Genomic DNA, 144,179 nt, shown 5'->3' with positions numbered 1-144,179 from the left:
CCCCCGCCCAATTACTTCATTTAACAGTGAAAGTGTCCAATAAAGATGAGCAAGGAACAGAAGAAGAAAATCAACTTATTTTGTTGGAGCACTGACTCTGACAGTGTTATAAATGATGGCAAGGCTCCAATTTTTAAAATTGTTTCATTTAAAACCTAAACATTGAATCCCTGTACAGTGTTTAGAGGCTTTTCAGCCTTCTCTGATTCAATTTAGAGGAAACATTTATGGGGTCTAAATTGTTCCTGGCACTTCTGAGCTCAGTTGCATTTTAAACAAATATAATTTATACAAAGCTGTGCCACATATAGTCCCAAGAAATCTAAAATATCAATCAAATTTCATTTGCAAACCAGTTTTACTAATAGTCAGTGGTTCAATTGCTCTTCCCTCTTGGAATAAAGGGTAGTTTAAAACTGATAACTGTGAAATACACATTTCCAAGAGCACTCTTTCTCATATGACTAAAAGACTTCTACCTCCAAATCAAATATACACATTTCCAAGAGCACTCTTTCTCATATGAAATGACTAAAAGACTTCTACCTCCAAATCAAACAAACCCTTCAAAACAGCATGTAGATTTCTTGTTCAGTTATTATACATCAATCCAATACATTAAACAAACATAAGTTCAGCATGTCAGTGTTTGGATACTAAAACCCTTGGTTTTCTTGTTTATTAAAAATAAAAACACATACAGAAATTCAATAGCTGCGTCCTTCTGATTTTTGAGATGTTATAATCAAATGCCAGGTAAGCTTGTCTCAGTGTGTCAGCTATTCATTTTTTCTAAGATTTTTCTCTCCTCTTGGGTGTTGCTGTACTATTCTATACATGCCTATAGTTGAACACGCCTGTGGTGAGTTCATCTGATTTATCCTTCTTTTTGCGAGCTTTATAAAACAGCATAGATCTGTTCTAAATCAAGTTATAAAATGTATACTTGTATACACAGATTAAAGGAACACCTAAAGACTGAATACAAAGTAACATGGCTCTATTCTCAATGCTTCACTGACAAGTCCTACACTCATGTCGATTCTAATTATGTAGTATGTCAATACCTACACAATATTCTTAAAATATTCAATCTTCCATCAGGTTTTTAAGTCTTCACTTACTTTACCTTTTTAATACTTTGTTTGTCCTTTCTAAAATTTCTTTCTCTTTTCTGAAACTTGAATGCCTGGTCAATTTTTTCTTTTTAGTGAACTAATTATTATAAAATCCAACTTTAATTCTATCTTGTCTTTCCTGCCTCACTTTTACAATTTTTTTTCCTTGCTTCCTTCTACTTTGAATTCTCAAACCTGGAAAGTCTGATAAGTAACCTTTCTCTGTTGGGTTTTTTGGTGGTTTTTTTGTCCCTTTTCTTCCTTTTTATTTTTTTCATTTAGACAGTATAATTGCCTGTTACTTTATGTGAGCCCACTCAAAGTGCAGATTGTCACATTTGTTAGTTAGTTGCAGCCTAATTTTCAAAGCTGATAGATTCTTGCAAAATCCACTAACTCCAGTCAGGCTGAATATTGCAGTGCCTTTCTGGAAATCAAGTTCAGAGTTCAGTTTTCATCTTAATTTACATTTTCTGCTAAGCAAAACTGTTTAAAATATTCACCTTCCACCTTTCTCATTGTGTGAGAACTTAGCAATTCTTTCAGCTCAAACTCTACCACTGAAATGGCTGGCAGCACCTTCAATTAGCGTAGCTTCAACTAGGTGAACAGTTACAATTTTTTTAACTTCATAAACTGATTAAAGTTAAACCAGTACATCATTCCTCTTTCTATAAATCTAAAATAGTTACACCAACTGTTTAGAGAAAGCACATTTTTGCTTGCAGCTGTCAAAACAGCCTGTCAGTTCAATTATCTGGAATGCCTATTAGTCAATTTTTAATAAAGCTTCAACTACTTTTCTCTGCTGTTTAATGAATAAGGTCCTTCTGCACACCTTTTAAATATGTGTTTCATGGCCCCTATGGAATTCAGAAATTATAAAGAAAAGGTGATTTGATTTACTCATACGATGCATTATAATTTCACGTGTTGCATGAAACTCCCATTATTTCTGCTTATGAGACCTCCTGCACTCTTGACATTATTAGGCCTTCTGCTGGAAAAAGCATCTTGTGTTGGTAACAGCACTTTTAAAAATAAAGCACTGCTAAGATGTTTTGTTTCAACATTTTCCCATACTCACTAAGCAAAAGAAAGAGAGTTAAACTGAGGGCTTGCTTACATAGTAATTATATGAAAGGGTTGTGACATTTATTTTTCTGTAAAAATTATGATTATTATTAAAAATAATTATTACTAGTAGAGCAGCAGAGGACAAAATGAGGAGGGATAGAGTACTAGACACAGCTCCGGTTTCTGTTCATTGGATTTCTTTCATCTGCCCCCAAAATGTGTCAGGCCTCCTGCCAGAGGACTAGGCAAGTTAGATGTTTGTTTTCCTGTGGATAAATGTAAGGAGAAGTCTCTTTACTGATACCTGTCCTGGATGTTCAGAGTGATGTTCGAGGGAGTACAGAACCCTTTCTTCCTTGAGTGAAATATTATCACAGTCTCATTGCCAGAAATCACGTCCTTTGCTGTTCAGCTGTGGTATAAATGAGGCTGCGAATTTGCCTGGGTGGTTGCTCTATGATGATGGTCCTGTCACTTAGCATTAGCAGCCCCCAGGTTTCCTTCCTAGCAGGGTCAAAGGGAATTCAGATACAAAGTTGTAATTTTAAGCAGCTGAAATGACCATTGCTTACTTGGTCTTACCTTTCCTGGCAGTCTCTTTCTTGACACAGGTTTCCATGGGATATTTTCTTTCAGGCTGTCTTCTGTTCAATCAACAGGATAATATTTTACTTACATTTCTAATGGGAATGAATTTTTTCTCTGTTCTACTTTACACAGCTAATCCTCTACATGAAATAACACTGATGAGGTCACTGATGACAGTGGACATTGTTGCCTTGATTAAGCGGATAATTCAGGTGTTCGGTTATTAATTTTTTATTGTTTTGTTTTGCTTTGCTTTGTTTTGCTTGGTGTTGAGAGGGCAAGGTGGGAGGTGGCACTGCTTTCCCCAGTGTGAAAACTCAAGTCATTTAAGTACCCCTGAAGTCTGATGATAGGCTTTCTCATCTAGTTTTATTGGAACCTTTGAGATGCAGCAAGTCTAAAACCTTCCTGTCAGTGAATATCTACAAATGTTTTAAAATAATAGTTACTGAGTGATACTTGTTTAAAAATGAAAAAGAGTTTGAATAAGAAACGTGTCTGACAGTGAATGTGAGATTTGAAATTAAATTACATGAACTTTTTATTTAAAGTGAACATAGCATCATCAGGACTTCTAAACTAAAAGTTAAGTTTCTTTCCAGCATTATAATTAACAGAAAAACCTCAATCTTCCCCTTAGGGAAAAAAAAAAATCTCCTTCTCCCTCCCACATATAGTGTCTTCTAATTGCAGTCCTGATCTTTGTCCAGAAACTTTTAGCAGTTTCTCTGCTTCCAGCAGCCTCTCCTCCTTCCCTGTCCAAAGAAAAATCTTTTTTTTTTTCTTATAGCCTCTGGGAGGCCTGGCTGTGTGCCTGCTCACTTATCCTCTCTGGGGCTGCCCAGCCTCTTCCTGCTGTGGACCCTCTGCTTGTTCTGTGTCCTTCACACTCTGCTGCTCACACTCTACTCTCTAGAAGCTTCTCCCAGCTGAGCAAGGTCAGCTGCTGTCAGGGAAAACAGCACCTCCCCTTCTTCCAGAGGATTTCTCCTGACCCAGGCTTGAGCTGTGTTAACAATACAAATCAAAGGGTTTTCCTGTCTGCTGCTCATCTAAGTCCCTAAAATGAAACATAAAAAAAAAAAAAAAAATCATAACTGCAAATGGAACGGACATACATCCATTTTAATGTAATGTAAAGCCTAACTCTACCAGCAGGCTCTAATTTTAAATGTTTGGAAGCCAGAGAACTTGAAAAGAGATGCTGGTTTTAAAATTACAGCCCACATCAGACATAAACAGGGTCATTGGAACAGGAGATTAATGCAACCTGCTAAGGGTGAAACAAGTCATAAGGACTAAAATGTGTCTCTAATACTGTGCAACACTTTAAGTGGTATTATGTCATATCATTTTCATCTAACTTCCTAGATACTACTATTATCATCACATTAACTCTGTATATCAATTTCACCCTCATAATAACTGCCTACTACTGAGAGAAATTATTGATGGTATACTTGGAGAAGTTGTAACACTGAAACACCAGGGATGAGATCTGGTACTGTGTGTAGGCCTCTAAAGTAACCTTTATTGCAATTTTGGTCCTTAAAGTAAATCTGTGATCAAAATTAATCTTCTGTGGTGTTTAGCCACAGGAATAATGCTCTAGAGGTGCCTAAATTTCAAAGACTTCCTAGTTTTTAAATTGTAGGATTGTACGTAGGGATCTGAGCTACTGAAGCACAGATTGGTTCAAATTTGGGTCCCCTCTGAGAGTTTAGGTAGGATGCCCAAACCCTAAGTTAGCTTGTTGCAAGGTTTTATGCAACAGCAACTTGACAGCTGAAATGCAAAGACAGGTTAAGTTTTCTTTAAAAAGGAAAGGAGACTGCTGGTACCATTTGCTGGCATTGTTTCCCCTTTCTTGTTTAGTAGGAGATTAAACATTTCCCTAGGGTGTAAAAGTGGGTTAATTCCATTCTCTGTCTCTTGGAATTTAAATATACTGTTTTCCAGATAAGTGCCCTCATCACCAAGACCATGTTTCACCCACAGCTCTCATGAGCTTCTCTCTCTGCACAGTGACTTTGATGGAAGGGCTAAGCAGCCTTTTTCCCTGGAGAGCTGAGCAACCAATCCACTTACATAAAAATCCTTTTAAAGGGAGCTTTAAATTCATGTCTTTCTAGAGATTGCTCTAACCTACAACATTCTGCAAAGGCTGCATTGTGGAAACACCACAATCAATGCAGTCACTACTGCAATTTGTGAACATTTTGTTTGGTGTCAAGGCATAACTAGAACATCCTTATTTGATCAAACTCCTCACAACTGAAGGCATGGTGCCACCTAGTTTCTGGCTACCAAGAGACTTATGTAGAGGTGCAGAATATTAAAACTCCATGAGTGGTCATGGAATCCCCAGGATGAATGAGGAGGCACCTAGAGACATGTAAGTGGCTGATTAGTGGCTGCTGAGATCATAGTTTTTGACTATGTGCCTGACATCTAAATTTGATATGCATATTTTCTTTTTGATGAGGTTGTAAATTTGAAGCTTTAATTCTTTATTTTAGCAGTCCCAAAATCTTAATTTACTGCATTAAATTTTAAATGTGGGACACAAGACTTTTCCAGAACGTATATGGCACATAATTAAAAACAAAGACATTCAAAATATATGCAGAAAAGACACACAGTTGTCTACTGAATTTAATATTGCCATATCTTGACCTTTGATTCCCTAACTGGTGAATTTTTTTGAATGGAATATGCTTCTCCACTCCTTCTGTAACATCTGAGCCTGACATTCCTAGGGCCTCAACTAACTATAACCTCCTTTCAAGTGAAGACAAAAATGATTGCTAAGGATGCAAGACAATAACTTATTCTGGTTATTTATTGCTTTACTTATGGTTTAGCATTTATTGAGAAAAACAGCACAGTGGAAACAGGATTCCTTATTCACAGTCCTCACACCTTGTGCTTTTTATTGTTTGTAAAATAATGCTGTCGTTTCCATCTATAAAAGATGTGACACTGGGGGAAAAAAGTGATTGTTCATTTAAGTAGAATGCTCACAGGACAGAATAAGGATCTATATCCATTGGTTACCAGGTAAATTGAGATAATTCTAGTTCAAACAGAACCTGTTCCTACTTATTCTAAATTTGCATTACAAAACTATGAAAGAATCCTTCAGGGAGAACAGGGAGAGTTCTAAGGGAACAGTTTTTGGACAGCTGAAGGAAAAGATGGGCACCTGCTGTTCAGCAAGTTGAGGGAATTGTTGCATATTGCAAATTTTCTGTGTGTTACCAGGACAAGCAGATGGCCAGAGACAGCATTTTCTCCTTATGTGTAGTTTATCTCCTTACATCTTCTAATGGCCTATATTAATTGTTTTCCAGCATTACATTCAGTTCAATTTAAAACAGTTAATATATGTTTAAGCAGTACCAGTTGCTGTCAAAATTGCCTACTAGGAATAGATGACTCTTTCAAATACTTTAGCAAGGATGGCAGTAAAAGGGCAGCACTGTTTGGATGTTATTTCGGGTGCTAACTCAGACCACTGGGAATAAAACTTCTGCCTCACTCAACATTAGTCACTTGTGTTTTCCAAAAAATTGCTTTGCCTTGCTGAGCCTTCACATGGGAAAGGATATAACAGCATTTGTCTCCTGAGAATTGTTGTGAGGTTTAATTTGTGCTGTCATTATGCAGACCTGGCCAGTGCTGGTTTTTCTTTAATGTTACACCACCTTTTCTTTTTTCAAAATGTTCTTTTGTTCATAAAGTTACATTGTTACATATCTTGTGGAGAACATATCCGGCCCTTTACCAGTATTTACCAGTATTTACTAGTTTGCTGTTAAATACTACTGAATGTTATTGACATTTATATGTAAATTATTAAAGTACAGTAAAAAGCAGTGGATGCTCTTAAGCAGAGAAAACAGGAGGAAGTATGGGTGGTCAGTTGCGTTCAGTAGCATCTGAGTATATTTATCAGGATACAGGAAAAGCTGGGATTGCTTTTTTTCTGATACTTTTCCCGGCTTGGACTGCCTCCTTTTCAACAACAGATAAAATTAAATAAACCAAAAATAATCTCTGAAAATACAGGCTGGGTCCCAGAACTTATTTCTGTTTCTTATTTTTACTTTCATTTTGTGTTTTCTTGAATTCTATATTCTTGTCTGTAACACAGTTTAAACAGCACAAGGTTTAAGTTTGGTGGTCTCCAAACTGGTGAAGTTTCTGTTTCAGTGTAAGACTGAAAAAATCTAGCATCTGTGTTGGACAGCTGTGTCCCTGTTTGGAAGTGACATTTACCATGCAGCTGCAACCGCAACCACAAATGGGACAAAAGATTCCATTATTTTCACTTCAGGGGGATCCCATACACAAAATATTTGCTGTTCCAGTTTTCCCAGTACACATTCAAGTTTTTAGTTTTAATTACCCTTTTCTATCTGTTAGTTTTTTATCATCATTTATAGTGAGATCTGTTACCCAGACCAGATCAAATGACTGGAGAATACAAGAGAAAATCTCTGAGAAATAGAAATATATTTCACTTTTTTTTTTACTTAAAGGTAGTGTCAACTGCTCAAGGCAAGATGATTCCTGAGGCAATGTTCTGTCAGAAACCTTCTGGAAAAAGACTAAGAACTGGAGCATTACAAACTTTGTTGAATCAGCTTTGACTAAGCGACTTTTATTTCCAGAGAGAATCCTGCTAAATGTAGAACAAAGATGTGAGTTATAATCAAATGTAAGTATGATTTATAATTAAGAGAATCTTCATGAGAAAATGGGATTTTCATTTTTTTTTTTTTATCTCTAGCTCTCCGGTTCTGCAAAATGCTAAAAAACCTTTAACTTTTTATTTTCAATTTAGTTGCCACAAAACTGAAAAAGAAATAATTTCCAGTTCTAAAACAGAACTTCAAGGAACACTTGTATATGATATGCAAAAGTGCCACCTCTGCAGCATTGAGTGCAATGACATTTTTATCCCAATTGACTGTTTCAGGGACTGGTTATAGAACAGTTACAGTTATTATAAATGAGTTTAATTTGAAAAAAAAAAAATCATGCTGTAAGTCACTGGAAATGGTTTTCGTTTAAGCATCTCTCCAAAAATGTACACATGACATATGCTCAGAGTTGTGACTACATACAATTAAGACAACCGTGTAAGCAAATACTCATTGAGTTGATTCCTCCCTTACACCAAGAAGGTGGAAATTTCAGGTGTGGAAACTGAAGTGCATGCACTTCTAGATAAAACAGAAGATGTTACAGAATTGTACGATGCTACTGATGCCAGCCTGAGCCACAGAAAACCTGACACATTACAGTGCTTGTGATGGAATAACAAACCAAAACAAATCTCCACAAAAACAAACCAACTTCTAAATTGTTATGTGGATACAAATTCCACTGAAGTGTTCTTCTGTGACGACACAGGATTTTACTGGCTTTGGCTCACTCCCTCATTTTAGTGTATGCAGGAATAACGGTCACACTTTAAAAGATTAGTTGGCTTGGTTTTGATAAGCATCCAGAAATCCTGCTGCTCATTTAAATTTTTATGCTACAAAATTGCTTTCATTGCATTCTGTCATTTAACATTGATTTTATGTTTCAGGGTTGTGGGGTTTTTTCTTTGGAGAAGGTCTGAGAATATCCTTGTTATCAGAAGGGTCCAAAGGACAGTAAAATATGCTGAAAATGTCAAAATGCGAAAGTGAGATAGCTTTTTAATGACATAGAATTGAATTCTACACAAACTTCAGCAAATAGACTGTGTTTTACAGTATCTTCATTTCTGCAAGGCAAAGTACAGGAATATTTTTATTAATCGTTTTGTTTCATTGCTAAATGATTTTTAACAGAAATGTTGAGTTTCTGATAAATAATTATTTCTATCACTTGAACTTCAGTGATTATTTTTAAGATGTACAGAGGTCCAAGGTGTCGTGCAGCTGACACACTGGAGGGAAGGGATGCCGTCCAAAGGGACCTTGACAGGCTTAAGAATCGGATCTGTGTGAACCTCCTGAAGTTCAACAAGGCCAAGTGCAAGGTCTTGCACTTGGGCTGCAGCAATTCCAAGCACAAATACAGGTTGGGCAGTGAATGGATGAAGAGCAGCTCTGGGGAGAAAGATTTGGGTGTGTTAGTGAATTAGATGATCAATATAACAGCAATTTGTGCTTGTAATCCAGAAAACCCACCATATCCTGGGCTGCACCAAAAGGAGCATGACCAGCAGGTCAAGGGAGATGATTCTGCCCCTCTACTCCACTCTGGTGAGACCTCATCTGGAGGGCTTTGTTCATCTCTGGGGTGCACAAAATAAGAAGGACATGGACCTGTTGGAGTGATCCCAGAGCAGACCCACAAAGATTGTCAGAAGGCTGCAGCACCTCTTCTGTGAAGCCAGGCTGAGAGAGCTGGCCTGGAGAAAAGAAGGCCTCAGGAAGACCTTATAGCAGACTTCCAGTACCTGAAGGGAGTGTACAAGAAAGATGGAGAGGGACTATTTACAAAGTAGTGACATGTGGGACTGGATTCAAACTGAAAGAAAGTAGGTTTAGTTTAGATATTAGGAAGAAATTCTTTACTCTGAGGGTGATGAGGCACTGAAACACATTGCCCAGAAAAGTTGTGGGTGCCCCCCCTTCCACGGAGGTGTTCAAGGTCAGGCTGGATAGGGCTTTGAGCAACCTGGTCTAGTGGAAAGTGTCCCTGTCCATGGCGGGGGAGTTGGAATTAGATGACCTATAATGTCCCTTCCAACCTAAAGCCATTCTATCAACCTATGATTGTATAATGTGTTAGGTGTAGGATTGCATTTCTCAATCCCAAACTCTGGCAACGAGAATGTCAGTGCAGTGCCATGTTTCCTTTTGCATGCTTATTCCAGGTACAGCATCCCTGAAGCTGTACCTCATGCCTCATTCCTCTCTGCACCCTAACCCTGACCCTAATGGCAGCTTGGGGGTGAGGCTGAAGTCCTCAGCATCACAGGTGGCCCAGATCAGAAATTCTTCAAGCAGAGATGTTTGAGCAGTGCTGTTCCTCTTTGGAATGCTTTTTTCCATCCCCCTTGTCCCCAAAGACGTAACCTTTTTTGCTGTCTGAAGGCCAACCCTAACCTTGACTCTAAGCATAATTTATCCTTGGGACACAGGTAGCCCATCTTAGAAAGCTGTGAAGGCAAAGATGTGGGTGCAGTGCTGTGCTTCCCTTGGTCTGCCTCTTCCACCCTCTGTGTCCCTGGAGGAGTAGGCACTGTTGGTCTCTGAATCCTTACTCCAACCTTAATGACAGCTTGGGGCCCTCTACCATGGACAGCCCAGATTAGAAACGTGTGCAGGCAGCAATGTTGGTGCAGTGCTGTACTTCCATTGGCATGTCTTTTCCCTGCTCACTGTCTCTGGACCTGTAGGCTTTGTGGCTCTCTAGAACCTACCCCTAACCATAAGTGCAGTGTGGGTCTGCAGCTGAAACCCCCAGTGTCTTTGGTGGTCCAATTTAGAAATCTCTGGAAGAAGGAGTACTGTGCTTCTTTGGTGTGCCCGTTCCACGTACAGCACCTCCGGAGCTGTAGGCCTTCTCAACCCTAACCTAAAGGCATCTTGGGGCTGCTGTCTCTTTGTGTGTTTATCCAGCCTAACCCTGAGTCAAAAAAATTTCCTTTGCATAGATCCAACTGACAATCTCCTTAGCAATATATCCCCTACCACCTAAGTCCAGGGAGGGGAATCAAGCCATAGTATTGTCTGGCTTGCAGTCCTAAAACATCACAAAAAATATCTATGGGTTTGGCCTGCATTTATCTAGGGGATGAACAATACCCATATGTTCACCAGATGACTACAGAGCAGGATTGTTTGAGTCAAAATTCAAGGCCACAACAAAGGATAAACTGTTTCTTCAGGACTGTCTTTGATTAGATTGCTGTTTACAAAGAAATTTTTTAAAAAGGAATATAACAAAATAAATGGGAGGATCATTGTTCCTTGTTATCTCTTTATTTTTCAGTTATGTTCTATTAAACACAACTGTTTTATGGTCTATTTTCATTAAGCATTTATTTCCATCACAGTGACTCACAGTTGGAATTACAGCATATGTAGTTCTCTCAGTTCAGAAGCCATAAAACTGTAAATTAATTCTGAATATAAATATCAGGGAATGTGTATGCTCACTCTCATAGTCACTTCGTACACATATATGGCTACACATGCATACAGGGGCATAAAGTAAAAAAAAAAAATTAATTAATTAATGCACACATGAACATACACACATATATCTCTACATACATATTTAGTGTCCATATTTACATAGTGATGTTCACAGGTATTGTAGTGATATTTAAATATATAAGGATTTGTGTATATATGTGTGTGTGTATGTCTGTATGCATGCAAAATTTCAATTTCTTATTCTTCATCCACTGAGTTACTTAAATTTGGAAAGGAGATGGCAGAAGAATCTGAATGTGTTCTGCATCATAATATCCTTAAGCAAAACGTTAACATTCTCTTATGTTCCAAAGTCTTTCTCTAAAACAGCTGTAGCACAAACATTAACAATTTTTCCTTGACTAATGTGTGCTTTGTACATCCTAGAAATAGTAGTGATCTGGACTCTGAACATAATTCTTTTATGTTTATGTAAATTGAAATAATGCAAATATAAATCTCCTTTATTCTTTTGTGCAGGGGCTATTTACACCTTGAATTTAACGTTGTTATGTTGTGCCTTGAATAGGCAAGGAAAGACTAGAGGTAGGCAGGGAATGTGTCCAAAATTTTTGCTGTTTATCTGCAGATTATTACAGGCTGAGAAATATCTTTTCCCACTGAGACAGAAGGATGCAGCATAGAATCCTCTGTTTCTATGTATCAAATGCCTTCTGAGGGCTGCACCTGGAGTGACATGCTGAAGGAAAAATCTTTCCCAAAAAGAATAATAAAATTGCAGAAACTGGAAGAAAGCCTTTCTGCAACCTAAATGCACACATTGGTAAGTTTGCTTTACCATTACCAAAGGTTTAATTAAGTAATTAAGTTTTTCTTTGGAGTAGAATAATTTAATTGGTTAAAATAATGATTATTTAATTAAAAACGAAAATTTAACCCATTATATAATGCAAATAATCTACAAAGCTGGCAAGAAAGGGGGTAAGAAAGCCTTCGAAGTTTGAGAAAGACAGTGGTAAGGCTCACATAATACTCAGACATTTTTACAAGGTCACAACATGTTGCCAGGTGCGTAGATGTCTGAGTGATGAAGGGAACAAAGTATTTGCCATTTGCAAAGTTGTATTTTTGTATCTCTGTTGATATGAGAGCGACATATTCCAGTTTATTGGAGACACAAATATCACGGTGCATGATTTTCTAACATTACAACAGAAAAACCCTGTACAAAATAGTGTAGAATAAAAGCAACAAAATCCTAGTAACATAAAAATCATTATTTCTTGGAATGTGGGAAATTTACTTGCATATTATGAATTTTTTTGTTCTTATTGTTTTTATTTTTTAACCATGAGAGCAGTAAAATCCTGTAGCAAGCTGCCCAAAGGGGTAGGGGGACCTCTGTTTTGGGAGGTGTTCTGCAACTTGCTTGGATTAGACCTGCTCTGAGTAGGGAGTTGGACCAGGTGACCTCTGGATACCCCTTCCAGCCTGACAATCTGTGACTCTTTTATTGCATCATTTTGATGAACCATCAGGATATTTTAAAACCATACTAAAATAATGAATTCATAATCTTACCTCTCTTGTGTTGTTCAGGCTATCATTTAGTGGCAGTTTTAATATTTTTATTCACGACAGTGCCATAGGCTTTGTTGCCTCCCCTAGTTAGCTGCACCCCTCTGCTGTGTTTGGATATCACCACATTGGAGCCATGTATCTTTTTGTCCTCTGGGATCTCAGTCAACTCTTGATTTTAAGTCTATTCATCAGTACAGGATTTGTCAGCTATTGCTTCATGAACATAAGACCCAACATTGATCATTCCTGAAATATGTTGACTTTGTAGTAAATAAATAGTTCTATCTGCCATAGGGCATGCTGGATCTTCTACAATTCTTTATATATATTGCAAACAATATTTGAATACCAACAGTTACTTGAAGTAACTTGAAATACCTTGAAAGATTAACTAATGTTATCTTCTAAACAGGGAAAGTAAATAAAAATTATAAATAGGTTTAGAGTCCCTGCAAAAGAGAATAAAAAAATAATAAATGAAGTTGGAAAATTTGGAAAAGAAGTTTGCTTGGTCTCATGTGAAAGAGCACAGACACTGCAGTGAAATACCACTCCCAATAATTCTCAGTATCAACTTTAAGAAACATGTAGAGCTGTGCATTTATGAGATATATATCTGTATACACATACACACAGAAATGCATGGGTAAACATTGAGCTTTATCACTATACCAGTTCTTTTGAGATGGTTGGGAGTGTATAAATGACCAAATATCAAACAAATTATCAGTAAGATTCACTAGCAGTTCTTTTTCCTACACATGGTTTGCCTTTTCTCTCACTCGATGGAAAAAAGATCCTTAATCTTAAGTGCACTGCAACCTTTCAAGTTTATCAGATTTGAAATAGTGTTTCACTGCTACTTGAAAAAAATCATTGGGTAGAAAAGCTATCATCAGGATCATAAGAGGAAACTACGATAAAAAAAAAAAGCCAACAGAAACTTATTTTGAAGATAAGTCCTACTATTCACAAAATGCCCAAACAATGAGATGCATGTGATACCTATCAGCCTTCCTAAGATATATCATTCATTGAATTTCTTTGACCTAATTATATAAATTTTGCATCATTCAATGTTTTGGGTATTGGAAGTTTTGTCCAATGAAGGAGCTGAAGTCCAACCTTGCATCAGGAATTTCCATGTAATAGATTTATCATGTTACATCAGACTCCTACCATTTTTGTTTTTGGAGTGGGGTATATGAAAAGTATCAGCTGAATGATAATGGGGAAATTAAAATTATGGAATTGCATTAGCCAATATTTGTCTATCTATACAGGTAAAAAAATTATTATATCCTTTAAGAGACTGAAAACTGAGTATTTACTGAGTCAGTTAAAATTTGATTTGAACCAGTCTTCATTTAAATGTACATAAAATACATGAAAAAATTTTAGCATGTTTTGACCTTCTGCAACTCCAAGTAAAATATTTCTAAGGTGCCCAAGAACATGAGAAACCACCTAAATCTTGTGCAACTGTACAGACACACACAAAAAAATGAACTCTTGCTGGTATGAATCACAGAATATGCCAAGTTGGAAGGGACACACAAGGATCATTGACTCCAGTTCCTGGCCCTGCACAGCACTACCCCCACGAATCACACCATGTGCCTGAGCATTGTCCAAATGCTATTTGAACTCTGTCAGCCTCAGTGCTGTGACCACTGCCCTGAGGAGCCTGTTCCAGTGCCCAACCACCCTCTGGGCAAAGAACCTTTTTCTAATATCCAACCTAAACCTCCCCTGACACAACTTCAGGCCATTACCTAGGGTCCTGTCACTGGGCACCACAGAGAAGAGATCAGTGCCTGTCCCTCCTCTTCCTCTCACAAGGAAGTTGTAACTGCAATGAAGTCTCCCCTCAGTCTCCTCCTCTCCAGGTTGAACAGACCAAAGGACCTCAGCTGCTCCTCCTATGGCTTCTCCTCCAGACCCTTCACCATCTTCGTTGCTGTCCTTTGAATTCTCTCTTGTAGCTGAATCTCTTTTTATATTGTGGCACCCAAAACTGCCCCCAGCACTCGAGGTGAGGCCACCCCAGTGCAGAGCAGACTGGGACAATCCCCTCCCTTGCCTTGCTGGTGATGCTGTGCCTGATGCACCCCAGGACAGGGCTGGCCCTCCTGGCTGCCAGGGCACTGCTGACTCATCGTCAACTTGCCATCGACCAGGATTCCCAGGTCCCTTTCCACAGCGCTGCTCTCCAGCCCCTCATTCCCCAGTCTGTCCATACACCCAGGGTTGCCCCATCCCATGTGCAGAATCCAGCACTTTCCCTTTTTGATCTTCATATGATGGGTGATTGCCCAGCCCTCTTAATATGTTGAGGTCTCTCTGCCTTTGAGGGAGTCAACAGCTCCTCCCAGTTTTGTATCATCTGTGAACTTGCTTAGTGTCCTTTCCATCCTACATCCAAGTGATTTATGAAGATGTTGACAGTGGCATCATATGATTACTACAATTTGTTTTATCAAATAGTGATAGAATTTTTAGAAAAATACTTTAGATTTTTTATAGTAAATGTGATTTTATTTTCTGTTTCATTATTTGCCATTAAAATGCAGCAGTGAGTTTAAATCAAAGAAAACTATACATGATTTGAAAACTGTTGACATAGATATTTCCTTTAACCAGTTTATTTATTTCTTTTTCTTCTCTGAAACAAAAAATTCCAGCTCTCTGAACACAATTTCCAGTTTCCTGCTTTAAATGAAGGTTGCTTTCATCAAAACATTTTCAATATGCAAATTGATAAACCCAGAATTTAAACTCATATCTGAAGGTCATATAAAGGAAGTACTTCTTATTTCATGCCATACATTTGAAGTATCACACTTTTTCAGGAAGTAATCACACAATTCTTCCCTTATAGTTGGTGAATCATGTCATCCGAATGAGTGAGACTCTTTCCATTTATTACTTTAGAGAAACAGTTTCAGGAATGTTAGTTTAAGCCTAAGCTGGAGATGGGTATCACCTTACCTAATAGGAGTACTGCAGTGTACATTTATACTTCATATGACCTCCTTATAGCTGATGGAGGGAAGTAAACAGGTCCATCATACTTCAGCATGGGAAATAAATTGCCCTGCCTTTAGCTGAAGTCCCTGTAAACAATGGCAAGTAGAAACTTCAAAATCCAACCACCTGCATTGCAATTCCAAGAAAATAAATATATAAAGCAAGCTTAAGATAAAAATAGAATACAAAGACATTTTGCAATAATACCTTCCTTTCTTTACATTCTACTTAATTAATATGAATGACATATCTGACTTATCAAAAGCTTGAAATTGTTTCCACAGTCTACTTTCAATTCTTATGTAAAACCTACATGTCTACTTAGCTTCAGTGTATGTTTTATAGTTGAAACATACTTTTTGTATTTTTTTATTATTAAAGTTATATTTATGAGCATATATTATTATAATAGGAATAGAAGTTTGAGAGACAATTCTGTCAATCTGATTGTCTAACACTTAAGGCAATAATTTTTCAGACCTGTTCTGTACATACCAGTTAAATTCTATAGTTAAAAAATAAAAAAGCATATGCATATTTTATTTTATTTTTCCAGTTTTCAGTTCTTAATGACCTCAGGACAGGATATTTTTAAGGAATTAATGATCTGCCAGAAGATGTTCATTGCCCAAGGTATAGAGATTTAGGCTAGTCATTAATACTGGGGAAATATTTTGTACTTCGATCATTGCTGTCAAGTTTCTTAATGTATTCAGACTTTAAATAAGCTCTTAAAGACTGTGATAATGCAAATTTCAAACTTGAAGCATCTGACAAGACTCACATTGAAACAACCTCTTAAGAAAAAAGTCTTCAGAATATCTCTTTCTAGCCCCTTATCTATTTTTTTTTCTTTTCTATCTGACCTACTTTTCTCCTGCACTTGTCCTCTGAAGTCCTTCAGTAATCAGGCTGTACATCTATCTAAAGCCCATGAGCAAAGTTTTTGGCCTTTGGCTGAGAAACTTTAAATAGCAGTACTGTCATACAGCCCACGAAAAGACAAATAGGCATTATGTGAACTGAACAAGTTTCTTCAGAGCCAGATATATGCATACACACACACACACACATTGGTATACCTAAGTGCATGAACATACACAAGCACACACATCTGCCTTTTTGCTGAGGCTGCTGAAAAAAACATAAAATATTCAGACTAAGACTCTATTAAGGGTAATGATCAGAAAATCCTAACTTCATAGCTCTGATTTCCATTAATCTGTCTGTGATAACTTCACAAGGAAATGTGAATTGAATGAAAAAAAAGGTTTTTTCACTAAAGCTTTATTTGTTATGCTAAGTAAATCAAATGGAGTATAACAAGAATTTACTATTTAATTTACTTCTTACTTTGAAAGTATCCAAAATACTTGAGTATTTTTTAATCTGACTAAATTTGGAACTTTTTATTCACATAACAGCAAGTTTCTTGCTTCTGTCTATTTGGTTTACTTGGTTTTTGAAGGCAGGCTCATATTTTTACACATGCTGTTGTGGGAACACCTCTTTTGGATGGAATACACTCCAGTTCAAGGCAATACCTGAATTGACACCCTCATTCTTGAATTTCTGCAGCAGAAAGTGATACAGTGATACTTTAGAGATACTTTATAGATAGTATGCCACCAAAGTCCAGATGGTGGAGTAGACTCTGATTCAGATCAGCCCTGGGTTATCCTGATATAGTCTCTACCCTCTTCACTTTATATTCTGTCCCAATGCCTTTCAGGACATCAGTCTCACCTCTCATAAAGTGAAGAAAGCAGGAAGACATCATAGCATCCTGGCTTAATAGTTTGCTCAAGTCTATGGCACAGGCAGTTTATACTCAATTCATTTCTCCTGGCTGATATCAAAATTGCTCATATGCATTTTAGATCAACTACATGGGATGCTTTTCATGTTAGGATCCAGTCAGATTAAACCTAGTGCTTTTCCAGACTCTTTCAGACCATCCCCAAAGGTACCAAATTTAGTCTGGATGTGTGATCATGAGAACAGAAGCATTAAGGTCATAATCATAATATGTTGAGTGAGAACTTACCAGTTGGCTTGAAGGATGTTAGTGGCCACCCTTCTGATTCAATTATCTTGATGCCTTGAGAGGCCTCCTAGAAACAGAGACTAGACAGGACTAAAGGATTAAAAGGGGCATTTATTTGAAAGGCCTTCAAAGGTACACCCTGGGGAGCCTGAAGCTATTCTCAAAATGGACCCCAAGATGGACCCCAGGTCATGACTTCTTCACCCTTTTATAGGTTTGGTTCATTTTCATAGCAGGGTTAATTCCCCAATTAAAGCTTCAGTTTTCCCCTCAGTTTACCCCCTGCTTAGTGGCTCTTTGGTTTATACTTTTGAGCCTAGGACAGCCTAAGTGTCCTTGAAGAGCAGATCCAGAGAAGCTTTGTTATGTCTACCTAGCACAAGAGCAGAAATTAACAGGCTACAAGAAACTTCAGAGTCACACACCAAGCAGTACAGAATTTGAAATATATAAAGGTTAAAACTTTAAACCCAAGGCATCAATCTAATTCAGGAAGACGAGTAAGAAAGAAAAAGTGGATCAGAGTCTGGGATTTAAGTGCTTTATTAATTTAATGAACTTGCTTTGTCAGCTTTATTAAAGCTTTTATGATCTTGCAAGCATATGTGGTTTAACTATATACAGCCTACGATAAACTTATACTATTGTTACCAGAGTTTGGCAGTTTTAAAATATTTACCTAACTGCTAACTTGAAATTTGTCCTCTAGTTAAATATATCTGTGTGTGGCTTCGTATTTGTGTCTTGGAGCCTACCCGGATGTGCTGAGCTCACAAGTAGGAATCTATTTGGTTTTTTTTCAAATTAAATTATTGTAATTCATCTTGAAATGAAGGCAAGCTGAGTTGAGTCTTTCCTCATCATCATCATAAGTACCACATTTTCTCCTGGTCACCTTCTACCCTCCACAGAATCACAGAATGAGTAAGGCTGGAAAGAATCATAGGGGTTATCTTGTCCAACCTCCTTGCTCAAGCAGGGTCTCCTAGAGTGTGCTACTCCAGATTGTGTCCAGAGGGCTTTTGAATATCTCCAGTGAGGGAAATGTCACAACCTCTCTAGGCAACGTGTTCCAATGCTCAATAACCCTCAGATACACTCCAACATCTTCATATCGTGCTTTCAAATTACCTTTGAAATCACCTTTAATGTACTTAGAAAATAATATTTGGTGATTCAAGTCATGACTTTTGAGTCAGATTGTCTGTCTTGAATCGTGTCAAGTGTAGAGTACTAACAAGGTTAAAAAAAATCTTGTTTGCTTTTAGCAGAAGCAGGTATCTACAATATTAAATACACATCAGGAGCACATCTGTTTTTAAAAATACTACATATACATCTGTCAGAGAGCTTGCTCATGTAGATAAGCCATAAAAACTACTCTGGAATAGAAAAAGCAGTAATTCCCCATAGAGCAAGAGTGGTATGTATTCGGATACAGGCTCCGCACTTAAGAGCAGGAGGACCGATTTACATGTGAGTCATATGTATCTTGTTGGGCCATGATTAACAGTCCGAGATAATCACAGCAAGTCAGGTTAATTAAAGTAATAGCCCATGTACCACTTAACACATCTTAGCCTTAAGGTTGAGAAAGTGTTAATATTCATATGTAAGGCTTTTGCTGGAAGCTTAGAGTTTGCTTAAGCTTACAATTCTAATATCAGCTATTCAAGAATTAAAAAAAAAGAAAAAAGAAGAAGAAAAAATTCTACATCTGCCTATAAAGTCAAGGATCCTATACAGACATTTAATGTGGGATTTGGTTTATCTAATTTTCAAAAAGATGCTGCTTAATAGAGGCATGTTGTCCAAATTACCCAGTAGTATTTGTTACGGTCCGGCCTGGCTGTGCCGGATAATGAAGTGCTGTGACCTTCCTAAAAGCATCTCCAAGGCGAAGCCGCTTGGCAGGACCATCACACACCCATACACATACACACACACATGTAATAAATGGTTAAAAGGGTTTTTTTGGTTGAGAAGAAGTTAAAAGTTGTTTGTTAAAAGATTGGGGATATATAGTTAATGAGTTAATTAGTATGTGACTGTACGGGTGTAATGTTGCTATGTGCCCACTAGATGGTGATACCAATGGGGGAAAGTAATGGGTCTATAGAAAAGAGGAGAATGTTCTAGAATGTTCTTAAGATGACTTAATAATTATAATGTAAACATTTTGAGGAATTATTGGTTAGGGGGCAAACCAATCACTCGACGCCCCAGAGACTGATGGAACTGAACACCAATGAGGACCCTAGCAACGAGCCATCAGAGGGAGGATCTGAGCTGCACCAATCACAACATCAGAGAGACTAGAAAAACTGCCCCGGGGCTCAGCCCCCGGGGGTCTTCCAGAGGAACTTGAGTCTGAGGGAATGCCCTGTGCGCCACACTGTTGTTTTTTTTCTGGGTTGTCGAGTGGGACTTGGGCTTACCTCGAGTCTCTGCTCCTGGTTTTTCTTTTTAATAAATGAGCAGACTTTTACTCCACACAAAAAGTCCAAGCTTCCCTTATAACACACATAGATAGCTCCAGAAAATGGGTCAACAACAAAGAGATGGGAAGGGTCTTCATATGGGGTTCCATGGGAAGAGTTCCAAGACCAAAGACAAGGAAGATGGCGGGGTGCTCCAGGTTTATATACAGGAGAAGAAGGAGCATTGGAGACCAATGATCTGAGGGCACGGGGCCGGTACACACGCGGGACTAGGGAATGAGAGCCAATAGGGAGCTCTGAGGGAGTGGCAATGGGGCAAGGGCCAATGGGGGAACAGGGAGTGGAGAACCTTCTAGGGCAGGGACATATAAGGTAACAAAGGGCGGGGAGGTCAATGGCCAAGTAGGGAAGCAGAACTGGGGTACATTAACGTACCAAAGCAAAGCAGCCTGGGGGAAGCCTTTTCTGTCTCCCTAACCTGGGGAGGATCTCTGATACTAGGGACTGTCCCACCAGTGGATTCTCTTCATCCCTTGTACCACTGGCCTCCATAGTAATTAAAGAAGAAAGCCAAAAATCTTGAGAACAGTTCACCCTCAGTGGACAAAATAGGTGAGGATATATAGTTCACTGGAAGGGTTCAAGTTTTGCTATGGACCGAATGCTATAATAGGTTAGACTGGAAGCCACAGAAAATTTTAGATTGGAAAGAGACCTTTTTTTAACCTGAAATCTGAGGATAACTGTCTTCTTTCCAAGTGAAACTGGTGTACCCAGCTGATATGCAAATGAAATTAGGAGAATTCAGAAAACTATGCGCTTGCCATATAATAATAATGATGATTTCAAACCAAACAGAAAGGGGTTTTTTTTGTTTTTTTGTCTCAAATAGATTTTGAGAGACAGTTGCCTTTCTCTTCTTTATATGTAATTTTATATTCAGATATTATTTACAAAGTGAATTTGTATGGTCTCTTTAAATGCAAGATAGAGACTTTATTCCAATACGGGCTTTTTTCATGTTCAATACTGTGGCTTCTTTGATGTTTTCATCTCCTTTTTTTGTGGTTAAATGGGTAGTTTGATTTGAGAGGCACCTCACTGGGCAACATGCTCAAACCCTGACTTAATTTACCAACACATGAAAATGGTGAGTCAGTCTCTTTCACAGAGGACCAAGTAAAGGCAAATACTTCTCAATATAATGGTGAATGAATGCTGTCTGATCTGATGATTAACCAGAAAATCTTCCACCTGTTTTCTGTGATTATGTATTCCAATGAGCATTGTTTCCTGTATTACAAAGGTGTTTTGCTGCTCCTGTTTCATGTGTCTGTGTTGGTCATGCTTCATTCTAACTAAAGTGGATGTTAACATAGCAAACATATCTGATGCCTGCCAGTCACCATCAGAGAACAGGATGATCAAGTAACTGTAATGGAAGAAACAGCAGATGTTAGTGAACCCAATATCCCTCACTTTTTGATTCCGTTTTAAATATTCTCAGCTGTGTGAATTTGATGGAAATATGCAACTTGGACCAGAATTTGGTTTTGCTGCCAGAGTCCCTGCTTAGTGGTTGTGGTGGTAGTGATGATGATAGCAGGCCCAGAAGCGATGTTTTGAATATGTATGCCCCATTCTCATCACAGAATCAAAGGAAGGTCTGTGTGCTGTGAGTGAAAGATATGTAGTTGATTTAGTTCCTTGCAAGACTATTCGTTTCTCTGAAGGCATTCCTTGCTTTGATCAGTAAGTTACCATAAATAAAAAACATAGCAGTTGCATAAAAGAGTCTTTTTCTTGGGAAAGAATAATGTATCCTCAAAAGTCGACAAGCCCATAATGTCTACAATGTGGTATGGCTCCAGTTCAAGCACAATCCTCTCTGTTATTTCCTGGTGTATAGATAGTGTGGTTGGATGATTTGTGAGATGTTTTGTCTTTTTCTGGGAACAGCCTGTATAGCAAAGGTTTTGTTGGTGTTTGGGTTTTTTTCCCCCAACTAAGTGTAACTTCTTGCTTTGGCATAATAATGACAGTTCAAAGTCAATTATTTAATACTGGATAAATAAAACGTTGCATTCAAGGCAGAAAAAAAAAAATCCTGATTTATATAAAAGGAATTTAAAGGACCTGTCCAAGAACTTCTCAAAATAAATGAGAAGTCCAGATTGTTAGTGTTTGGAACTGTACAAAATGGGAAGTAGAAATCACTTCCCTCCTCAGTAGTGCCCTGAGAAAGAAACACAGATAGATAAGAAACTGCTTCACAGAACTTGGAATTATGCAGAAGTATATTTTTCCACCATTCTCCATACTATCTTTTCTTTACTGGGAAGAGTGAAATTTTCTCTCATGGATTATAATCCTTTCATGCACACAGCACAGCTCATGTGAGTGCAGCAAGTTGAAAAATGCAAAACGGTGTACCTATTTTATTTTTTTGGGCTGTATTGGTTGATCAATCAATCAATTGATTGATTGGTAAGAGACTGAATTATTTTTAACAGTTTTATGTGATAATATGTCTCAGAGCAGCATGTCTCTGGTCATCTTACAGAAGAACAACACCACTTTTCTCTCTCTCAGCCTCCGTTAGGATGCTCACTTCCTAGGAGATGCTTGTGTTCTCTCTGTATCCTGAATGGATCTCTTGCACCCTCTTGGAGTCAAGAAAATAAATCTGCTCCTGTATTCCTTAGGAAAGAAGCTCCTTAAGGTGCTGAATGAGAGAGTTCAAACAAGTATTAAAAGTTGCACACTGGATTGCAATTTTCATTGTTCTTTGGCATTTTAAGAAAACTATTAAGGACATCCCCTATAATTTATAGAATGAAGAGAACATCAATTAAAATGCATATAATAGTTTGGGTTGGCTCGCAGCAGAACAGGACTTACATAAGCACAAATAAAATAAGTTAGAAGGAAAAGAATAATTCATGTTTTACATAGCAGCAACCATATTCTCCCACGGCACTAAGTAGTTCCACAGGAGGTGATCCATTATGCAGAGTTAAAATTTAATTTCACTTTTCAAGACAGGTCCACCCAAAGAGATAAACTCATTCAGCCACATTTTCTGTACACGGGAAAGTGCCAAAAAAATTTGCTCAGCCAAACCACGGAGGACACCATGCTACATCCTTTAGATGTGAGATTTGCAATTACATAACATATATGAAACATCTGGAAAATATTATAAAATACTTTGATTCTATTTATGAACTGTTTTTTCATGGATGATGCAAATATTATGTAGCAGTAATAAATCTTCTTATTTCTTGAATTATTTCTAAATAAGCACAGTACATGAGATAAAAGTTTGCTTTACTACAACAAGATCTTTGACATGAGACTCTCCAGTTACAGTGAACCAAAGGCACTTCTCTCTTAGACTACTCTCACCTGAAGCAAATGAACAAATAAGAAACAAATGTAAAATTTTTTATGGGTGAGAAAAGATCATGTATCTTTCAATATGAAATACAGAATATCCTAAACAGTTTGGGATTAAATTATGTTGCTGCTTATGGTTCTTTGATAGGCCTTGCTGTAGTCTTCCACAAGTTTTAGTCATAACTCCATTGAGATATATTATTCCCCCCACTTCATTTCATAATTCCTGAAGATTGGAAACAACTTGTTTAAATATAATTAAATTCCTTCAACATATTCTGTCAGTAGTTAGCCCTTGCAAACTAACATAATCACACTCTTGAAGAGACCAGCACCTTGATTAAAGATACAGATTTTTCTTGAAATGCCACTTGAATTATGTTAAAGAAAGGTACTTACAATAGTGCTTAACTCTGATTTTCTTACACAAAAGATTAAATTCCTGAAAGAGATGACCAATTAGAACAGTAGGCTATTCAAATGAGACAAAAAATTACAACAAATATAAACTTATTCTTGAAAATAATTTGGATATTGATTATTCCATCACACTCCAGAAACATTAATTTTTCAGAGTTTAATTAAAAGTCTGAATTTGTAAGGTTTGTTTAACTCCATAAAGCGTAGCAGCACACGAGTACACAGACCATGGTTCTCATAACCAGTTAGTTTAATCTGTCAGCTTCCTGAAAATAAATGACAAGCAGGAATTACTTGCAGCAACTTGGTCAGGACACCCGCTTAAAAAAATTCTGTAAAGGAATTCTGTGGTCTTTTTTCTTGTTCTTTGTAAAGAAGGAAAATTTGCTACACTCATGCTAAAGTACATGGGACTTTCTAATTTGTAGGATCTTCCTGAAATGATTTCAGTCTCCTTTGTCAAGAATCAAAAAGCAGGAAGCTATTTTCTGGAACATTATTTGAAATAACCAATCCATTCTGAAAGGAAATACTAAACTTCTGTGGGTGCCCACCCAAGCAGCTGTATCACTCCCCTCCGCAGATGGACAAGGCAGAGAAAATGTAACAAAAGGTCTGTGGGCTGAAATAAGAACAGGGAGAGATCATTCAACAGTTGCCATCACATTAAAACCAGAGTCGACTTGGGAAAATCAGCTTAATTTATTAACAAACGAATCAGAGTAAGACAATGAGAAATAAACCCAAATCTCAAAGATACTTTGCTATCACCTTTTGCTGCTTCCCAGGCTTAAATTCACTCCTGAATTCTCTACCTCCTCCCCTTCAGTAGCAGAGTGGAATGGAATGAGAAGTTGGAATGAGAGTTGCAGTCAGTTCATCCACTGCCCATCCTCTCACAAGAGGCAGTCCTTCACATATTACTCATGTACGTCCTTCCCACAGGCTGCAGTTCTTCAGGAACTGCTCCAGGGTGGGCCTTTTCCATGGTGTGCATCCCTTCAGGAAGAGGTAGCTCCAGTGTGGGTCCCCTGTGGGGTCACATGTTCTGCCAGCAAACCTGCTCCATGTGGGCTCTTCTCTGCACAGGTCACAGATCCTGCCAGGAGCCTGCTCCAGCATGGCTTCCCTTGGGATCACAGCCTCCTTTGGGTGCATCCACCTGCTCTGGCATGGGGTCGATCCCTGCATTCCTGTGGTCCTCCATGGGCTTCAGGGCCACACTTTCCTCACCATGGTCTGCACCAGGGGCTGCAGGGGAATCTCTGCTCCAGTGCCTGGAGCACCCCCACCCCATCCTTTTGCAATGATCTTGTTTCTCTCACATTCTCACTCCTCTCTTGGGCTGCAGTTGCACAGGTCTTTGACCGTCCTTCTTAAATCTGTTATCCCAGATCTGCTACCACCATCACCAATGGGCTTGGCCTTGGCCAGAGACAGGTCCATCTTGGAGCAGCTGGCGTTGGCTTAGGTGGACACGAGGAAAGTTTCTAGCAACTTCTCATAGAAGCTACTTCTATAACCCCCCACTCACCAACATGACTGTCCCACCCACAGCTAAAAAACCTGCCCATGCAAACCAAATAAAACTTCCATCATTTCTCTTTTCAGAATGAAAATTTTACAGATAGGTAAAGAACTGTTGGCTGCAACAGAACTGTCTTGTGAAGCAAAGATCTAGAAACAAGCATCTGAGGACACAAAACTATTTGAAAAAAACCCAATCTGTAAAACCAAACAACATTCCAAAAAGAATAAACAGTTGATGAATGCAGAGATTTGATCATGCTTATTTTCAGTGAAACAATCAACTTTTAACAATATCCCATTCCCCTCCAAGCAACACTCAAAATAATATTTCACTTTTTCTTTGGACAATTATTTCCTCAGTTTTTCAACAAAGTAGTTGCAGTGGGAGATCTACCATCCATGGAGAATTTCAAAGTGATTCACCCAGCTGAATAGAAGCTATTATTTTACACTTGGTAGTGACCTTGCTTAATTACAGCTGAAAGCACAACCTGATTTCACAAAGAAAGATGGTAAAAAAGCAAAATATCAGCTGTCTACCACACCACCTGGTATCCTCAATCCTTCTAAGGCAGTTCTTTAATCTGGGGAATAGTAAAGAGTCAGTTCTTGCTGCTTTAGCTTCTAACTTCCTTCTATCCAGAAACAGCCAAGTGTGTCATTTCTTATAATACCAAATTTCCCTGTGGTACTTGGTGCAGCAAAACAACTAGCGCTGCTGTCCTGCCTTCCAGAGATGACAAGGACAAATTAACATGCCCTTCCAGTCAAGCTGAACTCCTTGGCTATCTAGCTGTTGCCAAGGAAATGTCCCCTCATAGCTAGTACCTGCACATCTGGAGGACAATGGGGCTCAGTTGCACTTCCAACCTGGGCCAAAGCCATGGGAAGCTGATGGGGGGAATGGCTAATGCCAGCAGGGTAGACTGAGTGTTGTGCAGCAGCTCTGTTAAGCGTAAATAGCACCACCTTGTGTTCTCGGCCGCACCATTTGTAAGACTGCCCTACTGTAAATCATTCCTGTACACTCCTTTCTGTAGTAATTAAAACAACGCTCTTTGCTATGCCCCTGGGTTAATACAATTTGTTTTATTCACAGCCTAAGTCATTTGCCTCCCTGCAGCACACTGCTACATTATGTCTATCCAGCAGTGTTGAGGGAGCAAGTAGAGTACATTTCAAGGTGTACATAAATCCAGTTCAGGTTATTTCAAATGAAATAATAAGGTAAGTGCTATGTGCTTGTCTCCCATAGGGAAAACTCATAGGATGATAAAGAAAGATTCAGGAAAATCAAAGCTTTGCCTCAGGTTCCTTCACTTAAAAATATGAGAAGAGGGAGAAATACAAAGATGAAGATAAAGAACTGGGCACTCTGGAAATGTCATAAAGGACAGGGCTATGGCCACCAGGGGAATTCCAGTCTCTGTTTTGAAGTGGGTACCAGTATCATATCCTTCTTTCCAAGATGACTGAAGTCACAAAATCCATTTATCAATATTGACACTTAGGAAAATCAGAGGAAATCTATAAGGAACTCTAAAAGGACCTGTCTTAGAAACCAAATATTACAGAAAAAGCCACAAGCCAACTAGTCCAGTTCATCTAGAGAAAGAAAAGAATAGAACAAGTATATATAATAGTAATATCCTCCCAGCCTCTGACAAATTTCCATTTAGAGATTTTCCTATGTCTTTTATGGTTTAAATATAGACACAACAGATCTTACAAGTATTTCTAGTAGATTACACATCTTCCTGTTGAAATTAATTCCATCTCTAAGATTTGGACTTGGCTTTCAGTGCTGTAATTTGATGGTCACTTGCTCTTTTAGTGAAAGAGGCAGAAAGCAGTCACTCCCTCTCATGCTTCTTCATGCCACTGATGATTTCCATAGAATTTCTGGTGACCTTTTTCTCAAGCTGAAAATTCCCAGTCTATTTGATTGTCCACTATCAAGAAACTGTCATGAAAGACCTTTGACCTTGATTTTGCTGATCATTAATTTATACAGCTGCATTGTAATCTTCTCTGGTTCGTTCTCTATTCCTTTCCTAATAATTTGTAACATTTGATTTGAATTTTGAATGCTGGCAAGAACTGAGCTATTTTCATGCAGTCATTTGTCATGACTCCAAACACTTTGTGTTTGTCAGCATAGAGTTCATTATTCTATATAAGAAAATAGGACTGTTTCTCCCCACACTGTAACTTTACATTTACACTGAATGCCATCTGCCATTGACAAGTCATTTAGTCTGCCTCGGTCCTTCTGAAATATTTTACAGGTGTCTCTCAATCTTAGTACATTGAGAAACCATGTTTATTCTGATTTGAGTAAAATAAGGTAAGTTTCTGTGTGAACTCTCAAACAATGGAGTTTGGAGTGGACACTGCAGTCAGGAGGGAAGACAAGAACCAAATACAGATGGGGTCTGTAGTAGTCATAAGCCACTGAAAATAGTGCAAACAACAGTCTTGGGAACTGAGACGGTACAACTTATCCCTTTTGTTTGATTCACTTTATGTTCCACCAAATTGTACTCTGCAGTCAATGAGATACTTAACTGGTGCTCTGTATCCTGGGAATGACTTGTTAGACTTCAGTCTGAATAGTGACAAGAGCTTAGTGACAGCACTGCAATGGACTCATATGTTTTGTCTCAGTAAGATCAAAAACCTTTTGTTGACAAGAATAAAAAGTATCTGTAACATGAGAGCCATTCTGAGAAAAATAAAAAAAGGTAATAATTTGTTGAAGGCTGTATTCTGCATATTGCTCAAATTCTCCCAGGGGTTCTATCTGAGCTATTTTGGGATGAAATACTGCCCCATATGAATACATCCATGTAGAATGCCATGATTACAAGTATTGGAAGAGGTCTCTGGATCATTCAATTTCATCTATCATTTTTGCAATACTGAACTGTTTCATTTTTGTACTTCCAGCCTGTGAATAGTCTTTGTAACCCTGGGCATTTGTGAGCAGGATAATGCTGGTTATAAAATAATTTACTTTATGATGAACTAGTATATTCCCTGTTGTTTGTTTATGAAGAATAAAACATCTAAGGAAGTAATTAAACAGGTGTTTATTGACACAAGTTTTAACACTTTGGAGGAATGTGTATAATGAGGTTTAACTCAGAAGGGTATTCACTATAGCAGTAGAAAGTTACAAATCTAGATCAATAGGGACCTAGAAGCTTTAAGAGCAAGTGTTTCATTGTGCATACATCATCTGCATTTATTTAGTGAAAATATTTTTGTGCTAAAGGGACAGCATCACCTTACTGCCTTGAAAAAATGATGGAAAACAACCATAACTAACATCAAGAAGGCATTTCTTCCCAGGCAGCACAGGGAGAATTACCTGTCACCTATGACTCATCATTTACTATATCTTTTCAAACAGATCCTCTTTGTTATTGACTAATTGGAAGAACAATAGAGGGCATGCAAAATATTCTGAGAAAGATAATGAAAACCCTGGATTCTTATTGTTCTATTAAAAATATAGCAATTCATCACTTAGCATCATTAGTGGCTGATAACTGGAACTGTGTCTATAATACTCATTCAATGCTTTTATTGTGCTTCAGTCAACATAAAGCATAGGTTAACTGTAATAGCTGTCTGTATTAAAATTTAGACACTGCCTGTTGAAAATGGATAGTAATTTGGTGATTATTCATATTTTTAAACATTCTGCATTACACTAATTTATTATGCAAAATTAAATTAGAGTGCATAGAGCATATGGATTTTTTCCATTTTTTACACTTACTTGTGGCAGTGATGAATGGCAGATAATTTATAACACTGAAGTTTAATAATTAAAATTACTTTTATTATTCTGTTTACTAGTTTCTTCTTTCTACAGTCTCTTGTAATTTTGCCACATGATTAGCAACAAATTTTGCGCAGCAGCACCTTCTAATAGAACACAGCATGGACAATTTTCCATGCAGATTCAATCTCCATCTATATTCCACTAATCCCTTGATTGTTCCTGGGGAAAATAATCAGATCCCTGTTGTGTTCCTGATGCACTGAGCATTTGTAAAGATAATAACAAGATTCAGTGCATCAAAGGACTCAGAATATGCATCTATACTTTGGCCTAACTGAAAAGGGCCACACAAGGAGCCTGGTCGATTATTCACTGAAGATTAATTAATACAGCTTCATTTGGAGGCTGTATCTACTTGTAGTGGAAATATGGTGTTGTGGTGGGTTAATCTTGCCTGGCTCACAGGTGCCCACCAAGCTGCTCTCACACTCCATCCTCAGAATAAGAGGGGGACAGAATAAGATGAAAAGCTGTCTGGGTTGAGATAAGGGCAGAGAGATCACTCAGCAATTGCCATCGTGGGCAAAACAGTCTTGACTTGGGGAAGATTAGTTTAATTTACTGTTTATTAGTAACGAATTAAGATAGTGAGAAATGAAAACAAAACTAACTATACATCATCTTTTCCCAGGCTCAACTTCAATCTTTATCTTTCTACCTCCTCCACTCCAAGTGGTGCAGGGGGAGAGGGAATGGGGGTTGTGCTCAGTTCATAATGATTAGTCTCTGTTGCTCCTTTCTCCTTCTGCTGCTCCCCTGGTCCAGCATGGTTCATTCCCACAGGCTGCAGTTCGTTGAACTGCTTCAGCATGAGTCCTTCTCACAGGGTGCAGTCCTTTAGGAATGGTTTTCTCCAGTGGGGGTTCTCCACGGGCTGCAGTTCCTGCCAGAAAGTCTGTTCCCTCATGCGCCCTCCAAAGGCTGAAACTTTCTTCAGGTTACATACACCTGTTCCAGCATGGAATCCTCCATGAGATGAGGTATGGGAATCTGTTCTACTATGATCTTCCATGGGCTGTACAGGGTCACCTGCTTCACCATGGTCTTCTGCATGGGCTGCAGGAGAATCTCTGCTCCCACTCCTTCTTACCTGACCTTGTGTGCCGAGTCCTGCACTTTGGCCACAGCAACCCCCTGCAGCACTACAGGCTGGGGACAGGGGGGCTGACAAGTGCACAGGCGGAAAGGGCCCTGGGAGTGCTGGTTGACAGCCAACTGAACATGAGCCAGCAGTGTGTCCAGGTGGCCAAGAAGGCCAGTGGCATCCTGGCTTGTATCAGCAATAGTGTGGCCAGCAGGATCAGGGAAGTCGTTCTTCCCCTGTACTCTGCAATGGTGAGGCCGTACCTTGAATGCTGTGTCCAGTTCTGGGCCCTTCAATTTAGGAAGGACGTTGAGATGCTAGAATGCATCCAGAGGAAGGCAACAAGACTGGTAAAGGTCTTGGAACACAAGCCCTGTTAAGAATGGCTGAGGGAGCTGGGGATTTTTAGCCTGGAAAAAAGGAGTCTCGGGGTGACTTTTTCACTCTCTACAACTCCCTGAAAGGTGGTCGTAGTCAGGTGGTGGTCAGTCTCTTCTCCCAGGCAACAACTGGCAGAACAAGAGGACACAGTCTTAAGCTGCACCAGGGGTAGTTTAGGTTAGACATCAGAAAAAAATTCTTCAATGAAAGAGTGATAGGGCACTGAATTGTCTGCACAGGGAGGTGGAGGAATCACCATCACTGGATGTGTTTAAAAAAAGACTGGACGTGGCACTCAGTGCCATGGTTTGATGAGGAAGTATTAGGTCAGAGGTTGGACTTGATGATCTCAAATGTCTTTTCCAACCTAGTTCATTCTGGAATTCTGCGATTCTGGGATTGATGTCCTCAGGGCACATTTTTTCAGTTGATCCTAAGAGTTGTTACGCAAAATTTATTCTTTCTTAAATAAGTTATCGCAGAGACACCACTGGTGTTACTGACTGGTTCAGCTTTGAGCAATGGTGCATTTCTTTTGGAGCCATCTGTAACTATCTCTGTTCAGTATGGGGGAAGCTCCTGGTCTCTTCTCAGAGAAGCCATCCCTGCAGCCCTCTGCTGCCAAAATATTGCCATGTAAACCCAATGCAGGTGTCAAATGAGCCAGCTGGCCAGGAGACATTTCTGTTGAAAAGAAACAAATGCCTTTTCACAGAATGCTCATGTGACATTCACTGGGACCCAGCTGACCTCTCAGCAGATACAGCTTAAATAATATCCAAATAAAGAGCTGGAGCAATGAGTTCTAATCAAGTCTAGATGATCTAGTACAGTTCAAGTTTGTTGTTATCTACAGCTGCCATAATAGAAAACAAGCACTTGACTAGGCATCGCCCATCTGGTTTGATGGCTGAGTCAAATATGATTGTCGGAATTTATCTGTTCAGCTGGGTGCAGGAGGAAGTCCACAGCAAGGTGAGTGCTCCTTGGTCTTGCCCTGAAACAAAATACCTAAACTGTCCTGTCTTTGTGTCTGCTGGAGATGAGCATAGGCTTAAATTTAAATGTATACTTTCAGACTCTTCTGAACTGAAATTTTCAGAGCAGCAATTTCAGATCGTTGTGACCTAAAATTATGGAGTTCCCATGGAACACAGTTTCATTTACCTTAAGCTTTCCTTTTTACTGTGCAATCTACATGGTGATATAGAAGGAGAATGGAATTAAAAAACCTTGTAAATTATATTTGTACATGCTTAAGTTCTTTTGCTTTGCTAGTGTCTTGGGGTGACTTTATGATGTGTATCCCCTATCTCTGCTCTATGCCCAGAAATTAATTTTGTGCCTTTCTGTGCCTTTAAACTGAGCCTGAGAGGGGGGGAGAGGAAAAAAACCCAGCAAAACTTTCAAAGCACTTAACTGTTTGTTTTCTAGGACACAGATACACAGACTTCTCCTGCGGCAGCGAGAGCGGAGGGAAGCGCCCTGCTTACTTTTCAGCCAGCTTTTGGCTATTTTTCTCTGGAGGGAGACAGAGAGTTGAACTTTGTTTTCCTGGGACTTCGATTTTTTCTTTTTCTTTTTTTGGACTGTTTCAACATCGGAATACATCGGGAGGACTTTCCACCAAGGCCTTGGCCCTGGAGGTGGGGCCATGACCCAGCTCCAAGGAGGGGGAGAGAGATCTACAGAAGGACTCTAAAATTTTCCCAGGTTTTCTCTCCACAGCGAGAGATTTTTTATTATTTAGCATTATTATCCTTTTCCTGTATTTGTTAATAAATAGCTTTTATCTCTTTCACTTTCCTCTGAGGAGAAATTTATTTTTTCCTGAACCTGGTGGGGGAGGGCTGTTTGTAACCTGCCTTCTATCAAAGGATATTTTTCCTCCAAATTTGTTCAAACCGGCACAGCTAGCCTCATAGAAAGAGACCTGATTCTGCTTTACTGTGTTTTTCATCTTACATAGGAAAATAGCTACAGAGCAGGTTTTCAAATGCTTTTAGGAATAGATTCTTTCTGCTCATACTGATGGTAGAACTTCCACTGACATCAATAAAAAACAGAGTGGGCCAGTGCAGAAAATCTTTGAAATTGCCTTCTAAGTTCTAAAATTTGCAATTTTGCATTTAGTTAGACAAACATGTCCCTTGAAATGCTCACATTTGGAATCTAGCTTCCCTCGGGGGAAAAGGAAAAAAAAAATACGATTGCATGTTTTCCATGGTCAGAGTACAGCAGAAATATGGATCAAATGAAGAATTAAAAAATAATAATTGAGTTTTTAGGCAGGTGACATATATATTAATGTCAGAAAGCATTTATGCTAGAGAATAAAATGGACATCTATAGTCTCCTTCAAGACCACTTTAAATTATTACAGATATTTAGGCAGTTGCAGAAAGTATTAATGAGACCAACTACAAATCTAAACTTTATATATCTGACTCTTCCTTCCTGACATGACTGCTTATATTCAATATTTTGGGAGGTACAGGGGCTAAGTAATTTGGCTCCTAATCTTAAATATCAGCTAAACCTTACACGGCTGTCCTCTACTGCATGTCCACTCTGAAGTGTATAATTAGGAGTAGATGTAATATTTCTTTTGCAATGCAGCACCACAGTGTCTCTCTTAGTCCGTAACCAGTACCATGTTCTCAACAATTCAAAAGAGTTCACAGAAGAATTGAAAGCACTAAATTTTAGATACTGTTTAACCTTGGGCTTGTTTTCTTCTCCATCCCAGGACCCTGTACTCAAGGGACCCCATTAGTCAGCATCTTCCCTGGCACCAGTATAGCAGTATAACTTTAACTGTGTTGTGGTTTAACCCCAGCCAGCAGACAAGCCCCACATAGCTGCTCCCTCACTCCCCCACCAGTGAGATTGGAGAGAGAATCAGAAGGGTAAAAGGTAGAAAACTCGTCGGCTGAGACAGACAGTTAAATAGGGAAAGCAAAAGCTGCTCACACAAGCAAAATGAAGCAAGGAATGAATTCACTGCTTCCCATGGGCAGGCGGGTGTTCAGCCATCTCCAGGAGAGCAGGGCCCCCATCATGTGGAACAGTGACTTGGGAAGACAAATGCCATCACTCCAAATGTCCTCCGCTTCCTCCTTCTTCCTCTTACTTTATATGCTGAGCATGATGTTTTATGGTCTGGAATGTCCCTTTGGTCAGTTTGGGTCACCTGTCTTGGCTGTGTCTCCTCCCAGCCTCCCAAGCATCCCCAGCCCTCTCCCCAGCATGACAGCACAAAAATCAGAAAAAGCCTTGGCTCTGTGTAAGCCCTGCTCAGCAATAACAAAAACATCTCTATATCATCAACCCTGTGTTCAGCACAAATCCAAAACACAGCCCCATGCCAGCCATTGTGAAGAAAATTAACCCCACACCAGCTGAAACCAGCACATTGTGGTAACCCCACAAACCAGAAAAAGCCCTTGATACCTTATCCTATGCCATTATCTTCACGAAAAATAAAGCATTCTGACATTATCCCTCTTTACTATCTGTCCATAGCATAAAAAGAGAAATATCCCTAAGGAAATGCTCTATCTGCCATGAGCCACTTCAGTCTGAATGTTTCACTTCGGCCAACTAAAATTAATTAGAAACAAAAAATATGTTTTATTTTACTGTCTTCAAAAATTAATAGCTTCCTTTTTCTCTTTTGAGTGATGAAAATGGTACAAAGGTACAAAAGATTGATGTAGTACAGATTTGCATGATTCTGCTAAAGATATTTTACATATATGTACTTGTTAAATTAAAAGTAAATTGCACAATGTTGAAATATAGGATTTTCTTTTACAGTATAATTAAACCCAGATATCAAACATTTGTAAGGTGGATATTAGAAACACAAGTAGAAATTGAAATGTGTATCATTCCCTATAAAATACCTTACCAAAATGTGCTTTGCAAACTATCAGTATTTTAAATAACTGCAAATAAAGTAGTCATTTTGTTATCTGGAAAATTAGGTATTGTCCTGACAATGTTGAAAAAAATTTGAAAATTCCAACTGAACATACAGGAAAGGCAAATCACAAATAAATTTATATTTTCCAAAGAAAGGTAAAATGATGATATATTTCTGTACTCTGATAAGGGGTTTTTTTATGAATCAAGATGCTAAATCACAATGACTAAAAAAAAGAAAGGATATTTTAAAAATTGTTTTGCTGATTCTTTAAGTACACGAGTTATACATGATATTGATTTAAAATATAAATTTAGACTTTTTTCTTTATATTTGCATCTTACCTGGAGAAAGGTACTTAAAGTCTGAAATTTAAAATGTCTTGTTACATATCCTCAGGAAAACCTTCCTTGATTTGGAATGATCTGTGTTGGTATGTCAGCTTCATTTCAGTACTGTGTGAAAAAGCAGCATGTTAAATGTACACTTGGAGCAACATTGTTAAGTCAGCACTTTGGTTTTCTTACAAATAGCAGTTCAGTAATACCAGTACTACCAGTTAGAAGTTGAAGGTGTTTTGTAAACAGCTTTTTGTAACATGGAATTTTCATGAAAACTCTGACATTATCAAGTGAAAGAAAGGTGACCTTGCATGCTATCTCTTGCCTAAACTACAATATCAATTATCTCTACTTTTCTTAGTTGAGGATTCACTAAGAGTGTATATTACATTAAGATTTGTTCACAAAATTTATTTCTTAATTCTCCTTGCCCCAACATTCATGCTTTTAGTATATTAAAATAACACCAGTAGAAAGAAGGAAGCCATGGTGCTCTTTAAAAACAATATGCTGAATTTAAAATCTTTGTGATAATTATAATAAATATATGATATTGATTTAAGACTTTCAAATATACATTAAAATGGAAAAATCTCACAGCGTTTAGAGATCTGCTTCTCTTCTAATTTGGTATGGTGAACTCAACTAGTGCTGCTATAATGAATCTATATCAAGGTGGGCTGAAACATATAGTACATACAGAAAATATTGAAGATAATGAAACAGGTATTCTGTTTCCAAAAATTATGAGTGTACATAATACTGGAGAAAATGAAAGCTCTGAGTGAAAATCTGGGATCAAAATATAACCGTCTTCCAGAGACATAACTCATTACCATACTGAGAGTTTTGCACACTATATGCTGCAGTGGCCACTCATTCTGCATTTTCCTCAATACAGTTTACCATGGAAAACAAAATGTTTATCACCTCTTAAATTTTTTTTTTACTTGTTCAAAGAAGCAGAGACTAAAACTGGCACATTTCTGGTTTCTCACAAAAGTATGTGTCTAGTTGTCTGCACGTGAAAAGAAAAAACACAAGAACACGTTGAGGGTTTAACCCACATACACAGATTAGTATTTTCTAGCTTTTGACAGTCAGTCAGGAAACAGCATCCTGGGGTAATATACCACATGTGTTAACACAGATGTTTTACTCTTAAAACACTGCTCTGAATTAAGAGCATAAACGCATTAGGAAGTGGCAAACAGAGTATACATCTATTTTACACTATTTTGACAAGATTCTGAAAACAGCAATTATGAAACATTTTATTATACAATGACATGAATTAGGGTATAAAATATACCAATATTAATAAATAATACAGAAACTGGATGATATATGGTAGTGATAACATTGAGATCTGTGAGACAGCTTAAAATACCTTTCTAGTATTTTATACTGCAAGGCCACATGCAGAAAACATTTTCTTGTGTGAGAGATGAACAATTTTCTGTTGAAATATACAATATTTTGACATTAGATAGTCCCAGAACACCCATAAGGAAAAGGAATGTTGTTTCCTTCTTCTAAAAAACAAAAAAAGGCACTAGGAAAAGAAAAAAGAGGCAAAGTGAAATGTAAATTATGGTATCTTGGTAGAGGAAAATGGGAATTGTACAACAGCAGTTTTCCATCAGTGCAAAACCAGAATTCTATTTCTGTTGACACTATGCCTTTCAGCTTAATTTTTAAAATCTTGGTTGAGAACCACATTTTAAACACCATATTGAGATTTTTTTTTTCCAGATATGCAGCACTGAAGAATTCCTAAAATGCACAGTACAACATTGGGAAGTAAAAGCAGAGAAGAGTAAGTACAAGAATTGTCTAAGGAAATAATGACATTCTATATGAACATTTTAGCTCTGCAGTAGCCTAAGGACCAGCTATAGAGTACAGGAAGCATTATATTGTACATATGGCAATGAGGCAGGCAGCCATTCATTAGATATGTGGCATATTCAATCTTGACTCCAAAGAGGGTTGTTCTTCAGACCCTACATGTGGCTGTTTGTTAAATAAAATGGTTGAACTTGCATGGGATGTGGCATATGAGCTTTTAACACATAAACCTCTCATTTCGTAGCATGAGGAAAATATGTCTAGCTGAGAAAAGTAGACATTGTTCAGAAGCAACAGTCACTATTGAAGAGGAAATAAACATAGGGGGGTTGTTTCCTGATGGATGGGGTGTCCACTGTATTTGTAAAACGGCATTTTTGCTATTGCCTAATGTGTCCATGAGGTTCTGTGATAAATTATAGTGTCATATACTTAAGAAAAGAATGTTAACAAATACTAAGAAATTATCTTTGTTCATTGATGTCGCAAATCAAGTAAAGGATCGCTCACACTGTTTAAGTGCCACAGTACCTCCAGCGCAAATATCCAGCCCCCACTGGACCATTCAGTTTGAGTGTATTAGGTGTCTAGGATCATTTTACAACAAATAGTTATAAAATAACAGTGTGTACATGACAAGTGAAGAATTAAAGGTCATAGTACAAGAATAAATATTACTTTCATTTCTATCTAGAACTTTGCTGTATGATTCTAGGCTGTATATTAAAGTATGACTGCTCTTTTAATTTTCGGAATTGGAGTTTTTTGTTGTTCTAGCTGTTGTTCCTTTCCTGAATATAGTATTTAATTGTGCAGCAATTGTTCTTGAAAGACTGAGAGAAACAGGCTGCCCACAAAGTGAGAAATTTAAATTCCTAAACCCTTTTTTGCCTGAGTTTACAGTTTTCATACTCTGCTAAAAGATCCTAAACATATTAGCCAAGGCAGGTTTGCCTTTGTTGTGCAAATAAGATAGATAAAATAAGATCACACTTTTTCTAATGCTTAAAAAATCAGAGAAGACAGACAGTGGCTGTGTTTACACTGAAAATATTATTACCTTCTTTTCTACTGAAAATAGACCATTGTGTAATCAAGAAAAAAGGAGGCAGGAGGCCAGTCAGACAACAAACATCTAAGCAGGCATTCAGGGAGAAGACTAGAGAAGTCTCTTACTATTTTTATCCAAGGACAGTCTAATAAACAGGTATTGCATTGCACAAGCCATGTTTCCAAATCCTGTGATTTTTGCTTGCACCCAGTATCTGCTAATTTAGGGACATTAGAAAAGCTGAAGACAACTATCACATAACAGAATAGGTCATCAGTTTCTTAGGTACATAAGACTTTGGGCAGCCACACAGTGATTTAGAGACAATTTAGAAGACTGTGCTGTATATATTAAGCAAATAATTTGCCAGACAGGAGTAGATATTTTCTTTTGCATACTTCAGCTATAAAGCAGCTCTATTTATATCATCCCCCCTCTGCTGCTCAACCCCAAATAAAAATTGAATGATGCCAGACGATAACATCTATTTCTGGAAACTTCAGAGAAGATCTGTAATATTTTGCACCTACTCAGAAAACGAGCTGAAATCAGGTGTCAAGTGCAGTCAGTGCATAACATCAGAACAGTGCTAATTCCTACCTCCCCTGCCTTCTTAGGGAAAGCAGTTTTGTGTAATCATGTTCAGTGTAAGGTTTTGTCTGCCTGTCAGTTCTCCCCTAGTGACATTTTAGCCTGCTAGTTTAAGAGAAAGAGGAGATGTAGAGATAATAACATCCTACAGGAAACCAACAAAGCGTGTTTCCTGGGAATTAAATCCTGTGTTTGGTCTTCCAGGCACGAGGACAGGTTCTGCTTGTCTCACACAGTGGCAAGAAGACGCAACCAGGCACTAAGCAGTTCATGCATGTTTGCCAACCACTCAAAGTCTGTATTTCCAAACCAACCAACCCATGCCCAGATAAACATCCAGCAGAATTTCAAAATTGTTGAAGGAAAAAACAAAAGAGTTGAAAATATCACAGTGAAGGTTCTTGTGGTAGATATATAATTTTAAGGTCATGTCAGTTATATGATGATAGGGAAAAACAAGTATATTGCTCTTTTACTGCAGGCAAAAATCCAAAGAAAGTGTATTCTGCTATTTACAGAAGTATTTAACAATTTAATGGTAGTGACAAATACTAGATTTGCACACCTCTCCCCACAGCATGATCACAAAATATTCATAAGACGCAGCTTTGCACAATGACTCACCTACAGATCTCAGTCTTGAGTCTGCAAGAGGATACTTTACTCTTAACTCCTCCCCAAAGAATTCCCCAAAATTCTGACTCAGAAACAGCGCTAAAGGAAGGACATGCCAGAGTAAGGCTACATCACACTTCAGAGAGTGTATGTTGTACTGTGGCTCACAGGCCATTCCTGTAGAGGTCCAAAATTACTCCACATGCCTCTTCAATTTTAGGGTGATACAGAACCAGCAGAGTTTAATGTTACCTCTTCTTGATATCTTCTGACTTCTGCAAATTTTGTGCTGTGCATACCACAAAAATTCAGCCCCTGCACTAGGATTTATCAAAACTTTTTATTTGCAAGTTGAGAGTTAGGACCCTGTTCTAAATTATTCAAGTACAATAGTGATACTCAAGGTTATTTAAAATGTTGGGTGCTGACTTTTTTCTTTTAGGATTAGCACAAAAACATCCTACAACAGTATGCAAATTGAGTTTGAGTACTTTGCAGGTAGATATCATATTCAGAGAATCTCACTTTTCAACAAAATGAAGGGAAATTTTGCTGTTCAGAGCCCCTCCTCTCCCATTCCCCCACAACAGAGGGAGTGATACCAGAAAGGACAGAAGAGACAGAGGCTTGAAAATAGACAGATGGGTATCAGCCTGACATAAGGCCTGGAATATGCAAGTATTGTTCAGGCAGTCCCAGGGGATTTACAATGGCACATTTTTTGACATTGAGGAAGTTACAGTGAGCTCAGTGACTTATTTTAAATCTTCATTGCATACATCCCTCTGCTATGCCATATTCATATTGTAATTTGAACCAGATCACACCCTTTGGTAAGACAAAGGGAAAAACAAAAACAAAAAAACATGGAACAGGGATAAGAGGATTTTGCTCACACTGTATATGTAGCCTTGCTATGTGGTACGAGTTTATGAGCAGATGTTTGTATGAGGAGAAGCAAATCAGGAAGATCAAAATAGTTACAGCATGGCTGAGAGGCTGAATTTAAATCTCTTTCATATAATAAAAGATCATTGGCTGTCAAAGAAAAATGAGAGCTTATACAAAACATATGAATATATGAGCAAGAAAAATAGCACATGGGAATTTTGAATCAGGATAGACAAAGCTTTCAGAATTTATTCCCTGGTCAAATCTTAAAAAAATGTGTTACAATTTGTTGTAAGTTTAAAGATTGATAGAAAAGGGTTTGTTGAGGTTCAGATTGGGAAAATGCAGCAAACTTGCAGCTCAAGGGATATGCAATATCCATAGGTTTCAAACCTGGGAGAATAGTTGGAAATATTATTGCACCTTTTCAAGTTCTGCTTCCAAATCCAAAAAAACTTTTCAATAACAAAACATTTAGAGATGCTTCAAATTTTTTTTCGTGAATATATTTCTGCATTTAACTCCAAGTGTAGTTAGCTTCTGATTGCATTAACAAAGACATAAATCCAAAGCTCCATTGAAGTCAGTGGAAATAAGTTAAGGTGGTATTGGTTATTAGGCAGATTGAGGCTCACACTATGAAATGCTGCTTAAAATTTTGTGCCGTCTGCATATGTCAAGATAGCATGAGGCCTGTTGTGTTTCCTCCTTCTTGTTCTTACTGTGCAGAGAGCAGCAAAATCTGTATGTTCTTTTCAGGTGACATTCCATATTAAGGACCAGGTCATGCCATCAATTTTTAAATACAACTACCCACTGAGGTCAATGCAGAGTGATACTTGAAGCTTGACTGTAGGGTGTGACCCTATAATACCAAGAAATACCTCTTTACTTGTCTAAAAGCCTGGTTCTAGTCACAACAGCAGTCTATCAGCATTAAATACTGCATTTGTAGCATTCCAGCACTTATGTGGTATATCCTTCTGTGTTTCCAAATGTGATCATTGCTTATACTTTTCAGCTATCTAAACTTCATTCTAGTTCCTGTTATTAATAATAATAGTAAAAAACACACAAGTGCAGCAACACCACAATTTGAAAATTGGATAAAGAACTACTGAGGGTGTAGATCCAGACCAAAAAATGCATTATGCACACAGAGGTCCTTGTGCTCGGCAAGGTTTTATTGGTCTCTCTAGAACCACCAAAATAGGGGGTAAGTAGAGTCATAGAACCACAGAATGGCTTGAGTTGGAAGGGACCTTAAAATCATCTAGTTCCAACCCCTCTGCCATGTGCAGGGATGCCATTCATCAGACCAGGTTGTTCAGGGCCCCATCCAGCCTGACCTTGAGCACTTCCAGGAATGGGACATCCACGACTTCTCTGGGCAACCTCCTTCCAGAGTCTCACCACTCCCACAGTGAAGAATTTCTTCCTATTACCTGATCTCAACCTGCCCAAGATGTGATTGGCCCTGCGGGTTGCGAGCACACAGATTTTGTGTCCTGTGCTTTAATCAAAACTGCAGACCCTTATCCTAAAGGATTTGCTCACACCTTTAGCCACACAGCAAATAGTGTAGCAAGGGCAAAGAGGGATATTCAGAACTCAGAGCATGATGCAAATGGATAAGTTCTTTGCAGGACTGAAGTCACCCATTTGTTTTCCAGTTTTTACTCTCTTCTTTGCACCTGTCATGCACCCTGCAAAAACACTGATAGTTTATTAATGGGAATAGTCTCCCTCATCTTCCAGCATAAGTGATTTCAGGTGAGGTGAATATTAGAAAGATATCATGCAAAAAATGTAAAATGTTATAGCTGCAAATGTTGCTAGATCATTACAGATAAGCTAGGCAAATCTATCATGCCAGTAATTCTATTCATCCTCTGCATTTTGCAAACTCATTTTGGTTTCAGCAAGCCACTCAAAAGCACTAATGATCTAAAAGTCATTCCACCCCTCTGCCTTGTCCTCATGTATTCATTTCCACACATACACCTTACCGTGTACAGGTAAAAAAGGTTTTGATTCATTTTCCTGGTACAAGCATGTCATTGCCTTTCCATGAAAGAACAGAAAAAAAAGTTTGCTAGACATTGATAGCTTTGGACTCCCATAATTTAGAAGTACCCTTACAACTGTGACATTTTCAAAAAGGATTTTAAACCAGCTTTTCCAAGGGGCTTAAAGATTGCATTAAGTACAAGATGTGATTTTCAAAAGGGCAAAAACAGATGACATGTAACTTCCAAGTTGCTTTCAAAGTAAGGCTGAATTATTAAATGCTAAAGTCACCTCTAAAATGTGATTTGGGCTGTTAAATCAGGTAATGGCTTTTGAAAAATTTACCTGCCATTAATACAAGGATAGGGCTCTCTGTGAAAGAGGTAATTTTTTGACACCATTTCATGAGTCTCAACACTTTTTGATGTAAGAAGTCTTGGTCAGGCAACTATAATTTTCTGGGAATTAGTAATAGTTTTTTGAATCTTCTTGTAAAATTCAGCATTGGGATCTTCTTCCACCAAAAAGTGAGTGAAGTCTCACAGAGTTTAGAAAGTCCCCTACTTTTACTGAGTGTAAATCTTATGCTGTGAAACACAGGATTAGGGATTTGGGGTCTGCATTATTGTTTTTTGCCAGGATTGTTAAATATTTTCATTTTGATTCAGAGGGAAGTTTGACAGTCAGAATAAAAGCTAAATTCTTCTGGTAGCTAACCTTCAGACTTGGTTTACTATTGCTTTTTAATACCTGAAGTACAGTTTTTGCTAGAAAATAATGACTTCTCTATCAGATCTAAAATATGTCTGTTCCAAGAAGCACAACATCACTGTAAAAATCCCTTCCTCCTGTGATTACACTGCAGCAAAGAACCTCGTTCCCATTGTAAAAAGCATTATGTGTAGTCATAGGAAAATATGATATCTGTTCCAACTACCCTAAGCAACTTTCATTAAGCCAAGTTCAAACTACTTCTTTTGCCTATTGCCTTTGACCTCTGATGATGATGACCGCTCATAGTAAAAATATTTACAATACAAAGATGGTTGGGGGTTTTTTGTGTATAAAAGACTGCAAAATTTATGCCTTGGATCATGGTATTTCTGTAGCAAGCTCGTTCAGGGAAAAAAAAAATAATTATTTTCACACCAGAGCTCAGACCTGCCCTGATTTCCCTGGATACAAAATACATGTTTTTTACAAAGTATCACAAGTGTTGCTGTCTTTAATGTGACATAAAGTGAGCCGTAGACACAGGAATAGTTGTAGAATTCGTTCAGCTTCTGCTGCGTGTTTTTGACGTTCCATTTATAACCCCAAAAATGACAAACATACCAACAGAAGGATATAAATAATGTGGTGGTACAAGTTTGTGGAAGGCATTACGTCTGCCGACTTTCCACAAAACGCTTTCCACAAAACACTTTACTTTTTAGTAGGTAGCAGAACTCCAGTTTGTAAAAGTATCAAAGAGATTCTATCACCTCTGTTGCCTGTGACACTACTAAATACTTCCATCAGCTACCGTTAATGCATTGAAAGTTACTTGAATTACATATCAAGGTCGGTGCTCCCCAGTACCACCTAGCACACAACACCGTTGCATAGTTTGGCTTTTAAAGCCGCACATGTTGCAGGACCCAGACACTCGTAATTTACTGTGACATGGAATTAGACGAGGTGCAATCTGACACCATGCAATTACCAACGTGTGATACAGCACTCTGGCTTCAGAGGCCACAAAATATGCAACAAGGGAACTATCTGCAGAATTAAGCCTAAAGCTGATCGTTTGCATAGTAAAGGCACTTCAAAGGAAGAGCAAAACATTCTTTCATTGTATTATTATTTGCGATATTGGACATCATTCATCTATTTGTAAATGTATTCATCTGTGGTGTTGTCACTGAAAGTGTGTGATCTCAGCTAAATTCTGTTTTGACAATAATTCCATAATAAAATTTTCCTTTATTCCCCTGGCAGCAGAACTGATTTATGATGGCAGCTATAGTTAAAAGTTTGTAAGCATAAATATACAAATGTTTAGAGGAAAATAAATTATGCGACTTTCCTTTCCACTTTTAAAGGCAGTTACTGTGGAAAAGCAAGACATCTTAAGCATCAGTAGTAACAAACAGTCCAAAGGTGGCTGAACCAGTGTAGGACAATGGAAATACCAAGCCTGTGCATTAGTAGAAAAGGTTAACATATCCTATTAGCAGGCTTTCTACAGTCAGGGTTATGCTGAATAAACACTGACAGCTAAATTTTGTGTAAAATAATATTTTTTTTTAAATTAATTCGCCAGGGTAGGTGTTTTGATCACTCTGTAACTGCTTGGTTTAGCTGGCAACTTCAAGGGCATTATTCTAATTAGAGGGAATTTTTAAAAATTATAGTGACTGTAATAAAGGGGCCAGAAGAAATTTAAAACATTTAATGATTAATAGGATTCTGGTTTTCAGCAGAATCAGGTAACTTTGATCACCCTCTCTTGTCTTGCTTACAACAGGGATGTCATAACACAGAAAAAAACAAACCTTCCCTTGCTGAGGACTGGAGATATTTTGAAGGCTGAAATTTCTTTCTTTTCTAAAATCACAGCCTTGAATTCCTGCCTTGTTAAAGTGCTAATGATACCTTTTTCTGGTCTTAAAATCAAGAGTCAAACATAGTTAGGAGGGAAAAAGGGATTTTACCTTGGTATTGATTTTAAGGATCCTTAGGGTGCACCACATCCAGGTCAAATGCACCAAAATGCCCACTGCAATGCAAACCCCAAAAGATCTGGTATAACATTACAGGTCTTACTAATCAGCATATCTATCAAAAATTCCCCAATGAGAGGCTCGAATGAGCCCCCCTCCCCAAGGAGCCTTCCCCTGGATGGTTCTATCTTAGTTTACAGAATGTGTTCTAGAAAGGACCTTGGGGTCTGGGGCACACTAACCCCTATCTACGAAGCTTCTAAAATGTTTAGTCTCCTAGCTGAACAAATAAGTCCAAGAATGTAGGCAAAAAGCACTAAGAATACAGAAGTTGTAAAAAGGTATAATGGGGGTATAAAAGAAAAGGCAGAAAATCTTCATGCCATCACCAAGGAAAGACTCCACTTTTCTGGAAATGAAAAATAGGACACTGATGTTCTTGGTTCTCTCTGAATTTTGTGAAGGAGAGTCTTACAAAGATGATAGCAGCATCTTTTTCCTTCATTGCTTTTTATTAGGATGTGAATTAAATAATTATCTCAGCTTCTGGCCCATATAATAATATCCCCTGCTATGTTTAATCTCTGTGGCTGCAAGGCACTTGGAGAACATCTGAAATCTGCACAGCAGTTGGAGAACCTGAGTACACTAAAGAAATTATGTATTTCTGTACATTTAAACTTGCTGCCACTGTACATAAAATTTTTCAAGTGCTAGCACAGACAAAAGAAAACTGTATTCAAAAAGATTCACTTAGTGTGAATCAGACTTGATGGGAGCAAGTCTACCCCAAATGCCTTTAGCTATCAACTCTGTCATATAATTTATCTTTAAAACTAATGAGAAACTATAGTTAGCAGGATAGACAACATTTTTTGTCTGACAGCATCGTAGTCTGCAACTGAGGGATTGTACACTGGTGGCTATTATGAAGATCACAGCCAGCAATGGGTGAAAGAATCTCAAGTCAGTAGAAGTAATTGTAATATGCAAAAACAAAGCATTAACATATTCTTTTGAGGAGTCAGAAATTTTGCAGGCTTCAGAAGGGTACTCGCACACACACACACACACACACACACACACAAAACCCCTTTTGAACTACTGAGTCTGCTCATTTGAGTAATTGCTCAAAGGTGAGAAAAGAATCATGTCATTGCCCTTTGGGACCAGCTTTCATGAAAAATCTACTGAGTATTTCAATAACATTAGCATGTACAGTGTATAAAAAGCCTTGAATATGAGCTTACTTCAATTACCCAGAGGTTTTTTAGACTTACACATGCTGCATAGCTAGACATTCCCCTCTCCTTCTTGCTTCTTCTTATCTTCTACTCCCTTTTCCTGCCATATGCCACTAATGTAACCAGAGGCCATTAGGGCAACTCACTCCCAGGCTCAGATATTGGAAAGTATAGTAAATGATCAAAGCTCAGGTCAGTGTGAGCACCTGGTTGGCTTTGATCACTCTCATTAGTTATGACAAGCAGGAATCCCTCTTGTCCTCTCAGAAAAGTGCTCATGCTGGTGGTGTATTTATTTTGATCTCATACTGAGAATAAAAGTAGACTCGTGATTAAAACCTGGAGCATTCTACTGGAAAGCAAAGTTACCTCAAAGTGATGGGGATGGATTGCATGTACCTTAAAAATGAAAAATATAGGACGATGTTTTAAGTCTACAATGTCCTCCTCAAAAAACCTGTCCAGTACAAATATGTCTAGCTGTCTGCAAGAAAGATAAAATGCAAGAGCTTTAAACAGAAAGAAAATAGATGGCTCACACTCTGTTTTTCAATCCTGTTGTCCTTTAGGCTCATAGTTCTTTTTGTGGTTAGAAACATCTTCTCCCATTTCTTTAAATTTCCTTTTCGTAAGTGTAAAATAAAATTACACTCCATTACAGAAAGATTTTTTGAAAGGTGAATTTCTCCTGAGTTTTCATCTGTGATATGATGGCTTATTCCCTGCAGAGTGAGTATTTAATTTTCTTCCAAATGAATTTTGAAATTCTGGTTATCCTGTGTATTTTCCATGTGAGTGTCTACATTAGTTTAGATCCCAAACTTTTTTGCTTTAATATAGTCTTGTATTAATTATTTTCACTGGTTAATTGTTACCACATGAGGAAAGTAGAATCATTGCGCAGCTTTACTTCTGTCTTTTAATTTTAATTTACCCTTTCTTGCTCTGTCTAAAAGGATGGGGAAGAAGTTTCATAGTGTTTGACATTTCACTTGCTCATGTGTATTTTCTTTCTCTGATTGTAATTATTTTCCTCTCTCTAATGCTCTATGTTCCAAATTCAATTGTATGCAATTGCATGAAAATAAAACACAGTGTGGAAGTCAGGAATAGTAGATAATAAAAGGAAAAACCACAACAAGCCTAGGTGGTAAATTATCCATGAACAATAAAAAAAAATGGGCTGTTCTGGTCTAGTGATTTTCTATCAGTTGGCTGATATTCTGTGGAATACTTACATGATTTAGGGAACCCACTAAGTAGATGTTCTGAATTAGCCTTTACAAGACTCTTCGTCTCTATTACTCTCTTCCTTTACACATACACGTGCACACATACAAACAGAGACACACAGATATATATATATATATATATATATGTAATTACAGAAAAAGCTAACCTCCAGACTTAAACATTTCCAAAGGAGCTACTTTTGGCAGCATATTGTCTTTGTATTCCAATATGTAGTGTTTCACAATTCACATGGGGACTGTTCCCCGATGTTTTAGTTTCATTAAGAGATTATCACACCCGTGAACAATGATTCACTGCACTTCCCGTCAACAACAGACTTAAATGCCCACTCAACTCTTGCCCAGCTCTGAAAGTCAGTTTGAAATTTAGACTCCTAAGAATTCTATGGTTACCCCCATATTATATCACAAAAAATCATCTTTGTGTGAATATAGCAGCAGCAGGCCAGTCAAAATTCTGCTCATCCTGGTTTCACACAGACCATTTGTTCTTTGGAGTTCAATTCTGCTAAAATTGTACTGAAAAATCTGATTTTTCCTCTTCATACTCTATTTCCATATAGTACTTGAGAAGGAATTTTGGGGTTCTTTCCAGTGATAATCAGTTATCCTTTTTTTCTTGTCCTACTCATGGATATCATGGACAAGTTGAGATCTACTCCCTTCTTACTAATTCATTTTCCCCAAGTCCTTCAAGAAATATGTTGTCCAGTTTGAAAACTCAGCAGTTCTGAGTTAAAAGTTACTTCTATCCCTTGACAAAAAAAATGTGGAGAAGCATCTGTTCTAGAAAAAAATTCATCAGAAATCCCTTTCTTTTCTACTCAGAAATTCCTTACATATAAAATTCGTGAGACAACACATATTCTCTCAAAGTGAATAGAGTGTTATAATAAATACATCCAATTTTTATATCTTTTGGATTTGTAAGAGATAATTTGAACAATGCTATCTATTTCTGATTTAGCTTTTCTTGTATTGCAGTGTGAATCATAACAGAAAATACCAGGCAGTAAATACATTAGGAACATTTATAACAACTTAGAGGGATTAGTGGCCTTTATAGATTGTCTTAAGCAGTAAGAGGGCTAGACATACTTACTTCTGAATAAATTTCAGCTTTCTCTTATGTATTAAATATCACTTTATTCTAGAATACACAACCTGCTTTACTTCCTCAGAAATTGCTTTCCTGACATATTTCTTGGAAGTTCTTTGATAGTTCTTATTTGTATTGTGGTGCCACCAAATGTAACGTAGATACTATACAAACACGTGTTCACCCTGCATGAACAGAGACTAAAGGGAAAAGATGTTAAATATCAATGGTGAAACAAATGTGACTTGCTCACGGCTGCCCCACCATGTGGAGGTAGAGCTGAAACGAGAATCCCTAAATAATTGCATTGAGTGCTAAATCCCACTGGTCACCTGAGTGAGCTGCACTGCAGACATTGCCAAAGTTGGTCATGTATTTGGGAACACTGTAGGTGGTCTGAATCTGTTAAAAGAATTTTCCCAATGCCTGTCTAGATTTCTAGTAGGCATGCAGAGCGTAGACTAGTTCTCCTTGTTCTCATAAATGACTGTGCATTTCCCAAACTGCTCTGAAAAGGAACTGGAGATATAATGTGTGTTTTTCACAAACTGATCTCCTGCCTCTTTAAGCTACACTGCTTTTTTTTTCATTCTGTGTTGGTTGAAATCTCATTTAGTTGCAACAACATGAGCCTGATGCAGCAGACATATGGATGTTTAGGGCAGCATGTTATTGACAAATTCTCTAGACTGATGATTTATTATGTACATCAATGGACAACACTTGTTCTGTCTATGAAGCCTGTTTTCTCAACTCTGCTCATCTGGGAGAGACATGCTGTGCACAAGTGGATACATGGTTTGTTTTATCCAGTTGAGCCTTCTATGGAGCTATGTATTTCATTCTGATTTATGTCTGGTTTAACTCCTTCAGCCTGTTCTTTGACCTGCAGGTATGCCATTCTAAACTGAATTGCACTTAAACACATAAGTGGTGCTCAAGGTGCAGGGGAATACTAGGGAGAGCTATTCCTTAAACAGTATGCTTGTTGAGAGATTGAAAACATCACTTGAAAACCATGCAATGAGTCCTGTCAATGGCATTTTTAATGCAGATGAATACTGGTGATTTCAAAATGACCCAACAGGAAAATGCACATCAAGCGGCTCTCCTGAATTTATCCTGCTGCTGCTACTACTAAAGTCAGTTCTACTGAATTCAGTAGGATCAGGTCCCATACTCTTAGAAAACTAAAGATTTACTAAGTTTGAAAAAGCTCTATATTGTTGGCATGCTGAAAAGTGTTTTCCAAAAAGACTGATATTTATAACCACCCTCAACATTTCAGGTTCATCTGAGGGTGTGTTTCCTAAATACCAAGAAAACAAAACACGCTGTCATTTTCTGGAAGGAATCAGTTAATATCATGACAGCAGCTGAAGCAGATATATATATAGATGCTTTATATGTATATATGTATATATATGTGCTTTAGCTAAGTTAAATGCTATATTCACTTTTCAGATCACCTTTATTCCTGGAACCAGCAAAATTTTCTTTTCTTTCTTCCATAGCTATTGGAAGTAGTGAAAAAGAGTAAGGCCCTTGAGTGATGTGAGGTCAAATGTGGAAAGTTCTCAGGGACTTTCTTGTTTGGAGTCTTCTGAATCATATGCTGGCACATACAGTCTCACTGCATAAGATGGAGTGAAGTTACCCTTACTGCAAGCATAATTTAACATATTGAATGTACAATCCTGACAGCTGCCGTTATGAATAATTAAACAATATAATTACAGATTTCTCAGGTGGCATTACACAACACTACTTACTGTACAACCTTCTAGGTAAGTCCATAACATAGATTTGGCTGGATTTCTTATAAATGGTCTTGAACAATCTGACCTCCACATGATTCTTCACGTGTGAAGCAAGGCTTTTTTTAATTCTTTTTTTTTTGCCGTCCTGCAAATTTGCAGATTTGAAGATAAAAAATTTGGCCTCAGCTAGAAGCTACTTACTTTGAAACTGGGACATGAGACAAATTCATTAATGCATCACAAAGCTTCCAGCCTTCCTCAGGGTTCCTCCTGGGACACATCCTGGGGCAACTCCTGCAACCAACACAATAAAAATAAGAGTATGTTGATGTATCTTACTACAGAGAGTAAAGGAATGTCGTTCCAGAAATATTTGTGTAAGTACAGGAAATAGTGAGGTACAGTATACCTTATGAATGCAAATCAGAAGCATGATTAAAATCTAAAAGTTCAGGATTACTTTATTCTGATTACAATCCTGGTAACTCCAAGAATATGGGATTTTTTTTTAAAGTAATTTTTACAATAATCTTTAATTGCAAAGATATTACTTTCAGATTTTTGGGAATTTTTTCATTGTTAATGTTTTTTCTACTCTATGACTATTAATTTATGAAATTAAAATAAGTGGCTAATCAAAATACAAAATATTCAGTTCAAAATGTTTTAGCTCCAAAAATTCTTGTATTTTAAAAGCTTTAAGCTATTTCCTTTCTTGTTTCTGCTATAGCAGATCTTGTAAAAAATATACTTTTTACTGCTGTTTCAAAGTTCTCACCTTGCACCTGAAATAGTAGTCTAGTCAGATGAACAGGAGTAGAATTGAATTTAGTCACAAATTCAATCATCAGTGTTCAATCTGTCATATACCTCAGGCATCCTTTTATGGCGGGATTTATGCAACATAACTTTGGAAAGTGGGATATTTACAACTATCATCAGTTGTATGTACCTAAACTAGTCTTTACAATAGCATTCACCATGTTCTAAAACTGGCAAAGTGAATTAAACTTTAGTGGATTGTTTCCCCCTCCACTGGCAGTGTGCAGAACCCATAACTTGGTCTAGTTGACTGAGTTTTAAATTGCTCAAAATAAATGAAAAGTTCCCAGCCCTAAAAAGCCATCTCTGGGACTTTGCAAGGGAATAGATCTGATTACAGGACCAAGACCTAGAGATTATCATGACAATGTCTTCCTCCTATTTTTGTGACAGCTATTGTCTGAAAGTTATGAAGTGACAGCAATAGAGGTCATGCTGTCACACTCTTAAAATGTGCAAGCTGAAGGCCCTATTTGTCGTTCTTTTTAGCTGTCATTTTAGGACCAGCTCACTTTACAGTGCATTCCTATTTTATGAGAAGGTGTCAGCTGCAAAAGGTGGTCTTAGATAGATAGCCGTGCTTGTACTTCAGAGAACACTGGATACATGCATACACATGAACACACATATCCAGTTATATACGTATGTTTATATACAAAATGAATATAAAGATGGAAGAAATGAGACACAAAATAGTATAAAGACATTTTCACCTCAACTTCAATACATAATTTTTCACAATAAACTTATGAAATTATGATGCAGTCAATTGTTTGAATGAAACCCTTGATTTCCACAAAGGCAGAGGACAACAAACACATCATGACTAAATACTGAATGAGTTATGGATGTTGTTCCTTCACAATTAAATTTAGGGTGAATATCTTACTCAAAACTATTATGTCCTCCACATGTAAAAATAATGAAATATTTTCCAAAATCATTTTCCCATTTTTAAATTGAATATATCTGCCCAACTTCAATATAAAGAAGGTTCTATCATATATTAGAATCCTGAATTCAAACTGAAATGCATTTTTTAAACCACAGCAATATAAACTATCTTGTCCTTTTTCTTTGGAAAATGAGTATAGTGTTTTTCACTCATTCTCACACAATTTTGCCGTAAATTAATTTTGATCTAAGTTCAAATATTTTAGAATAATTTTATTAAAAAAGTCAAGAGTTTTTTTTAACATTCTTACTATTTTTGATATTTCATTCTTTTCGATTTCACCCGAATATTTAGGATGACTGAAAGACTGACCCTGTGAAAGTTGATCAGGGCTTTCTGGTTGGTTCTGGATTAATAGGATGTTCTGCTTCCTAAGAAAATATTTATAAAGACACAGTGATTTGCATGCATTGATGTATCATATTTTTTTAAGAGGCATGGCTAATGTGTATAATTTTTGTATTTAGTGGCATAAAATTTTGAAAAGGACTAATTATATCCTACATTATCTCTTGATGACAGAGTATCAACAGTCTATTTTAAGTGATAAGCAATTTGTAGAAGAAGATTTGCTACTTTTAAATGTTAGTTAAAAATAAAATCAATCTCCTTTAGATTACAGATTTCAGGAAGGCAGGAAGGATTGGTACTAAAAACCACTGAAAGAATAACTATTCCTTTGAAGCTATGCAAAAACTGAATTTGAAAATGTTCAGGTACAGTGAGTTCTATTAAAACCTCAATAAATGTTGCTTTAAAATATCTTTGCAGCACATCCCTTTTGAGGCAGTGGACAATAGCAGACCCTGCTGATCCATGGAGTATTCAATATTGAATTTTTAATGATGCTTACTGTATTACTCTGTTCTGATTATCCACTCAGCATCTGTAATATTGGTAGAGACCTTGATATATCAGCACATTCTTGTTTTTCTACTCAACACTTCTTACATTAGAAATTTTCTGTCACAGAATAATTCATCTAACATTAGACCAACTATTTTCACTTATCAACCAAATCAATAGACAAACCTGTCCAAGAGCAAATACATGTTTTGTAAATCTTTATATTGGTTTGTTTCTCTCAAGAGTGAATATTACTTTGGAAATAGTTTGGGTTTATTCACAATAAAAACTTAAGCACTCTATGCATGTGACTTAGATATCTTTCAGAGTTTAAGACGGCTGGACATGCTGGTATTTAAGCAGCTGAAATCCTCCCTTGATTTTCTTAGAAAAACAGCATCCAGCAGTAAACTATAGCATACAAACATTTTAACAAATTAGTTCTGAATCTTTCTAATACTTGGTAGAGTATCTTTATTTATTTACCTATGTATATAATGAATATAAGTAGATATATGATCCATATTATTTCTAAAACAGCATAAAACTGAGAGAGAAACATCCGTTTTTGTAATAGAGGCACGTGTACACTTGAGGGGTGAATACTGAGTTAGAATACAAATTTTCATCACATCCTTCATAGTTATACTGATTTCATTTGCCTTTGTGGTATGTACAAGTGTCTTGTTAATGCAGAAAATACACATCAGGACACACGAAGTTCAAAACTCATTGCAAACCAAACATCCCTCTACCCACTACTTTAAATATTTCTTTAAAAGAAACAATGTCTAATGAATAAGGAGGTGCAAACAAAGCATAAAGGATATTTTTTAAAAGCCTCCAGACAGCCAGAAGATATGATCCTAATCCTAAATGATCACTCCTCATAACAATGTGAATCTGAGGACCTTAAACACTGGGTTTTCTTCATCCTGTGTCATTAGAGCTCCAGAGCTTTGTCATATTTCATTGTCATAAAGACCTCCTTTAGAAATCATAAACACACTAATTTCATTGATTGGCCTGATTTGAATATTATTCTCTCCATTTTCCAGACCTTGTGCATGAGTAACATCATTCAGCAAATCTGTGTTAGAGTTATCTCTAGTCCAGTCACAGACCCATTCTGTAAAGGATCTAATTCAGGCCCTTTGCATTACTTATCATCATTATCTTGGTTGGCCTTTCTCAGCACATATGTATTCTCCCATTCCAAATCAAAGTCTGGACATTTCAGCATCTTTTTTGAAACATTATCCGTTCCCAAGATTCCACCAGTAACTCACCTATATTCATCACATAAACTGGAAGTTCCTAAAATTTCAGTTTTGCCTCTCCTTCCTTCCTTCCTTCCTTCTGACTCCTATCATACCACTGATAATTTCTCAGTGTTTCTAGTCTTATGTACCTATTCCATAGTCACTGCAATTTTTTCTGAGAAGTTCTTAAGGAGTTCTGGCCACACCTTTTTTGTTTCAGCCCGGGATATGATTGGCTTTCTGGGCTTTGAGTGCACATTGCTGGCTCATGTCCAGCATTGCAAGAGGAAAATATGAGGAAATAAGCACCCTTATGGCAAAGAAGGATGACACAATTCTAGATTACATTAGGAAAAGCACTGCCAGCAGTTCAACAGGGTGATCTCTCCCCATTACTCAACCCTTGTGAGACACACTTGAAGAAAAGGATCCTGTTCTTAGCTTCTGAGTACAAGATAGACAGGAATGCAGAGGAAAGGATCCAGCAAGGGCCACAAAGGTGGTAAAGGGATTAGAGCATCTTTTGTGGAGGAAAGGCAGTGAAAGTGGGAATGATTCAGCATGGAAAAAAATGTCTCAAGAGGATCTGTTCAATACCTATAAAGTTCTGATAAAAGTACGTGATACCCCCTGGCAGGACAAGTGGTGATGCATACAAATCAAAGCCCAGGAAATTCCATCTGTACATAAGAAAAAACTTTTCTACTATGAGTGTAATCAAACATGGAAAAAGGTTTTCTAAGCAGAATATGGAGATAACCAATGTAGGTGACCCTGCTTGAACAGGAGGCTTAGTCTAGATGACCTCAAGAAGTCCCTTCCCCTCTTAACCATTCTGAGAAGTGGGGCTTTATAACTTTCTGAAAAAATTTCTTCTATAGCTCAAACATGTTATTATCCAGGCCGTTTTATAATCTGTAAGTCATGGATTGCCATGTTTGGATCTTCATAAATGTATTTTGGCCATTCCACCATTCTCTTTAAACTAATGTCAAATATTATTGGATTTCTAAAAATGATTTCCAAACTTGAATTTTAGAAGAGATCCATAACAAATGATAAAATTATAAACAAGTTCATATGTTATTTTAAAGACCAAATACAAAGATAATTCTTAATACTGAAACAAAACCAAGTTGGATATAGCAAAGTACTGCCTTGAAAAAATATTTTTTAACCCTCTTAAGGTCAAAATTCTATTTTGTTTCCAGCAGCTAGGCTCCTAAAGTAGGCTTTTCTGAGTTGTCTTTCTATCTTTGATTTAAAATATAGAATTATTTTCTAGAGTGAAGGAAAGAAAAGTAAGGAGTATATTAAAAGTTTATTTCATGGTTCATTAATTTTCTAGAACTGGAAAGATTGAAAGGTTTGTAGAACACCTAAGTTGTATTTAACTTTGCAATCTAATTTTGTTAATAAGATTTATAGCATTTAGCCTATTTCTGTATTGCTCAAAGTACTCGCCCTCATTTTTCTATCCTAGAAAAAAAAGCCCAACTAGAAATAGAAAACAAAATCATGGTTCTTCTGAGATGAGAAACAAGGCAGCCTAAGGGGGTAGGATTTCACCTAGGAGTTATTGCTTTCAGTTTGATTAGCTCTTGAGATGGTCCATGAATTATTCTTAGAAGTGGAAAGCATTTAGGTCACTTTGACTCTGGGCATATATTCACTGAAATTCAGGAAGTTATGAGGAATATGCTTGGTATATTCTCTGAGATGGGAGGAAGAATACTACTACGGACATTTTAGCAGGCCTATATATTTATATAATTCCAGTAACGTTTTAAAATAAAGAAAAGTTACTTTCTAAGGTCAGTAAGAGGTTAGGTCACCTAAGCTGCACATATACTGCAGTGAAGATATGCAATTGGTAGTGGTGATGGTGGTGTGTTAGTTGATTTTGTTTTCCTTATGGATGAAGATTTTTGCCTTTTAAAAACCCCACAAATTTACATAAAAGTATTCCTGTCATAACACTTTAGGTTTGAAATGTGACATGCTTGTATATGTATACACATATATATACACACCTGGTTATTTGGCTCTCATTTAGCATATGCAGAATTCAAATTGGAATTCAGATTACATTCTTCATGTTAGTCTTTACTGTTTCTACATGGTGCTGTGTGCCTGCTCAAAAAACTCACTGAAAAAGGCTTAATTTTCTAATTTTCACACTTAATATAGAGATCCCTTCTTAAACATCTCTTGGAAATTGTGCAGTAAGGATAGGCAGAGCAGTGCTTCTCGCAGTCCACCTTTTGGGAATTTTTACTAAAAGCGTTTTCTTATGAGTACTTTTTATATCTTAACTAAATAGACTAGGTATTAGTTTTCCCAGCTCTCCCAAGAGCTTTAACTAAAGTAACTTTTTGAGTTATGCATTCTGAAATGAAGATATTGATTTTGCCTTCATAATAATGATAAAATGAAATTTTTTCTTTCATTATCTGGGAATACAGCTAACATGGAACATTTTAAAAGGCAGTGTAGAGAAGTCCTTTAAAAATTTCTGAATTTTTTTTGAGCTGATAAATCTTAGCAACTGGGAAATTTAATACGTGATTGAAAAAAAAAATTCTTTGTCATTTTGGACAGCTTTAAAGATAACAACAAAAGAACTGTGTTTCTATCCATGCACTTAAAATTATAAAAAGACTAAAGGTCTTGTTTTATGTTCTAACATATACAAAGAGCAGAAATTATAATCATAGCATGATGTATAAAAATGCTTGATTGATTTTCTATTTCTATTGTTTCTCTGTCTTATTACATGTGTCGTGGGTTCACAGCAAGGGTAGGGATTGTTAATAATCAGACAAAATGTTTGAGGGCATGAAATTTATTTCTATCACTGTTTGCAAAGTCAGCACAGCTCTATTACAGTTTGTTCCAACTGTAAACTGAAGGCAATTAGAAGGACCCTTAGAAACAATATAAAAACTTGAGAGGATGAACACTCTACCATGCTTTTAAGAAAATTGCTCTGAAGATTTATTACACTTATAACCTTTATTGTGAGCAGTTGTCACTTTATTTGCAGTTTAAATCTGTTTGTTTTTTCTTCCAGGATTAGGAATTTTTCTCTGCCTCCTACACATCTACTTTTATGAAATTTCTTCTCAGTATTTCCATGCTGATCAGAAGATTACTTTAAAACCTTGTTTTTTATAAAAGCACTATGAATTAAAGTGAAAATCAAATTTAAAAAAAAATTAATTTCAGTAACAGTTTCCCAAACCTACATCCTGGCAAAAGGCAATAAAATATTTAAATTAGTAAAGTACTTTAAAAAACCTTAATAGTCATTCACTGAGTGTCCATTATGCATAGTACACATTGATTTTGTGCTGTCACATTTATTTAGAGAAAATGTACACAATTCTAGCGTGTAATGCTTCTATCTTCTGCATGTCACCTCCCCCTCAAACGATTAAAAAATGTAATATGAAATGCTTTACTTCTCCTTTCCCAAGAAATCATAAAGTCATGCAATTAGAATGCAATTGGCCTAAGGTGAGGATCTTGAAAGCGGATCTGAATTATGTCATCAAGACTCCAGAAGCAGAGAACACTTAGGAAAACAATGGCTGGAATATATTTTAGGCTTTAATATCAGGGACGAGGTTTACAGGAGATATAGCATTTTAAATCCCAAGCAGGAGGTGCCATAGTGCATGTCAAATATGAAAATTACTATCTCAGAAGAGGCAGAAAGGTGTTTACATAGAGCAAGAGATAGGTAGATCTAAAAATATCAGATACATTTCATGTGTTGTCACAGCTTTTTTTTAAAGTATACATGAAGCATGGGTATAGAACATTACATAAAAGACGCAGATCAGAATACTTTGTAAAGGAACAGATCTTCTTAACTGCATTTTATTTTGGAATTTTGTTTGCAAGTAAAGCAATGTTGACCTCAAAGTTAGCAGGTCACAGCTAATACTGTTAAAGTCCTTTTTTACCATATTTGAAGTGAATAGAGTAAAGGTTCTAGAGGCGTTCACAAGAGTTCAAAAAGTTTTAAATCCTTTTTTGGCACTTGGTAAAGAAAAAGATCAAGAAACCACACTTAATTTACTCTGTGCCTTTAGCTGGGAACTAGGATAAAGGGGAAAATTGTAGATGGTTCTTCTCTATTTTTAAAGCATAAAAAGATTTAAAGTGGAATGTCTCATTGGATCTAAAATATATTATGTAGGGCATTCAACGATCAGATTTAGAGCCTAAACTGTTGATAGTATTATGTAACTAGTTTATCATAAAAAAATTACTCCTTTTTATAGGTTTCAAAATCTTGGATGTGTGAACAGAGACGTGAAAACATCAGCATAAAGAAGGGCTTCTATGGTTGGTATATACCAAAGAGCACCCTGTAAATTGGGGGATAAAAATAAACAAGCCTGAGAAATATAGTCCTAGTTTTTCTAGGATTATGCTCTGATTGGGATAGAAGTGAAAACTATTTTTAATTTTGCACTGTGAATCTCAAAACAAAATACATTCTCTTGCTCCAAGTTAACCCCTTTGTATTCATTCTCCTTTATTTGTCGTGTTGAAAAGGTTTGCCAAGGAAAAGCAAAGCAGATGAGCCATTTTGACATTTAATCTATTAAAATTATAAAGAACATTTCTATGCATTATCAAAATCTGTTGACTCTGCAAATAGCTGAAAACTTGGAGAGAATGTGTTTTCTACTGTAATTTCTGGTATATTGAATTGCATTTACCTTGAAAAATCATAGGACACAACAGTTGAAACTTCCTATTTTAAAACTTCGGGGAATGGAAATGAGGGTGATTGAAGTTTTTCCCCTCCAATTCTTTATTAATTTCTCAGGAGTAGTTGTATAGAAAAACTATTTTTTTCCCTGCTAATAATACTGCAAGCACTACAACTTTCTGACAGGAAGCCCAGACTTAAGACTAGACTATACCTTCCTCAATATTTCTACTGCTTCTTTTATAATTCTTCCTTTCATAAATAACAAAATACACACCTCTTCTTTCAATGCTGCTTAGCATTTTATTTCTCTCTGTTTCCCATTTTAAATCCCTTTTCTCCTACTTCCTTAGTTACATGAACAGTGGAGAGTGAATTTATTCATGTTAAAGTTCCTTTTTTACCTTGGTTTCCTCCCCTCAGTCCCATTTTCTGTATTGACTACTGAGGAAACAGAGCTTAACAAAAATACTGTTTCAGATAATTTTCATCAGGCTAAAGCACATATAATGAAACCAGATAAACAAGTGATACAGACAAAATATTCACTTCTCATTTCCAGTAAGAGATGTATGTTCTTTGAACTGCTGAAACCTCCACAGTTAATTAACATGCCTCACAATTTGTCAGAAATTTCTAAGTAGCAGCAACATCCTTTTCCAATGTGATGTAACTAGAATGCACCTACTTTGTTTAACTAAAAAGTTTGATGAATAAGTACTATCTAATAAACACTTAATTCTTGAAGGAGATGAAAAGATAGATTTATTTTGTTATCATTTAGTATATTAAATTCTCTTATTTTGTGCTAGTGTTATTCTGCAAGGTTTCAGCATCAACCTCTTTCCATGAGCTTTTCTTCAGCCAAAGCCTCCTTTTCTTTTGCCATGAACCTGCACATTACAAAAAGAGACAGAAAATTGAAGTCAGAAATTGAAATTGAAAAAAAGTTTTAAAAAGGTGTAAAGACTAATATCACACAACAGACAAAGTAGTAGCTCTAAACATGATGCCATTGTCAAAAGACAATGCTGCTTTGGAGTTTAGAAACCTTATTTGAGATAAAGGGAAAAGGTGTGGCTTGAGAAAAACTTTATTTTGTTCCTGCATTTAGATTGTTTTGTCTTCATAATCACGAATGCCTATTAAAAAAAAAAATAAGTTCAACTAAAGACAACAAATACCATACAAGATCAGTGTAGCAGTGTGCAGCATTTGCACACAAAGCAGGGGCAACTGTATTGTTCAGTCTTCTCACTCATAGATTCACTTTGTGCAAAAATATCCTCTGGAAATTCATTAAGGTCTTTAAAGTCCTGGAAGGAAATGTAATCTATATCAACAGATAAAAGAAATTGGTCAGCACCCTTAGGCCCTAAGGGTGAGGGTCAAAACCTGGCACATGTTGTTGCAGGTTTGTCAACTCTCAAACAATTCTGAGGCATCTTCCAGGTTTCTCATCTGAATATCCTACATGCTGTGATAAGTGGAGGCATGGGTCAACATTAGTTTTCAAAAGTATTTTTAATTACATAAGCTCACTAAGTGATTGACATTTGAGATCATTAAAGAAATTCTTTAGAGGTATATTAGCTGGGTAGTTATTAATCTTCATATTTTGAATCAAATAAATGAGTTCACAGACAGGATATTCTGGTTAGATTTAGCTGTCATTCCTCTAAAAACAACAGGAGTTCATTAAAGTACACGATTAGCATCCTCTTTTGCAGTGAGCATGTGCATATTTCCTTACACAGACTCTGTACTAGTTGTAGTAACACATAAAATTGTTATCTAAAAAACTGTTTTAAAATATGTGGCCAATTTGCACAACAGAAAATGAGACTGTTTTTTCTTTCACAAGTTCATCCTCGCAAAATGGTTGTTTGTTTTGTTAGGGTATAGCTCCATGGGAAGAAAACTGAGAAAAGAATACTACAAATGCTTTTTGTAACTTAATCTCTCAGGATTAGGTGTTCATAGAGCAGGATTTGAAGATTTGCTCTTGGCTAAGCTCACTACATTCTCATCTAAATCAATTCTGTTGCCATCATTAATTTCAAGGGAAACCAAGAGAGACTAATCTCAAGGAATTTCAAAACTTCAAATCCTGAAGTTGGTATTTGATTTTTAAGTTCCTGCTCACCTGACTTTTGCTACCTTGAAAAATATCCTGGCAAGCTCCTACATTTGGAGGCAGGAAGAGTTTTTCATTTGGCTTTTGCCGTAGACCTGAAATTTAACACCTGATGGCATGTTGAAGGCAGTTTAATCAACATCTGGACTATCTCAGGGTATACAAGAATTAGGTTCATTTGAAACCTTAATTTGATTTTTTTTTTTAAACTCTCTGAAGGGTATGACTATTGAAGCAGTGGATCATGAAACAAAGGTATCTTAACTAAATCAAATTTTATTTTCAAAAATTCAGCAAGACAGTAAACTACATCCTCCTATACCCCTTACAAAAATCAGCTTTGATGCTTAGGTGTAAACCTCGAACCACTTGCTGAAAAAAGCCCTATGCTACAACTACACAAAATAAATGAATCTTTCTTTAGCCCTCAGCTCTTGTGGGAGTTTTCTTTGGTTTGAAACCTCATGTTGTAAGTCTCCTTCCCATGCCAAAGCGCAGTGTGATCTCTATGCTGCAACCTGCTTCCCTAATCACTTTGGCAATAGCCTTCCGACATTTTTAGGACATGCAGTCTTCTCTTTCACTGGCCGCATATGACAGCCAGTGCAAGCTTTCCACGAGGGAAAAAACCTTTCTTCTAAACTCATGTAGTAATTTCCTCTAACATTTCAAGAACTCCTTTGATGCTGTGACATAAAATTATTTGCCTTTCCCACACAGTGGTTTCTTACCTGCTGGAGCTCATCCAATGTGCCGTGACTTTCCCAGATGTAAGTGTAAATCTTTCACACTGTTAACATTCACTCCTGCAGCAACACTTTTCTACCTCGGTATTCCTTTGAATGCCAATTAGGATGTCACCATTCTGATTTTTAAGATGTTAAACTAGAAGAAATTTGTCAGACCCTCTCTTTTCAGTCAGATAAATGTAAATGTATGGGTTTTTTCATGTAATTTCATGTTATCAGTAATACAAATCAATATCAACTATGATTTCTTGACAGATCTTACAAACAATATAATTCAGTGGTGCTAATTTTGAAAATTTAGCGCCTTTTAATGTTAAGAGAGGACAAATTACTTTAAATGCTAATAGTTCAATACATACATTTTTAGAAAGTAGAATATATCCAATACATCTGCTTTGTATTGGTATTTTAGGAGAGATTTTTAAGTGCACCATGATAACATTACAATATGTGCAGAGACTTAAGAGAGAGTGAGTATATCTAAGCTCTCGGTAAACCTGTCGGAAAATTTCTCTTACTCTACTGAAAAAAATCTGCAGAGGAAGCTTAGGGCAACTGATGTCTGAAGTGTGCATGTTCCACCCCTGTGTCTCACAGTACACTTTGTAAAATACAAATGCAATTTTTATATCTTTGGAACAAGATCCATTACTGGGCACAAATTACTAGCATATGAAAGTGTTATAAAGGACTTGATTTTCAACCATATCTGCAAATTTATTTTTCAAGATAAATGAGGAGGGAAAAAAAAAAGCCTGAAAGGCAATTCAGAGGATTGAAGAGAAAGCAACAAATATCAGGTATCTTTTCACCACACATAACAGATCTAGAGGAAAGAATAAGCAGTTGCTTAAGAAAATGTTCTTTCCTTCATCAGTCAGCAAGATTTATTCCACATTTAGCAGACGTTTTCAGGTGTTTCATATCTAGAGAGAACAAGTTTCAAATCAACTGAAAATCCGGTTATAATCTCTGAAGCCTTAAATTCAGCTGAACTGCTTGAGCTGAAGCAGCGTCTGAGGTTTAGTACGTGTTTTAAAATCTCAGGAATTCTGAAATTCTTTTTTCTGCCATTTATATGTTGTGAGAATGTTGATACTCTGTTTTAATTTTCTGTATTTCTGTTCCCCACGACTCCACACACACTCCATGATACATGCAAGAATCTCTGGATGGAAGTATTTTATATCATTATAATGACCCTTCGAGTTTGACTGGCTTTTACAAAGCAGCATTGTGAATACTAAACTCCTAGTTGGATACAGGTGGAGATGAAGTGAACAGGGAAAACTTAAAAGTTTTGTTCCAATGGTTTTTTCATTCTAAATCGTATCCTTAACAGTGAAAAGAAAATTTACAACCTGTGTACCTACAAAGAAAATCAGGATTTTTCTTTTCCTAAACTTGAATATTTAACAGGTAAAAAAAATTATAAAAAATTTGCTAATTCTTCTGAATCTAATTTCCCTTGAAGTGCTGCTTCAGTACTTCTTTCTGCAAGACAGATGTTGGGCAACTTTTGTCTCATACATTTGGTCAAATAACATGTTTACATTATTCTTGATTTTTAAACATTTCTGAGCCTGTGTGTCCCAGCATTGTTGGATAAAATACAATAAGAAGTCAGGGGAAGGGAGGGAATGCGAGTAGGGGGACACAGGGTGGGATGGGATGGACACAAGGGATAACTGTTATTGTATAAACTTATACCTATTCAAAGAGTTGCCTGGCTCTACAAACTTCTTTTTGGTTATAACCAGTGAGTCTATGGGAAGGAAAGTGAAAGTCATGTTAGTGCTCACTGTTACAAGAGAATAGATCCTAAATAAAACTACCCTGAACCTGTGAACATTTAAATCACTTAAACATATGTGGAGTTTTCTAGATGTCAACATTATTATTCCTCTGCTGATCTTAAGAAAATGCTTAAAGGACTTGCTTGGCTGGGGCCTGGAAGCAGAAGCTGACCTTGTATTTTTTTTTCAGGTTAAGTGTGCATAAATATATAGAAGAAGTGTGTAATATAAACCAGTGGACCTCGTACAGATTTGCAATGGTACAAAGAAACACATTTGCATCAGCTCTCTGTCTTTTGGATTTATCTTTCAGTTGTCTCCTCTGATGTATTGAGAATCTCAACATTTTAAAGGAAATAACTTCTCACTTGATTGTAATTTCCACGGTCAGAAGCTTAATATGTGTCAATCCTTTGCGAAAACTTACCAAGACTGAGAGATTTACTTACACACTTTAACGCATCGTTTTAATTGCTAGTGTTTCTGAAAGATGCAATCATGTTTCTTTGGTACCATTTAATAAAATTAAACATATCAATCAGTAGCTTTCCCCTTCAATTTTATGACATCTTTTTGAAACAAAGGTTGCTTGTGTCTGCTCTATTGTGTCCAGGGGAAATGGTGAGAGTGTATATTTCTTTCAAAATATGTAACCTAAGATCACAAACCGTCTATCTACAAAGTGCAGAAATATTTTTTTAGCAACCTTTCTGGGCACAGTCTAGAAATTAAATGTTCCCCACATGAATGGGAGTATAGCTGTTCTGAAACACTAAAACATAAACATACTGATGATATTTTGGTTCATAGACACATATTGTGTGCCCCCTTGCTTAGGACTTACTAAGTCTGAGCTTTGTGGCTGCCAAGCAAGAAACAGTGACGGAGGGAGTTGAAAAAGCTAACTTCACATTAAGGTGGGGGCAAAGAAGTAAACATTTTCCACATCTCCTTTAATAGAAGAGTCACCAGGCTACCTTTTTTTTATTAGCAAGTTCCTCTTTTCACTACAGGTCTTTTCAGTGTTCTACTTTACATCTAAACTCCCTGAGACCTGATGTGGGATTTAGCAAGCTTTAGATAACATAATCTGCATCTAATGGGAATTTCTGAAGCCAGTCACTAAGTATATGAATTATTATAAGAGAAGAAAATCAAATTTAATATCAAAGAACTAACTTTAGAAGTTCAAGCAGCGGACAATATTCATTTTCCATCGACAGAATTGTTTAATAAGAATCTATCAGCAGTACAGGAAACACTAGGTACTCCGGCAATAAGTGAATCATGATGGCTTATTTCCTTTTAATTCTATGATCCCAGCTGGAACAAGGTGTGATTGGAGAATGGTTTAATTGTTCATAGACATCTGTCTTTGGATTCAATTGAAAAATAATATCCTGGGCATAAAATGGCCTACAGAATTTTTGACATTTTTATATCTTTCACAATCAAGGCATTGTCAGAAAGTCAGGTAGTGGAGCTCTGAAAAACTTATGGATATATTTAAAGTAGAAGAGGATAAAACCCTGGTAATATATCAATATACACAGCTGGAAAGCAGATGTTCAATTGAGTGCACTCAGTTCTTAAAGAAAGCTATTAAAGCTGTTACTTACTCAAATGAGAAATTTCTATAATTTATTGTTCTCACATTTTTGATTTCCCCCTTTCCCTTCATTTTAAGCAGACTACAGGACTTTTTTTTCATATTGTTGAGGTCAATTACCCTGAAAGTCTGACTCAGTGTTGTATACTAAATGGTTTTTAAGGAATGCCCAAGGCTACTGTCAATCAAATTAGCCAGTGACTTATGAGTTGTTTACTGTACTGTGAAATGAAGTGATAATGTTTGTCAACCAGTAAAATGTGACATATAGTATTGGATATACCCACTTGAAATAGGTTTTGCATCAGCTTTATTCACTTCTTACCAGACTGGCACATATATTTGACTAAGTACTGATTATGAAAGGTGACATTATATTTAATTTTATAGAGCACTGGTAAGAAGACAGCTCAAGCCTTGAAAAGCCCTGTGTGGTCCAGTAACTGAGGTGGCATGCCACTGAGGAGTCACATTTTCCATCTGTCTGATAAACAATGGCCAAAAAAAAATATTCTTTTTTTCTTGAGCGTTCATTTGATTCAAAGCAAAAATTTTGAGGGAGAATCTCTGGCTCAAGTAATTTAAGGAAATTGATCCAGAATGAGGAAAGGATTGGATATTTTTTTACCCCTTTCAGGTGTTAACTAAGTTTGAAATTAAAATCAGAGTGGGATATCATCACTTGATGTAGCATATTAAGAATAAGCTTGTACTGCATGGTTTCTTAGACAGTGACCTACTAAAGTACAACTCTAAGGTCACACTGAAGGGACCTACTAAAGTACAACTCTAAGGTCACACTGAAGGGAAACTCTATCTTTCTAGAGCTCTGAGAGTTTAATTGGTAGTTTGTGAAAGAAAACCAGAGCACTGGAAGTTCAAACCAAAAAAGAGCTTTTCTATTTCCTCCAAGGGAGATAATTTGTCACTCCCATCACATATTTTCTTAAAAATTACATTTAAAACTGCAAAATTCTTCTTTACATGATACAGAAGAGAACTCACCTCTTGGCATGCTCCAAATAGACAAACACTTTTGTAAAAACTATGTTAGAAATACAAAGAAGGAAAAGCTGCAGACAGCTTCAGATTTTTCTCAATATTTAAATTTTTGCTATAGTTCTATATAAAAATTTTCCCAAACATAATGACGGTTTGAAAATTTGTTTCATTGTCCATGATAGATGAACATGTTTTATTTTTGCCATATTATTGTCTTCTTAGAAATAGTCTTTACAATAGATGGAGTCTTTTTTACATGCATTTAACTATTTGAAAAGCTAAAATAAAACCACCAAATTCTTTAAAATTTTAAGTATTAAGGCAGTATTAAATAAGGTTTACTGACTTATAGACACAACACTAAGGAAATAATCACACAGTTTTGCTAAATACTTAAATAGAAGATTGGAAATCAACCATATACCTGGGACCAAATCAGATCTTGCATTATCACTATTTACTGCATATTTGGCCATTGAATTCAACTGGAGTATTAAGCTATGCCCTATTATATTGAAAGTATTGGGATTTTAGGGTTTTTTCCTTGAAGAAGCTGAGCTGTATATTCTTTCAGGAAAAGCATACATGTTCAGCTTTTTGAAGACTGGTTGTTAGGTTGACATAACAAATACATTCAAATGAATATCTTTTTTAAAAGGATTCATTTCATTATTAAAAGGGCTGAAAAGAGATGTGGTAAGAATCTTTTTGTCTTACATAAGGAAAAACAGATGTGCTAGTAAGTAGATGAGATATCTGGGGAGTGGATTCAGGTTTCATTTTTTGTTGCTCATCCATTTTTAATGCCATTTTTTTCCATAGTTTGATATCATTGTTTTAGAATCTGCAAAGAGTTTTTGAAAGGACATTTATAATGTTTGTCACAAGCATGGCACAGATCCATTTCAATTTTGTATTTTGTTTCTTTCTTAGATATCATTTAGTGCAGAACAACTTGATATGTCTCCTCATTTTAAATGCACATGTACTATTCAAGTTCACAAATATCTTACCTTTATGAAAGTTAAATGAAGTAAGCTTAGAGGTGGCCAGGGTTGAAACCAGGAAAATATAATTTTCCCTATTGCTTTGTACATGTCTTACTTTAATTTTTCAATCCTAGCCTTTTGCATGTAACGTGTCATATGGTCCTCATGGGGTAATGCCAAAATCTATTGGTGAATCTGATACCATGAAGATTTTTTGCCTTTTCTTTTATACCTGTTATACCTTTTTTACAAGTTCTGTATTCTTAGTGCTTTTTGCCTACATTCTTGGACTTATTTGTTCAGCTAGAAGACTAAACATTTTAGAAGCTTCATAGGTAGGGGTTAGTGTGCCCCAGACCCCAAGGTCCTCTCCAGAACACATTCTGTAAACTAAGATAGAACCATCCAGGGGGAAGGTTCCTTGGGGAGGGGGGCTCATTCAAGCCTCTCATTGGGGAATTTTTGATAGATATGCTGATTAGTAAGACCTGTAATGTTATACCAGATCTTTTGAGGGTGGGCATTGCAGTGGGCATTTTGGTGCATTTGACCTGGACGTGGTGCACCTAAGGATCCTTAAAATCAATACCAAGGTAAAATCCCTTTTTCCCTTCTAACTATGTTTGACTCTTGATTTTAAGACCAGGAAAAGGCATCAACTCAGCAGACGCCTTAAGGGGAGGCTACTCTGCTCTTAATACATGGGGATCCTCACTGTGAGGAAGAGGAGACAAGCAAGAGCAGACAAGACTTTTGCTACTCCTAAAATAATCACTAACCTGACATGCACGGAAATGCAAGAGCAACTACTTTGTATTTTCTGAGATTTTCCTTTCTTCACATATCAGGGGAAATCTTGAATGTGCAACAACAGCCTGCTTCCAGTTTCTTTTCAGACCTGTCCAACAATACAAAGATGCCAAACACAGCAGGAGGAGTCTGTTCCAATACATTTAGCTTTTCTGGGTGGAAACAATAGAAATAAATAATGATCATCATGGAATATAATGTACTGAAATGAATAATCCACACTAAAAAGAAAATGTTAGAACCTTTTACAACTCTTGCTTTAAGAAAATATGGCTTAACTCTCTCTGTTTTAATGAGTTTTTTTAAATACACTGAGTGCATAACTGTATACTAGGGACAGCATTTTCAATCTTTTCCAGGTGAATCTAGGCATGCATGCTTTCTCAGTCCTCTAATAATCTGTGATCTTTCCTCTTCCTGATGCAAAAGCTTAGTTTTTCTAGGCCACTTAACCTTAATTAAAATCCTATACTGGACTGCCTCTGCTGGGCCAAAGCATTAAAGCTAAAATATAGTTCAGTATTTTTGCAGTCCTGCACCTTGTAAAAGATGTGAAAAACATGTTTACATCACTGTCTTTACATCATTTCACAAATGCTGTTTTGAATTTTCTCATTTCCCCTTCAGTCTTGTAAGTCTGGAAATCCCCTCCAACTTATCCATCACTCTTTTTATTCTGGTCTAGTCTTGCTTTTAGGTACAGCATGAATTTCTGCCAAAGGAGTATGCAGTGCATTTTCAGGTGTCTGGCCAAAGAAGATGCTGATTGACCCAGGTTTAAAATAAGTGGCAATGCAGCATCTCAGAGGTGTGCTTGTCATGACAGTAAATGGAAGAATTCCTAAAGCATTTGGTTTCAGTTTTTCACATGCTTTTCCTTGGAGTAAGTTTTCAAGGCTTTTTTTCTTATAGCAGGCTCTGATATTTTCTCTGCGTGAAACAAAAGGAGATGAGAAAATTGCATAACAAATAATCACAATGCAAGCATGTCTGTGAATTGCAAGTGTCTGCAGATTGCACTTAGAGGATTTAATCCTATGGCAAAAGTTTAACCTCATCGATCACATCTTGACCAAGAAGAAAATCAGAGACCTGAAAAAGGAGTGCAATGGCTCCATATGTAAAATTTAATTCAAAAAAAATAAGGCTGATATAAGAGGGGCTGGCAGCATTCCTGGCTTTCCCTTGCTGGGAAAAAAGGTCAGCGAGCAGTCAGCACATAGAGCTCCACCCAGCACACAGAAGTCCTTGGACAACCAATTTAGACAAAGTCACAGAAATCAATAGCTAAACTCCTGTTGCTTTCAGCAGGGCAAGATTTTACCTACCAGGTCTGAAACTAGAGAACATAAGAGACTCACTGCAGCAAAGGTATGTGGGGTAGTAGGGCTGACAATAAAAGCAGCAGAGCAGCATTCCCCTCCCAAAGGACACAACAGAGCATGCATCTTTCCAGTTTAATGACCATTCATGTGGCTGAACTCTACTGCCGTGTTCCATAGCTTGATTTGTGTTGACACACTAGAAAATATGCATAACTTAAAGATGCATGCATTCCAGCAAAAGACAGCTTTAGCAACTCGGTTCACTGCTTGCTTTTCAGCATGTTCCTCACACCAACTGCAGGCAGCAAAACAGAGATTCAGCACTCTGGCAAACCCTTTTTGTGACATTGCCTTACTGCTGTAGGCTGTACTCTCAACAAACATCACAGCTAGCAGTTTTCAAATGTAATCAGATATTAATCTTCCTTCGGGTTTTCAGCATGAATTTTGTTACCTCTTAAAAAAGAATCCACTTTCAATCCTGTGTCCATGTAAACTTCAGGCACAATCTTTTTTCTTCTTTGGCCACGACTCCCGCAGAGCTCTTGCATTGGTAATGCATACCTTCTGTGATACTAAACTGTAAAAGATATTGTATTTCTCCCCCCACCTGGGCTCATGAGCAGGTACCATTTCAAATCACTTCTGGTTTGCTCGTGATTTGTTGGCAATATTTGCCAACTTGCTTAATACTTGATACTGAAGTCCTGATGTCAACAGCACACTTCACACTGCTGCGATGAAACTTACACCTACTGCTCAGGGTCTGCTGTAGATAGCAATGCTCTCACCTTGGAATAGCTCTGAATTCCTCTATGTTATTGCACTAGAACTTGTACTCTTTGATAAGCATGTTCTGTTGCTTGTTCTTTTCTACTCTTTTTATGTTTTGCCAGTGTTAAATTCATGATGTCACTTTCTAACACACAATTATACATACATTCATCCGTTCTCTGCATGCCATATAACATGAAGGAAAGAATCATCAAGCAAATATTATGAGTCTACTTAGTTTTTTTTACAATAAATATCAACACAAATGTAAACTTGACCTTTTCATGGTAAGTGTTCTAGTATGGTAACCAGTTAAGGTGAACAAGAACCTGTTCAAGGGTTTGCAAGTAAAGGAAAGTAGTGGAAGGAAGCATGAGATGTGTAGCTATCATGTAGTCTATGCACAGCAATGGTTTGTGTAGGTGATTGGCCATATGACTGTGAGAAAACAGTTTATTGTTCCTCCTTTTTGGCAGGTTACAGGGATGCGAAGAGCAGGAGAGTAAGAGGCAGCAAAAGTGTACAAACAAATTTCCTGGTAAACTGCAATAAATTTAGCAGAAGCTAGCAAACATAAATCATGGTTGAAATATTTAATCTGCTATTTGCAACCATAGTTGCCATGTTTACAGATGCAGTTACAAAGATTGCATGGCAGTGGAAAAAAAAAGCCACATAAATATGACTACTTTTCTAAGGACTATGTTAAGGATGCACTCTCTAAATATTTTTAAATGGCAAGCTAACAAAGTGAAACAAATCTGAATAAAGGTGAGCGTTACTTTAATATCTTCTCTGAAACTGTTGTGATAGTGATGATGTGGTAATTTTTTTTCCTGTTTAAGCAAAATTGTTTGTATACTACTGGAACTGTTAGTCAAGTATATGCCAAACTGTGTGTTAATTAGTATATTCTCTTCTCTAGTGTACCAGCTAATTTGTTTTTTTGCCTTTATTAGCACTTACAAAGGAGCTAGTGAAATGATTCTGTCTCTGAGAGAGACTCCCCCTGCTGTGGTTAATAGTTTGTGTTAAAATTCATCTTCATCCAGAACTCAGGCTTCAGGTTTAAGGCAGTTGTTAAGCTTTCACTTATACCCACTGGAGAGAAAATTCCACCTGCTAATTGTTTAGTGTAAATGTGTTCCAATCAAATATATTTTTTTTTAAGGTGTGATGAATTACATACTAAAGCAAGAGTGTTGGTTAGATTTCTATTGACTATATAGAAGAAACTGTATCACCTAGCTCTGATTAAAATTTCTATATTGTACATAACTAACATGAAGTAAGAAGTAATAACTAATTTCCAGATGGAGAAAGTTACATAAAATTAATTACAGCTGGTGTACTATCCAGATAGATGGATAAAACTGGTAAAAAAGCTTCACATTTTTCCATCTGAATCAATTATCTATGATCAGTTTTCTGAACTCTTACTTCTGGCTCTCTTCTGAAAGGTATGCAAGCAAAATACTAAAATAATTAAAAACCAAGACTTGAGTCTTGTATTCCTTCCAGAAACATTTATGCAGAGCAAGTGTTAATGCAATCTCCAGCTGCACGAGTCCATCCACACCATTATTATTATTAGTAATTTTTTTAGTGTCTCATTTAATGAAAGACTCCTGAAAAGACCTGTACATATTTTTTTCCTGCTAGAAACATAACCAGCAGTGCAAAGTTCCTTGCCATGAAGTCTACACAATAATGTTTTCTGCAGCTTTGATTTGTGGATGAAGAAAGTACACAATAAGCAATACACCCTCAAAATGCTTAACGTAAAATAAAACATAAACTTTTAACTAATGTGATAGAGAATTTTCTATTGACCCGTGTTACTTGCCCTTCAAAGAACATTACCCAGTACAGCAGTCCTTTTATCTAAAGCATTAACAGTCATTTGTTTGTTAAATGAGTTTAGAGATCTACTTAGACATAATTTAAATACCTTTAAAACTCCATTAGATATGCTTATTGCCAAAATTTAAATAGTATTCTCTTAGTTCTTCTTCATTGCTTTAAAAAATGGCAAATGTACTAATGTCTGGCAATGCCTATTAACCCTCTGGTTGTCAGTCTTCTGAGGCAAAAGTTTGATACAAACATGGTCTATTGACCACTAACGTTATACACTAGTAAGTCTCCACTGAAATGGCCACCAAAAAATAGAAATTAGGAGAGGTAAGTAGAAAGAACCATTCTGTGTTGTGCTGAAGTTTGCAGACCCAAAAAGTATCAAGAAATCTTGGGAATTTTTAAGACTTCTGTCATATCTACATAAAAGCTGAAATTTCTCAGGCAAAATACCATAATCAAAAGGGAAATAAAGATTTTATTTAAATAAATAAATAATAAAAATAAATAAATAAATAAAAATAAAGAATAAATAAAGATTTAGAACTTTTTATAGTGAAGAGTTGTTCAATACAAATGTTTGAACAAGTTTTTTATAACACATCTCACAGCTCAGGATGACAGGTTGTCCAAAAAATGTTTGCAACTTTGTAGGAACCTAGAGAAATCTTGACTTACTTGAGAAACAGAAATAGGTTTGTTGGGTTTTAATTAATAAAATCCATCATCACCAAAAATAGGAGTCTTGGAAACTGAAATGCAAACAAAAAAACTCCAAAACCTAACAAAATCAGTCTGTCATGTCTACTTGAACTAAACTTGATCTGTAAGTCAGAAATTATCTAAAATTTATGATTTCAGTCTCTTTCAGATAAGTCTTATAATTCATAACAACCTACATGTTCAGGTACTAGGAAAGATGCAAATAAAATGGGTTGCTAAAATACATGAATAAACACTATGTAAAAAGGAAAATATTTGACAGTGTACAAACATTCCAACGAAATATCATTATTGGAAAATGTCCATCCAAACTGAGTTTTGCAGGAAAACACGTTTATTTTTCCTTTTTTTTCAAACACCTCCTTATTAGTTAAGCTTACTGCATTTCTACACACTAGAATAATCCATGTATTCTTTAATCTAAGCACTGATAAACATTATTTTTTGCCTTATATTTTCAGTCAAAACAAGCTGATTTACTGAACACTCAAGAAGTGAATAGGTAGTCCTTTTGTATGCTATTAAATGTTTCTACAAGGAAAAAGTTTATACATGATTCAAGTAGATGCACATCTTCCAGAGTAAATAATTGCTTTAAGGGACTTTTTCTTTTAAAAAAAAATCAGCCTTTGTTTTCCAAAATACTTTGTTTTTCTGTCTAAAGGTAAAAGCATGTTTCTAGTGATTAATACTTTATTTCTGTAAAGTACTAAGAAATTGTTTGCCATCTATATTTGTTATGAAGTGTAAATTCTGCATGTGTGCTGAAACCAAGGATAGTAGAAGAATGAGAGGAGAATCTTCTAACCAAATCCAGTAAAGTCAGATCATCTGTGCAATAGCTCCTGCTATTGCTTAAAAAAAAAGACAAAATTCCCCTCCATTCTACCCTTTTTGCGTAGTTTGTCATTAACCACACTTTCAACAGACTTGACCTTCCCCTTGCTTTTGTAAGGAATTCCAGAGATAAATGTCACCAGAGAAAAATATACTTTTATTCAAAATGTAGCAGATAGCATGCACCTTTATAAATGTCTAGCACATATGACAACCTGAAGAATTTTTAAAATAAACGTCTTGCCGTGACGAGAGTAGTGTTGGCTGAATTAATCACTGTGAAATGCTTCTGCTCCATGTACTCTCTCTCACCTGGACAGTTACAACTGCAGCATGTAGCTCACCCTCTGTCTGTGTCAGTTCCAAAATCTCCTCACCACTACACAAAACATAAATCAGATATTGAATTGAGCAGACCTTTCGGACTGTATTCTGGTCATTTATAGTTACACTAGGCTAAATTATACCATGTGCCCTTTATGTGGCCCATGGGATGATTTCTCTGCCAAGAATTCTACCTTTCAGACCAATAAAATATATGGCAATACAGCAGCCTGGACCAAAAAGAAGGGTTTCATTATTTTTTTATTTTATTAAACAGTTTATCGCAGTATACTGAGGCATTTATTCTTCCACCTAAGGATACACAGTCTACTTGAGTTAAAATGTTTGTCTAGCGATGTTATATATGCTAATATATACCAATGTGATTTCATATATTTTCCTGGAAATCAGAAGCTCAATGTCAGCAGTCAAAACATGAGGGAGAGTATACGCATATACTTGAAGGAAAATAGTCAAGATGTATATGCATACTGAAAAATGACTGAAAGTGTTACTGAAAATGACTCAAACATAAATGTGAAAAACATATTTCTCAGATATAGACATTTGCAACTCCCTGTAAAACTGGATGAAAATGTCTGACCTAGGAGGAAAAATGTAGAAGCAGGATATAGTTCTTAATTGACATCTTGCCACAAAATTTTAAGGTTAATATTCATGCAATATTGTGATGTGTTGAGGTTTTATGTTACTATAAGCCAGATGGATTGAATTAATTGATAGGTAAATAAACAGGATGTGCTTGACCTATCCTGAAGTAATATTAATGCACTATGAACTTAAAATGAGAAGTAAAAGGAAGTGAGATTAAAAACAGATCTGAGGGAAGTTGATGAGAAGATTCCTATTAACTTTAAGGAGATTAACTTTACCAAACACCTATTTAACTGCATTATGGTAAATATTAAATACTGTATCTGTTATGTCAAAAGATAAAACAGCTATTGTTTGGCATTTTTGACAGTAGAAACAATATTAGTACACCCTTAAATTATAACATACTAGGTCATGGTACTGCTGTAGTCCCCAGAAGTCAACCATTACCTTCCACAGGAGCTAATGAGTCCTTAATAGATATCTGTCACCTGGCAGAAGCTTTGAAAAAGGCAACATAGCAGAAAGAAAATAGATCACTAAACTATGAGAATTGTGCTATATTTATCTGGATCTGCTACCCTTATATAGCTAAAACAACAAAAACGTCACGCAGTGTTGATCAAGTTATCAGGAAGGTTTGGTTCAGTTCCTCGCTGTTTGGGGTGGCTGTCATTTTCTTTCCTAAGAGGTTGAATATTTTAACATTTGAAACAGGTAATGTTTCACTAATTAAATTGCTTAATAGTCTCCTTGTCACCTTCCGTCCCTTCTTCCCTTCCTCCTTCTGTCTTCTTATAAACTTTACTATTGCAATTTAAGATTTCTGTGCCTAAACAGTAACTTTGGATTGAGTTTGCTTCCAGCATTTTACCCTATCTGGTTGGAATGGAGTCAACTTTCTTCATAGCAGCCCACTGGGTACCCTCTGGGGTGGTGCAGTGTTTTGAATCTGTGACTAAAATGGAGTTGCAATATTTTGATTATTACAAAAGCACAGGCTGGGGGAGGTTGGCAGGGATCTCTGAAGGTCATCTGGTCCAACCCCCTGCTCCAGCAGGACAATATACAGCCAGCTGCCCATGGCTGCGTCCAGAGAGCTTTTGAATATCTCTGTGGCTAGAGACTCCACAATGTCCTTGGGCAACCTGTCGCAGTACACCATCACTCTCAAGTAACAGTGTTTGCTTGTTCAGAGGAATCCTCCTCTTTTCCAGTTAGTGGCCACTGCCTCTGGCCTTGTCACTGGGCACCACGGGAAAGAGCCTGGCCCTGTCTTCTTTGAATTCCTTCAGGAATTTCTGTAAATTGGTAAGGTTCCCCTGAGCCTTTTCTGCTCCTGGTTAAACAGTCTCAGCCTCTCCTCATAGCAGAGATGTTCCAGTCCCTCAGTCACCATGGTGACTTCTTGTGGTTTATAACCAGCTGGAAATTAAGCTCCAAGCACCCGCTTCCTTTCCCCAAATTTTATCCGGTGAGAAAGGAACAAAAGGCAGAGATTATTGATTGGGATAACAATTTCCTAGAAAAGCGTTGGGATGAGAAACAACAAACAGTAGCAGCAACAATACTAATAACAACTGTACATAAAAGAGGGTGATTGCTTGTGGAAGTCATACCAACCAGATATTACCACAGCCAGAGACACGCACTTCCCAAGACAAAGGGGAAAATGGCGGGCATTGCCATACCAGCACTTTTTTCCTTTGAGCCCAATTTCCCCCAAGCCCAAGGCAACAAAACACAATGACAGACAAACCCTCCAAGTTGGACCAGCCACACCACACCACTGCACCACTCTGTTCGCCACTTTGCTCCCCCAGAAAAAAGGAAAATGGCCACTTAAATTCCTAAGGAAGTATCATCTGTGTGGTGTATCATTTCAGTGAGTTTGTCAGTCTATGTTGGCCAGAGCCTTTGATGAGATAGTGTCATATATACAATGGCAATGAATATTAATTTTTATTACTGTAATTAGTAGTTTCTTTGGAGGAAACAACTTCAAAAGGAATGTTTTGCCATGCAAAGAGTTAAATTAATCATGCTTCCTGTCTTTCCTCTTTGAATTAGAGTAAAATTAGTCAAGTGGGACCCTTCAGAAAGGGACACTAAAGGGTCTCTAATGTTTATTGCTCCCATTGAAATGAACTGAATTAAAGCATCCTAATGTTTATTGCTCCCTTTGAAATGAATACAATTAACAGACACAGCACACCTGATGGTATTATCATGCCTGGTTCACCTAGACCAGACAACACATTACCTAATGCTAAACCGACTCACTTTAAAGAGAGGCGCACATTTCTTATTGAAATTAATCTGAAAATTCTTTTACTTGCCTTTCATATATCCAGAAAAATAATTTAACTATATTCCATACATATGCATGTGTTTCAGCTTCAAAATCTAACATACAGTTTGTTATATTATCGTTCCTTATGAGAATGAATTAAAACCCAACAGAGACCTGACCCAGAACCTTTCACTTTCCCTTAACTGTCAGTTTGACTTTCTGCAACACTGTGATCAACTGAGTCCTAAGTGGGAGTTGACACTGTCTCAACTTTCTGCAAATGCAGGTAAAACGGAATGCGAACTGCCTGAAATTCAAAGCTGATGTAACCTGGTTCTGCACCATTACACATAATTGGTATCTTCAGCCTTGTATAGCTGCAATTTCATTTCTTTAATAGCATGGACTTTGATAAGAATCGTGTTGTGGACCTTATTTTTTTGTCATTTTGGGTGAGGGTTTTTTCTCCTCTCCCTTTCTGGTATCACAGCTAACTTCTTTCAGAATGCAAAGTTCATTTCCAAAAGAAATCCTGTCATTGGTCTTTAATAGCAGGTTAATGGGCTGTGAAATCTCAAATTTTCAAGGCTGATTTTTTTACATGAAGAAATGTTCCTTATATCTTTTCTCTGGACAGAAAAGATCTCTTCCTTTAAAATACCTTAATACTCAGCACACAAGAGGAATTGTATCACAAATCATATCTAACAATGAGATTTTCTTTATTTTCTTCTGATATCAACGGCATTTTGGAAGAACTGCTGCCTCAGGTAGCATTTGCTATTCGTCTATGAATCAATAAAACTTTCTGCTGAAGACTAGAGGATGTGCCTGCTGTGAACTTACAAATATTAGATGAAAGGATTCACACACAACACATCATCTATAAGTAGGTATTTTAACCCACTGTCATCTGCTGCATGATTTCTCTCATTATTTGGCATATTTTCTCCATATTTGCCGTTCTGGTCTGGGCTTTTCATTATGCATCTTCCATATCTATGATACATGTGTGTGTGAACAGTGTATATACTCATACCCATACATACAAACACACACACGTATATATATCCACATGCATACATACTTGAGCATGTAATGCCCATATAAGCATATTTATAAAGAGAAACTCTAAGAGAGAAAATAAAAAAGACTGTGAATGAGCAAAAAATTTCCCCTAATTTTAAAGACATACAGACTGTGGCCATTTATATCACATTTAGTGTGATACTGCATGTGTGATACATATTTTTATCACATTTATATCACATTTAGTGTGATACTGCATGCAGAGAACTTCAGAAGAATTTTAATGAATCATAAAATGATTTTCCAAAATAAATTATCTGCAAACTTTGCAGAACTTCAGAATGATTCCTCTAGGAAATGTTAAAACAGCAGTTTAGGAAAAAAGCACTGAAATATTTGCACAGCTAATCAATATCTACGTATTCAATTGTCAGCCCTAACAGGAAACAGATTGCTTACATTTTTTTCTGAAACTTGGCAAGGTAACATCATTCTGTCTCTTCAGTGTTACTTTTTACTGATGTAGTATCAAGTCAGTCTATTCAAATTAGAGTAATTTCTAAACATAAATACATGCATGTCAGCATACTTTTCCAAAACACATTTCACTCAGACTAAACTTCAAATTTTCTTTTATAAAATATCTCTGTACCAAATGTGCCTGAAAGACTGCAAAGAAAACAAGACAATATTTGAAAACAAAGCAACAACTGTAGAATTTTAAAAAATAAAAATATTATTTATCAAGTACCCCCCTCCCCACCCCCTGTGTCTGCCTGCAACAAAACCAGAAGGTCACTATTTCAGGGATATAATAAAAATGCTCTTTAAAGATAGAATTTCTTTTAAAGGTTATTTGACTATTAAATATCACCAGCGCATCCCCTGAACCTACTCCACAAAGTCAGTGATGCTGGGCAAGTTGAAAAGGTCCCTTCTTTCCTGTCCCCATACTCTAAAAGGCCTGCAGTGTTTAACTGGGAATGCAGTTTTTCTCAAGTTCTCAGGTGGGCATGTAGTCCATTTCAAAGCCTGACTGTATGTGTCCAGGTTCAAGAGTGAAGCCATGCAGCCAGTTACAGTGTCACTGTCAGTGGTTATGCTTTAGGGGACATTGAAACACTATGTTAACAACAGTCACAGAAGATAAGCTCAGAATGATAAAATAAATTCAGGATCTTTTGCCCTGGCTTTCTAATTTTGAATCTTTAAGGTACACTCAGGCCCTCTGGTCTTCAGGCTGTGCTCTGCAGCCTCAAGGTGAGAAAGATTTTTCTGGAGTTCTGACCTAAGAAGTTGTCTGCAGAGGAAAGTTTTATATCAAATGATAAAAAAAATGTAAAGCAGTGAGAATTGCCAACTTATCTTTTAATCATAAGTAGATCTTTTGGCACACTATTTGTAAGTAAATTTCAAGCAACTGTCCATAGTTTTTATCATCAGAAACTGTTTCTTGCAAAGGCCTGACACATGGATAGAAACTATTTAGCAAAATAATTAAAGGAAAAATATTCATCATCTTGTAGAGAAAAATAACTTGAGTTCTATTTCAGCTTCATACACATCCATCATTTTTGAAATGCTAATTGACATATATATATTATATTTTATTTCACATAACTGTTTACTAAAAATAGCATTAGATATGTATTTATTAGTGGCATCCTTATTAAGCACTAATATTACAAATATCATTAGAGTATCACAAAATTTTGAAGACTTGCCATTCTTTAATAGACTTGATTTCATGAGAGAAGATTATTCACCTCATACATTTTGGAAATGTTAGAACCTCACCAGGTTACACAGTGGAGATGAGAAAGGCCCTCTAGGGCTGTTTAGGACTCATGAATTCACTGACATTCACTTTCATTAGCTGTAGGATGAAAAAAACTTTGAAAATTGTCAATATTTATACATTTATATTTAGATATTCTGGCGTTTCCTGCATGAGAGTGAGATCAATTCAAGACGGAAACGAAAGCGTTGACATTTTTCTGTTGGAAAGTTTTCTGCTGACATTAATTAGTATTTCTTAAACTCACAATCTCTGATAGCATTAAATACTTAATTCAATATTTTCATTCAAGAAGTTTTAGAGCAGGCAAATATAAAGACTGCTTTTACTTCAGTTATTTGACATCTATCACTAGGAGTAAGATGTCCTAAGAAAGAACTGTCTTCTTTACTAGCATCTTTTATTTTTCAGCAAATATTCTTATAGTTCTTCAGATGTAGTAAGTTTCTAATTATGATTCTCCCTGCAGGCCTTTAAATAGTCTTCCTTAAATATTCACAAGTACAACTGCCTTCTGGAAACCCTGTTCATAATGTTTACCCGAACTAATTTTAGGAGTCTAATTTAATAGGTGATTCAGAGTCAAGTTTAACTCAAGTGCTCTGAGTCCTCTCTAGACTCAGCTCTTTCTCATCAATGATTATAGGTTTATGAGCCTATATAGAATAAGCACATATAGTGGACAGCCATCTGTGCGGAACATATACATACTCCCCAATATGATGAATATATTACTGTTACAAGTGCCATAGAGATGCCAACTCAAATATTGGACAATGATATTCCAGTGTTACAGCCCAAGTGATGTGGCTATAATAGGAGCAAGAAATAGATATGTGCCTGTGGACAGTCATTAGGGGTCATTGACGTCTGTTATCAACAGTACTCACTCCTATTTTGCATAATTTATTCTTTAAAATGTTATGTGAATATATTAGAGAGCACCTAGAAAGCTAAAGGTTTCTGAGGACCAAAAATCTAGTGAGGAAATATGATGGGAGTATTTCCTATTTCACAGCATTTTAGAATCTTAAACTGATGCCAAAATCTTCTAATTAGCAGGTTTTAAATTGGATAAATACATAGAAAAGAATTAAGTGCAGTGAGAAAAGGAGTTAGGATTTAACACAGAACTAAATATGTAATTTCAGTTAACTAGAGCAGGGAGTTAAGGAAATGCAGTCTAATAGCAAAGGAGATACAAAGAATAGCACGTAGGAGAGGATGATGGGAGAATTTAAAATTGGTCTACAACGCTGACAGAGGAAGATGAGATGTATCAATACAACAGAGGCATTCTGGAAGCAATAAGGTGGGAAGTGGGGCTAAAAGACAAATAAGCAGAGGTATGGAGAGCTGAGGGGCTAACTACCTTGCAAACCAAGACACAAGCAAACACAGAGATAACAGAAATAACCTGAAACATTTAGACCTTTTGGATATCAACTTCTGAGGATAAAAAAAGGCTGGTAAATACCTGAGGTGTCTGATAATATTAAGTCTCTGACATCAAGGAGATAATATTTTGGACAGAAAATGAGTTAGGTGACACAAAACTGAAAGAGGCACATGGAAGGACTTGTGCAACCAGAACAGGAGAAAAATGTTGAAAGAAAAGACTGTACAGACTTCTAGAGAATAATGCATGAAGGAGGGAAGAACTACCAATGTGAAAGCTGTTTGTGGTATCCTTGTCTAAGATGTCTATATTTTCCCACTTTTAAACTGGGAACAAGTCACGTTTGTAAATAATTTAGAGAGTCAGAAATTTAACTGAGAATCTGGTCACTAAGGAAAAGATGGAATGGCATATTGTGTAGAATGTTTGTGCTGCTATAATAAATAGAGGATTCTAGAGAGAGATTAAGAAATATGAGTATGAATGGAGAAGTAGAGAAAAAAGTGGAAGAATGTGAGGTGAAAAAATAGGATAATTAACAGGGAAGGATGCAGGTAGTGAGGTGAAGATGTAGAAAATGATAGTTTGACGGAAATTATTACAGTAGAAAGATCCAATGATATACCTATTCTTCAAATTAATTTAAAATTTAAGATAATTTAAAATTCAAAAATTTTTTAAAAATTTAAAGATTAAGTTCAGATATAAATCTACAGCTCTGAGATAGACAAAGAGAAAGAAGGGTAATCTGTCTGATAAACAGAGGGGAAGGTTAGTGGAAAAGAGAAATTAAAAATGTAAAAGTATATGTGGGGGTTTTGAATTCATGAAGGAAAGGGAGGCAGATAGAAACCAATCACTTTAATAAGGATGAAGTTATATGTCTAATCCAAATGAGCCATGAATCCATTTGCTTAATGGAAAAATGTGTCCACAAAGTCTTCATTGAAGCAGGTCATGAATAATCAATGTATTATGTACATGTTTCCATTAGTAAAGACTGATGATCTGCAATGTGCTGATCACAGATGTCTTGACCTAGTAATTATTGCCAGAAAAGTCACAGTTATGTGAGTGATAGAAATATACATATAAATGAAACACACTAGTAAAACAGAAATCACAGTGGTTTTTTCCTTCCCTGGTTTGGTGCTAGGTGTAAGAATCACCAAAAATAGACAGCAAAGGACTTTCAGAGAAATATTCAGTCATGTTTACTTGGAGCCCTGTGCTTTCTCTGCTTTGATCCCTAGAATCAGATGGATTGCAAGAATAACAGGGAAACACTGGAGGAGTGATTTTATTAATCTAGTCCTCTCCTCAGAGGATCAGAACAACCATCGGATTAGGAGGATTAGTTTAGTCAGTGCAGAGAAAGTCACAATCTCTGTTTTGAAAAAAACATCTACAGAGCATAGTGTCAGATAGCTTAATGCAGTAAAAAAATGGGTCTGCTGATTTTACCATATATTCTACTGTGCTACAAAGTTCCATATTTTTCACACCTACTAAGATTCACTCTACTTAATTCAAAGCACTTTATGGCCTATGAGAATTGCATTTGTTCTCTATCTCTTAGGAATTTTATAATTGTACAAAAATTAGGCAGACATATAAATAGGTCTAATAAATGGTAAGGCTTTTTTACACTAATTGTGTACTTGTAACCATGTTTTTCCAGCAAGGAAATTAATGGGAGGGTTTTTTAAATCTTCTTGGGGAAGCAAACTTATATTGGGCTAGTCCTGCAGAAATCACAACTCATCCTAAGGCCCAGATCAGAAATCAGTGTGTGGTCTCACACTAAGGACATACATGGGTGCAGGGAATCAGTGTCATTCTGGGAGCATCTGTTCAGCCACATTTTCTTCCTACAGCTAGAGCATCATCAGAGGTGTCTCGGTTTTTGGAGACAAAATTTTAGGAGGAAACGCTCTGGAATGAGCGCCTCCTCCGAAGGGAAAAGTGCCTCCCCTTTTCCTCCATCAGTGAGACAAATGGGTCACAGCAAGTGAAAGAGGAAAAAACCAAACTGTTTATTAACACAAAACAAAACAGGGTAGAACAGGATAAAAAACCCCTCAAAATACAACAAATTCCCGGAGAGGGAACAGACATGTGGGCTCGGACCAGCCGGAGCCACCCTGCAGGCCCACCAGGGCTGCCCCCGCAGGCTCCCTAGACCGGTGAGGAGGGAAGGGAGGCAGTGAGGCAAGGGGGAGGGAGGGAAGGGGAAAAGAACGAGAAAAACCAACAGAACCTTTTTCCTGCTGGCCAGAACACAAAAGAAACCCAAAAAGCAGCACAGCACTCCTGGTGCACTCCCTCCCAAGCCCCGCCAAGACCCCTGGAGCCCCCGGCCATTGGGTTCCACCGTTCAACCACCCCACACTCGGTCCCGTGGCTCCGGCCCCTCGGTGCATCTTGAAGACACAATGTCCTTGAGCATTAAGCAGATGGTTAAGGAATAAAGCAGCTTCATAACACCACCTCAGGACAAGAGAAAACCATTTATAGGAAAGGATTTGCAACCAGATTGTGATAACAGATGATCTACTGCTCCTGCCTCCGGACTGCTACCAAATTCCAGCTGATCCAAAATATTTAGGAAATCTCCAATACAGATGGGCTCCAGTAGCAACTGGATGTCTTCATAAATGCTCTACACTTGTTTAATCCTTCATGGAAGGAAAAGTCCACTGCTCAGTTCAACTCAAGCAAGTAAGATTTTATTGGCACAAGAAGATCTGCCGAAGTATAAATGAAAGAGACAACATCCTCAGGGAGTCCACACAAGATAAAAAGGACCTATACTCAATGTGTTCTACTCCCTTCTGTAAGTTCAAGTGAAGCAGTAGTTATTTAGTCCAGTTTACTTTACTTCTTCAGGAAGACGTAGCATCACATTCTTCTAAGTTACCAGATGCCAAATACAGTTCAATGATTCTTTCTGTGTGTTTATCCCAGCAACTTTAATTTTATTTTTCTCTTTTAAAACAAAAATATACAAGGATCTTAATTATACAAAGCTTTTTAGTCATGCAAGCAAGGACTATTAAAAAATGAATACATGTTATTTATCTTGTTTTTTCCTAGTAGGTTAGGGCAATGGAGCTACAAGAATTTTTACTAACCAAAGAACTTGGGCCATGTATTCCAAAAAGTGAAATAAAGGCTTTTTCCTTTCCTTTCCTTTCCTTTCCTTTCCTTTCCTTTCCTTTCCTGTGAATCTCAGACTATCAAAAAAGTCATACTTGACAATTATGAGATGTGAAAATATACCTCAGTCTTTTTGCTTGCCATTTTTCTTTTCATCTTTTGTGACAGAGTATTCACATATTTTGCCACAACTAAAAAATGCAAACTAAGAAGAGAAGTAGAAATGTTAGCCATAATAAAAAAACTGTAGTAGTTTGTGCTATTATGAATGTCCTCCCCATGGTTGATAAAATTATTCAGCTAAAAGGCCAAATGCATATATGAATGTGGGAAATTTTCTCTAAATGGAAAAAATGGAATCATTTTAGATCTCTCTGTCTTTCCTATAAGTCGCCCTTTTGAGACTGCTGGTCATTCTCAGTCTTTGGATCTTTTTCTAATGAATCAATGTCTTCTGGGAACTAGTGAAGTTTCAATAACTCCAGCAGATTCAGAACAAGTTATTCCACCTGTCTCATGGATTATAACTTTGTTAAAGTCAGAATTTGTGTTCATGGTTTTCACCACTGGTTCATGTCTGGCAGTCTGCCCTCTCTTCCAGCTCTTTCCCACTCAGGTTCATTTAGTTCATTATTCTTGCCTAAGGTGAAAGAACTTGCACCTGCCTTCAGTGGAGTGAAACCTGTCTGTCACAGTCGCTTCGAGTTTGAAATCTGTTCCCCAATCTGCTTACAGCCAGACGGAGCCTGGTGCTCTGCATAGATGTCATTAGCAAGCTCTTCATTGCATTTTCCAGGCTGTTAGTAGAAATACTGTGCTGTTAAGGGCCTACTGGACCTAAACAGATGTATTTGCTGCATCCTTCTTTTTTAAGAGTGAGTCCCTGATAATCATGCTCTTAATACAGATTTCTACTCAGTTTTCTATTTCTGTTACCCGACCCATGTTTTCACGGTCAGCTTGTAAATTGCCTTGTATAGCAGTGCCAAAGTCTTACCAAACCCTCTCCATATATATTTACTGCTCTTCCTTTATCTTCATGGCCTGTTACCTGCTTCTGCAAGGAAAGTACAGAGGCTTGACATAAATTTGTCTTGAAAACTTGATTTTGAATGTTGTTTGCTGTGTTTTCATCTAAGCACTTTCCCACTTCCCTGGTTTCTGAAGAGTTAAAATTAAGCTGCCTAGGTCTTTAATATCCTGGCCTTTCCTTGTCTCCATCTTTAAGATAAGATTGTATTTTGATTTCTCTTTTCTTTTCTTCCAGAACCTCATTCTTTGTCCAGGCACTCTGAGAGTGAATTTCATTGATTTTAAAAAATTTTAAAAATTTGTTACTTTTTCAGTTGCACCCAACATCATCACTTGTTTTCAGGGATATTTATAAGTATGTGCAGTTCCCTGCTTGCCTTTTTTTTTTTTTTCTACTCTCTTTGGAGTCCACAGTATATTTATTCCCTACAGATCAAATGCTGTCTATAGCACAGCAAACAAGAATTAGGGCCACTCCTCGCTACATCAGAGTTGACCTCAGTTCCACAGGACAGGAAGAGAGGCAAAGCTCGAATGCATACTTTAAAAATTACTCATATACAGTCTTCAGAGAAATACTTTAATGCTCCAGAAATGTTTTAAAATATCATAATTGCTATAACATGTAAAACTGTGCTTTATTAATGGCACTGGCAAACTTTCTGTCAAGACCATAAAAACTTTCTCATTCTCATATGCTCTTACTTTATTGGGTTGCTAAAAGTCAGCTGTTCAAGATTAAATTTGGACAAACCTTCAAGCCTTAAAATTTGGGGGTTTTCTTTCATTTTTCCCAAACCAGTCACGGTAGTCCTAATTCCAACATAGGGAAGTATAATTTATTTAGCCATGTAAAAAAGTCTAGCAATTTTTTTTTCCAATAGCACAGTCAATCTTGAAATTTAGACAGCTGTGTTTTTGTGATATAGATATATTTTTTGCCATCTCTCTGAAAATGTCTTCTATTTACACATTGGTATCTCAGCATTTTCATAAGCTCAGAAGATATTTCTTTGGGTTTTTGGGTTTTCCATTGATTTTTTTCAAATATTTCCTCTTCACTGGAACATGCACAGAACCCTGAATCCCTGTAGGTGTCTATGTCCTATTGCACATCCTACAAGTGCTCATTTGACTTGATAATTCTTTACAATTGCAGAGATATTAGGGAAGTCCATTCTTATTCTAGACTTCAAATAGTAAGGAGTTTTTATCCTTTTGTTCAAAATTTGAGTAGATGTAAGGTCCTGAAACAATTTTGTTTAGCAATTCATTTTAACTGCTATACATTTGGTGTATGTATGTGCCTATACAGTGGTTCCTTACCCTCTCTTCTGTTTAATCATACCTAGAAAATTTTGCACATATTCCTTTTGGATAACATTGCGTTTTTAACTCACCTATCTTCTTTAGAACTACAACCAGTAGAAGTGCTATTTTTCATCATGTCTCTTCAAAGACCATAAAAGAAGTCAAAGTGGTTTCGTTTAGATGCAAAAAGCCATAGCCCAGGTTAGAGTGTAACTGGGTGTCTCACTCCCTGAGGGGCTAGCTAGGAAAAGAAAATGAAGCCAATATTTTAATCTGATAGAGAAAGGCATATAGAAATGAGATAGTACAAGTATTTATTGTGTCTATTTAAAAAAATTAAAATTTCACTTACCAGTGGTAGGCCTTACTCCCATGAAAAAAAGCTTCACTTTTGGAGAGGTCAGAGGAGGAACCACTATCAAACAGCTTTAATGGTGAGACCCTTATTTTTCTGAATGTGCCACAGATTTGAGGTATATTTTTATATTTGTAATAATGCCATCATATTTATTATTAAAATTTTGAAGGCATGGTAAGGTTATGCAATGCTTTGAAGGAGCATTAATAGTTGAGAATTCTTTGCCAGCACTTTAGAATGTTTTAGACCTAACTATCACATTTCATGCAGCCAAATGTGTAAGTGATAAAATATAGTCAGGACCCAAATGAATAAATGAATAATTGCTTTTGCAGAATAAAAGTAGTTTCTAACTCTGCAGACATTGGCTTTGATAAATACAGCTGCCACCTAGGAAAAAGCTGATACTGCCTTTCAATGTGTGGCCTTATTAAATAGAGATCTTGCTACAGGTCTTACTCTAGCCTGTGTGACATATTTGATTAGTTACCTAAATCACTCAGGGTGCATTGGTTTGCTTTTCTTTAGAGGTGTGGCCTGGGAGCTATATTTTTCACAATAACCTACTGATTTCAAATTGCTGTTTGACATACATTGTTCATTAGCATTTCATATCTTCATTGATAAGAGAGATAAATACCTCCCTGGGCTAGTAATTGCCTATAGAGTTTAATGCCTTCAGATGAAAGAATCCAATACACTGAGCGGATTAGAAGTTCTTTTAAAGATTTGGGATTAGTAGGGCTCCATAAATGATCTGAACCTAAGGTTAGTTCTACAAAGGGGCTTCATGCTAGACTTTGCAATGTAAGCCTCTGGGTTTCTGGCACTGAAGGTGGCATCCAGACTCTGCATTAGATGCTTTTATTACTTTAGTGATGCCCAAAGAAAGTTTGGTGCTTTACACTAGAAATCATAAGAACCAGATCATTGAGGACCTCACTAAAAGCTCCTGAAAGCTGGCAAGTGCAAAAGGCTGTAAATGAGTGCCTGGTTGCACTACCCAAGGCAAAGGAGAACTTCCTAGATGACTCTGTTGGCCCTAGCCCAAAACCTTCCACAGTGGACTTCCTTTCTCACTTCTTTTACAGTTGGGGAAGTAGGGCGTGACTGCTCCTTTTGCACAATTGACAGCTGAACAGCACCAACAAATACCCTGAACATGGGAAGCCTGAGTTTGCTGTCTCACTCTGCCTTATGAATTTTCAAACATGCTTCCCCCATCTTCCTGAAAATTGTTCTAGTTGCCAGGCCATTGGACTCAAATGGCTTATGAAGGCACTGCATTCTGTGTACTATGTGACCTGGTAAAGACCAGAAAGCACTGCAGAAATAAAGGCTACAGGAGAGGTCAGTGCACATCTCGCAGGACTGGGACAGCTGGATAATAGCTGAGGTGTAACTACCTACCCGAATAGGTGATACTACCAGCAAATTTGGCAAACACCGTAAATATTTGGTTGTTATGGGAGAAGGTTGCAAGGACTTCAGCTTCCGCAGTAGTTCTCTCATCAACAAAAGGGAATGCTATCTCTTGTTTAACAAAGAGAGAGCCAACTAGACTGCTGTGCTCTTTTTATGCCTGTTTTCCTCTTTTTTCACTCTCTTCAACACCTTACTGTTTCATTAAGCCGGTTGATTCATCATTTGAGAGTGGAGAAGTACAGCTCACTGAGCACCCAGACAGTTTAATTTAATTTTCTCAGGTTTTTAGATGGGGCTCAATTTGATGTGACCCCTAGAAATTAAACCCAGCCTTGCTGTTGCTAATCAAATCCTGACAGTCTGTTACATCAGCTAGAAGAATTTCAAATTGTAATAGCATTTGTTTGTTAGAAAAGTTTATTTTGTTGGAGCTGACATGATAATGAACCTTCTCTTTATCCATTTCAGCAGATAGAATATTTGATCTTGGATATAAACAACTTTGTAGTGAAGAACCAAAAAAATTACTCTACTTCTTTAGTTATAGCAAAGCAGTACAATAAGGACAAAATTTGAAACATCTGACTTTCAGACTTTAAGGGTTTGTCTGCACTTTCAAAATTTTTGTTTCTTTTTTTTATTTTTTTATTTAGTGCTATTTTGCACTTGAAAAATTTACTTTTTGCTCTTATCCAGGTATGGCTATCAGCTTCTATGTGGAAGAGCCTTTGTCTTTAGTTCAATCATTTGGATAGAAAGGTGATTAACTCATATCGCTTATGACTTTGTCTCAGTATTCTGCTGCATTCATCAGGGTAACTTTGACTCCAACAAATGCAAAGTACAGATTTCATAGGAAGGTAAGGTTCAGGTGCCTAGTAGGGCAGAACTTGTGCTGAAAATGAAAACAAACCCAATTAAAGAGCTGTACACCTCAAACAGAGATAAAATTTACTTTCGAATACATATGCTTAACCCATGGAATTGATATTTCACAAAGTCACAGACATTATTTATGCTGTGGATGAGAGTTTTTCATGTAATATTTCTTGAAATATTTGTTATTGATTTTAATGATGTTTAGCTTTGTGAACAGAGTCAATGTAACATCCATTAGTCTTCAAGTAGAAGTCTGGAAAAGTAAAAATTTTGCCCTGCCTTTACAAATGGTTTTCTGTTCTTTCACCTTTTCTCAACTGGCAAAATGTACTTTAAGGATTTCATTTTTTTCTGAACTGTGAATCTGCTGCCCAAGGCAAGAACCAACAAATGTGTGGTCAAATCCAGTCTAGCAAGTCTTATTTTCTTTGATAAAGGCAACTTTGATCTCCCCAAGAAACCTATTTGGGGAAATGTTCCATGCAATTCTCACTGGTGCTTAAATTGATTAAGCCAAAAACAGGAAGAGAAAAATTCTTTGCATTGTCAAGATGCTCAAGGTGATACAGCAGTGTACACTTACAGCCCAGAAGGCCAAACATACCCTGGGCTGCATCAACAGAAGTGTGGCCAGCAGGTCGATGGGAGATGATTTCCCCCCCTCTATTCTGTTCTCATGAGACCCCAGCTGGAATGTTGCATCCAGGTCTGGAGTCCTCAGCACAAGAAGGACAGAGATCTGTTGCAGCGAGTCCAGAGGAGGGCCACAAAGATGATCAGAGGCGGGGAGCACCTCTCCTATGAACAAAGGCTGCAAGTTGGGGTTGTTCAATCTGGAGAAAAGATGGCCGCAGGGATCTCTTATAGCAGCATTCCAGTAGATAAAGGGGTTCCAGGGAAGCTGAAGAGGCACTTTTAATGAGGGACTTTTGACAAGGGCCTGTAGTGATAGGACAAAGGGGATTCAACACTAAACTGAAAAAGAGTAGGTTTAGATTCAATTTTAGGAAGAAATTCTTCACTATTAGGGTGGTGAGACACTGGCACAGGGTGCCCAGTGATGTGGGTGCCCCATCTCTGGAAATGTTCAAAGCCAGATTTGATGGTTCCCCAAGCATCATGTTCATGGTTGAGTGGAAGTGTCCCTGTCCATGGCAGAGGGGTTGGGACTAGATGATCTTTAAGGTCCTTTCCAACCCAAACCATTCTATAATTCTATGGTTCTAAGATTTTATGATTGATTTGCAATTTCCAGTCCTAAGAATTACAAATCAGTCTTTGTTCAAAGGTGACTAGATACAGCATAAGTTCTATGTAGAAAATATATACCCACAACTTACAACAGGCTTTACTTGAACTCAAACCAGCAGCTCTTTGAATGGAAGAGTCATATTACTACTTTATGGACAGTGCGTTCTATTCATATATTTTTTCCTCTCAAAACAATTTCTGATATTGTACTAACTTAAAATTAAACACAAACAATACAAATATCTTAATCTACTAAAGAAATATGGTTACCTCAATAGATTGTTGGAGCATGGTGCTAATAACACCAAGGTTGTAGGCTCATTCCCCATATGGGCTGTTCACTTAGGAGTTGGACTCAATGATCCTTGTGGGTCCCTTCCAACTCAGAACCTTCTGTGAAATTACCATGTTCTAGAAAAAACTTGGGTTTATTAGCAATTTAGCAATGAAAATAGAAAATATGTTACCCTCCAAGCATGTTTGGAAGGGATCATTTCCTAAGACTACAAGACTTATAAATAATATTAGTGAGAGATTTCTATAACATTGACCCCTGCCTTTAGACTGGAGGAAAGCCTTAATGAGCTCCAAATGGAACTATGCATAGAGCCAGAAGGTAAAATTGAAAGAGCAAAGAAGGATGTGATATACAAACTTCCAGTGTCCAATATCTGTAGCAGCTTTTTCCTTCTGAATCTGATTTTGCCATGAAGAAAATCAAGCGCTGGACATTTTGGCCCACTGTTTCAATGGAGGTTTTTTAAAATCATGTATCAATTTAAAAGCTGGGTTTTTTTAAATCATTAAAAAAAAGGAAAAAGATTTCCTCAGGGCAGAAAAAATTTATTTTGTTAAAATGTGGTTTGGTGGACTGTTTTAAAAGATATCAATGAAGGGGGGAAAAACCTGAAAACATTCCCCTTTACTGTTCCTACAATTTTATCTTTTTTTGATGACCAAAGTCCATCTTTATTACATCCACTAGCATTGAAGGCATTCTGCAGACCATTCACAATCATGCATCTGAATCCTGTGGCAAAGCAAGAACAAAATTTTAGTTTCTGAATGAAAAAACAATGTTTCCATTGTTTCTAATATCAAACAGAAAAAAACCCCCAGTAAATTGGTTTTGGATTAGAAACAAATATTCAGTTAAATCAAGAGAAAAATTTTAATAGTAAGTAATATGTTTGTTTATCTAAAATAGATTATTTTAATCATTTAGCTTCCATTTTTTTTCAATGTAGCAAAAGATAAAGTAAATGAATTCATTTTTTAACTGAAATATTAAAGCAGTTTCAGAAAGCCTTAAATTAGTTTTCAGAAACATCTTTTAAAAGTTATATGTGAAACAATTTTGCAACCGACAAGAAATTTTTATACATTTCCACTCCAAAGAAGGAAAACAAAAATGAGTATTTAAAACAGCTCTCCAGGATGGAAGTCTAAGTTGTTGTTGTTATCTAAAAATGATCACGTTATATCTTCAAAAGACTTGTGCTTTACTATATTCTAATGAAATTCTTGTAATGATTTTGTTCAGCAGCAAAAAAACAGTGGTGGGTCTCATCTAAGATTTATCAAATGAGGTGAAACGCTCATGACCTGCTGTGGATTGACCTCTGAATTTGCTTAATATATTGTTTTTCTACCAATTTACACACTGCAACTGCACTGAAAACTGTATCTTCTGAATGACTTTCTGATTAAGAAGAGAAACTAAATGTAGGTCTAGACGGTACGTGCAGCTCCATGTTGAGCCAGCTGTAGCTACAGGACTGTTCCCACAACTAATGGATGATACTACCACTCTCCTTGCCTGAGATTTCAAAAACCTCCACAGAGTCACAGTGTGATCAGACTGCTGAAGTGAGCCAGGCTGAGGGTCTAAGTACACTTCAAGTGAATTACTGGGATTATGTTACCACTTCAGATTCAACTGCCTGTGCAAGATCTGTGGTATGACTTAAGAGACTTAGGCTCTTAAGCTGAGTTTCCCATAGTGGAACTGAGGGGCACATTCAAAAACCAGGCGCCAGTCGACTGGGAGGGGGCTGCACTGGAACTTGTCACAAACAAACACACCCACATGCACACATGACTGTGACTGCCATTTCCCAGCCAAAACTGATAGCTTGTCATGTACTTCTCTCCCACACTGCTCTCCTACTGGTGTCTGTGTTTGATTTACTGCCAGCAAGGCAGAAAGTGAGAGACATTCACATTGGCAGGCCCCAATACTCCCTGTAGTCTGGTGGTATCGAGCTATTTTCAGCGTCCTCTGTCTTTCTTACTTCTAGTTCAATGGTTAGCAACCTATTTTATAGCATCTCTCATCTGAGAACAAACAATTTCATTTTATACACTGTTTTGGGTCATGGGAGAAGCTTCACACCAAACCTCATCAAGGGAGATGGTAGCTTGCTTTCCCCAGTGGCAGGAGACCTAACTGTCTAAGGTCCCAGCTGAGCACACCTCAGGTCTTTGCCTAAGTCGGGTGCTATGACAGTCATGTAATAAATTTTCAATTTTTGCTGAGAATTACATGTATTTTTTTTAGAAGGAGAACAGAAAAAGAGGTTTCTGCTGCAGTAAATTGCATGCCACCTCCTTCCTGCTACAGTTTTAAAACCTCATGTATCCTCTGTACATAAGATGTGACAAGAGGGTATCTGTTACCATTTTGTGCTTCAGTCAGAAAATCAGTCTCTAATATTACCCAAACCACTCCATGTTAATCACATGTGTAGAATGTTACACATTTATTCATTCATTTTTTGTATTGTATTTTTTTGTAAACACCTGGAAAATATATTAAAGCCACTCTATGACAGCACAGTGAGATACATAGTTTGTGCAGCCTCATTTTTCAATCAATGAGAATTAAGACTAGAACTCTCAACCTGTTTAAAATGCATAGAAATTGTGAATAACTTGTTTCTAGGCTGATGCTGCACTTCGATGTCCATGTAACATATATTCAACAAAGTGTTTTAGTTCTCAGATCAAATTATCTGGATGAGATTGGAGCTCAATTGCCCTTGTGTCATAAGAAAACACAGGACTATTTTTCAGAGCTCTCTAAAAAAGACTCTATGTGAATAGCAAATCAGCCACACAAAGACAACGAGCTACAGAATTTATCAGAAATTTTTAAATCCAAAAATTAATCGTGTCTTAGTCCTTATAATGTTGAGAAAGGGCTATTAATGCCATAAAGGAATGGAAAAATAATTTAACTTGCACCAGTAGATTTATGTTCAGAATTCCTTTATTTCTCTACGAAATTACAGTACACCATTTTCAGCTAATAGAGTAGCCCAGTGTTTGATGCATGTACTAAAATGGCATCCATAGGTTATCAGTAATTTTATATTAATACTTTTGCATTTCCAAATCTATCTTCATGCTTACAGTTTTTAAGCAGCTTTATTTGCTAGAATGATCTAGAGCAGTGTTTTCAGTTTTGTTTTACATTTGTTTTTTATACAAATTTATTTCTGGCATAGCATCATGATATTGGACTGGTGCTTGTACTAAAATACATATTCCACAATTCGTGGATATAAATGCTAATAAAACTACATTTAAGTAAATATTGCTTGTTTATGGCACAGAGTAGACTCTCTTTCTTTCACTGACTGTGAAAATAGAAAATGTTCAGTTGGTATCTGACAACAATAACAAAAGTTTTACTAATTTTGAAGTCAAAATTATTTTAAAGAAAAAGCTCAAGTCAAATTGTCAGTTAGTCCAAATTTTCAAAGCTCCACTGACTGCAAGGATCTCGCCTGACCTCTACTAGCTATAACTCCTTCAGGAGACACACATTTTTTTAAATGGACATAGTACAGAGATGCATGGGGCAATACTTAGGTGCTTAACTTCCCTTCCAGTTTTCAGAATGATGTTAGTGTGATTCAAGCTTATATCAAACTGAGCTATCAAATGGCTTCCAGTATTTACTCATTAACAGCTAAATCTGGTGGGACGTGACACTGTTTCAAACCATTCTTGCCTAACTATTATCTGGTTGGTACCCTGACATTGGTTGGCCTTGACATTTTCACCAGGCTTCAGTGAGAAGGCTTTCAGAGCACAGTTTGATTTTCTAAAATTATTTCTTAGAAGATAATTCAAATTAACTGTTTTGTCTTTCACACAATCTGAAGCCTTTGTGTGAAGTAATTTCCTTCATATAAAAGAAACATAGGAAGAAACAGGAAACTCCATTTGAATTGCCAGAAACGACACTATGCTTTCTGGTTCCTTCAGGGGATTGATAAGACTACTTCAGAAGAACAGGAAATTTGTGAGACTAACCAGCCATCTTCTCAGTATCCATATTATTTCTGATAGTAGACAAAAGTAGATCCTTAAGAAAGAATATTCAAATGTTACAAGGATTATAGTGAATGTCCTCCAGAATTTTCTGCCAGCCTCCAGCAAATTCACTACTTAGGAATTTTTTCAGCTAGAGAGAAAATAGTCTTCATCTCATGAGAACACAATATTGCAACCTGCCTCTGAGGCAGGGTAAGTTACGTTCCTGTTAATAAATCCCTTGGGGTGAATTAGAGTGAAATGACACTGAATGGCTGGTGTGTATATATGGGACAGATTTCTTTTAAAACTACTTAATTGCAACAGAAAGGAGATACATGGCCATTTTGGTTCTTTTCTATAAAACTGTAAAAGAATCATAAAGAAAATTCATAAGAAAAATAATGAAAGAGATTGAACAAACAAAAGTAGATAGTGGAGAGGAAAGATAACACCACCCATAGATCAAACAACAAGATTGATCATAGCAATTTTGATGCCTGTGGTTGGAGTAATGGTCGCAGTGTTGATCCATTGGGCGTGGGGACCAGAACAGATGCTCCTCAGGTTATGTAAATTCCAGTTAGCATGGAAACACCTAGATCCCCCCCCAGAGACGGAACTCTTCATATCTGATGCAGCACAATGAGGTATGCACAGTTTTCTGACGGAGAGTTCCCCATAAGAGTGAGAGGGTGCTTTGGGGTCCTTGGTCATCCATAGCTCCCTCTAGGGATATGAGCCCTGTTTGTCCCTGCTTCTTGCAATAGCACAGCTGTGTCTTAAGATGACACGGGGGAGTTGACATCAGAAAACACTTAAGATCTGCTTCTTACTGGCCATTCTCCTTAGCTGGTTTCAAAGACATCATGTTTCCAAATGTCATGGATAAAATCAACCACAGAGCAACCTAGATAGACAGTGGTTATGTTGCCACACAAAATTTAATTTTCTGAGGACCTTGGTTTTAAGAACATTAAAGGTGTTTGCATCCACACATCCTATAGCAAGAAATTTTAAAGTTGAACTACCTTGTGTGTGAAGGCTTAGGTATCACAGATTGTTTGTTTAGTGGGTCACCCTGCTCTGTCTGCAAGGTCACATCACTGCGAGCAACTCTATTACAACATTCTTCTAGTTCCCTAGGCTCAGTAGTCTGCATCTATTTGAGCCTTTCTCTCAAGGAAACCACTCTGTGAATTTGGTTTCTTTGGTTACCTTCTACTGATCCCTCTCCATTTCTTCCATATTCCTCAGCTACAGGGCATCAGAACTGCTCAGTGTGTAGGATAGGGAAAAACTCCAGTTTTATGCAATTAGTGATATTTTATGCTTTGTTCCTTACTACTTTCCCAGTAATTCCTAATAATTTTCTTTTTCTCACTATTGCTGAACATTGAGCTAACATTTCTATAGAACAGGCTAGTTCTGAAGTTCATGAGGTGTGCAGAATTTATGACTGTTTATTCCCATGTTCATCAACTTAAACCTGTCTACATTGAATTTTATTTACTGTTTCCTGTTTACCTTTGATTACCTCTATGCTGATACCAGTGATGTTTCTTTATGGAGTCTAGTTAATTGCCTCAGCTGTTCAAGGTAGAAATACAGTTGCTGAGGAAAATGATAGCCTAAGATGAAGACTGCTATAAAATAAAGTTGACATCTCATAAACATATCTGATTTTATTAAATAAAAATAGACAATATATGGACATATCTGGGCTGTTGATTATTTTACTATTCCTCTAGCCTTCTGCTTCTATTTCTTTTCAATATTCAGAAATGCCACAAGTACAAAATAAAGATATAAAAATGATGTTTCATGTTTCAAATTAATGTAAGACTGGGAAATAGGTGTTCCTCATAAAACTACCAGTCTTGGACATTTATTCTACAGTTCCATAGATTTACTAAGAAGTTACATCTGGGTTAATTTTCCTGTACGTGACATCTCATTTCTCTGGCTCAGAGCTTATGTGTAGAGATTATCAAATGTCAAATGCAAATGTAAAATGGATCCACACTGTACAAAATCGTCTTTTACAGATATTGAGCTGACTATTCCCTTTAAATGTTAATGAAACTGTTGTAATTACTGAAATACCAAAGCAGCCTAAGAGCTGGAGATCACAGCTGTAGCGTGCTGCTCATAAACTATTGGCACAGGCACTGTCTTGGCATAAAGAGTTGTACACGAACTTGTTCATCATGCCTCCTTTTTAAGGTATGGAGAAAGAGTCCAAAGAGCACAGCCAGAAAACTGAGGGACCTTTTTGTTCTACTAAAGAAGTATAAATCTTGCCCCCAACCAGGCTGCCCATCTTCCAGTCTGTGTGTTTCACTCCCTCCTTTTTTTTCACAAAGACATAGAATTCAGATTATATCCTAAAAACTATTGAACTATTGAACATACAGTAAAATAAAGAAAGCCTCTCTAAAACTTTTTTTTTTAATAAAGATCCACTTATTACATTCTGATCTAATTTTTTTAAGTGTGCTTGCTTTTTTAAGGGGAAAACAAACTGTGTACAAAAGTAGAGAGGCAGGATGGGAGGAAAGTGAGTTGAATAATGGGGGAAAGGGTGGCACTGCTGCAATTTTTTCTGTTATATTTTTGTCAGCCAGCAAGCCTGTAGCACAGATGCAGTGAAAAGGAAAATAGAGTACTTGAATGGGGCAAGCAACCTCAAGACAAAAAATGTCTAAGGGCTATGCAAGCATAACTAGGCAGTAAAGAACCAGTGATATCTATACTAAAGAAGGCTGTTGACACCTTGATTCTTTGATCTGTGAACTGTGTGACAGGCTTGCAAACGGATAGTTTATTATCTGGGAGGTGAATAGCAAAGTCCTACAGCTTTTCACAGGGTTAATATGTATAAAACAGCCATTTAGATGTGCACCAGGAGCAGAGCGTGGGAGGAGTTTGCTTCAGCATGCAAGGAAGTTGTACGTGTGCCTGTGCCTCTATGTATGTCTACGCATATGTGCTTGTGTGGAGCACTGTGCAGTACCCAGCCGGTCACATCCGCTGCAACTGGGAAGATCCACACCGAAGCTGACCATGGAATTGCCAAATCCTTTTAATTCACCTTCCGATGACACTGAAGGTGGCCTAAGCCCAGTCGGGACCTTATTCTTATTTTCACGGAGGATCGCTACCGTTACACTCCATTTAAATTCAGGAATAAGCATCTCATGACGCCATGCTCCACTGCATCGGAACTGTATGAGCAAGGCGGTTCTTGCACGGAGAGGGAGAGACGGAGAGAGGGAGAGACTTCCCAGGCTGAGAAGAAAGAGACATTATCTGGTTTTTATGTCTGTGGGTTGATTTTTTTTAAAGAAATCTGCAGCTCAAAGGTATTGGAGTAATATTTCTGTAAGCCTTGTCTCAACAGCAATAAATTTATCTGTATCAACAGCAGAGACAGATAATTCTGCTGTTCTTACAGGGATCTGTTGTTTCATGGATCACATAAGAAATTCCAAAGAGCAACAATCTTTGTGTTACCTGACATATGAGCTTAGTCATTCAAGGCAAATAGCTCATCTTCGAAAGAAGCTTGCATCTCACCTAAGCTTGTTTAAGTGGGCAGTCTTTTCTCAGGTGCAGCCACTTGAATTTTTCTTTCAGTCATTTCTGAAAGTATGTTTGGCATGCAATCTACTATTGATGTGTGGTTACTTTTTCTGTTGTGTTTCGGTTTTGTTTTTTTTTTAAGAGGTCTCTTTTAGTTGCAGACAAGTAAATGTGAAATTTCAAGGCAGTAATTATTGATTTGGGGATAAAAAAGTCCTTTGAAAGCATATTGGTATGTGATGAGTATAGACAGGCTACCTGGATTTTTCATCATATTTATTCCGTATCCATGTAATTGTGGACAGTCATGGTAATATTCAGAAACAAAAGTGACAAGAATGTTTCTCAGATAAATGAAAATTAGCATTATAAAGCATTAGGGACTCATTTTTTTCAGATTATATTATTTCTGTAGCAAAAAATAAAGAGTTAATTGGTGCGAACACTTAAAACTGGATACAAATTTGTTTTGTAAGGAAAAATCAGGGGAGAAAAGATCTTATACCTTGGGTGTATGAAAAGAAATCTATGAAATACTCAAACTTACATTATTGAAACTCATTTAGTGATTAAAAACTGAAATGAGAAAAAAAGTAGAACAACGACTTTGCTTGCCTGGTATGGTAATTGGGTAATAAGATATATTCTACTGCAAATCAATTTCCTCATTCCAGTTTAGAAGTACTATATAGCTCTGGCAAACTAGCATCTTTACGGTCCTATGGATTGACATCACAAAGCCATAGTCTTCTTTTGAAATCTATGGAACTGTGATAAATCTTCATGGCTCTGTATTCTAAAAGGAAAAAGGATTAAAGAAAGATTTTCAAGAGTGGCATATTACCTCCTCTACACTATTTGGAGATGAAAGGATTGCATTATGGTGGACTAGCAGTTATCAGTTTTTCATGGGATTAATAATTAAATAGAATTTATAGCAACGGGGAAATATTGTTACGGTATAAAGATTTAAACAATGAACAACTTTTTGAACCACTAGAGCTTAAAGATGGAGTTATAGCCTACGAGTATAGAATGTACAGAAAATCTTCCCTTAGGATATGTGGTTTTTTAATTGTATTCTTTATTAACAGACAAAATCACAGAAAAATGACCATCCTAATAGACCTATCCTTGTTTCTTGATGAATAATGTCAAACAAGTTATAAAGGACAGTAACTGTTATGCACAGATGCATATTGAGATTTATCTGACTGAGTTGCCATTCTCTAAGAAGGGGGTCTATGATTATTACTGCTTTTCTTATAGCTCCTGGAGTCTTTATTTGTAATCTCACCTAGGAAATTTTGTAAAAGTGTTCTTTGCCAGCAACAGAAGTAAGACCCAGCTATGGACAGAGGGTTATTCATGCCAAACATTAAATGTTCTTTAGGTTGCAAGGACTGGTGGAAGAAAATCTGTGTTGTTTCTTTGATAAAATGGCCAGGGCAGGTCAGGTGTTCTCACTTGCTTGTTCTCTTGTTTTTCAAGTTGCCTGTGAAATATTTTGTAATGCAGGCTTTTGGGATCATTCTACAAGGTGACAGAAACTACATTACTTTTGTGGATGTGAATGTTGATCCTGACTGTGTTAGCTGGCAATGAATTACCCCTCTCATTTGATTTCCAAGATGCAGTTCAGCAATGTATGAGGTCTTCATGTGTTCTTGGACCTCTAGGCTGAACACAATTTTCTTTCTCGGGGTTTACTGGAGGTAAAAATTCACAATGTAGAAATAGGTTGATCATCACTATAAATATTTTATATCTAGCCTTTCTTCATATTCTATTCTTGTTTAGCTTTGTAAAAGGCTGTGTTTAATATGTTCTCAGCAGCCAAAATTTTACTAATGCTTTAATTAAACTACTGAGACTGAAGTTTTTTATTTTGCTTTGTTTTTCTTTGGTTTACTTTGTTGGTTTGTTTTTTTTTTTTTTTCAGACTTCATAATTTAGCCTAATTCTTCTAATTTGGCACAAGGAGTGCCAAAGCCTGGATCTATCACCTTCCCTTATTTATCGGTGTGTGTAAGACGAAAATTTCAAGCAGAGACAATGAGTTGTTCACAGTAACCTCAAATCTTTTTCCACACCAGAATACAGTGGCTCCATTTCCATGGAATACCTTACAGCTTCAGTAGTAGGCTAAAGTTAATCCAAGTATGACAGGGCTCGGTAAAGCCACATCAAAGTTGTATGACGAATTCCTTTTGTAAAGTCGTTGAAAGTTAATATGAATTTTTATGAGGTTCTCTTGCTCCCCTAGAAAAATAAACTAATATGAATCAGAATTTAATTAGTACACGTAAGTATGTATGGAGGTGTAATGATTGCAATGCATCAATTATACTATGTTTAATTTAACAGTCTATTATTAATCTCCCTTGTGAAGAAACTCGAAATTTAAAGTACATGGCATTAAGAACACAGATGTCAAAGATTCAACTACAATAATTTTAAGGTATTTTAACTAATTGTATAAACTTGCTGCTTCTTGCAGATCCAGGCTTTCAAATAGAGGGTCATGTAACAAATCATCCTCTCACATAAGGCTGTGCTTCACTTTTTTTTTCACTTCCTAAACGGGTGACATGAGCCTCACAGAAAGAGATTTACAGGGAGTTCAAAGGATTCCAAATAGGCATGAACAAAATGTCTGAAGAGACTTCAAGGTTTGTGTCAGGCCATGGAAATGAACAGATATTCCTTGATATAAAATTAAAGCCCAAACTATGCTCATACACTTAGTATTAATGCTCTGGGTTTTTATTATGCTTGTGAACTATCCACACATAGGAGAAGACTGAGGTTTTTATCCAGATAGTCAATTTGTTCCAGTCCACATCTTTATTTCGGCTGAAGAAACCTATTATTAGCTCAAACAGCAACTTTCCCAGTTGAAAACACATGTAGCATTTTAGTAATCTAGATTTATGTCAGGTAGGTCATGAACTTTTATTGTATTCCTGTGGTAAATAACATAAACAAGCAGAAAAGCTGTTGACCACTTGTAGTGAACTGGCTCCCCTATTTCAGTTTGAAGACAGTTTCAGTGAAGCAAAAAGAAAAAGCTTGCACAAAGCTGTAGAAGCCACAACAAATTGATTTTTTCCACTGCTTTTTTTACCTCATGGAATTTCTACAACATGAGAGTCAAACATAGCTCCAACGGAGATTTTTTCCTCCTATTTTAAGGAGAAATTATACACTTAAAATAAAATATCTTTCACATATCCAAATTCTAAACAATTAACTGGGTAAACACTTTGCTTAAGTGACAAAATAAATATTTTCCTGCTTCTATTTGTTGCTCATTTGTCTGCTGTAGAATTTTGCTATCTTCCAGCTCACTGACAGGTCAGTTTATATAGAGTTTTCTTGAACAGATTGCACTTCTCAAAGGATTATCGGTTTCGTACCTGAAAGCATTATGCAAAAGCCTATAATTAAGGGCAGGATTTGTGAAGCTAGGCTACCAAAAAGCTTTTAAATCCCTGGCATCTTCAAGCTTGTGTGTCATACCTCCTCCAGTAGTGTGGGCAATATCTCCTACCTAACTTTTCTTCTTGGAACTTCTGAGGTTATTGAGAGCTATCTTAGATGTCTAGATCTGCTTTGCTGTGCAATACAGACATATTCTGAGGAAATAGCTGTATTGCAATCAAAAGTGTGTCACCTCCATACATAAGCACACTCGTGTTAGCTGTTCCATAGCTGGCTCAAATGCCACAAGAAACACTGCAGCATTTCAGAAGTGAGTGTGTTTGCTCTCCTGAGCCACATTGTATTGAAATGATCAGTTCTACCTTTTTTATCTACTATATGTATTTGACTTAAAATGGGTGAATTTATGCGTATTTTGAACATATATGCTGTTGCACTGTTATTATGGCTTTAATTTGAGTTAAGCAATCATGAGAAATATGCAACTCCAACTGTCAGTTCATCCCCTCCTGAAATATTTGAGACAAAGGATGAAACACCATCTGCAAGGTTTTTTTCCTCCAGCGACTGTAAGGTGAAAATGATTAGCACAGACGATTAGCTTAGACCAGCTGTCTTACTTCCAGTTGGATAAAGTTAGATAAGGTGATGAATTAGTTTATTTCTTTGCTGAGCTGAGTCTTGAAGGTGATAAGGCTATGTAGAAAAACTCTGATTTCCACTAGACTGATGGGCAAAGTCTTGCTTTCATCATCAGTATGTGTCCTCAGTAGCTCACTACCTCAAGCAGAGGCATGACTTGGGTCCATGGATCCCACACCAAAAAAAAAAAGGAACATTTCATTCCTCTGGTAATACACTTACTTGTGCTTTTTACAAAGAGAAAAGATTGAGTAGCTTTAGGAGGACAAGGGGTATTGCATCTGCTTGCAACTACACAGACGTGTGCTAGAGCCAAGAGGCTGTAAAGCTATGGTCTCAAAAACCTTTTTGGTGCTCCCTTAAGTGCTGCAGCAGTGAATATGCTGTTTGTTGTGAATCCCAGTCAATGAGTCTGGCTCTCCTCCATTGAATACTGAGGAAACTTTAGGGCCCCAAGTCAGGACTTCCAAGTCCAGAGAAGGCACACAGGTTTCATTCACTGCAGTACAGAGCAACGCAATATAACACACCTTTTCTGAGCATAAGCCCTGCAGCAATCCCACCTTTCCTCCTGAGTTGTTGCTGATGCAGGATTGGATCCAGCCTCAGCACACTTCTGTTGCTGTACTTCATGAACAAAGGTACCAAGCCATCACTGCTCCTAGTTTTTCCTTGTTTAAATGAAGATCCAGACACTGACTTCCTCTTGGCAGCAAAATTCTTTGGAAGAGCCTTCTGGACCCCGAAGCAGTTCCTCTAAGCACTCCCACCTCTTCATCTGAACATTCCCCACTGTCCTCCCAGCTCTCAATGTCAGTTGTTTGGACTGCAGGTTGATTTTGAAGGAGGAACCATCAGGCACACAGGCAGAAAACACACCCTGAGTACAGAACGACATCACGGTTGTACAAAGAAATACATTTGTCTGATCATGTATCACCAACCCCAAGCATACATACACATGATTCAAAAACTGAACAAAAATTTGATAGAACAGGGGATTCTGTTGTAGATTTTTTTTTTTTCATTTTCTTTCCCCCAACTCTACCCTCTGGGGTAATGTTTCTGGAATAGTAGGGCATACCTTTTGTTTTCTTTCTTTGGAGAGAAGTTAAGTTCCAAAAAAATGAAAATTCTGGAACTTTGCTGGTGTGAGATTTCATTTCACACATTACATTTTAAGCAAATCTGCTCTTTTTTATTATGAAAAACTTACTTTGCCTTAGTAAGTCGGATATGACAGTCACCTCCAGCCCCAACAATTACTTTTCACTACTTACAAAGCTATTTTAAAAAGTAACTTGTAATTAGATTAGTGAAGCGGTTTAACAGACTAAGCATATATTGAATAAGTGAGCAGAAATGTTTAATCTGGAATGATTTACAAGGAGACCCACATTTAGTTTTTTCTTCCAATGAAATATTCTAAAGTCCTAATCTTTGTACTTGCATATGTCAAAATAACAGAAGTTAGTCTTTAAAATTAATAGAATGGCACAAAAATCCACATTCCTCCTCTGCTTATTCTTACATATGCTTGCAGGCATCTTATATGTGTGCATGTTAATGTATGTGTACACTTGGCAAGGAATATAAATGTTCCTGATGGTGGATGTTTACAAGGAATGTGACCCATATACGTGAATTGTTGATTATATGTAGGTTATCATCCATTTGTATGAGCTGCCATGCATGAATCATGGCACTTTAATCTACAAAGGTATTCCACACAACATGGATTTGTTGCCATAGCACTTATCATGCAAAGTCTAGTCCCAGTTCATTGCTGAATTAAACCATACATCTCCAAGCAGCTATAAACAGAGCAAAAATTCTGTAATATATTCTGTTAGAGAATCCATGTCAATATAGCAGCCATTCTCACCCCATCAGCCATGGATTTTTTTTTTAATGTAAGCAATTGTGTCTGGGATGCAGACAGTAGTATCTCTTCTGCTTCTCATGTATATGCATTTTTTAATTTTTGTCCCCTTTTCTCCTTTTAGCTTAATTTATAGCTTAACTGAAATGCTTTTTCTATTGCTTCCTCATATTCATAGTAGCCAAATAATAAGCATAATTTTCCTCATTCTCACACATACTGCGTGTTCTCTTTGAGCCAGAATCTGCACTATAATTTTATGGGACCATAAAATGTTGAAGGACAGTCAGCTCTACTCTGACACTTCTGGAATCAAGAAGATCTGACAAGTGGGATCACAGCCTTGATTTTGGAAAGTTTGGTTTCAAGATGTCATTCTGCTTCGGATTTCTTGTATGGACTTTGGCATGGCCATAGAGTATCTAAGCTGTGTGTATGGTATTCATCTTCTGTAATGATGGACAGAGATGCACTATGCAACACTGCTAGTGAGAATAGAGTTAAAATCTGTCCTTCCCTAGAATTTATGCATAAAAAGGCATTGAAGAAAATTAAGTACAATACAGAAAGAGTTAGGATGGCACTAACACAATATCTAGGTTTTAATGGTGCATTCTTTCATGCACATTTTACAAGAAAACTGCAAATGCTGTGAATCACAGAATCACATAACCACAGAATCACAGAATATGCCAAGTTGGAAGGCACCCACTAGGATCATTGAGTCCAACTCCTGTCCCTGCACAGCACCATCCCCAGGAATCACACCATGTGCCACTCTCAACTGTAGAGAGTGGTAAGGTCTCTCCTGGGCCTCCTTTTCTCTAGGCTAAACAACCCCATCTCCCTCAGTCACTCCTCATAGGAGTTGTGCTTAAGACCCCTCAGCAGCTCCGTTGCTCTTCTCTGGGCATGCTCCAACACCTCAATGTCCTTCTTGTAGTGAGGGACCCAGAAGTGGACACAGGACTCAAGATGCAGCCTCACCAGTGCCAAGCAGAGGAGGACAATCACTGCCCTGGTCCTGCTGCCCACACTGTTCTTGATCCAGGTCAGGATGACACTGGCCTTCTGGACCACCTGGGCATACACTGGCTCATGTTCAGTCAGATGTCAGCCAGCACCTCCAGGGTCTTTTCTGCCAGGCAGCTTTGCAGCCACTCTTCCCCCAGGTTGTAGTGCTGCAAGGGGTTGTTGCAACCAAAGTGTGGGACCCAGCACTTCACCTTGTTGAACTCCATACTGTTGGCCTCATCCCATCAAACCAGTCTGTTCAGATCCCTCTGCAAAAATTTTCTACCCTCCAGCAGACTGACTCTGCCATACACCTTGGTGGCGTCTGCAAACTTACTTGTACTGATCAAGGCAGAAACATATGGTCTCTGAAGCAGGAGGTTGCTCTTGGGCTTGCAGGTGTGCCTATGTCTTTCACCTCCTAAGTTCTGCCACTCTGCCATTCCAGGCATCTGAATAATTTCTCAGACAGTTCTAATTTTTTATAATTTTGTCTGTTATTACCAAGAGAAATGTGGCAAAAGACCTGTACTGGTGTTTTCTGTGATGTTATGACACAGATGACACACTTTTGTTTTAAATGGGGAGTTTATAGTTGTTTCTCTAAGACAAGTAACTTTCTGGAAGATGTGGTTGGGAAGGAGAAGAAAGCACCAAAAGTACATGTTAATAGGATTGCAAAGAATACTCCTTGGACACAGTAAAGGTCCATTACACAAACGAAAGGGTTGTATTATATTATCTAGCAGCACAACATGTATTTTGCCAGAGGTTTAGAACACTGTTTTTGCTTTATTGACATGGAATAAAGAGGGGAATAGCATCTTCTGATTATAGCAGATGAGACAGCAACAGACATCAGTTTAGGACATTAATTATGACAGGGAAAGTGGCTGAGCAATACTTGTAGTTTTGCACTAAACTAGGTTGTCTTTCCAGATGTAGTCTTGCATAGCCTCCGTTGACGTATTCCAAAGAACATATAAGAAATTTTCCTTTCTTCTGTAACATAAATGTTGTGGGCAAGCACAAAGTAATTTTTTTAAAGTGGACAACAGGTAGGATAGACACAGATTTAAATTTTATAGTCTACTAGCTCAGTATGTTCTCCTATAAGTTATAGGATATCATGAGGAAAGTTGTGCTCCATCTCCTGTCAGTACCAGTAAATTGATGTGGAAGATGAAGAGGTCAAATTCCCATGTGATACAGAACACATCACTTAGGAGTGTTGAAAGATATCAGTCGATTTTGCCTACTCTCTACCACATAACATTTGAAGGGGGAATACAGACATGAAGAACAACTTGGAGCCTGATTTCTAGGTTATGGAAGTATATAGTAAATCAACAGAGGTGCTGGAAGTCAGGAAAGGAGTCAGAATAATGGAGCAGCAATACTATTAACTTCTTATTTAATTTGTATTTTAGGGATTAATCTATATAAAAAGATTATTCTTACTACCCATAATTTCATCAAAATTGCCTCAAATTCTATATAAATTCTCCTCTTAAAATGTGTCTGTATCATTTGCTAAGAATTTTGTCTGCCTTCTTTGAAGAGACACAGTCATTTGTCAAAAATTAATTCTGCATTGTTTTTATTTATTCTAGCTATTGTCTATAAATCACAGCATATTGATTTATACGAAAGTCAGCTAACAGTGATATAGCCCAATAATCTTAAATTAAAAAAAGGAGCAGACCATGAAAGAAAGATAGTTAATTGCATCAGATTATTTCATCAGGCCAAGCAGTTCAGTTCAGGTTCAGACATCCCTGAAGGGAAGACATGAAAATGCTAGGAAACTGAGAAAAACATGACAGAAATAGCATCTAAAATTATGCTGATGACACAGCTTTTTAATAAAGTTTGCTATTTCACAATGTAGCCTAATTTGTATTCCTTTCTGGAGGTTCATTATAAACTTGTATCATTCCTTCTTCCGACATCATCTTGTCATTTAAAGAGCTTTCCAGTAGTCCAAAGAGAACACCTTAAAACAATGCAAATGTGTTAACAGGAACAAAGCAGCAGATCTGAAATATATGATTCCAGTCATTTATATTTCAGCTGCACCGTGTCTAAAATATCATAAGCAATTGTTCGGTAACATTTGTGGGGGATAAATATGAACAACAGAATTAAAGTTATTCTTAAAATAAATTCTCATTGAGTTGTTTAAAAACAAGTGGATCAAAAAAGTTGTGGCATGTGTTTAAAATAAGACATTTTTATAAAAGTTTATCAAAGCTTTGGAGAGAATGAGAGGAAAAAATTGCGGTATTAACTCTAAACTCAGAAAAAATTCTTGGCTATTACTTCTGCCTCTCCTTTCAAATCACAAGAAATTAGAAATAAAGTCCTGTTCTTAAATACAAAGCCAGAATTGAGAGCATCCAAGAACTGGTTAATGAGGCTTACTAGGAAAGAATGTGAACTGCACTGATATGCATGCAAGTTTTGTTTTGTCTTTTGCATATTTGGTGAATTTTGTAACATGGCAAAATAAAAAAAAAGGACAATAATTTTCTCTAATAAATCTTCATTGTAACTAGCTACATGAAACAGTTAAGAAGATAATATTTTAAACAAATGTATGACAAATATATTGCTGATGATGAGTAGCCTCTGAATTTTCCTTCCAAAGCCTCTTAAGGGTTTTGAATAAAATGGCTTTTTTCTACAACCACAGATGAACCCCAAACTCATTTTGCCAGCCCATAAAAAATCAGTATGTAGCATTGGTAAGATTATCAAAGTTTTCTTAATTTATGAGATTTAAAAACCACTCAGATTTATGCAAACTCAGTGTCCTGCAAACAGTCTTCCTCTTATATAATCAGCTTTAAACTCACACCAGATTTGGTTTTGTCTTTTAAACACATCTGTATTCTTATATTTTTGTCTTTAAATAGTGAATTCTTGTCTTTTTATATCCATGCAAACAAGAGTATTCTGGTCTAAAGTCTTGCTAAATTGAGTTAAATTAAGTAATAATCACTTAATAACTTGCTTTTAATAAGTTAAAATATTCAAAAACACTAAAAAACCATGTGCTGTAAGCTATGAATTCCTTTTTTGCATTTTACAGTGAAAAGTTTCTGAAGTATCCTTGTCGTATACATATTGAGGTTGGGGGTACAGATTATACTTGTAAGGTTTGCCTCCCAGCCTAAGATCAAAACTATCGATGCTTCTGTGTGAATGTATCAACGAGGAAATGAACAATTAAAGTTTTACCCACATGAGGGGCTAATGGTGCAAGGCTCGGTAGATAAATGACAGTCATGCAAAGCAATCAACATGCCCAGCAATATTTTTTGTCCATAGGAGATATAGGCAAACAAGTCAGAATGTATTTGCAGAAGAAATTTTAAAAATATGCTTCATATATCAACCCTTTGATTAAATTCCATCAAAAGAAATGAATAGGGTATCACATCGGATCCCCTCCAATGTGAGTCATAGGAGACTTTCCTCAGATGAGTGTAGGATCTAGTGGGAGGTAAAGAAAGAACTGAAGGACTATCAATCAGAGCAGTTTACTTCTTTATCTCAAGGAAAATATCAAAATTTAAATCAATAAATATTTCAATACTTGGTTGTTTTAATGTCTGCTAAAATCTTAAGGCACTGTTTCTCATTGAGATCCTGAGCTATGTGTCCCTTGAAAAAGAAGGGAGGGTTTGAGTTGCAATAATATTGTATTTCCATTAATGACATAGAAGTATGATTATTTCTCTTGGAAGGCAAGGGTTAAGAATGAGGGAAGTAAAAAATATGCCAGGATAAGTGGAAGTACGGAAAAATGGATTTTGAATTTTGATCATGAATCAGCAAAAGGGGTTTTTAAGATATTTCTGCATAACATTTGCAATCACTTTGCATTTATTGTGCATTTCTAAAAAGTCAGAATTACACTGCTAAAGGATAATATTTGCATTTGTTTTTATTATCCAGAACATTTTTATAATAGAATTTTGTATTCAGACAGTAGTAAAGTATAGATTCTTTTTATTTTAAAAGAAAAAGTTGAGCTAGACCATGGAGGATATTGTCTTCTTCTTCTCGTTTTTCTTTTTCCATAGGTAATATAAAAATGTATACTCACATTCAAATACATAAGAAAAAATGTTACACCAGACTTTTAGCACAACCACTCTGAAGACCATCTTCCTGACATAAATATTTTATATGCAAATCATCTGCTATTTCTACAGACTATACATGACTAAAATTAATTGCAGTGATTCAAACCAACACCTGCATTTCTCCCATCTCATAATATGTAAAGAAATATATTCTGATGTTTTGATTTACTAATCCATAGTACCTGATGTAAATAATTCCAACAGTTACTATAATGTAAAACTAAAGGTATGTTATAGAACTTTTCACTATACACAGAAAGCTGTTTTATTGACTTTATTAAACTATAACTTGAGAGTTTTATTGTTAAAATATATTTTATATCTAAAAAAACCCCTAAAATATCCTAAATAATCCTTCAGTGACTGATCTTCCATCAAGCCTCTATTCTTGGCCTAAAATGAGTGAAAAAACATTCATTTAGAATTTCACCTCTATGTTGGAAGCCCTGCAGTCCTTCCAAAAGCAGGTGGTTCCAGTCACCATTAAGGTCCCTTTACTCTCAGTGATTCTGAGGTAGCACCTCTAATGTCTCTTTCTCTTTCTTCTGTACATTTTAGTTTACTATTTGGTTTTTGGGTCGTTGTGTTCTTTCTCTCCTTCTCCCTCTCTCATTTGTTTTCCTCTTTTTTTTCTCTGTATTTCTGTCTGCCTGTCAGACTACCTATTCCCTTCTTCTCTCCCTCTCTTTTGATTTAGCCTGTTTAAGCATAGCAGATTACTTTATTTATTTAATTCCCGGTATGGGTTTGTTCTAAGATAGAAGATTCTCTTTTCCTCTATTTAGAGGCATAAAATTAATGAAAACTAGTTGCTTAGTCTTCTGAAATCTGTTCTGCCATGTTAAGTGGGGAAGTAACACTCTCCCAATCTATAAAAGGCACAGATTTTTGAAAGCTATTCAACAAACAGCTCCTTCTCAGAACTTGTCTGTTGGAGACAGCTACATCTCCTCAATCATAGAACCACAGAATGACTTGGGTTGGACTAGTCCTTGAAGATCATCGTGTTCGAACCCCTCTGCAATGGGCGGGGACACCTTCTGCTAGATCACCTTGCTCAAAGCCTCATCCAACCTGTCCTTGAACTTCTACAGGGTCGGGGCATCCACAACTTCTTTGGGCAACCTGTTCCAGGGCCTCACCATCCTCATAGTAAAGAATTTCTTTCTATTATCTAATCTAAACTTACTAAACCTACTCTCTCAGTTTAAGGCTGCTCCTCCCTATACTATTGCTACATGTCCTTCTAAAAAGTCCCTCTCCAACTTTTTTGCAAGCCCTCTTTGGGTACTGGAAGGCTGTAATAAGGATAATATGTCAGTAGAGGCTTTATCAGATCAGCCAAGTAGCTGTAGAAACTTCCTCTTGATTGAATTATTTATTTTGTGCTCTTGCTTCCAAAAAAAACCTCACCAGTCAATTTAAGTTCTGTCCTAACTCTAAGATAATGGAATGTAAGGAATGCATTACATCGAAGTTTGTATATGGTCTGCCTGCTCAGGTGGAAGAAACCTCCCAGCAAAGTAAGGAGTCAAAGAAATTTATTAAGACACCTATTGTCAAACTAAAATTTGTATCAATACTGACTCTATAATTCTAAATCTGTATTTAGTTTGATACCAGTTCTCAACTGAGCTCATCTACAATGTTTTATATCCCGGTCTTCCATAGCTTTACATTTATTGCTATGACAGTGAAGAAACCTGAGCCATTATTCAGGAGACAATTAGTATAAACAGCAGCAACTAATCCATCATTTCTAATGTAACCCTCAGCAACTACTGGCACCAGTTAAATTACCTGTGGAACCAGTATTTGAATCACAGTCAGGGTAAAAGATAAGGATCAGTTAATTCAAAAGAAATGGGAGAGAGAAATACAAAAACATTCTCAATCAGCTCTGTGGAGTACATGTGCTTTCAGTCATATAAGTGACTAAAAGCAACACTGCCACAGAAATCCATTATCCACATCCAAATGTGGAAGAAACCTAAGCAACTCTTATACTTATTGTAACACCTGGCCATCTGTTGTACATTTTCCTACAATGAGAGTGCTTAATTGGTTCATTTCTCTTCAATTTATTCAAAAGAAATTCACTTTTTTAGGCTCTTTGAAGGAGTACAACCATCTTTACTTGATTGCTATTTCTCCCTGACAAAGATGTATGGAGAACCTGAGGAGAACTTGTTACAGTCATCTACAGATCTTTGGTGTCATACAGCCAAGGACCGAGCCTGGTGCTTTCTGATGTATCTTGCTTCTTTCCATTTGTCTTTATTAGCAGTGGATCCTGGCAATGTTATGGATGATGAATAAAAACTCAACATTGGAAAGAGAGCTTAGAATATGTGATCTCTTTTCTGATGAGGATTTGTCACACTTCCATCAAATATTCTAGGCTGAATTATTTTGTGAGTGGAGCAATGAGTCTGCATTTCCACAGAGAAGCTTGTGTAATTATTCAGTTGATAATGTTCTTCTTGCACACTTGGGAATATTTCATCTTCGTTTGGATATTAGACCAGAAATGTGCATTTCCATTTATCCTTACGGTCCTTGGACTTTTGAGAACATTGGAAAGAAATTCAAAAAATACTATCAGAGCAGTATGATTGTCATAGTCTAATGCTTAGACTTGATTAAGTAATTGTTAGTAAAAGCAGTCCTCCGGGTGAATTTTGCTCACCTATTCCTTCAGAATAATGGCCATGTGGCTTCCATGAAAAAAAAAAAAATGCTTTGAAGCCATTTATACTACTTATCTTCAGAAAAATAAACACCAAGAAAACCTGCAGTGATTGGAAGTTGGCAGGTCTTTTAGATATGAGAAACCTTGCATTACCCATCATGTCTTCAACCAACACCACCAGCAGCTTCTGACCATGGTAATCAGTGGCAGTGAGTCTGCATTACATATGGCTGTCATTTCATTGAGTCACTTTCTGTCGCTATAGAGGGAAAACCCGGACGCTCAATATGAGTGATCAACAGGAATCCGATTTATTGATTGTACCAAAGCTTCTTATATACTATCAATAATAGGCTCATGCATATTCGTAAAGGCACATTCTAAGTGGTTCACGTCGTCTAAGCTGATCACTAACCCCTCCTTTAGTTCCCCTTCTGTGGTCAGCAGTTCTCCTTTTTCTCTGGCCTTCTAACCACAGATGTCTATTGTTTTGCTGCCAAAACCTATCCTTGCTAACTTTGCAAATAAACCCATAGCTCAGCAGTAAGACTCAATGGTGGTTCAGTTATTGAGCAAGATACATGTAATATTCTGCAACTTTAGCTGTTACACAAGATGTGTGGTGCAGTGTTCTGTGAGACCTTGCTCAGCTAACTGCAAGGGTCTATGTGCCCGTTCTCACGTAGCCAGCTTCTCAGATCAGTAAGCTGCAAAGAATCTATATGTCCCTTTTCACGTAACCAATCCTTCACAACTTTCTGAAGCAAGCTGTCTGTGATCCCTTTTCCCTGCTGTGATGAAATTTCTAGAAAGGATTCTCCCAGTTTTTCACCATTCAGACAACCTCTTCTTCCTGAAGAAATCATTTCTATTTCAACTGTGCTCGCCCACCTCTTCTGCTGTGATGGTGGCTGTCATATGAACCTGAAAATGAACAGAAAACTTTCATTTTCTCAAAAATATTCTACTATTACCCTTAGTGTCTTCTACATCTATTTTGTGTTGATCAGCCTTTAATCCTCTCTTTCAACATTTTGGTGCTCAAGACAGCTATAGTCCTGACCTAATCATGTAACAGCCTGGCACTCAAAATGGCCAAAGCAAGCAGAAAGACATTCTGACCTCAAAATTAGTTTGAATCACAGAAGAGAGCACATAGATTTTGGTATGTAACTGCTGTTAATGGTACCACATATGTCTATTCTTGTAAACAGCAATGGGACTACATTTTCACTACTGCAATAGCATTCTAATACACCTGAAAAATTTTCCTTCCTAAAGACAATCAGAAAACCATTAGTGAACTAGAAGTCCTCTCTTCCTTCAAATTTTGAATGAAAACTTTACAAATCAGTCACAATTCAATAAATGGTCTAGACTCTAGTTGCATTCCCATCTTTGGTTAATAACTTACCTGATAAAATGATAGTTTGGGAGTGAGTCTCACAAGACAACTGATTCAGTTTAGAAAAAAATCCCAAATATATGCAATGGTAAATATTTTGGGCAATTTTTATATCTGTCCTACTGTGGAGATAAAGCCAAAGTGAAACTAAGTCTAATGATCACACATTTGGACTGTGAATTGGGACTACTTCAAACCTATATAACGTCAAACTTTACAGACTTTTTTTTCTCATTATTTGATCAAAATATTTAATCGAATGCAAATCTTCTGACTCTGTTTTTTTCTTTCCAAACTGTGAGTACAGCTGTAGATTGGTAGATTGGTGTTCAGGCTTGATTTCTGATCCAAAGCCATTAACTTCAATGGTCTCTGGATCAGATCCTTAGAGAGCTTGTTTTAAGTATCCTCATGCCAGTAATCTGTACTGCATAATTAAATACAGTCTCAAAACTGAGCCCTTCATCCTCTGTTCATTATGCCTTTCAAAATTAATATGTTTCCATGCATGGCTAAATTTAGTCTCTTTTTCTTTATCCTATTTTATTTCTATCACCTTGTCTTATCTGTGGCTCTTTACCTAGTCAGTAATCTCTGATGTGGTACCTTCTCAAATACTTCTTGAATATCCAAGTGTACTATATCTGAAAAGTTTTACTTACCTGTCATGTCAATGTTATTTTCAAAGTGTTCTAAAAGGTTGCTTAAGCAAGACCTTCCTTGACTGAAGCAATTATGGACACCTTAAATGAACTATAAAGCTGGTATTCTCCTACTAACCTCCATCAAGACCTTTTCCACAAAGCTCATGTTAAACTACAAGGCCTACACTTTCTCTTAAGCCTCAGTCTTCTAAAGTTATATCTGTCACTTCTTGGTCCTCAGAAATCTCTTTAATATCTACAGAACTTTTAATACAGAACATTTAAAGTGTCATGAGCATCTTACTTTGTTCTTTCACGAAATACATTTTTGTGTGAAAGACATCCAAATGTGGGGATAGCTTTGGTTCCTGTAGATACTCTGTTAGGAAGTACTCAAACAGAAGCATAGAATAACAAGTTATCTAAATGAGCAAAGGTGGTTTGTTAGGAGGGGGAAACGACATCCAAATCACAAGATATGTCTGTCACAGGTGAGCAACATATTTAGGCATTCTCCACAGCATGGCAATTATTTCTAACCATTTTTATACACATACTCCTGTATGTGTATAAAAAAATTCATATTTTTTTAAAAAATCATCAATCTCTTTCTGCTTTATCTGCCCCCCGAATAAATAAACTTTGCTTAAATAGCTCTTTGCATTTTTTCATGGATAAACCCCCAAATCTATAACTGTGTTAATGTTTTGTCACTTCTTTCTCCCCATAATCTTCACTGGGAATATTTTAAAAGTTCGGGCCCTTTTATATTTTAATTAGCTTGGTTGCAGGGAACAGCTCGAAATTCCACTCTCATTTAAATTTTTTTTCCTATAAGTTGAAATGTGGACTGGATAAAAATTGGCATGAGATATTTTTGCCTCTCCCATTGAATATCCCAATATTTAATTTTTCTAATATATTAGCAGTTATTCTCAAGCCTTGCTTTAGTAAATGTTTGAGAGTAGCCCCATCAGAAGAAAGAGAAAAATATCATAGGAAGATAAACATTTTTCCAGATCAGTATAGGTTTCACCATTGGACTGTTCCAACAGTGATTTTTCTTCCTGCTTTTTTTTAAAGACAAATTCCGTTCTGAAGCTTACAAACTCTAACTTCCTAAAATGTTATCTCAAAAATAGCATAAATCTTTCTTCACATGTTTTCTCCAAATTATTAAGAAATTGGCTGAGAAACAGAAAATACGCTTGGAGAATGTAAAAAAAAAAAATCAGAAAATAATTAAATTACTTCCTTATAGAAACCATAATGGCAAAATTCAGCAGTTTATAGATGTTTCCACCTTTAAATAATTTGGGGAAAATGTGGTATCATTAAAAGATTATAGAATTCTTCAAAGCTTATGAAGAAACTGAATGGGGCATATCTAACTCTGCCTAGCGAAATCTGTGACCAAGCAGAGTCTGAGCAGATTCTGAGACTCCACCATCTCTAAACCCAAAACTGCTGCAGTAAGGTGAGAAAGCAATAAGGGTATCAGATCTGATAGCTTGTTTCACTCAATGCATTTCAAACAAGAAAAGCATTGGTAAAACCAATCTGGCAGCTATTAAAGCCAAAGACAATAGCTAAGAAACGTTTGGAAAAGACATGGATATATGCAATATGAAACTAGGAGGTGAAGTGGAGCAAGACTCAAACAAAATTATAACAATGATAAAATGGTAGTATAGAGTTTCCAGCAGAGAGAACTGCTTGTATAACAGGGTTCTCCAAAACTGGACTCAAAAAGGCAACAGAATCCCTATGACTCAACTGTGAGGAAATGCATAAAACAAAACAGTATTATTAAAAAAAAATTCTGAACAGATTATACATTAAAAGGCTTTGTTTAGAAAGACAGAGAAATCATTCTCCCTGTGAAACAAGAAAAAAACATCTAGAGACTGGAAAGTCTTCTTGAACATAGCCGAGGTATGCATTTGTGCTGTGCCCAGCTCAAAGTGGGGCATTCCACAGGTCTTGACCATTATCACTTTGTTCACACTCTATCCATGAACATTGCAGAATTTCTGGAATATATATGTAGGAAGGAAAATGCAATAGAACTGCCTTATAATGGTAATGGAAAAGAGTTAGAACATAGTGCAATTGCAGTGCAACAAATATTTGATTTGTGTTTTTAAAAACAAGTAGAAAAGTATCCAAAACAGGCAAAGCCATTCAAACTCCTGTGGTTATCTCCTCAGGTCAATATTTTTCATGCAGTGAAAGCAAGGTCCCTGAGGGAATCACCATGTAGTAACTGTTAGCAACTGTTGACTATTTAACAGAAACAGTCATCTGGAAATAATCAGCAGTAGAAGACAGAGCAGAGCAGTCCAGCTGGTGACAAGTAGTCTTAAAAGTAAGTGGTTGCCTGGTATTATCAGAGAGGAAAGAAAATTTGACTACCTGTCTCCTTAGCAAGATATCTTGCACAGACAGTGTGAAGTAGATACTTCATTGTTTCAGTGGACAATTTTTGACGGGATATATCCGTTCAGCACCTTGCTTTTTTTGTATTAGCTTAAAGGTATAGCAGTCATTTGATTAATTACAGACATGTCCGTCTCTGCTGCTGTTGGCTGTATTTTGTATGCTCTGACATCAAGCTTTAATGCATAAATAAGAAGACTTTGAACATAATTCGCACCATCTGTAATGTCATTATGCATCTCTCTTCTCCCTTTCCTTAGAGTGCAAAAATTCAGTGTTTGATACTACAGAGATTCAGGTAAAAGCTACAGATAGTGTAAGGTTTTAGGCATATTCTACTGCTGTTCTTTTCTCTGCTCTGTACATCTTTCAGCCTCCACTATTTAAACAGAGAGCTGTTCCCACACAGAGAATCGGGAAGTTGTTACAATGATGATGTTATTTTAACATTTATGGAAGTCTCCAACAATATTCTGTGGGGAAAAATCCATTTCCTCAATGTTTCTCCACAATTTCAAGGTTACTATAGTTTGTGTCATTGCCAACTGAGTTCTTGAACTTCCCTATGTCAGATTTAGGTGTTCCCAACTCTTTAATTTTTGAGTGTGTCCAGTCTTTAAACTATTTTCCATTAGATGAATAGTATGAATCATATAGCATATTAAATAGAACAGGATAAAATAAAAAAAGATAGTTAATAGTCTATCCTGTGAAGAAAACACACCTACAAAATTATCTGTGCAAATGTAATGCCATCATCATCATCATCATCATCATCATCATCACTTAGGTACTCAACTCAACTCAGCCTTACATGATTTCTTTAAGTCCTTCTAAATCTTTCCAGTCAACTCAATTTTCATGGTAATAAAATCTTTTTTGAATGCTAGTACTTTAAGCAGTTACACCATTTATTCCATAATAAATGGTTTCTTGGAAAATACTATTTACAAGCTGAGTTTCTACGCTCTGGGCTGACTGCCACCTCATTTTGGCTTGTTTCATAGGACTTTGCATGTAAATATGGCTATAAATTGGTATAAATCTCCTGTAAGAGTCTCCTACAGCTCTCCACCCAGAAATACAATCTATTTGCCCTCTTCAGCTTCTGAGAAACAGCACACCACTCAAACACTCATAGAATGTGTCCTTCATTCAACAGAGATAATTAGTTTCAGTTACTTAAACTGAGCAACTATTTCCCTTCAAAGAGGATATTATATTTGCCTAATTGCATTTAAGTGCTAAACACTGTACAGGATAATGTTTCCTGATTATGGCATTTTTTTGGGTCTTTGCTGGTAGAAGACTAGCTGCCTGTTACAAGGGTCAATAGAAAGCTGCAGACAGTTTGAGTAACGGATGAAAATTCACAGATCACTGAGCACAGGCATATTTTTTCCCAAATGACTGTCAGTAAATCTTTCCCACACAATTCACATCCTTATCACATGCACTAAATAAGCATGAAAGGTAAATTGTTGACTTTCTGTTATGTTATGAAACAATCAAGATTGAGCTGAGCTAAATAAGTAAGACATTAGTCTGCAGATTTCTGCAAAAGACCTACTAAAATATCAACCCCACCAGTCTTTTTTTTTCCTTGCATTTTCCTGTCTTAATTAAAGAGCCCTTTCCACTTGCTTGATCCAGCAAAACACCCACAGTGCAGATGCTGTAGTATCGTTCCAATCAGAATACAGACATGCTTCACAACTTTGCCTTTAATTTTTGGCTAAACAAACAGGCAAACAAACAGTAGATGAAACTAATGGAGAGCTTAATTATATCTATCCATCAAGCCCTAAATTTGCTTCCTTTCCAAATAGCAGGCACTGTCTTTAAATCCAAAAGGACTGATGGCAAGATACCAAGTTTAAAATTCTCCCACTGTCATAGACTGTTTTACTAATTATCCAGATTCCAAGGCAATCATACAACCGTAATCATTCACCTCACGCCTGGAAACATAAGTCTTGTTCTTTTGATGAATATTTATAAGACAGTGTAAAGCAGTCTACTTTCTTTTCCCTTCAGGCAAGACAATTTGGAGTTCATCAATATGTATTACCAAGGACTTTTATAAAAGGCACTTCAAAGGAAATTCATCAGGCATTCTTTTTGTCTTGATTTCTGTTAGACTGATACTTCCTTTTGACAAGTATCAATAAATTATCCTCTGATGGCTAGAAACTTGATGTCTTATTCAGAAACTTCCTCACACAGCAAAGTCTGGTCCTTAAGTTTCCAATGAAATTTTTAGCAGCTAGCTCCTCATTTAAGGATAAAGTAGGACAGAAGAAGCAAATGAAGCACAAAATAATCAATGTATCTATACGGTGGTTCTATAATATATTTTGCTTTCACAGATGACAGAAATTTGTCAGTTAAAAATTTCCATGACCTACATTCCTTGTTACTTTTGCCATTTGACTTTTGACCATATTTGGAATTCCTTAAGAGAAAAATTGAGGCTCTTATTCCCCAGTGCTCAAACTGAACAATAAGCAAATTAAAACCAGATTAATGCAGATATGTAGTGTTGAATGACAGAATGTCTCTGTCCCAGCTGGTTATTACTTTTCCTCCCTTGGATGCTGACACAAGGGCTCATATTTCTGGGAAAGGAGAGTGGGATCTTAAAGGGCAGTAGAAAAAAAAGAAAGCTTTTCTGCTTATTATGCAATAAAAATACTATAATGTTGCACGTTTCTTTTCTCCACTTTAGTTATTTTGCTAAGTATGCATGAACGAGAAAAACTGTCATGGAACATTCAAAAGATGCACAAACTTAGTATGTGATGATAAGGTAAGTACCAGTCTGTAAGAAAATGGGGGAAAAAATGGGGATAAAAATAAAAATTTAACATTTTCCTCTTTTATTTTTTAAAATAAGAAATGTGATTATTGTAAGAAAATTTATAGATGTGTGCATGTGAATTGCAATTTTAGCTTTAAAAGGAAGGCAGGCATTCAGTCATGTCATGCCATAATGAGCCCACATTCCATGGTCAGGTCAGTCTCAGTTCCTTGGCAGCAGAAACAACATCCTGAAGGGTTGGACTTTTGGGGCTTCAGTAAAGTGCAAGTAGCAAGTGTCCACTTCTGCCATGCATTGTGCTGTGCTTGTATCATTAACAAAACTTAACTATAATTTCTTGTGAGAACACAATCCACAATTTAGGGTCTAGTTTGTATGTGCACTGGGGAAAGTGAGGAATGATGGTGTTTGTTCTTCTAAAATACATATTTTGTGATGAGCACTTCAAAAATGTTCTCTGTTTTTGAAAAATTCTGAAGGAACATGTTGAAAATTAATTAAACTCCTGTATGTCTTTTAACTAGAAAAGTACAGTAAAATTAATTAGAATACTGTCAACAATTACTTTATCATTTAGATTTACCTTATTGGATAAAGATGCAAACTGCACTTTTGAACTCTCCCCCAAAACCATACTGCAAACCCAGCCAATTTTCCCTTGACAATAAAGACTTACAATACAAAACAGGTACACACAGCAAAAGGAACTGCACAGAGTAGTTTATATGGAGATGCCCTGAAAACTAACTGTCAGACTTTTCATTACTGGATTTGAGTTCTCTTTAAAACTTTCTTTTTATCTTCTCTGGGTATAGAAAAACCTTGTAGGTCTGTAGTAGGTAATAAGAACCATAAGCACCTGAATATGAAAAGAAAAAAAATCAGAATGTATTTGTTCTCTTGAGTAATACTATAGGAGGTAGAAGTAACTTCTGTGTATTTAGAATGTAAAGTAACTTGATAAAAGAAGGTGAACTCTAATGGCTGATACTTATCAATTGCTTAGCACTTAACAAAATAAAAAGTAACATGCCATGGCACATGAACAAGGTTTACAATCCCAAATTGGCAAGCTGCTGTGCCTTGATCTCAGCTAAATTGGATTGTTTACCAAGGGAAATAGGGGAAAAATAATTTTCTCAATTTTTCTCTGAAAGAAAAGCCCCCTTATTTGCTCATAAATGTATTCTTAGTGCCACATGAAGTCCTTAATGTTCAGATTTGAAAAGCTGGTTATTGTGGACATCTAATTAGAATAACTCACTGTCTACATTATTGTGCTTAATGTGTTGCTCTGAATAAATATTTAATATGCTACCTCAGGTGTTCCTGTCTTAGAATTTTGATATCTCTTTCCTAATTACAGCAGACCAGTTGTAATACTGAAGTTCACGTCATGGCCAGTAAAATTTCTAAGGAGAAGTTGAACATGCATTTTAAAATATTCATTCAAGGTTAAACTTTCAAGACTTGTGAAAGTTCAGGATGAAAATAGGTAACTATTACCTCATGCTACTTCTGTTCAATATACTTCTGTTCTATTAATAGATGGATGAAACTTCCCTAGGGTTCAGTTTATGACTGGTAACATTTCTCTCAAGCCTCGATTTAGGAAAATAACCCAAAACCAAACAATGCAAGTGAGGGGAATGACATATGCCTTTCAGCCTCCTGAGATATCTCCCTGAACTTAAGATGCTCCTGGCATCATGATTTCGATTCCATGCAAAGTTTTAAGGTCAGCAACAAGAAACAGCATCCTTGAGTGACCCTTGAACACAAACACATCTGAAGTCCTGGAGCTCTCTTTCTTGTGTAACTGTCTTGCCTCTTCTAGATTTGGCATCATGATTTCTACAATCAATTCAGCAAACCCACCTTCAGACATTAAGGCAGAAGATTTCTGTTTCCTGCTGGTTCTTTGTCTACCACATAGGACATGCCTCAGTGCCTGACTTTAGGAGCTGTACTGCTCCAGCCTGAAGAAAGTTTTAAACCTGTCTTGGCTGTGTCAGATGCTTCTGTCTAACCAAATATTTTGGGTGCTATCTAATGAAATATTTTGACTTGTGAATTCTGTGTCAGAGACACACCTCTGAACCTGATGGAGTGGAGATTGAGGGTCGTGGTCACTTGCTATTTTTATTTGATGTGTTTATATGCTTGCTGTGTAAGTGGATTGCATCTTCTAGGCTTTGACTTTGCCCTCTGCATCTACCAAATACGGATCTGAGCCCTGGCAGGCGAACACAAAAGCCATGGATGCAATGATGCTCAAAAGAGCTATCTTTTCACCCTTTTGTTTGAGCTTAGTGTTTCATAAAGATAACTTCAACAGAAAGAAAAGGGAGAAGGAAGTAGTATTTATAATACAACTGAATCAATCCCAATTTAAAGATGAGAATTTGTCTTATTTATTGAATATATAGAAGTCTTGTCCTGTTATTTAGGACTTTCAGCAGAGTTCACTTCAGTTGAATAATTTTTACTTATGGGTTTTGTATGTAAATGAAGTACCCATGTGGAAAACCAATTGGCCTGCTCAACAGAAATAAGTTATGTGATACTTATTCTCAAAACGAGAAGAATAGAAAGCCATTCTATGGAGTATTAGATGCTTTTATTTCTTTAGAATCTACAGATCTCAAGGAATGAGCTCCAAAATTATATTTTACTGTGCACTTAAATTTATTTTTTATATTACAGTTATAGATATTGTTAGAAATCCCTAATAGCTCATTAAGCAATGATCATCATGTGTTTGTTTGTTCCTTGGCAGTAGTTTTCTCTTGCAGTTGAGTTTTAGGTGCCTGGATTGCTTTTCACTTTTTTAATTCTTCCCTCCCTCCCATTTCACATAGACATATGTCTAGGACATAATATCAAAAAATAAGAGTCAAAGAAACATCTCTTGCATGTGCTACAAATAATGAGATCTGTGATGGTTATTCTGCTATATAAAGCCAGGAAAGTTTTGTTCACCAAAGAGCTACCCTCTTTGCCATAGCTGCTGCATCAATAATGCAGATTTGTACATCATGACCTTTGCTTTTGTGTTCCAGCTGGAGTTGCAGATATTTTAAATCCTGAAATGAAATGTTGGTTTGGGAGCTGAAGAGAGAAAAGATATATCTGTCATTTGTCACACTTCTGAAAAAACAAGCTGTGTCTTTACTGGTGGCTGCCAAGCTCAGAGCTAACCAAGGCAATAAAAAAATAACCAGCCCATCTTTGGAGTCTGTTAGGATGGGACAGAATTTCACAAGGAAACAGAGATATGAGGCATTACCACCAGCTACTGCTACAGATCTGGTGTTTGAACTTAACTATTTTAAGGAGATATCACCTTATGGTCTGATACAGGATAATATAGAAAATAGCATGTGAATAAACATTAGAAATAGAATAATACACAATTTATAATATATGAGTCACCAAAACTGTATGCTATTGTAATTACAGAAAGTTAAAAAGGAAAATCAAAGATAAGATTCTGAAAACAGAAATATGCCAAGTTTGTTCCAAATGAGATGTTAGAAATCCAGATTGATTGCAAGCAAGCCATTCAAATTTTCATGACACTCTACAGTATCCTTCATGGTGATGTGATCTTACCATGCTTGGCACTGTCATGCTGGTACATGTGTAGTTGTATGAACGGCAAATGTCTAGCATGCCATCTATAAAAAACAGAAACACAATCCACAGCAAATATTTAACTCTTCAGCAGTATATATTAAACATACTGATTGTCTGACTGCCTCCAAAAAGGCAAATACCTCAAGAATATGCCTTGATTTGACTTTAGTAGAAGGTTTGCTGACACTAAGAACCTCAGCTCAATAACTGCATCAACACAAAATATCCACATCATGGACAGTATCAGTGAGGAATACCATTATTAGCAGCACAAGACAAAGTGTATAATACTGCTATACAAGCTGTGTATTAGTTCTGAAACTGCAGAAAAGCCAAAGAAATCCTTGCTCCCTTCCTGTCCATTGTCTTGTTAATCTTTGTATTTAAGCAAAAAAATATTTTATTTTTTATTTCTTGATGTATCTGAGCAAATAAACCTTCCTACACTTCTTTTGAAGTGGTTGGGAAAAAAATGTTATACAGAAAGCATTCTACCTCTTTATGTATAGATCTGTGGTCAGTGTAGACTTACAAACATAAAGCAATAGCAAATCAGTACTGACCTGCTGCATTTTGGGATTTGGCTCCGACATTTTATGTCTGTGAAAAACACAGACAGATGGGAAAGAGCAAGTTCCCCCATCCTCCAGAAAAAAAAAAAAAGGTTTTTTAAGAGCTTTCTCCTGAGATCATGTAGGTATGTATAATTTCAGAATTTCATTCACTGAGGATTTTTGTACTCTTAATTAAGTGGTCATGGCTTTTAGTATGTCTCTTGTCTCTGACCTGCAAATCAAAGATATCATGAAACCTGTTTTATTTTTGCATTTAAGACCTCTGGCTTTTTTGCCTAGGTTTACTCTTTAAAAGAGTCTAGATATGTGTTTCTAAGCAGACTAGCCATAATCCAAATTTTTTAGGGAACTTCAGAAGGTACTTAGATTGTGCAGAATCTCTTCTTTCTCTTTCATCTTGCCTTCTACATATATATAATTTTTGTGCTCATCTTGGATACTTTGAGGCCTGTCAGGTTTTCCTCCACAGAGATGGAAGAGAGTAAAATTTATCTATTTCTCAAAGATTTTATCCTTTGAATCTATAATAATTAATATCACAATATAAAACAAATAGATGCATTTGAATGCTTGAAACTAAGAGGAAACCAAAGTTACTGTTACCCTAAATTCTATGTTCTTTTATTCTTGGGGAGGGGGTGGTAGTAATTATTTATTTAAAAATTTTTTAACTTTTCTTTATCATAGATATATCAGGTGGACACAAAGCCTGTTGAGCTACCTTGAAAATACAGTTAAGCTTTCTGAAAAGGAAAATTGCTATGTGATATAACTGGCATGTTAATTATACACTAGTCCAATGATTGATTACACTGTGGAGTGGGAATTGCTCTCAACACTCTCCTCTTTGAGAATAAACCACAAACTTATCATTACAGCACCTGCATCTTCACACAGGCATTCATTGATACCATCACTGTTTTTAATCTCCCTGTAATTTTGGGAACGTGCTGTATGCTCTCCAAGGTGCAAGAAGGACATGTTGTACCCATTAACCTTTCCACACAGAGAGTGTTCATTGCATCCAGCAGTCTGACAGGGGCCCAGTCAGCTCCTGGATAGGACTAAGCAACAAAATGTATGTGTTTTGCACAGCATATGCTATCAGCTAACAACTTGAAAGTCATCTTCCACATGGAGTGAGCTTAAAGCGAACAAATTAAAGCTCATGTAGTAAATAAATCATCATGATAATGTCCAGTTGTGTTTGCTAAAGAAATACGGGAAGCTGGGAGAGTAAAACATGGAGATTTTAAGGGCTGTCTCAGTGACAAACTGTATGAACTGGACAGATGTAAGAAAATATCTTGTAGTGCTGAATTTTTCATTAGAAGTCAATAGACTTGGTAAAGCTGTCAAATGTTAACTAGCTTACCTTCTGCTCTTTTCAAAAAGGTTAATGGATACAGCACATTTGCTGGTGTGACACTGAAAACAAAGCATGACAAATGGTATGCTCTTGTATTTGTTTTGCACCCTTTTTTAAAATTTTAATTATTAGTTTGTTTTAGGCCTACTTTATGTAAAAGTGGCTAAAGTATGGATAAGTATTAGAGCTGCTTGAAAAGCCTTGCCATGAAGCCATCATGAAGGCCAAAGAGATAGATCTTCCCAAGACTAGTTGTGCACGTAGTGCTGAAAGCTCTTGCCCACTGTCCATTCAGCCCTTCTGAACTTGTGCAGGTGCCTTTGTTTGTCTTCTGCCTTGTCTATTTACACTGAGGGCTTGCAGGTCAGACACTGTCCCCAGCAGTTTCATGCAGCAGGTAGCACAATGAAACTTCAATTTTTGTTGAAGCTTCTAGGCACAATTGTAGTGCAAACAATTTATAATCTCCTGAGTGTTCTGAGAAAAGCATGTATGTATATTTAGCATATATGATATTGATGTAGGTGGAAAAATAAAATTAAAGATTTCAGCAGCCATTCTTTCTCTTAAATATGTCCACTCCATGTAGTGTGTTCATCCTTTACCTGAAGTCTTAGGCTCAGATTCTGCTACCACAAAATATGAAACCTTTTTCTGAACTCCTAAGATACTATTCAGTACAAGCTTAGTCAGAAATGAGTAGGACTAAGCTTTTAACTTGTGGCTTCAAAATATGTTTTTTCTACACTCTTGTTTACTAGTATATATGTTGTTCCATGAATGTCACTGCATCTAGGACTTCTAAGTGAATAATTTTAAGGACTGGCTATTATCCAACATCTTTTCCAGACACATGATTCAAGAATAGGATTTGTTCCTACAACACATACCTAATATGAAAGCAATGAGATCTCAATCAGCCAAAGAAAAAACCCAAACTATCCAAGGATATTAGACCAGTAAATAAGACTACTAGAAATCTTCATCAAATTTTGTGGAAAATCAGGGATGATTAGTGGATGGGGTCACTTGGGCATTTCCCTCTTGCCCAAATCCATGCAGAAGCACAATTTAATTCAGGAACTTCTCCCTCATCTGTTGTCTGTTTTGGGGGGTGATGCACTCCAGTCAGGTTAAAATATTTGGGTTTTTTTAGGAATATTTTGAGAAAAAATTAATGACCTGTGACCTTCAGGAGATCAGATTAGATGACCTTTTGTGTCCTGATACTATTGAATCATTACTAAAGTTGCTCATCTTTTGCATCTTCTAATCCTACTATATAGGATGTATACAATCAATACTTCCACACAGAAAAATCTCAGGTCAGACTCTTAAGTCATAAACACAGGATTTCACACAGAAATATGAGGCTCAGCCATGTAAATCTGTTGTGAGTTGGGTTTCTTCCTTCTTTTCAAAGCTCAAGAACTTTCATCAGGCACTAGGTAGCTGTTTACACAAACCTTAGAAATTTTATAGTCAGGCTTGATTTAAAAAAAAAATCCCTGAGGCTATGCAAACTTCCAAAATGCCTTAAAGACAGTATCTGTCAATACCATGTTCCATTAATTTGGTTGCAAGTTTTCAAGATAGTTTTTAATAAAAACCAGAAACTACTTAGGAAGGTTTAGAAATTGTGGAAAATAGAAATAGGAACATGAATTTCATTATATACTTGTAAGTGCTGAAGGAACTCTGAGTTTACTAAGCCATTGACAATTTCAGTCTTGAATTCTGTTGGGAACAAAAGGTTATCCATTCAGCTACTAAAAAGCATAGGATTTAAAGAAAAACAATAGCAAAAGAAACTCAATGTTTTCAAAAGTTAAAATGCAGCTATGAATCCACCTGTATACGGAGAGGATTTTATTAAGCTTTGGTAATGCAATTTTACATTGGAATTTTATTAATTCAAGAAATAGGGAGTCAGATATTGTGCTGAGTCTGTTCTGCTAAGCATCCACTAATTCTAGGTGAAAATAATCAAACAAATAAATCTGAGAGCATTGAAGAAAAGAAATAGGACTATATACTTTAATGGAATTTTCTGGTAGTCTTCCCCTAGGATGATAATGGGGAGGAGATCCCTATGCTGGGAAGAAGTAAAAATGAAAGTGGAAATCCAAGAACTATAAAGTCAGAAAAATCGTGATGGAAAGCCCAAAAGTGCTACACAGTTCAGCCATCCCTTGCAAAAACATTATTGAATTACTGCTACAGGAATGACCATTGTAATAGGTTTATGTAACACTAGCATCACAATTAATTCCAGAGAATCTCTAAAATCTACCAATTCCAGACTGTTATTTCACATGGAGGAAACAAACTGCAACCAGCCACTTTCAGCAAGCCCACATGTGATAACATACTAAACTTCAGGGTCAACTTCATGGATGAGCATGGAGCCTGTGCGACAACTGTGACAGTAAATTTTTTTCCACTAAAATGAGAAAAATGGAGAGCCCAAGCAACTGCCAAAAAAGGCACATGCAAAACAGAGGTTGTAAATTCTTATTTGTCTGTTCATCTTTACCCAGCAGCTTTAGACAGACTTAAGCAGTGTTTTTCACTTGCTAAACACAGCCAATACAGGCATTTCAGATCCCTTGGTATCTGTTCTAAACAATGAAGCTTGCTTATAACAAGAAAGTCAGAAATGCCCCTGCAGCATAGTTATGCCTCCCAGGAGAAGAAATGAAGGGCATTGCAGCTTTTATAGCAAAGATACCAGCCATCTTCTCCTATTGTCCAAATTATAGACATCTGTTGTTTAAACACTGTAAGATTCACCCATACTGGAATGTCTTTGGCATTTCTGGGACTCTTCCTCCTTCTTGGTTCAGCCTTCTTCCTTTTGAGTGTTTTTTTCATTTCTCGTCATTGCATCCCTGCTTCCTGAAAAATGCCATTATATTTGCCTCTCTTTGCAACCCACATCCTTCCTACCTTAACCTGGCCACCTTGATCATTACCCTATCTATAAGGCAGAGATCTAATAATCTCTTAGGACTTCAATACAAAATGTAGCAAAAGATTTCTTTGAGTATCTCTACTCCAGGACTTCTTCTGTCTGCAGTAAAACTGAAGAAAACTGGCTTATTCTCACATGATATAGTTTCTGTTCATCAGGCGCTTGCAAAGTCTTGAAAAATTCTCATTATAAGGGCAGCAAATAAAAGATCAGTGGAAAGACGTTTTGCAGAAACGCATTATCTCAGAAGCTAGTTTGAGGCTTAGAGTAATATAGAGATAACATAAAAAGGCTGTGACCTTCATTCTTCATCTCTTTACAACTTGATAGCTTATTCCTTCAATTAAATCCTTCTGGCTAAAAAGGTAACAATATCAACAACAGAAAGAAAAACTGAAAGAGATTTTTTTTAAGACAACCCATAGAACAGGTCTCAGAGTTAAATTTAGGTTAACAGCTTTTTTCTTCAAAACTAAAATTTGGTTTTTTTGATTTACTTTCAGAAACTTTCAGCATGCACCCACTCATGAGAGTGGTTCATTAAGCAGCTAAAAGCATATTAGAAACAGTGTGACCTAAAGAATAGGAATACAAAGACATATAACTGTTGCCTGTAGCTTGCTCCTGTCCTGTGCTTTCTAACAGTCATCAAATGCAGTTTCAGAAATGAATAGTTGAGTGTGAGTAAAATGAAGTAAATGTTGCAGTAGGAGAAAAACAAGAACAAAGAGGGAACAAACTTGGGAATACAAAAAGAAAATAAGATAGGAATGTGTGTCCATTTTGGATAGTAAAGGTTTCCTTGTGTCTAATTTCCCTCAGTAACATTCTGCAGTTGGGATATTTTATTATCATCATTGTAATAATTATTATTATTATTTTTCCTTCTAAAGTGACTCAATATGAAAATTGCACAGGACAGACTTCACGTGAATACTTGTATTCTGAGCTATGCACGCAGCCAAGACAAACTGCAGGCCTGCCTTATGCCGGAACATAATTTGGCAGACAAGGAATCAGCATGACAAAAACTTTAATTTTTACTATTTTACCTTAAGACTGTAAAGCTATCCATCATTTGAGTATATCAGGTTTAGATTGTTAGAATATTTGGGAATCATTCAAATGTATATAATTTATCTGCTTCTTTGTCCACTGAGTTTTTCACTTGTGCACTTTTGGTCTTATTTATAAAAACAGTTTTGACCTGAAATTGGATAACAGCTTTTCAGTGCTTTTATTGGGTTGGGGTTTTTTTTTTGTTGTTTTTTTTGTTGTTGTTGTTGGGTTTTTTTATTTTTTTGTTGGTTTTTTTTTATTATTTAAGTGAGGAACAAAAGCTTTCCTGTCTTTATGTAAATGGTGAATGTAATCACCTCATGATACCACTTCCCTTTGATGAACTCTGTCCTTGCTGTTATGGTAGTAAGTCCCTTCTCATCTGAAGTAGATGAGGAAGTACAGTTCGTGGGAGAGACTTTTAATTATGAATGAACGCTCTACCAGATTATTTCACATAAATCTTTCCTTTATTTTTGTACATCTCTTTCTGTCTTTTTAGTTTGATATCTGTATTTCTTACTATTCCCTGTAAACTTTGCAATCAGTATGAGCAATTTCAGAGAAGCCCTGTCTGTTGACTGGTTAACATATTAATGTCTAACATGATTGTAGATCTAACAACAGCAGTTGTGCCTTTCCAACAAAACCAAAAAAAAAAGAAAATGCAAAAAAATCTGAGCTTTTTTTGCCTAACCCAACATATTGACTGGAAAACAATTTTTTCAATTAATATAATTGATCTATTAAAAACCAAATGTACTCAGATAACACACATCCTTTTTCCTGCTTGTAGACACTGAGGTTTCATAGGCATGGAAGCTGTTGTTTACAACAGTCTGAAGACATTGTTTACAGGTGTTGCATAATGTTATTGACATGAGCAGTATTGTTTATATAAGCAGAATCACTGTGTGTAAAAAAGTCTCACATCTACGTGTGCTTGCTCATGCAGTATGAGCCCTCTTACTGCAGGCTACAGTATCTGATCCATAGCTATCAGCATTCAGCTGGCAATTTGATTTAGAAAATAAAGCCTGAAAATAGCTTCATTTCACATATATTGCTTTCTGACTGCTGCTGTGATTGCTCAGCTAGAGTCCAGCTGTGGAAATGTTAAAACTATTCATCAGGCATGAATATTCATCAGAGTGGTATTCTTATTTTCCCACACATCACTGGGATGGCAGACACAACTGCTGTGTGAAAGGTGTGAATTAACCCTCCAACTCTCTTTAAAAGTAAAAAACTCAGGCACCAGTGATGTCTGTGCAGTTGAAAGGCAATACCTTCTGGGTCCTCCTAATGCAGCTGTATTCAATGTGCTATTTGTCATATCAGTGGATCAGTCTGAAAGAACATGGCAATCCAAAATAATGACAAAATCACGATTTAAGCTTCTCAGCTCCTGAGCTCAGTTTAAAATCATGAAGGTTTTTTTAAAGGAGTTATTTGTGCTTGTTTTTATAGACTCAAGTCTTTAGGGACAAAATGACGAATTAAAACATTCTGGTTTTAAATAGATGTTTAGGCTGAGGAGTAATCAGAGGGTCTGGAGCTTCAAGAAAAGCCAATAAAACACAAAGACTTGTAAAAGTGAAGCTAAAATGATGAAAATGCTCTGCTAGAAATGTTCACTGGCTTCAGCAGAAATAGAATTTGGGTCCAACCACAAAGAAAGGCATAACATCTTAAAGGACGATTCTGTAACCCTTACATGCCACATATCCTGTTGAGTTCAAAAGTTTACATTGGGTGATAACTGTATATCTTGCATACTGCATTAAAAAAACAAAGGTGAAGCTTTCTGCTTCCAGCAGTGCAATTCCTGACACGGAATCACGCACCACATTCTCAAGGCTGAGTCCTGGCACCAGACCCACAGTTGGCATAAGCCAGTGCAACCATATTGATTTTAGTGGAGCTACAGTATTTGACATTGATTAAAGATAAGGTCCATTAACTTTCTATTGTCTCTAGAGCATCTGCCCACGGCTTTGTCCTGATACATATTCATATGGTAATAGTGTTAATACAAAAATCATTAGATTACAATAAAAATATTTCAAAGCTTGTCTGGCAATATTCAACAACAATAAAACCCACTCGTTGGCAGAAGATCTATGCACAGCCTATATGCCATTCTTGTCCTAGGTTCTTCTTTGTATGTATGCTTTGTACCAGACTTTTCTTTAGGACAGAATTCAACTCCTGTTAAACATTTGTCTGGGGAGAAAAACAAACAAATAAGCAAGGAGACAAACAAATAAAGCCTAAAGTATTTTCCTAGTGTCACCTGGAATTAATGAAAAAAAAGAGTAGTGCTTTAACAACAATGTGCTTATGGTGGTTCTTTATCACTTATAGTTTTTGATTCATATACATGAATCTAATATTGAAAGAAAACAATATCTCCCTAGTTCTACTAGCACAAACATTCCTATGCCACCAAGTTGTGCAGAAGTGTTGATCTGCTGGGGGGGGTAGGAGGTCTCTACAGAGGGATCTAGACAACCAACAGTATGAGGTTCAATAAAGTGAAGTGTTGGATGCTGCACTTGAGCCACAACAACCCCACGCAGCACTACAGACTGGGGAAGATTGGCTGGAAAGCTGCCTGGTGGGAAAGGACCTTGCGACTCTTGGCCAAGAACAGCATGAAAATGGGCCAACAGAGTGTCCCGGTGGCCAAGAGATCCAATGGCATCCTGGCCTGCATCAGCAATAGTGCGGCCAGCAGGACCAGGGCAGGGATTGTCCCACTGGTGGTGTCAGTGGTGAGGCTACACCTCAAATCCTGTATTCAGGTTTGTGCCCCTCACTGCAAGAAGGCCATTGAGGTGCTGGAGTGAGTCCAGAGAAGGGCAATGAAGCTGGTGAAGGGTCTGGAGCACAAGTCTGATGAGGAGTGACTGAGGAAGTTGGGGGTCTTTAGCCTGGAGAAAAGGAGGCTCAGGGGGGAGCTTACCACTCTCTACAACTACCTGAAAGGAGGTTTTAGCCAGATGAAGGCCCGCCCCTTCTCCCAAATAACAAGCAACCAGACAAGAGGAAACAGCCTCAAGTTTCACCAGGGAATATTCAGATTGGATTTTAGGAAAAATACCCCACCAAAAGTGTTTTCAAGCATCGAAACAGGCTGCCGAGGGAAGTTGTAGAGTCATCATCTCTGGAGCTGTTTAAAGTACATCTAGGTTTGGCACTTAGGGATATGGTTTAGTAGTGGACTTGGCGGCATTGGGTTAACGGCTGGGCTTGATGATTTAAAGGTCTCTTTTAACCTAAATAAATCTATGACTCTATGATTGTATGATTCTATAAACTTACTCTGTTGTGGATGTCAGGAGGTTACAAGGTGAAGAGAAACAGGCTAGGGCTACCTTTAACTTGAACTTCCATCACCTACCTAGTGCACAACAAAGTAGTGAAACCATTATTTACCTCAACTGTTTTGGATGTGTATATATGCATACATATCTATGTACATTTATATATAAAAATATAAAAATATAAAAATACATGATCAAGTCAAGTGGGATGAATTTCAGGTTGTGTAAAATGAATCCCACCCACATGCCCTCAAGGTAGCTGTAAGCAAAGCTTGGAATATGTGAGATGAACAAGAGCTGTTCAGGAAGATTGAGATGATAGTCATCAGTATATGTAAGAGATGTCACTTAGACACCCCCAGTTTGTATTCCTCCCGGTAAATCTACTTCAGTCTGGAGGAAAGATGAAAATGGTTGGGTATCGACTTGAAACTGTCACACCATAACAGAAGCTTTAATTGCCAAAGTACAGTGACTTCTAAAATGCTGCCAGTTTGTATGGTTCTACTGTGTACCAAGTACCTGATCATAAAAGAGTATGTTAGTGTTCCTCTTGTTTGCTAGGACACATTAGTAAATGAGTAGACTCGTGTAATCAGATTCTCTCAGTGGAAGAAAGATGTGAACCCCACTGATCATTTTTCTAACCTGTGAACTCAGCAGGTACTACCTGCAGTACTATTGGTTTCTTGAGACCGCAGCCCTGATTTCATTTGGTTCAAAGAGATGTACAGCTTTGAGATAACTCAAAGTATATTTGGCTCATGTGGTTAAGAAGATATCAAATAACAGTATACACGAAACAAGCTAATAACCAAGCACTAAAATAATAGCACTGTAGTTTAGGGAGCACCAGTAAGATTTTTGAAACTATAGAAGCCCCATTGCCAAAAGAATTTTACTTACAGAGGATCATTAATCCCAGTGAAAGCCAAAGGGACTTAGGCTAGATTGATTTCAGTGGGAGTTAGTCATTCTGAAAATCTCATTAGGTTACCTGTCCACATCTTTACACTCCCTACTTAAATGTTTTTAATATTTGGCTGCTAAGTCTCTTTTTAAAATGAAGGCTTATGTTCTAAACTTAGATTGTTAAAGATATTTATTATCTTCCAGTGATTTCAGAGGAAATGAGGTACCTAGGCATCTTTCAAAATTCTAACCACTATTAAAGTTAAATTGAAAAGTGTGGTTAGGTAACAAAAAGGATTTGTAAAAACTGATATTATATAGCATGTTTCCCTGACCTTTATTGTGTCCATCTTGGAATGAATGCTGTATTCTGTTCAAAATTAAGCCATTATTTCATGTACCAAACAGTCACACTGCATTAATGTGGGAAGAACAGAAAGCAATGTTCAGATGTGCATGGAGGCTCAGAGCAGTGAGCTCTGCCATCTTCTCTGACATGTATAATGGCTCAGAAGTTCATTGCAAATCCAATATGCAGTGAGTGCAAGAGCTCAGAATCAGCATGCAGTGCCACTGCATGACATGCTGAGCAGCTCAGAGCAATTGGCTGTGCAATAGCATTCCCGGGGTTCACACATACATAGATGTTTCTCAGTTTTTATTTAGGGCAGAAGAAAAAAACAAAGAGAGAAGACTGGATGAAGGTTCAATATTCAAAAATAATTTCAGGTTGGGATGCACATTTTGCATGTGACCTGGTCACACAAGAGCTGCATTAATTTATGGAGGGTTTGAGATTGCTTATTAATGTCTGTTTATGCTGTTTATATTTTATATTTAATAAAGGATTTCTGCAAAATACTTTGTGTTTTCCTCAGTTTCTTTTGGAAAATAATAACTAGATTGAACAGAGCACTTTAGAAGATATTTCATTTCTTGACTTTTAAAATCAATATTTTTCACACTGTCATGAATATTTTTTTCAGAAGCCTTGGCAGCTATTTTTGTTCATTGTAATTGTAGCTATAGGTGAAGATGGAGTACCTTTCTCTCATTATTAAGAGCTTAGTAGCCCTGAGGTAAAGGCTGCAATTCTTCATGTCACCACTGTGGTGGCAAATAAGATTTTCCATTTAGTTTCTAGTAACCTCATTTGTCAAGGAGACTGTATTTCAAGTTTATATAGATTTAAGACAAACAAAACTGGACAGTTAAATACTTATTTTGTCATAAATTGAATTAATCCATTAGCAAGGAATTAAAAGAATGGAACATTAACGTTGCTGATATGCTGGCCTATTTCACACTTTGTGTAAAGGTTTGTGAAGTTAATATAAAAATGAAATCATCTTTTCATTAATGACAGTTTCAGCATGTTGCCAGCACAATGTCATACACTGACATGAGTGTCATACAAAATTATGGCTATGGTTTTCTCCACAGAACTTTCGCTCTTAGTTTATACTCTGTGTTTTTAATGTGTGCATGTGCATGTGCATATGGGCATGCATGTGGTGATCAGGAGTGTGGATCATATGAAATCTGGCACAGATGTTTACAAAACTTGAACAGAATTTTGTCAAAAAGAGAGATCTGTTCTTATGGATTTCTTGTAGGTTTCTTTCCTTTTTTGTTTTTCCCCCTTCATTTTTCCTATATTTTCCTGTGATGGTTGAGATAAAAAAAGGTCATGCTAGCAGGTAGGAGATGCTAACTCCCTCTCAATCTTCATATGACATGCCTTGTGTGCTCAGGGACTAACCCCTAGTTCAATGGATAGCTCACACTAAGGTGCTCTGGATAAAGGTTCTAATCAATGCAAGTGTAGAAATCATTTTTGTACGCACTGTCTTAGCCAATACCATTTTTCATCTGTTTTAGATTGTCCCAACTGAAACACTTATCTGCTGGTATTAACTGCAGGTTTGTGATTTGACAAAATTTAAAATTCAGTGAAAGCATGAAATTGCAAAATATGCATATGACTATATTAGCATAGTCTACATATCATACTGTGCTTTCTTCCCTCTTCTCTCATATCCATTTCTGTTCCTTTAGGGTTCTTGGGAAGTCTTTGAAAATTTGGGGTAGGACAGTACTTTTCACATCACAATGAAAACACTTAGGGACTCCCAGAGGCTACTGTGGGGATTAGGATTTTTTGAACACCCAAAATTTTGATTAGGCATGACGGAAAGGGATGTGACATTATACAAGTATCTTAATTCTACAACACTCCTGTTGAGTCCAAACAGTAAAAAAAGCTTCACATTTTTCATAGTGGAGTTTATGGTTCTGAATAACACCAAGCCATGTCCCACCACGGGAAAAGCTACAGTAGGCACCATTTATCATGTCATAGCAGAGTGAGGAAGTCCACAAATTTTGATGGTCTTTTGAACACTTTCTGGCAACTCTTTGTAGACAAATTTTCACCATTTTCAAATTTATTCTTCTTGTTATTTTCCTGGTTAAAGTGCTTTCAAACTTTCAATACAAACATTGATTCAAAGGGAAAAGTTAAACTTCTTGAAACTTTTCAGATTGTGTATATCTTGTTAATTCCTCATTATCTGGATAACAGAAATAATAAGAAAATAAAAGCCTAAGAGTTAATGTTTTCATTTTATGTTTTAATTCTGAACATTTTTAAAAAACTTCATATGATAGACCAAGTATATTAACATTTTTGTTTCTTCTCTGAATCCTTAGTGACTAGACTTGAAAACCTACTTTGTCACTCTCTAAGCACTTAAAAAACTATTAGATTTCTATAATAGAAAAGTATCTTATTTGGTTACTATTATTTTAAAATAATATTAATTGCAAACAATAATCTGAAAAATGCATCTTAGATGAAGTGTTTTGCTTTCAGATTTTATTTGAATTCTGATTCAAAAGTTATACCTATCATTACGTTGTTTCTATAAGGCTGTTTGATCTGACAGAGCTGACATTTCTTTTCCCACTGTATAAAAAATAAAACAGTAATAGTAACCCCAAATTTTCACATTCCTTTAGAAATCCATTCCTGAAATATTTTTAAAACCTGAAAAAATTCTCTAGATATTTTCTTGTAGTAAAAATTGCTGATATTTTACAGTAGCAGTTAAATATCTCCTTTCCCAACTATTCCATTTACAAATTTCTATCCAATTATTTACAAACTCAAATGCTTCAAAGCCAAGAATAATCTCTGAAGGACATCAAATGTCTTGCCTAAACTCATTTTGTTATTATATAAATGTATGGAGAAATGTGTTCCAATCACAACAAAATAATGTGAACATTGATTTATGGGCAGATGTTTCTTATTTATTTCTTATTGTAGTCATTATTTTGATTTGGTTACTCAGGTTACATCCGTCAAAGATATTCACAGTTGCCACCTGTACTTCATGTGAAATTCGACAGATTTAATTGTTTTTTGTGTGTTGAAGAACCATCATTACTATTTTTATTGATAGTAGAAATAGATTGATGGTGCTTTAGAAAGTACCTTCTTATGGACAAATAGAATACCTGTTCCGCTTCCATAACTTTTAACCAAAGGAGGAATACATCTGGTCATATTCACAATCCTATTCTTTTCATGACTTAAAAACCTTCCTGAGCATCAAAGGTTCATTCGTGGCTAGTTAACTGAACACTAAGTTCTTCTTAGTGCTCACTGGGCACATCTTCCTTTCCTGAGCCTGGTGATGCCCGGGTAGAGAAGGATACATGCAGCTCACAGGGAATCAGACCTTAGGGCTTTGTTTAGCAGGGTGCCAAGACAGAGCAAATGTTTCATTCACTACAGATAAGGAATCCATTGTTTACACTACTGTACATGGATAAAGGAGACTATACCTGAAAGCACAAATTTCAAAGAGGAAACAAATTAGCAAATTTACAGTACATAAGGCAGATAATAGATTCCTAAGATTGTATATAGCAATAAGAATATTTTGTACCAGCTTTAGTATTTTTTTTAGTTTCTATTTCTCTTTTCTTCTTCTCTTGACTGACTCCTTATCAAGATGTAGTTTTATCACCAGAGAGGCTGCCTCCACATGGCAATGCTACCAACTCTTACTCATGTCAGGCATCACACTGCCGCTCCATCAGTTCTACTGGCACAAGCATTTATACAGCCATACTGAAAACAAGATCACAAGTCCTGCATAGCAGTCCTCATTGGCAGTCAAATAAGATTTTCTGAGAAAAGTGAAGACCTTGCCTGCTACAGCTAAGGAGAGAGAACCTTGTATGATGGATGATTTTTGAAGCACATTCATTGATTCAAAAAAATCCTTCTGCACAGTCATATGCTTATAAATATATGCATTCTTAGTAAAAAATGCAAGCATTGGCTAAGTATTGTCTCGTTTATTTCAGCTGACACATATACCTGAAATTAGATGAGTGTTGAAGTTCACTTAAATTATGTCTCATTTTCTGAAGTTTCCTCATGATCCAACATCAACACGAAATATATGTTTTGATTAGAAAATTCAACTGTGACTCTAAATATTCCCACTCTGAATCTGATCCAGAATACTAAATCACCATTAGCTACAAATCTTTCAAACATTTAGCTGTTCACAAAAAACAGAAGAAAATTATATTGTTATAGCCATTTTTAAAATCATTTTGTCACCACAGTATTCTGCATATTCTAATATTCTAGTTTTTGTAAGCTATATTAAATTTAAAACAGCTCAGGGAGCTTTCTTGATGAATTCTCAATGGTTGGTTCCATTAAGCAAAGATTGGTTTGCTTGTATAGAAATGAACCAACAACTGGTTCAAAGTGTTTTATACAGATTCTTGGTTGGAAATATGTTATTATTGAAATGTGCCATTTGTATTTTCACTATTTTAAAAGGGTAGATCAGTTATCTAGTCTCCATACTGAATAATTCAAATAAGTGTTCTCTATTAAATATTTAATCTATTCAAAATTATACAGTCCCAATATATATCAGTTAAATGCATACATTTATGGAAGCCCAGTTTTATTAAACCAAATTAAATATTGAATCAAATTTAATAATTAAACTAAATTGCTTAATGGATCAATTTAACATATAACTTCAATTTATGCCACCATACTCAATAACAATGGAATAAATATTGAATGGGTTAAAAGTAACCATGCTTATCTGCTGCTAGAAATATTTCTTCTAAAGTCAATATCTAAGAGGTAGATGCATGGGAATATGAACAGACAGAAATATATTTCTCTGCCATTGATCTTCTTAAACTAGGAAACAGAAAATGTCTGCTACTATAGTGGCCACTACAGGCAAAAAATAGAAAGAAAATGTAGTCTTTATACACTTGGGTTTTAGAAACCTATTCATGAATTATCTAAAGTTAATTTAATAACAAAGAACTTGTTAAGGATATTCTTTTCCAAGCCCCTCTTCCCTTTCTTATTTCCAGCCTGAGCTATGCACTATTTTAAAAAGGACTCATAAGCTGTGTGGCGCTGTAGGCTATTTCAGCCAGACCCAGGAAAACGTTTTCATTTGAATTGAGCATCCAAAAGCCTAGTAGTTTGGAGTATGGCACTAGTTTCAAACTCTTCATCTTCATTATGAAATGCTTCTTTTTAGTCCGTTTAAAATCATAGTTCAGCAAGGAATTGACTTTTTATTATTTACCTGCATTGACAACTACATGGGTATGAGTTACTTCACAGAAACACAGGATCAGTCAAAAACAGAGCTGAAAAGTTACACAAGCTTGATTCAGATTTCCAGTACTTGGACTTTGATAGATAAAGACAAACTGGCTTTTTATGGCTGATCATTTAGCCAACCTTGTAAAATAACTTATTCAAACTAAATATATCCTACCCTTAAAACTGAAAAGGAATACACAACATCGGTGGCAAGAATGATGGATAAATTGAGCTAAAAGTGAATTTGAGCAGAAAAAATTAGCACTGGTATCATGCTTCTGGAGCAAATAGGTAGAAAATAAGAGTGAAGAGAATGGAACTTCTTTGCTTTAATCAGAAACTGATGAAACAAACTAATTTATGGAAATCAATGTAGAAAGAAAGACTGGGTTCGGCATCACTGAGTTTAATGACCAAACAGATTACAATTCTCTAAAAGCAGGAAGTTCTTACAAATATTTTCATTGTCCAGATTCTTGATCTATGCACAGGAAACCTTTCTGTGAACCATATTTTCTGAACCTCACACTTTGCAGCCTTTCTGAAGCAGGAAAAACAAGAAGAAAATGCTTGAGAGAAGACCTGTAGCCTAATAATTGATGATATTTCTCTAAAGTATGTGGTAATGCCACCTAAATCTGTTTGTTGTATCTTTGTAGTAGGAAGGAAAATGATCAGCAATTTGGCAACAGTTGCATTCTCTGATGTCTTCAGTCTGACTGCCTTTTTGGAATGCCAAAAGACAATTTTATATAATGGGATTGAATATTCTTCTAAAAAAATAATCCAGAACACTATTTTTTTTTCAATTATTATTATAATTTAACATATTTGTACACTCTGATCATTTTTTGTTTCATTAGAAAGATTCTAGTCTCTTAAACAAATTTAAGAAATTTGACATAAATGAAAAAATGACGAAGTGATTCCTTACGCTCAGTGCATGCCCTAGGTGCATCTCAGCTGCACGCTGGGGAAATATAGGACCCTTCAACTCAGAGTTTGCCAAAAGAAAAACAGAGTGAGCAGCTCATTAGTCAGCCACCCTCTAAAGGATGTTTAGCTAGTGGAAGAGGGGACAGGGGATAAAATAACATACTCTTGGAAGTTTAAAAGCAACTGTACACAGCAACTTTCTGAAAAGAATGTAATACAATGTCTTTCAACTTCCTCATTTTCTGAAAGCAATGTATCAGAAACACACATCTGCAGGCTTCAGCAAATATTTGCATTTAATATCTGAAGTCCATAACTGAAACCAAATCAGCAGAATTCAATGTTGTTTTACGCTCAGTGCATCTTCATCTCTCTCTCCCCTTAAGCTGTACAAACCAGTAGGAAGAGACAACTATCATCATTATTCTTTTGTAAACGGAGTTATAGTAGAGTAATGCCTGTACTGATATTTCTGACTTTGGATTTTAAAACCAACAAACATATTTTATTAACAATAGAACAGGACAAGGAACTCCACCATTTTTTGGACTGGCACATTGGGGGATTTTTCATACTTTTGCACACTGGCAATACAAATATGTGACGTTATCTAAGTCACAGTCTCATGATCTTTTGAACAGGGTTTTTTATAGTATGAGTGCCTCCACCTCACAGAACTCTGAGCTTTTGAGGAATACAAGCTGCAAAGAGGCAGGATTCCTTTTCATGCATGTAACTTACAGGTATTCAAACAGTTTCACATTTGCCTTTTTAATAAGTCTTACCATACTCTGTTGAAACAGCATTATTGTGACAGATTCTCTGGATGTGAAAATTAGAATAAGTCCAAATTATAGGAAGATACATAAAAAAATAACACTGGCCCTTAAAATGCCAGTTACTCACAACCTTTCTCTTTGCATTCTGCCACAGCAGCACTTTACTTCTAGACAGTACAAAATTCAAATGCTGTTACATTACAGCATTGTTGTTCACTGCTGTTACATCCCCATTAATGGCTTGGACACAGGACTTGAAGAAACATCGACAGAAAGGCCCTGCAGAGAGACCTCAACAAACCAGAGAGATGGACAATCACCAACTGCATGCATTTTAGCAAGGGCAAGTCCCAGATTTTGCACCTTGGGTGGGGCAACCCTGGCTGTGCGTATCGACCAGGGTATGAGCAACTGGAGAGCAGTGCTGTGGAAAGGGACGTGGGGATCGTGGTCAGTGGCAAGTTGAATATGAGTTGAATATAAGCAGAATATGAGCAGTGCCCTGGCAGCCAGGAGGGCCAACCCTGTCCTGGGGGTAATCAGGCACAGCATCACCAGCCAGGCAAGGGAGGGGATTGTCCCGCTCTGCTCTGCACTGGGGCGGCCTCACCTCGAGTGCTGGGGGCAGTTTTGGGTGCCACAATGTAAGGAAGACACTAAACTATTAGAGAGTGTCCAAAGGAGGGGAACAAAGATGGTGAAGGGTCTGGAGGGGAAGCTTTATGAGGAGTGGCTGAGGTCCCTTGGTCTGTTCAGCCTGGAGGAGAGGAGACTGAGGGGAAAACTCATTGTGGTCGTCAACATCTTCACAAGAGGAAGCAGAGGGGCAGACACTGATCTCTTCATTCTCATGACCAGTGACAGGACTCAAGGAAATGGCATGAAGCTGAGATGGGGAGATTTAGGATGGATATCAGGGAAAGGTTTTTCACCCAGAGAGTGGTTGAGTGCTGGAACAGGCTTCCCAGGGAAATGGTCAGAGCACTGACTGACTGAGTTCAAGAAGCTTCTGGAAATTGCTCTCACACACATGGTGTGACTCTTGGGAGGTCCTGCATACGGCCAGGAGTTGGACTCTATGATCCTGTTGGGTCCCATCCAACTCAGCATATTCTATATTTTTATGATTCTATGATACATCATGTCAATTTTGTTCAGAGGTAAGATGATGCTAGGACTGTGATTTCCCTGCCTTGGGAACCTCTCCTGCTCAGAAGTCTAGCCTGGAAGAATGTTATGGAAAGACTCAGGTGTCTCATCTTGCATAGCTTGATCTCAGTAATTTACTCAGGAATGTAAGTACATTGAGGCTCCTTTTTCTTCCCCCATGTGGAGTCATACAGTGTGTTACAGTCCAGTCCTTGCAGAACTGAGAAATAAGAATGTATAGCTCAATTCAGAGGAATTTATATGAGTAAAATACTGGCATCAGACCATTAAAGGGCATATCCATATTTTATGTACATGTATTTTTTTTTACTGACTATCTATAAATATATATATAGTCTTTTGTTGGAATGGATGAAAGCAGGCAAAGAAAATATTTTAATATAAAATTATATTTCAATATATTATGTTTTCATAGTACTAAGAACATAAAAATGCAGAAATATTAAAACAAACAAAAGACAGCTCTCCTTCCTAACCCCTGAATTTACCAGTATCACCCGACTTTATGAGAATTGTCTAGTCAACCAAGAAGCTGGAGTGTCAAAATGTGTTAGTGGGATCCTGCAGTCCTGTGCTAGCTGCTGAACTCACAGTATTACATCATTGTGAGTGTAGGTGCTAAGCTTCATTAGAACAGCTCGTTTTTATTTCCTCTGTGACATTCTCTCCTCTTTCCACTGAAGCCAGCACTTTCTCAACTCTCTTGTCTAGATGACTGTACAAGCTTGGGTGTTCAAGCCAAGTAGGGAATTACAGCATTTAATTTTGCAAAAGGAATTGGGAGACTGATTAGCAAAGGTTATCTGGGAAAGGAAACATTATGAAATAGATTTCTGCCAACTCCTTGTTTGCAGGTGCACAGGGATGTAATAATTCCCTACTGCGGAGCAGAGTGCTGCTCTGCACTGTCGTCAGTGTCTTCATCTCTGAGATTTCTTGAGTGTGTAAGATGCCTGAGAAGCGAATGGCTGTAAGGAAGGTAACAAGAATGTCTTCATCTTTTATCTTTGCTTCTGTCACATTGCTGAAGAGAGAAGTACACTCATTTGAAGAGAGATGATCTAATCTCCCAATATATTCATGACTCACTTTTGACTATTTTAGTCCAGACAGCAATCAGACATTGGCAAACTTTATTCAGGCTGCTATTCGCTTCTTAACTTCTCTAGGTTTAAGCCAAGTTGAGAAGTCAGATTTAGAGCCTGATTAAGGCATTTACCTACAGATTCATACAACTGCTAAATATAACGTAAAGTATCTTATCTCAAAATATAATTAGTGGAGATAAAGTTAGTGAAGAAAACAGAAATGAGAGAGCAATTTGGCTCACTCTAAAGTGAAATTAAATACCTCCTTTAAAACAGGATTTAGCAGCCTAAAAGTAATATTCTAGAGTCACTTTGGATGTTTGAGTTCCCCCAGTCTATAAAGATTCCAACTTCTAACTGAGGTTTTTTGAATGTGAGCCCTTATGTTACAATAGACATTCATTCCTCCTTGGGTGATATCCACCAGTCTATGCAGACATACTGGGTAAAATCTGGCATCTGAAAAGCTGCTAAACATTTACGTTTGGGCAGTTCCTGTCTGGTTAGCTGAATCACTCCCTGAGTTTATAAGGTGCTAAATCTCCCTAGGTAATAGTGGGAATTTTAGAAGTGTGAACTTATTTTAGCTGAATACAGTAATGATATTCATTTACAATATCATTTGAGAAGCCCTAGGACACCTTAAACACTAGACTTGGAGATGTGACAAAGATGTGACTCACGGAAGATGTGCTCTTTCCAAGCCAGGTAGAAAGTTGCAAATGTCTAAGTTGACAGTAAAGGCCTACATGCAGACAACCAAACCAAGCTCTCCCTCACGTGTACACAGTCTCCTTTGTTCAGACACCTTAGGGTGGAGTCCACTGGCTGGGTCCATTGAAGAGAAACACTTTCAGATTGAAGGTCACGTTACCTAACCTTCAGACTTTAGACCATTTCCTAAGTCATTGACTATGTCTTAAAATCTGCAGGAATTTAAGTAGGATTTTGTTATTTATGACATTCAAATATGTAGTCTCTCCATTACAAAGAAATTCTGTCAATCCACCTCATATTGTTCACTCTTAATAGAAAGAGTCAGTTCCTTTGGAGAGGTCCCAGAAAGGAGATTAATTCCGGTTGTGTGTTTCCTGCCTCAGCTAAAGAGTAGGGCTTAGTTTGTTGTTTTCCCTTGCTGTCCTACTGTGAGATCACAAGGTAATTTTCAATCAAGTGAAGAAAGAAGTTTTGAAAAATCAGGTCTCCTCATAAACACTTACTGGTTGTACATCTTCCTGAAAATGTTAGCTCTTTCACAATTTCACTGTAAAGCCTTCTACCTCAATGTAAGGTGATCAACTTATTTAGGAAAGTTAAATATCTGTTAAATAATAGTTTTCCTCTAATTATCTTCCTTTTTGTTTTGAGCTTGTGATGGGAATGGGAGAAAGACCCCTTTCAAAGCACAAACTTCAAATTATATTTTTGCTGCTACATACCTAGAGAGGATTCTCATTGTACTTATAGTTTCAAAAG

The sequence above is a fragment of the Corvus brachyrhynchos genome, unplaced genomic scaffold (genome assembly GCF_000691975.1).
Source record: "Corvus brachyrhynchos isolate BGI_N302 unplaced genomic scaffold, ASM69197v1 scaffold87, whole genome shotgun sequence".
NCBI lineage: Eukaryota > Metazoa > Chordata > Aves > Passeriformes > Corvidae > Corvus > Corvus brachyrhynchos.
The sequence above is the reverse complement of the archived record's forward strand: the minus strand, read 5'-3'. Positions refer to the sequence as shown.